Source organism: Ranitomeya variabilis, chromosome 5 (assembly GCF_051348905.1).
Source record: "Ranitomeya variabilis isolate aRanVar5 chromosome 5, aRanVar5.hap1, whole genome shotgun sequence".
Taxonomy (NCBI): Eukaryota; Metazoa; Chordata; class Amphibia; order Anura; family Dendrobatidae; genus Ranitomeya; species Ranitomeya variabilis.
In genome coordinates, this window is record NC_135236.1 from 76,342,042 (window position 1) to 76,486,220 (window position 144,179).

At 45.0% G+C, this 144,179-nt stretch overlaps 1 protein-coding gene across 1 annotated transcript; it reads right to left on the reverse strand.

Moving 5' to 3' along the window:
- Positions 1-18,183: 18,183 nt before the first annotated feature.
- On the reverse strand, positions 18,184-109,777 carry NOTCH3 (notch receptor 3). Its single transcript, XM_077262301.1, has 34 exons — positions 109,630-109,777; positions 66,149-66,230; positions 50,216-50,358; positions 49,797-50,132; positions 49,568-49,690; positions 46,903-47,136; positions 46,397-46,552; positions 46,110-46,295; positions 45,879-45,992; positions 44,567-44,680; positions 43,863-44,096; positions 43,488-43,598; positions 36,704-36,896; positions 36,124-36,275; positions 35,902-36,015; positions 34,579-34,698; positions 34,154-34,306; positions 33,836-34,064; positions 32,061-32,262; positions 29,291-29,444; positions 29,022-29,206; positions 28,600-28,732; positions 28,190-28,441; positions 27,882-27,994; positions 27,177-27,730; positions 25,140-25,469; positions 24,859-25,022; positions 24,562-24,775; positions 24,396-24,480; positions 24,143-24,305; positions 20,690-20,988; positions 20,354-20,501; positions 20,160-20,257; positions 18,184-19,912 (listed from the first exon to the last, which is right to left on the reverse strand). The coding sequence occupies exons 1-34, from the start codon at positions 109,706-109,708 to the stop codon at positions 18,641-18,643; spliced, it is 7,239 nt and encodes a 2,412-aa protein (XP_077118416.1). The 5' UTR covers positions 109,709-109,777; the 3' UTR covers positions 18,184-18,640.
- Between the last annotated feature and the right edge of the window lie 34,402 nt (positions 109,778-144,179).

Sequence of the window (144,179 nt, forward strand, 5' to 3'; positions counted from 1 at the left end):
ATATATATATATATATGAGATATATATATATATATATGAGATATATATATATATATATGAGATATATATATATATATATGAGATATATATATATATATATATGAGATATATATATATATATGAGATATATATATATATATATATATGAGATATATATATATATGAGATATATATATATATGAGATATATATATATATGAGATATATATATATATGAGATATATATATATATGAGATATATATATATATGAGATATATATATATATGAGATATATATATATATGAGATATATATATATATGAGATATATATATATATATGAGATATATATATATATGAGATATATATATATGAGATATATATATATGAGATATATATATATGATATATATATATATGAGATATATATATATGAGATATATATATATGATATATATATATAGGAGATATATATATAGGAGATATATATATAGGAGATATATATATAGGAGATATATATATATGAGATATATATATATGAGATATATATATATGAGATATATATATATGAGATATATATATATATGAGATATATATATGAGATATATATATGAGATATATATATATATATATATATATATATATATGAGATATATATATATATATATGAGATATATATATATATATATATATATATGAGATATATATATATATATGAGATATATATATATATGAGATATATATATATATATGAGATATATATATATGAGATATATATATATATATATATGAGATATATATATATATATATATATATATATATATATATATATATATATATATATATATATATATATATATATATATATATATACATGAGATATATATATATATATACTAGCTGTTTCCAGCCAGCTAACGCTCGGCACGCTCATTGCTATCTAATTAACGCTGCTGGTGATTAAACTAAAGTAAATAATGCCAACATTCAATAGTGCTTGGATTATGTGTGGTAATGTGGTGGGGGGCGGGATTATCTGTGGTAATGTGGTGGGGGGCAGGATTATCTGTGGTAATGTGGTGGGGGGCGGGATCAGGGGTGGATTAAGGGTAGCCAGGGCCCCGGGCTGTTCAGACACTGTGGGCCCCCCGGTCATGTGACGGGGGGGGGGTCATATTATACCCGAACCAGATTATTCCAGAAAAATGGCCGGGCCCTACTCTACTGTAACCTATTAAATGTTTGTTAAAATCTGCAATATAATTTAGGTATATTTTGACCAATAATATCACATACAAGGAACAAATACCACCGCGCCATGACCAGACCACAAATTGCAAACACAGTGATCGAATAATATCACATACAAGGAACAAATACCACCGCACCAGGTCAAGACCACATATTACCACCACTTGGTGACCAAATAGCACATTCAAGGGACAAATACCACAACACCATTTCCAGACCACATATTACCACCACATAGTGACTGAATACTACAATACTGATCAGTAATAATAAAAAAAAAAACACAATACTATCACAAGTGCCAGTATTCACAGGAGATCTATACTTAGTATGCAGTGTCTGTGTAGAGGTAATACAGAGATCACTGGTGACATTATACACAGGAGCTCTGTATATAGTGTATAGGTAATACAGTGATCACTGGTGACATTGTACACAGGACCTCTGTATATAGTATAGTGTATAGTGTCAATGTATAGGTAACACTGACTCACCAATGACGTCTCTAGGTGAAGTCCTTCATCTTTCATCCAGCACAGACCGCCATCATTTCTTCCAGCCAGGACTCGTTTCTGCAGGATATAACACAGTTATCTCGAGCGCTGTTTGCAGAATACATTACTTAATTTTTCACAACTTCTACATTACACATGGAGAAAAAAAGGCGATATAGAGTCACTCTGCACAGTAACAGGACCGCCCCCCCATTTAAAACAGTATACTCAAAAAAATAAATAAATACATCACTGCAGTAATAATATCCCTTAATTAGCCCCTATGGTAATAATATTCCCCACCCTGGCCCCGTGTGTCTCATTCCTGGCTCCAGCCATATGTTCTCCCATCCTGCACTCATGAGTATCCATTCTACCCCATGTGATCTCCCCATCCTGCCCCATCTGTCTCCATCGTATTCTCCTGCCCCATGATCCAATCCTGCCCCATGTCTTTCATTCTGCCCCGTGTCTACATTCTGCCCATGCCTCCAGTCCTGCGCCGTGTGTCCAGCAATCTGCCCCAGTGTGTCCAGCATATTACCCCCAGTGTGTCCAGCAATCTGCCCCAGTATGTCCAGCATATTGCCCCAGTAACCAGCAATCTGCCCCAGTGTGTCCAGCATTGCCCCCAGACAGTGTCTCCAGCAATCTGCCCCAGTGTCTGACTCCAGCATATTGCCCCCAGACAGTGTGTTCAACAATCTGCCCCAGTATGTCCAGCATATTGCCCCAGTGTGTCCAGCATATTACCACCAGTGTGTCCTGCAATCTGCCCCAGTATGTCCAATTGTCCAGCATTGCCCCGTGTGTCCAGCAATCTGCCCCATTGTCTCCAGCATATTACCCCCAGTGTGTCCAGCAATCTGCCTCAGTATGTCCAGCAATCTGCCCCAGTGTCTCTAGCATTGCCCCAGTGTCTCCAGCAATCTGCCCCAGTGTGTCCTCCAGCATTGCCCCAGTGTCTCCAGCAATCTGCCCCAGTGTGTCCTCCAGCATTGCCCCAGTGTGTCCAGCAATCTGCCCCAGTGTGTCCTCGAGCATTGCCCCAGTGTGTCCAGCAATCTGCCCCAGTGTCTCCAGCATTGCCCCAGGGTCTACAGCAATCTGCCCCAGGGTCTACAGCAATCTGCCCCAGGGTCTACAGCAATCTGCCCCAGTGTCTACAGCAATCTGCCCCAGTGTCTACAGCAATCTGCCCCAGTGTCTACAGCAATCTGCCCCAGTGTCTACAGCAATCTGCCCCAGTGTCTACAGCAATCTGCCCCAGTGTCTCCAGCAATCTGCCCCAGTGTCTCCAGCAATCTGCCCCAGTGTCTCCAGCAATCTGCCCCAGTGTCTCCAGCAATCTGCCCCAGTGTCTCCAGCAATCTGCCCCAGTGTCTCCAGCAATCTGCCCCAGTGTCTCCAGCAATCTGCCCCAGTGTCTCCAGCAATCTGCCCCAGTGTCTCCAGCAATCTGCCCCAGTGTCTCCAGCAATCTGCCCCAGTGTCTCCAGCAATCTGCCCCAGTGTCTCCAGCAATCTGCCCCAGTGTCTCCAGCAATCTGCCCCAGTGTCTCCTTAATTGCCCCAGTGTCTCCAGCAATCTGCCCCAGTGTCTCCAGCATTGCCCCAGTGTCTCCAGCATTGCCCCAGTGTGTCCACTGTCCACCGTTAGCTTATTAAAACACAAAACAAAAAAAACCAAACAGTCTCCTCACCTTACCAGCGCTCCACGCGGCGAGCTCCCTCCAGCAGCGCACACTCGCCGGCGACTGACAATGCCGTCAGACGCCGGCGACGTGTGAGCTGCAGCCAACTTCAGCTGCCAGCCTCCAATTGGCTGGCTGGCGGCTGTTGATAACTATTGAGGTGCGGGCGTGCGCACGCACGTCAATAGGAAAGCGCCGCAGCGCCGGAAGGGGCCCGGTGAGCAGATGACAAGGGGCCCGATGCGGACCCCCTCTCTCTGCCCACCGGGTCCGGGGGGCGGGGCACATAAATGCCGGCGGGCCGGGCATTCAGTTACACTCCGGCGGATTATCAGAGGGTCAATCTGCGGTGGCCCAGGGCCCCCCAAGCCACTGGGCCCTGGGCTACCGCCCATATTGACCCTCTGATAATCCGCCCCTGGGCGGGATTATCTGAGGTAATGTGGTGGGGGGCGGGATTATGTGTGGCTGTGGTAAGGGGCGGGATTATCTGTGGTAATGTGGTGGGGGGGCGGGATTATGTGTGGTAATGTGGTGGGGGGCAGGATTGTGTGTGGTAATGTGGTGGGGGGCGGGATTGTGTGTGGTGATGTGGTGGGGGTGGGATTATGTGGTGATGTGGTGGGGGGCGGGATTATCTGTGGTAATGTGGTGGGGGGCGGATTATGTGTGGTGATGTGGTGGGGCGGGATTGTGTGTGGTAATGTGGTGGGGGGCGGGATTGTGTGTGGTGATGTGGTGGGGGGCAGGATTATCTGTGGTAATAGGTGGGGGGCGGGATTATGTGTGGTGATGTGGTGCGGGCGGGATTATTTGTGGTAATGTGGTGGTGGGCGGGATTATTTGTGGTAATGTGGTGGGGGGTGGGATTATGTGTGGTAATGTGGTGGTGGGCGGGATTGTGTGTGGGAATGTGGTGGGGGGCGGGATTGTGTGTGGTAATGTGGTGGGGGGCGGGATTATGTGTGGTGATGTGGTGGGGCGGGATTGTGTGTGGTAATGTGGTGGGGGGCGGGATTGTGTGTGGTAATGTGGTGGGGGGCGGGATTGTGTGTGGGAATGTGGTGGGGACGGGATTATCTGTGGTAATGTGGTGGGGGCGGGATTATCTGTGGTAATGTGGTGGGGGGGCGGTATTATGTGTGGTAATGTGGTGGTGGGCGGGATTGTGTGTGGGAATGTGGTGGGGGGCGGGATTATCTGTGGTAATGTGGTGGGGGGCTGGATTGTGTGTGGTGATGTGGTGGGGGGGCAGGATTGTGTGTGGTAATGTGGTGGGGCAGAGCTACTGTGCAGGGGGCGGGATTGGCGAGTAATCACGATATATATATATCGATATATATATATCGCATCGGGCAAGAAGTCCTTCCTGACCATGACATGTATATATACTGCAAATATTAGAAGGAGTTGAAAGAAGCATTCTTCAAAAAAATTTTATTCTGTTAACCCCTTTACCCCCAAGGGTGGTTTGCACGTTAATGACCGGGCCAATTTTTACAATTCTGACCACTGTCCCTTTATGAGGTTATAACTCTGGAACGCTTCAACGGATCCTGATGATTCTGACATTGTTTTCTCGTGACATATTGTACTTCATGATAGTGGTAACATTTCTTTGATATTACCTGCGTTTATTTGTGAAAAAAAATGGAAATTTGGCGAAAATGTGGAAATTTTACAACACCATTTTTTTTAGGGACCACATCTCATTTGAAGTCATTTTGAGGGGTCTATATGATAGAAAATACCCAAGTGTGACACCATTCTAAAAACTGAACCCCTCAAGGTGCTCAAAACCACATTCAAGAAGTTTATTAACCCTTCAGGTGTTTCACAGGAATTTTTGGAATGTTTAAATAAAAATGAACATTTAACTTTTTTACACAAAAAATTTACTTCAGCTCCAATTTGTTTTATTTTACCAAGGGTAACAGGAGAAAATGGACCCCAAAAGTTGTTGTACAATTTGTACTGAGTACGCCGATACCCCATATGTGGGGGTAAACCACTGTTTGGGCGCATGGCAGAGCTTGGAAGGGAAGTAGTGCCATTTGACTTTTCAATGCAAAATTGACTGGAATTGATATGGGACGCCATGTTGCGTTTGGAGAGCCCCTGATGTGCCTAAACATTGAAACCCCCCCACAAGTGACACCATTTTGGAAAGTGGACCCCCTAAGGAACTTATCTAGATGTGTGGTGAGCACTTTGACCCATTAAGTGATTCACAGAAGTTTACAATGCAGAGCCATAAAAATAAAAAATAATATTTTTTCACAAAAATGATCTTTTCGCCCCCAAATTTTTATTTTCCCAAGGGTAAGAGAAGAAATTGGACTCCAAAAGTTGTTGTCCAAATTGTCCTGAGTACGCTGATATATCATATGTGGGGGTAAACCACTGTTTGGGCGAATGGCAGAGCTTGGAAGGGAAGGAGCACCATTTGACTTTTCAATGCAAAATTGACTGGAATGGAGATGGGACGCCATGTTGCGTTTGGAGAGCCACTGATGTGCCTAAACATTGAAACCCCCCACAAGTGACACCATTTTGGAAAGTAGACCCCCTAAGGAACTCATCTAGATGTGTTGTGAGAGCTTTGAACTCCCAAGTGTTTCACTACAGTTTATAACGCAGAGCCGTGAAAATAAAAAATATTTTTTTCCCCACAAAAAATTTTTTTTAGCCCCCAGTTTTGTATTTTCCCAAGGGTAACAGGAGACATTGGACCCCAAACGTTGTTGTCCAATTTGTCCTGAGTACGCTGATACCCCATATCCCCATATGTGGGGGGAACCACCGTTTGGGCGCATGGGAGAGCTCGGAAGGGAAGGAGCGCCATTTGGAATGCAGACTTAGATGGAATGAACTGCAGGCGTCACGTTGCATTTGCAGAGCCCCTAATGTACCTAAACCGTAGAAACCCCCCACAAGTGACCCCATATTGGAAACTAGACCCCCCAAGGAACTCATCTAGATGTGTTGTGAGAACTTTGAACCTCCAAGTATTTCACTACAGTTTATAACGCAGAGCCGTGAAAATAAAGAATCCTTTTTTTTCCACAAAAACTATTTTTAGCCCCCAGTTGTGTATTTTTCCACGGGAAAGTGTAAATTGAACCCCAAAAGTTGTTATCCAATTTGTCCTGAGTACGATGATACCCAATATGTGGGGGGAACCACCGTTTGGGCGCATGGCAGAGCTCGGAAGGGAAGGGGCGCCATTTGGAATGCAGACTTAGATGGATTGGTCTGCAGGCATCACGTTGCATTTGCAGAGCCCCTGATGTGCCTAAACAGTGGAAACCCCCAATTCTAACTGAAACCCTAATCCAAACACACCCTAACCCTAATCTCAACTGTAACCCTAACCACACCCCTAACCCTGACAAACCCCTAACCCTAATCCCAACCCTATTCCCAACCGTAAATGTAATCCAAACCCTAACTTTAGCCCCAACCCTAATTTTAGCCCCAACCCTAGCTGTAGCCCTAACCCTAGCCCAAACCCTAACCCTAGCTCTAACTTTAACCCTAACGGGAAAATGGAAATAAATACATTTTTTAAATTTTTCGTAACTAAGGAGGTGATGAAGGGGGGTTTGATTTACTATTTATAGCGCGTTTTCTAGCGGATTTTTGATTGGCAGCCGTCACACACTAAAAGACGCTTTTTATTGCAAAAAATGTTTTTTGCGTTACCACATTTTGAGAGCTATAATTTTTCCATATTTTGGTCCACAGAGTCATGTGAGGTCTTACTTTTTGCGGAACGAGTTGATGTTTTTATTGATAATATTTTGGGGCATGTGACATTTTTTGATCGCTTTTTATTCCGATTTTTGTGAAGCAGAATGACCAAAAACCAGCTATTCATGAATTTCTTTTGGGGGGCGTTTATACCGTTCCGCGTTTGGTTGGATAAAGCAATTTTATTCTTCGGGTCAGTACGATTACAGCGATACCTCATTTATATATTTTTTTATGTTTTGGCGCTTTGATACGATGGTGGAGGGGGCCAAAATTCCTGCTGCAATGTGTGCAAACTTGGTCAAGAACTACAGGAAACGTCTGACCTCTAATGGCAATCACAGGTCTCTGTAACAAATATTAAGTTCTGTTTTTCTATTGTATCAAATACTTATTTCATGCAATAAAATGGAAATTATGTAAAAATCATACAATATTTTTCTGAATTTTTTTTTGTAAGATTCTGTTTCGCACAGTTGAAGTGTACCTACGATAAAAAATTACAGACCTGTCCATTCTTTGTAGGTGGGAAAACTTGCAAAACCTGCAATGTATCAAGTACTTATTTTCCCCACTTTTTGTCTAGGTCAGGAAGGTCCTATCTCCATACTTTGAAGGAAAGGAAAGACAAGCATTATGTGCCATACATAAATCTTTTATGCTAACCCAAAACATTAATCCCATCCAATAAAGCCTTAGTGATTCTCACACAGTACGATATGTCTTTCATGGCCTCCATACTTCAAACACAGTAGGATGACCCTAGAGTGACCTTAACTACTTTACCCACACAAAGCATGATGCATCTAGTCTTCCCCTCCAACCTATCCTAGTAATAATCTGGCTAAATAAAAACCTAATCCCATCCCCATGATGAACTGTTGTGATGTCTTCACTCCTGCTGCACCCACACTAAGATGGCTCAGGCAAAGCAGAGGGATAGCTTCCCAAATCTAGGAATGCCCTGCTGGATGTGGGATGGTTGGGAGGTATGAGAAAGGTGAAAGATCTATATGACTCAGGTAATGTATGCGATTCTGCCCCCTGCTAGGCCGAACACTTTTGGAGGTGTACACAAGGTAATACTAAAGTTCTAATGGTTCAACACCAATATTCGGCAAAGTGTGCGCCATGGTATATCTACTTGCTCATGCTTGGATCCTAGGACAACATTGATAAGTCATCCTCAAGATATCAGTATTGTTGGGAGTTTTGTTAGCATAAAGGAACCCACTCATAGCGATGGTTCCCTGAAGATTGTCCTAGGAGGACAAAACAAGAAGCTGATCAAGGCTGGCTTGGCTTCTTTAGTTCCCAGCTGTTATTGTTGGGGTGTAAAAGGGTTTCCCCATTGTTCTAAAATATGTGAACAGTCAAATAATGAGAAATGGGATTTATCCCCTCATAGTGCCTGAAGATGGTCATCAATGAAGGACCAGCCTAGACACTTCGCAAAGAACTGTTAGATGCAGAGAATCCCTGGAATTCTGTAACTACCATTAAAACTAACAGTCACGATTACTGAGAGCCAAGTAATAGGAAGTGTGGGTTCAGGCTCAAATGTTTTAGAGGGACTAGAAAGAACATTATGAACTGGTGTAAAGAGGGAGAAGGATATGGGTTTCTCACCTAAAATGATACAGGAAGAGATCTCGCCTTGGTCCACTGTGCCGCCATCGCAATGAATTCAGGCACCTTTGAGGCAAAGGTTCACAGCTTACTGATGATGCCTATCCCTGAATCTAAGCAGGCTAGGGGCTTAGGGGATTGGTAGACCCATTTCCGCATGGGCTCATCTCCCATTTGAGCCATTTAGATTAGGAAAGGAAACGTGAATTTTCCCTGATCTTGAAGTAAGTCTTGACCTCACTTTTTCCAATCCTCCAATTTGCCTTTTAGGTAATTATCTAGGAATTAATCTTTAATAACACATTGGAAAAATGAAGCAAAATCACCCCTTTAAAAGGCAATCACACCGTAGATGTGAATGAAGATTATTTTCTAGAATTGAGAAACTACTCCCCATAATAACGGATGGTGCCATCTGGTAAATCAAGCCAGGCAAATGCTGGCTCACGTCCCCCTCCATCTGTATTCAGTGACACATCATCTGTGCATAGTAATGTAAATTTATGTGAACGGGCTAAATATATTTTTAATGAATATTGGAGAATTTTATCCTTTACATCGTCACATCCAGACCGGATTTCTTTGTAATTCATACACCTCGGAGATAGTTCTATAGATCTTTCAACCTTTCATATTGATATTTAATTTTGTGAGGGACAAGAGAAAAACAGAAGTAGGGCAGATGTTCAACCTTTCTTAAAAAAGGTTGTCCAAGACTTCAAAGGCCCTATTTTGCGGATAGGTCATCTACAACAAAATCAGTGATGGGCTAACACCCAGCAAGACTCATGGTGGCATCTGGAAGTAAACTACATGGACCACCACAGTGCCATACACTGTGCAGTGGCCGTTCTCTGGTTACCACAACCCAGGCCTAATTCACTTCAAGGAGAGCCTCTGTCAAGGATTATCTGTATGTGATGTGGTCGGAAGATTTGAGCAATGTGGAACTGAGCCCCAGCACGACTAGTTTTTCATTGCTCAGATCTTCTTACCACCCCACAAAGGCTTTATATGGCCGAAAGGCCCTGTTTATGCACAGATCAGATCAAAAGAACATTATACACCAAGACTCAATCTACTGTCTTGTGTGCCAAAGTATTTTTTTGTTTACTACGTTCTCTGAAACACCAGACCATATACTTTAATCATAATGCTGGGGACCATAGCTGGAGATTAGACTAGTCCGGTTCTTTCCCTGGCCGACTCTTCCCAGAGCTGCTGGCTTTGATTGTCAGGTCTCTCGCTAAGGGACAACTCTTCCAGGAGCCTTCCAGCCATTCAAGATGTGAAGGGACAAATTAAGATTCTCCATTTTGTGCTTTTCGACTCCATTTTGTTGTTTTGATACAAATTTTGTTAGTAGGCTAAAGTTTACAGCTGTGATGAGACCTTGATTGTTGCAACCTGGGCAGAACATGACGTCCAGACCGTTCCTGTATTCTTATAGGTTAAAAACTGTGAGCGTGTTCTTATGCTGATTGGTTGAAGTATAATTTCTATGACTATGAAAAGTCATACACAATAAACGGGGCCGAGAGATCAGCTTGATCCCCCCCAAACAGAGACACACGTCTCCGTCTGGTCATTTTCAGTTGCCGGCAACGCCCTGTAGATTAATTTGGAAATCACTGAGTTAACCGTGAAGGATCACTTTAGATCCTCCCTCAACAGTTGGTGCCCGAAACGTGGGGCCCCAAGCAGGAACGCCTCTGCCCCCCGGAGGACAACAAGACAAAGGACCCTCGGACCGGACACAGGCACTGGAAAATTGGGACTGATCATCCCCCACAACAACCACGGTAAGTTGGCAGTTATACTGTCCAGACTCACCGTTTGGTGTGGTTTTCCTGTGTTTGTTGCTGCAAAGAGGATCTGAGGTTTGTCACCGATGTTGGGGTGATTCTTGGGTGGAATCATATAGAGGTGTAGTTCTGTTGGGAGCCCAGTGCTCGAACCGTACCTCATAAGGGACGGACACCCTGGATTGACCAGTGATGTAATTCTCTTTATAGTCAAAATATCCTGAATTCCTGATCACTGTCAGAATCAGGCGCGGTGAGGTGATCGAAGATGGGTAGGATGCGTAACTCAGGAATATATAGATATATATGTATATTTCCAGAGGTGTCCGGAGGGAAAGTCTGAGACGCCCTCCTCCTTTCGCTGAGTACCGCGATTTTGGGTTGTCCCAGCGGGGGACAGGTAAACCTAGTGGAATAGACTATACGGCCGCTCTAGTACTATGCACGACTAAGTAAGGATATTTAGCTCTAAAGGAGAATCAGTTTCCGTGGAAGAAGACGACTTTGAATTTGTGTGATGAATCTGATATTGTTATCCCAAAGATGGGGAAAATATTCTCAATCATTGGTTTTTCTAAGGTGTTCTGGCATGTGAATTGTGTGATGAAGGTTTTGTAGAAATTAATTAAGTCTGAGAACTGCTGTATTCCGTTTGTGTGTGAAATTTCTAAGATACCAGATGGGAGGGGTCAAACAGCTGCGCTATTGCTTTCTTCTTTCTGTGCTGAGAAATGCTGCGATTTTCTTATCTCTGTGTCTCTGGTATGGAGGGGGCACGTAGCTGCGTTCTAAGTTTCTTGGTGTAGTATGTGCTGGAAGATCTGTGTTTTGTTTAAAGCACCTGCTTCAAGTTGAGTGGTTGATATATAGCAAATTGAGGATCAACAGAGGATGTGAATTCTGATTGTTTTTGCGACGTTGAAAAAGGAAAGTTGTCTATTACTCTGAAAAAAAAAACAAAAAAACAAAAACTGGATGTTTTGTGGTACTAGAAGGAACTGAGAAAGTGACTGAGATTAATGTGTCTGGAAAGCAAATAATTAAAAATTTGGGACAGGGGGTCTCCCTGAAAGTGAAATATGGTCCCTCCCCAGGAAATTAAGCCTCTACTCCCGACTGTAAGCCCTATGCCCCTTAACCCCAATATATCCTGGACTGTCGAGAAGTTCTATGGGCGTCTTATGGTAGTATTTAAAGATCTGGGATTCTCATTGTAACAAAAAGCCCATTCACACCTTTTTGTAGTAGCTTTAATGTCCGGCCTTAAATGTGAATTGAAAGAGGCAATAATGTCAGTCAGACCTGATATCGAGACTTCCACTCCGGATGATGCATTAAAAGTAGTAAAGAGTTTTCAAAAAAACTTCGCCCGTTCTGCATCAGCAGGAAAGGCAAAGGTTAAACCAATAGCCACAGCAATTCCCGCTCCAAATACAGCCCCCCCCTCACAGCTGCAAGGACGCAGCTCCGTTCCTTATCAGTGGCCCACGTAAGAGACTTCAACTCCAGCCCTCCCACCCTACACAAATTTAGTTCTCCAATATCCCTTTTAACCCTGTCTGGGAATCTCCCTCCCAAGCCCCCCAATGTCAATTCTCAGACCAAGAGCTTGTTTCAATTAGAGTAGATGGCAGACCGAATAAATATACTCTTACAAAACCCTGTGGGTCCTTTCCTTGAGGTTACTGTTCAGGTCCTAATCTCTCCCGTATGTCCGGTTAATTTACTGGGGGCAGATATATTATCACAGTTCCGCTTCAGAATACAATTCCAAGATGATGGTCAGATGGTTCTTACATTATATAACCCCTGTATCCTACATGCCCTTCCTATGGTTATAATGGCCCTGATAGGCCCAGATCCACCCCCAATAATGCCTGTAGAACCATACTCTTTTGTCCCAGATCTCAGGATGCTGCTTGGTTCACAGTCATCGACCTTGCCAATGCCTTCTTCAGCATTCCATTACACCCAGATTGCCAGTTTCTATTTGCATTCACTTATCAGGGACGACAATTGATGTGGACAGTTATGCCACAAAGGGCCCAACATAGTCCCAATGAGTTTGAAAAAAATACGGGCGAGTGTCTTTTACTCAGGCAGTTAAATCACCCCTATGTCACACCACTTCAGTATGTGGCTGATCTTTTGTTGTGTGCACGAACAGAGCAGGAAGCCAGTGCTGCCACTGTTAGCCTCCTCAAGTATCTGGCAGATCTGAACTGTTGGGTTTCAGCCTCGAGACTTCGGTTCTGTCTTGGTCATGTGATATTTTTGGGTCACTGTCTCCTTCAGGGTGTCAGACACCTCACAAAAGAAAGAAAAATAGCCGTCAGCTCCCTCCCTTTTCCGAAAGATGAGACTGAACTCCAGCGTTTTCTTGGACTATGTACTTATTTTCGTCAGTGGATACCGGACGCATCCCGCATAATGCACCCTCTCTACAATGCCCTGAAGGACGGTTCAAGATATGCTGATGATTTCGGCAGATTCCACACCGGGTACGCTGTTACTACGGAAGACACTGTAGTGCACGCAGCTGCACTCCCTCCCTCACTGTCAGCAAAAGAAGCAGAACTTCAGGCTCTGTCTACTGCATGTATTCTGGCCAAAGACAGGCGGGCTAATATATACACGGACTCACAGTATGCATTTGGTATTGCTCATGATTTCGGAGCCCTATGGGCCAATCGAGGGTTTATTACCACCGCCAGGACTCCAGTGAAGAATGCTGAAGCTGTCAAAACCCTCATGGACTCAATCAAATTACCTACCCAGGTGGCCATTATCAAAGATAAGGTGCACGGTTCTAGGAACAGTCCACAGACTGTTGGTAACGCCTTTGCGGATTTGGAAGCAAAAGCTGCTGCTCTCCTACCCGTTGACCTGACCATACCAGCTATGGTGACCACACGCTCTCAGCGTAAACAGTTACAAGAAACACAGACTCTACAGGAACCTGATGATCCACGACAGACTGAGGGTTTTCTGTCGGACCCTGCGAGACCGATTAATGGTGATGCAGAGAATGTCCCCAAAGGAAGAAGTGAAGCGGTGGAAGGCTGATGGAGCATGTATGGACAATTGTCTCTGGAAAAAGGACCAACTTGTGTGTCTCCCTAAACGGATGTACCCTGCTATTGCCATGTAGGCACATGGGCCCACACATCGAGGAAAAAAAAAAATAAAAAAAATCCAGGCCTAGTACAAAAATTCTACTGGGCTCCAGGTATTTCTACAGTCCCGACAGCACTCAACCGTGCATGTAATATGTGTCAGACCTGCAATCCCGGTCAACTTCAACGTGCACCCCCGAAGCACCTTGCTAAGCCCGACTCCAGGTGGACCACATCACGTTGCCTAAGTCTGGAAGGTATGAATATTGTCTGGTGGTTGTCGACATGTTCTCCAGTTGGCCAGAAGCATTCCCCGTTACCAACATGACTGCAAAGACTACAGCAAAGAAACTGGTGATGGAAGTCCTATGCAGATATGGTGTTCCAGAAGTCGTCGAAAGTGACCAAGGCCCGGCCTTTTCTTCTCATGTGTATCAGGAGGTTCTGATAATGCTTGGATCCACTGTAGCCCTCCATGCTCTGTACTATCCACAATCCAGTGGGAAAGTTGAGAGGCTGAACGGCACACTGAAGGGAGAATTGACCAAAATGATGCAGGAGACTACGGCTCCATGGCCAGAGCTCCTACCTATTGTACTGTACCACATTCGTACTACCCATAAGGCAAAACATGGCCTGTCCCCATATGAGATATTGTTTGGTGCTAGGCCCCCAGTTGCAAATTTCCAGTCTCAGTAGTTGTCAGAAGAAACTGACCGTGCTGTTCAATATGTTATTCAGCTTAGTAAAAATCATGCTAACACCCATGTTTTAGTTTCTTCTTCCCTTCCAGATTAAGCAGAAACCGACACTTGTCACAACTTGAAGTCTGGTGGTTTTGTAGTCGTTAAAAGCCATGTCAGAAAACACGGACTAGAACCCTTGTATGACGGTCCCTACCAAGTCCTCCTCATTACGTCAGTAAAGCTAGAAGGAAGGCTGACGTGGATCTACGCATCGCACTGCAAGCTGGTCAAACAGACTAGTAGCAAATAAGGGGACATAATGTTTTGGTTTTTCGTATTGCCATATAATAATATTGGTAACCGCATGGGACAGCCTAAATTCCCCAATATAATTGAATAATAAGTTTGTACAATATCATGAAAGATTAGTAGTACAGATGGGTATAGCCAATAAAATGGTCAGTTCTATTTTCATTTACCCTATGATTACACAAATGTGGGATAAATTGCTTAGGGCCACAGATTATTTAGATGATCAAATTTGGGATATATTGGATATACTTAATACTACTGTTGCTGTCCAAAACCAACTTATCATAGTTACTAATCAATATACTGTAGTACTAAATTATTTAACAGCAGCACAGGGTGGTATGTGTCAGGTTATTGGACCCGCTTGCTGTCATTATATAGATCCCAATAGCACTATGAAGTTAAAGTTAGAGGATATTCAAAGACTCAGAGATTAATATAATAAAGACAATGACGGTAATAAGTACAGTTGGTGGGCAGACACCTTCTCCTTTTTTTAATCTAGCCAATTGGTTTGAGGGACTTGGGGGCTGGATAGATGGAATCTTGCAAAGTTTGTTATATATTGTTGCCTTTATCCTTGTTATGTATGTAATACTAAAACTTGTTCTTTGGTGTATTTCTGTATGTATTAGGAAATTCTGCACTAAGACAACTAATGATGAAACCAAAAGTGTTGCCACCCCTACTCTTCTCTACACCGATTTCACAAAGTTATCTGAGGAAGATGTTGATGCCAAGCGCATGGCTATCTTCAAAAGATCCCCACCACTGTTATCAATAATTGTTATTCGTAAATTCTAGTATACAGGGGGGGACAGGTACGCCGCAACAGCCATGGCTGGTAACAAGGCACCAGCCATGTGAAGACCAGTACCCCTCAAGCTTATAGCTTGGGATAGTACCTCTGATGCTGGACATTAACAAAATTTATCTAGGGGGGAATGTGAAGGGACAAATTAAGAAAGATTCTCCATTTTGTGCTTTTCGACTCCATTTTGTTGTTTTGATATAAATTTTGTTAGTAGGCTAAAGTTTACAGCTGTTATGAGACCTTGATTGTTGCAACCTGGGCAGAACATGAGACTGAGGCTGCATTGTTCTACGAGACTGACGTCCAGACCGTTCCTGTATTCTTATAGGTTAAGAACTGTGAGCGTGTTCTTATGCTGATTGGTTGAACTATAATTTCTATGACTATGAAAAGTCATACACAATAAACGGAGGCCGAGAGATCAGCTTGATCCCCCCCAAACAGAGACACACGTCTCCGTCTGGTCATTTTCAGTTGCCGGCAACGCCCTGTAGATTAATTTGGAAATCACCGAGTTAACCGTGAAGGATCACTTTAGATCCTCCCTCAACAAAGAGAGTTGGCAAGGGTGTTTTATTATAGGCTGGTTTTACGTGTCTGATATTCATGGTCCAAGCACAGATCACAAAGTCTCTATTGGCAGAGGGTACCTATGATTTTGTGAAATTAAGGTCAGGAGACCCCGCAGCCATTTTATCCAAAGCAATCTGAATATTGGATATGAGAAATGGTCCTCACTGTGCTGGAACTACTATGTTGCCTACGAGTGGGTTTCTATGGATCTTGAATGGCACCTAGCTATTATGGTTCATATTAGGAAATATCTGCCCACCCAAGACTTTATTTCGTCCTTCCAGTACACAATCTCTATGGATTCTACATTACGGCTTCTTACAGCTCAGAGCTTCTACAGACAAAATGCCATAGCTGCAATGGAGGTGCGCAGACGTGGACCAATAAACTAAACCTAAGATTTACTAAAATATAAACTTACAGACTGAAGAATTCAGCAATTTGAATAGAAAAAAAAAGGATATTTCAATGACTACATTATTTTGTTTTTATTGAATTAGGCACTTTACATGAAGAATTCTGTACCATTATATTTACAAAGTATAGAGCTACACTTTTTTTTTTTTTTCCATGAATTTTTCATAATTTCTTTAAAAAAAGGACATTATGTCAAGAGTAATAAAATATACATATTGTTGATTAATAAAAAATAACTAGCAAGTTCTATAATTAAAAAGAGAAACTGGATCAGTGTAAAAAAAACAAAAAAAAAACAGACTTTCTCCATAAAAAAGGTGATTTTTTTTTTGGTCATGAAATAATTAAGACTGAGTGGCTTAAAAAAAAGTAACAGGTTTTACTGAGTACACAACCGAAAGTTGCTCTGTAGCCTATGGTTTATTGGCAGTGCCCAGGATAGCTAGCTGTCAAAATTATTTATACATTTTTTTTTATAAATAATTTTGGGATTGTGACCTTTTACTCACAATTAACACAGATTATGCCTCGGTATGGCGCCGTGACACCTTATATCTAAATTTTAGATGGTTTTTTTTACATTTATGGGTGCTAAAAAAAAAAAAAGTTATATACATATATGATAAAATTTTATGAAGAGGAACAATCCCCCCCAGCGTCTAATGGTGCAGGCAGTTATCAGACAATGCACGAAAAAAACAAAAAACAAAATCTAGCATATTTGTAAGGCAGTGTAAAAAAAAAAATACACAAATCATGATCTAGATATGTGCATTTATATATATGTATTTATACCACAGTATAAATAAAAAAGTACAACTTCTCGTATATTAATATTCCCCACGATTGGTTCAGCTGATTCCTTTACTGCGTCTCTCACATTTAAAAAAAAAAAAGAAAATAAAAAGAAAATTAAAAAAAAGGTTAATTTCTTCTATGTATACCCAGTACACAAAAAATATATATATATTTAAAAATATATATATAGACATATATATGTGGCTACAGCCTAGCATTATACAATTTAAGTATTACAATATTGGTGACACCAAAAAAGGTCTTTCCCCCATTAACCACAGGGCAATGTAAGCAGAAAAAAAAAAAAAGCGCTTAAGCGTGAAAATTAGAAGCAATTCTTAAAAATTTGATTGAACGATGGCCAAAATTTTTCTCCACCCTCTAACTTCCTTTTAATTTCATTCTTACAAAATCGACAAGAAACAAAATGAGAGCACTGTAAAACAGGTGGGAAGTAAAAAGAATTTGCTGCTTTTACCCCCTTAAAATTAGATGGAAATTGTAAAAGAAATAAAAAAAAATTTATAAAAAAATGTAAATGTCTAAAAATTAAAATTTAGAAATTAGAATTTTCTTCATTTTTTTTTTAAACAATAAAATAAAAAAAGTTTAATGGCAAAATGTGACAATTTCAATCAAATTTGAGGGGTAAAAGCCTCAAAATTGTGACTATACTACAGGAATTTATGCTAAATTTTGTACCGCTTCTTTGAGACACAGTCCAGGTGGAATTTCTTTTTCTTCCGAATAAGAAAAATTGAACAAGAGATAAAAATATTGTCTATTAAAAAGTCCATCTAAAGTCAGAATTAACCCCCAAAAGTGGAGCAGCATAGGGCAGTGACGATAGCTTTGTTTTCTTAAAAAAAAAAATTATAAAAGAAGCAAAAAAAAAAAAAAAAAGGCAGGGAAACACCTCCTTTAACAATTGTAACATTTTCTTATTTTTTTTTCTGTGCACATAATAGATTTTATATCTACGGATAAAAAATAATGAAGTCTTTTCTCCTTGCAATAAAAAAAACCAAAAATATTACTGTTATGAAAATGTTTTTACAAAAAATACAAGTATATATATATATATGGTCCCCTTGTAGAGAAGTTTTTTTCTTCATGGTCCCGTCATAAAACATTCTTACAGAATCACTTGAGACTTCATTTTTTTTGTTTGTTTTGTAGAGTAAGAAAGAGCAAATTAGCAGGAAAGCCACCAAAGGGTGGCACATCGAGTGTGGAGCACGGAGAGTTAAAAAAGAAAAAAAGTCAATGCAAGGGCAAGATGTGAAGGCAACTACAAAACAATTAGGAGGTCCTGTGCAGGTCAGGCAAACACCTGCATATTGGTAGCTTGCTCTGGTAGGTGAGACGCTGGGCCTTGTGTGCCACCCACTACCACGGGACTTGGGGTGGCGTCGGACCACTCAGATACCGAGTGAGGTGATGGGCTGGACCACTGCTCTGGTGACTCCGGAGAGGGTGTCAGGTAAGGGTGCTCACTCGGGATGTGTAGGTAGTGTTTCGGGGTTTCTTCTTGAGAAGGTGCGAAGGTCTGCTGAGACGAGGCTTGAACCGTCGGTGGCGTCTGTATGCTGCCTTCGTTAGGAACACTTTGCTGCTTAAAGAAGTTTCCTTCGCTGGGGGTAAGCGGCTGGGTTGACCTGTCGGCTACGTGTGGCATGCTCTGCTGCCTTAGGTGAGCTGTGTTAGGAGGCATCTGGCACTGCTCCATCTGGATCTTCACGGGGCTTTGCATTGCTATCTGGTTCTGTAACATCAAGACCTGCTGAGCATGAAGCTGATGCAAGTTTGGGACAGATCCTGCAGGAGCCCCTGCCATTACATTGCGTGCCTGATGTGAAGGATTCAAATGGCTTTGCCAAGCAAACGGCATGTTGCCTGGATTTAACATGCCAAGGTTTAAACCGTTGACAACACAGCTTGGAGCTCGCTGAAGCGGTATTCTTCCTTGCAGAGCCAGCATCGCATTCCCTTGAGCATCACTTATCTCATTTAATCGCGCCAGAGACACAGCGAAAGGCCCTTCCATAAGCCCGTTCACGAGAGGGGTGGAGGGCACAGACATGGAGCCAAGGTGAAATGTGCCAGGGATCTGCATTGCTGGGGATCCAGGATTGGCGCTGTAAGCACGGGGTGAATCGAGGGAATCTACCGGTGAAAGGGTGACTGAGCTCTCCAGTAATCCTCCACTCCCAGAAGGGCAGTCAAGAGACAGCTTTTTGTTTCTATTTTTTGCTTCCTTGGCTTCTGCTCGATTCAGGCTAGCTCCGCCAGATTTGGCGCCTGACCGGCGATTCTTTTTCCCTTGTGGGGTTTGCTTGATGTTGCCCATGAAGCCATTTGGAGGGCAAAGAAGTGGTGACATGGTGTGCCCTCCCATTGTTCCCTGTGACCCTCTGACTGTGTTGTGTTCCTCCAGGAGCTGAACGATATCATGGTGTAGTCTCTCCTGTGCAATGTCCCGCGGGAGTCTGTCCATGTGGTCGGTAATCTCACGGTTGGCGTAATGGTCAAGAAGAACTTTTGCGGCTTCGTAACTTCCCTCTCTGGCAGCCAGGAATAATGGGGTCTCCTCCTGCAGGGTAAAGCAATTATTTAGAAGGGATAATAACGATCTTAAAGGTCTATCAGATGCAGTAAAACTAAGGTACTCAGGATGAGCTCCAGCTCGGTGTGAACACCAGACACCCACATCTAAGGGATTTAACACTGTGTCTAGAAAACCAGAAAGCAACGGTGCTCCAGTAAGGTTTGATGCCCCTTCGTATTGCTGAACCTTTAAGACCACCAGATATCACATCTATGTACCCCTGTACACTCACCTTGCTGTCCTGCATATCTTTATTGGCGCCATTCTTTAGCAGAGCCATGGCAGCCTCAATATTGTTCACGGCTGCTGCCCAGTGCAAAGCGGACTTTCCTGTTGAAACATACAGGAATGATCAGATTGCTTTCAAGGGGAAAAAAACCCCAAAACCCTAAATTGACAACTAACAGATTAAAAGAACTAACTTACCAAGTTCATCAACAGCATTGACATCAGCATGGCAGGCTATCAGCTCCTCCACCATGCCCTCCACAGCCAGTCGAGCAGCCAAGATTAGCGCTGTGGACCCATCACCCATTCGTGCATCCAAATCAGTGGAACGGTTTCTGATCAGGATCTGCAATGGAAAAAAAACGAAAATACTCATAGGATTGATAACAGCAGATTCCCCCCCACCAGTGAAGAATGTAGAAAAGCCGAGTGCCAACCCTTGTGAGAACAGCAGAGGTGGTCATATGAGCGGTCATCGAAACGTTACATTTTCCCCCAGAAAAAAACAGATTGAGATTTGGCCATTGGACTTGCCTGGAAAACTCCTTGTGCATCAGCAGCCACGGCAGCATGCAGTGGGGTCCGGCCGGTATTATCTTGTGCGTTGGGATCTGCGCCAGCATCCAACAACCTCTTGGCAGCATCTGCTCGGGCATAACGAGCTGCAAGATGTAGCGCCGTCTCACCGGTCCGGTCTGTCTGAGCCCCCAATGATGCTCCTTGGCAAATAAGATCAGCAATAGCCGAAACCTCCCCTTCTTCCTCCTCTTCTTGTGATTCAGGTTCTAGGCCGCCTCCCAGGAAGGAAGCCAGCATAAGCGGAGTGAAACCATCTAGACAGAACCCAAGAAAAAAAAAAAAAAAATGAGCATCTACTCTGTAGTAAGTAAATAGGTACTAGTACTCGTCAATAACATGGGGTACTTTTAACACTTTTGATTTTAAAAAAATAAATAAATAAAAAACACATAAAAAAGCCATCCCACCATGACAAGGTGCACCTAGTCGGGATGGTCCTATCTCTAGCATAAAAAACCGCACCTTGTGTCAGCGGTCCTCAATGTAGATTGGGCAGAGTGGGACCGCGGTCTGACTGTGCATACACCTATCCATGGGAAGCTATATAGATGAAATACCTAGCTTAAAAAGGGGAAACCATGCCCCTGTTTGTACAGAGTACAAGAAACTGCAGCAAAACCAAAAAAATGAGCTGGAACATAAGTTGTTACACATCCAATTTTCAGGAGCAAGGCCACATTGTGGCCATGTCACAGGCAAAGCACAAGAAAAAGGGCATATTCCCTGTAGTAAGTAAATAGTATTAGTACATGTAAATAACATAGGCTACTTAGAGACAGGATCGGCCCGATTGGGGTACACTGTCGCGGTGAGATGGCTTTTACGCTTTGTTGATCAAAACCTTGTTAACCATGTGCACCATGTTATCTACATGCACTATTACCAGGTATTTACTACAGGATATATGCTCATTTTGTGTCTTTTTTCCCTGGGCTTTGTATTTTGCGTGGGATAAGAGTGTTAACAGCATGATTGGCCACCTGCTAACTTCCTGTGTGTTTGATTTCCTGGAAATGTGTGTACTGAACCGGTCAAGTGATGTTCCCTTTCCTATACAATGCACTGCTTCTCTTGGATGCACTGACGTGGGTTAGGATCTTTTTACTTAAGATGTTGTAGAATTAGTCATGCAAGACAGGGTCGGCGTTAGCAGCAGGCAGACTAGGCAACGGCCTAGCGCCCCCACTTCCCCAGGGGCCTCCAGCCAGCGGCACACCATACAGCTGCTATGGGGCCCATGAGTCGGGGGGGAGAGGGGCCCAGCGCCAACCCCAAAACCCCCGCCTGCCGCATTCCATTGTATAAGCATCATAGACGCCGATACAGTTGGAAGCAATGATGGAGTAGAGAGCGTCAGATGACTCTCCCCCTCCCATCTTTCCCCCTCTGACGCTGTGGATGCGCGATGACATCACTTCATCGCGCACCACCTGTGTGCCGGGCAGTGCAGCCGCTGAGACCGGAGCACAGAGCCTGGAGCAGAGCGGGGAACAAAGAGGTGAGGTGAGGCGAGTATTGTGGGTTTTTTTTAATCAGTGAGTGAGTACTGGACTGTGGGGCTGGATTATATTCTAAGGGGAGGAGGGGCGGGCTACATTACACCCTATGAGGGGCTACATTATATTCTATAGGGGGTGGCTGCATTATACCTTATGAGGGGGCTACATTATGCTATATTTGGGGGGTTGCATTATTATTCTATGAGGGGGCTACATTCTATTCTATGGGGGTCATTATACCCCCTGTGAGGGGGGCTGCATTATATTCTATGGGGGTCTTGCATTATCCTCTATGAGGGTGCTGCATTATATGCTATGAGTAGGGTTACATTATATTCTATGGGGGTCTGCATTATGCCCTATGAATGTGCTGCATTATTTTCTATGGGGGTCCTGCATTATACTCAATGAGGGGGCTACATTATATTCTATGGCGGGCTGCTTTATATTGTATGGTGGGGCTACATTATATTCCATGGGGGTGGCTGCATTATACTTTGTGAGGGGGCTACATTATATTCTATGGGGGTGGCTGCATTATACTTTGTGAGGGGGCTACATTATATTCTATGGGGGTTGGCTGCATTATGCTCTGTGAGAGGGCTACATTATATTCTATGGGGGGGTTCTGCATTATATTCTATGGGGGCCTGCATTATACCCTATGAGGGTCCTGCATTATACTATGAGGGGGCTACATTATATTCCATGGGGGTTGGCTGCATTATCCTCTGTGAGGGGGCTACATTATGCTATATTGGGTGACTGCATTATGCTTTATGAGGGGGATACATTATATTCTGTGGGGTAGGTGCATTATACTATATGGGGGCTGCATTATACTGTATTGAGGACTATGGGGAATACGTTATACTATATGAAGAACTATGGGGTGCATTATACTATGGGAAGTGAATTGTACTACATGGAGGACTATGGGGGTGTATTATACTATACAGTGGACTGAGGAGTGTATTTTAATATATGGAGGAGTGTATTATACTATATGGAGGACTGTGGTGCACATTATACTATATGGAGGACAGTAGGGTACATCATACTATGTGGAGGACTATGGTGTGTATTATACTTGACAAGCAAAATGCTGCCTATTCATCAAGTGATTGGTTTATGCCGGAACAAAAATCATTGTTCTCAGCAGCACATCGCCGATGTAACCCGCAGATATGCTGCTGATAACATGATACTGTATGGGGACAGATTGATCTAATAGTGATTGTTCTGTCCCTATCAATGTTCCTCAGCCGGTGTAAAGAGGCCAGGAAACAAGCGTCAAACGACTTCTATATTGTGAATCACACTCGTTTAGCGGGCTGAACTCAGCGCATGTAAATGCAACCGAAATGTTTCTGTGTGATGTGCAATATGTCAGCATTTGGGGCCCCATTTTAAACTTTTGCCAATGGCCCTACTTTGCCTAAAACCGGCCCTGCAAGCAGATTCAGCATGACAAAACCAAGGCCGATAGGCGATTTTCTGATGATGGGCTCTTTATGGCCTATTGTTTAAATAAGGATCTTATGTACTTTAGATTCTGCGACCAGCAGGAAAATAGCAAGTCCGTGAAAACCTTCGATATTAGCAGGGGTTTCTTAACTCTCACTTAAAGATTATATCAGGAGTGAGATGGATCCGGCCTGGTGGATTTCCAGGGGCCGATCCTTTTGTTCTCTGGGAGATAAGTGTCTGTAAGAGGAGACACTCACAGAACATAAGAATGCTCTGCCAAGCCGAATGTTTCTGTACATGGGAAATCCGAGAGAGATATCTGTCGGCCGAATGACTGTTTGTCTGGCAGCTAAGTAATGTGTATGAGGTTGCCTTAAAAGTTGATAGATGTGTGGCGTCACTAGACAAGAAGAGTAACAACTCTAGTCTTTGTCCTCACCTGGACCTCGTACATTGACATCCATGCCATCACTTTCATAGTCACCCTGAGGTGGTGTCAATGCTGTAGCTGGAGGAAGTCTAATATCTGCGGCTGCCAAGTGGTGCTGTGTCCAGGGACGGGGGTCAACAGGATCCTGCCGGCATGGTGATAGCTCCTCAGTCTTCAGAATTAAAAACAAAAGTAAGTTAATTCCTTTTCTTGTAAAGTTTGGTTCAGCCTGAAGTGTAACATCTAGAAAACTCTGCATTACCTTGAGTCTTTTCGTCTCAGGGCAGTCGGTCTCCGTCCAGTCTTCAGATGGATCTTCCATGAGACGTTCTGCTTTGGCAATGGTCCTGCAAAAACATCAACAAAATGATCATGGTATCAGCAGTGACCATGGACATGGTCTATGAGGGGTCTTGTTTCATCCTTACTTGAGCCCAAGAGCATCTTGACCAACAGGCTCCCGGCGGTCTCTCTCCTTCTTTAAGATGAATCCTTCAGGAAACCACAGTGTGCTATGTGCTCTTTTCCTGCGAGACACCAGGACACCCAATATGGCGACCACCAAAACCAGAAGTCCGGCCACTGCCACTAGTGGCAGCAGATGGAAAGCAGAGGTTTCTTCTTCTTCTTCCTTTTTATGACCTGAGTAGAGATCAGGACAGTCATATAATGGCCACTATTTTCCTATTATTTCTGCACCCCCTCATCCTTGGAACAGGACTTACTGGTCACAGATATCAGTGGGTAAGGAAAATGCAGCTTGTCAACCGCACTGAGTCCGGCCAAGTAGTCTGCCGCGCTCTCTGCATTGGGGAAACATTCAGACATCTCCTTGTCGTCCACTTGTTTCTTACATAAGCGATTATCAATTTCCAGTGACACCTCAGATCTGTATATGGGCGGTAACAAAACAAACCCTCAAAAATTGGGTTGACTCCTTCATTTCCACATGTGATGGCAAGAACATATGTACACACCAGCCTAATAAGGGCAACCTTGTACTCACCCTATAATATCATGATCCAGCTCTCTAACATGTCGCTGTGATGTCTGGCTTTTTCGGTAGGGTTTGATCATGTACTTCCCATTTTTGTCCAGACGAAATCGAAGACTGGTCCTCAGGATAGCACTGAGGCTCTGCAGGAAGGCCGTGCTCTGCTTCATCAGCTGCTCAGGAGGAAGCAGAACCACTACGACCAGCACTCCATCTGCTAGTTGTTCTCCATCCCGACCTCCAGCGCAGTCAAGGCCATCCCACCCGCATTCTTCAGAGTTGCATCCTTGATCACAGCGCCCGTCTCCATAATGGTCCATGCAGTATTTTGCATAGACTGGGCTTTAAGAAAAAAAAAAAAAAAAAAAAAGAAATTAGAAAAGTGCACTCATATGCATCATATTATCCATTGTCTGACAAAGGTCATAATGGGATTTTATAAAGCGAAACGAAAGTTGAAGAGTGTTCCCCATCATTCATTTCTCCGGTCACCAAACTTCCTACTCTATCAAATTCCTAATACCCAGCACTAGACACTGATGAGGGACAAGAAAGTCTACAGAAGGGCATCTATCTTTTGGAGGAAACTATTGCGGTGGTGCACTAGTGGGGTCCTATCTTTCATTGTGGATCTGAAGAACTAGGCGCTCTAAGAGTCATGGTGCAAAAAGTTGTTTAGTCGTTTGCGAACCCTGCCATGTACATGTTGTGGACGTAGGGTGCATGTGCATACAGCAGAACAGGAGCTGAGCCTGCTCCATGTGTGGCAGGTGCCGACTGTGTTATACAGCTGGCGCCTTCCTCTAACCACCACAATCTGAGGTAGCCCAGATTGCTGATGGCGACACTGGCATTTAATGGTTTAGATTCTGTGGTGCGAAGGGAAGGGGGAGGTTCTTAATTTCCTCTCTCAATAGCACATACAATTAAAGTAAAACGAAAAACAAAAAAAACAAAAACAAGCAAACAAAAAAAGTCAAAAAGTCAAAAATAATTATATTATAATATAATAGGTATGTATGTATGTATGTATGTATGTATGTATGTATGTATGTATGTATGTATGTATGTATGTATGTATGTATGTATGTATGTATATATATATATATATATATATATATATATATATATATATATATATATATATATATAGATATACATGTATAAAAAGTTTAATTCGTGTTCCCATTCGAAAAAATAAAACAAAATAAAAAAAGTATATTGCAAATTACTTCACCTGTTCAGTAAAGGTTGTAAAGGAAAAATTATATTAAAAAATAAATTAAAAAAGCTAGAAGTAGATTTTTTGATAATTTCATCTTTAAAAAAGAAGAAAAAGGAATTAAACAGACATGAAAAAGTCAAATGATAATAGAACCAATAAAAACGACAGCTCACCACACAAAAAAAACCCCAAGACCATCAACAGAAAATCTTCCAAAATGACAGCTAAACTTTAGAATTTGTTTTCTTTTCAAAGCAGTAAAATATAAAATTACATGCACGCAGATTGTCATCACCTTACTCATACAGACAGACTTGGAGAATTGTGTTACCAGATTACTTTTATTGCATAAAAAAGGTGTAAAAATGAAAAAAATAAAAAAATTAAACGGTTGCACATCTACGTTTCCTGTCTCACCAATTCACCGCATTTAGTCTCCCCACATTTTTCGGTTCATTATGTGGTATTGTGAATGGTGACAAAAAAAACAAACAAACCCACAAGCCCTCATTTGGCTGTCAATGAGGACGAAAAAGAATTAGAAAAAAAAAAAAAGTTACAGCTCTTGGAAAGTTGACCCAATACAAATGGGTTGAGCCAACTGACAGAGCCCAATAGGTCAATAGGTGGCACTAGAGAGACTGTTCTCTTGTGCCAAGAGGACAAATTTACATACTTTTTTCCCAGGGAGCATTGCCTGGCCTGTGAGTCTCCCTAAGTCAGCTTGGTGGTGAAACAGAACTACCCCCTCTCCCACCCAAACATACAACTCTCCGCCACCTGACTACTCCTCCAACAAGAGTGCAGTAATTTCCATGACTTACTTGCAGCTGCGTTCTCCTCCACCTCGACAGTCGAAGTTATCGTAGAGGCATTCTGCGGTCGCACACTGGGGGTCGCACTGCGAGTTGTTGAAGCGGGCCCGGCAGTCTTGTCGAGGGCAGTTCTTCCACGGGTCGTCTCTTTTAAAGATGCAGTCTCCGCCATCGTATTGGCATTCCTTGGAGCTGCACTCCTTATCACAATGGCCGTCACCTATTTTATTAAGGCACTGAGGGGGGCTACATTCCGGCTCCTGGGGTGGGAAACTCACTATAGGCGGTTTAATATCACACCTTGGTCCCAAAAACCCAGGTGGGCAAATGCAGTTGAAGAAAGGAAATTTGGAGGAATGGACGCACTGGGCATTGTTCTGACATGGAGAAGGGGAACAAGACGACAGACGAGGGGCATGCGTGGTATTGAGAAGCCGACAATCTATGCCAGGCGGGCAAACACAGCGAGGGCCCTGGGGTGAGGGGACACAGGTGTAGCCAGAAGGGCAGGTAAGTTCTCGGCAGGACTTTACTGTATGCTCACATGAGGGGCCAGAAAAGCCCTAAAAAAAAAATAAGAGGAAAAAAGAAAAAAAAGAGTGAATAATGAGTGGTAATTAAAGGAGTAGTCTAGATTGGACAACCACTGCCATAATGGTTCTCCCACTGACTTTTACTGGTTTAATAAGAAGGGTATAAAAGAAAAATGCTTACCGAGGGGCAGCGACAAGTGTATCCAAGAGGGGTATTTACAGTGACGCGACACACTCCGCCATTATGGCAAGGTCGGGACTCGCAAGTGTTCACTACGCTCTGGCATCGCCGACCTGAAAAGGCCACACATACGTGTTAGATAGAATATGGCTGAAACTAGCCCAAAAACAAAGTAGGGAGTCACTATACTAAAACTGCATGAAAACTGGCGCCAAAAATATGTCCGCCATAATTGCTCCCTGAAACTTTCTGAGGATCATGAATGGCGATTCTAACAAGGTGAGAAGACATTTTGTCGTCGTTCTTACCAGTGTAGCCGTTCTTGCATATGCAGTGATAGTCATTGGCCATCTGGACGCAGTCGCGGGTGTTGTGGGCGACACAGGGCCCAGACAAGCACTCATTGATGTCACCCTCGCACCTCTCGCCAGTGTAACCAGGAGGACAATTGCAGCGGTAGCCACCAACTTTGTCTATGCAGGTCCCGTTGTTCAGGCACTTGGGCAGTCCTGCATTAGTGAGCGAGGAACAGTCGTCCTCATTGATCTCACAGAGCACTCCTGTAAAATATGGGAAAAATGGGATGTTAGTGAATACAAAGCCAGGGAACAGACGCTGGTAATGAGATATTATAATATTAGATATAAGCCAACTTATCAATAGTCTAAACAAAAAAAGAAAAAAAAAATTAATAAAAACAAATAATTTGTGATCTCACCAAGGGTGCCAGGAGGGCAAGAGCAGATGTAGCGCCCAATCAAGTCAATACAGGAACCTCCATTTTGGCAGGGATGGGACTGGCACTCGTCTATGTCAATGTCACAGTTCTTTCCTTCAAATCCAGCAGGGCACTAAATGAGGGAAAATTAAAAAAAAGTACATATATTAAATAAAAATTTGAGTATGTACTCATACATTTAAAAATATTATAAACAATTAAAATAAGATTTAATAAAAAAATAAAATAAAGCTAAATAAAAACTATTAAGATAAAGTGTGATTATGAAAACAAAATAAGAAGCAATTAAAATATTTATTATAACAATAAACAGTAAAAAAACAACAATAAATAAAAAAATTTAAAAAATAATGAAAACCTATCATAATTATTATGCTAATTAATAAATCATCCTTACTCACCTCGCATACGTATCCACCCAGGTAACTATGACAGGAACCTCTATTCTGACATGGGTCCGGGTCACACTGATTAATGGGGGTTTCACAGTAGCTGCCAGTGTAGCCCCCTCGGCAATAACACTTGTGAGAGGTGCCGGTACTTATGCATGTTCCCCCGGCGTGACAAAGCTGATCTAGACGAACACCTATGACAAATACAGACCAAATTACATGGAGGTACTGCAGGTGTCCATGTTCTTCTGAACCTTCTGCTGAAATCTCCGTCCTACCTTTTTTACTGGCTGCCGCTTCGCAAGAGACGCGGGGCACATCACAGTAAATCCCTGCCCATCCTGGTGGGCAATCGCAGTGGATAGAGGGGCCCTTCTGTATACACCGGCCACCATTTTTACAGGGATAACTCTGGCACAAATCCACTAGATTCTGAAATAATGAATTGAACAAAGGGTTAAAAAAAGAGGACTTGATCCAAAAGAAAAAGTACTGCTGTTCAGTTCTAGGTTCTGATTATTAGGGGGCAGTATTAGGCTACGTTCACATTTGCGTTGTTGGGCACAGCGTCGTCGACGCATACCGACGCATGCGTCATGCGCCCCTATCTTTAAGATGGGGGGCGCATGGACATGCGCCGGTATGCGTTGTATGACGCATGCGTTTTTTTGGCGCACCAGACAGGGCGCGGACGACGCTATGGGTTGCAGTTTTGATGCGTCACATTTCCGAAGAAAAACGCATGCAACGCACCTGCGTCGTAAATGCCCCAAAAAAACACATTAGTGTCTATGAAAAACGCATAGAGCCGCGTTTTTTGACGCATGCGCCTTTTGACTAAATGTATTTTTTGGGGGGCGTTTTGGATCTTCAATTGTATAGGACAACGCATGCGTCAAAAAACGTGAAAATGTGAACGTACCCTTACAGCTCTTCATTTCAGTAGATTTTTTATGAAGAGTGCGCTCTAAACTAATGAAGAAATTAACCCCTTCATGACCTTGGGATTTTCCGTGTTCGTTTTTCACTCCCCTCCTTCCCAGAGCCATAACTTTTTTATTTTTCCGTCACTTTGGCCATGTGAGAGCTTATTTTTTGCGGGACGAGTTGTACTTTTGAACGACATCATTGGTTTTACCATGTCATTTACTAGAAAACGGGAAAAAAATTCCAAGTGCGGTGAAATTGTAAAAAAAAGTGCAGTCCCAAACTTGTTTTTTGTTTGGCTTTTTTGCTAGGTTCACTAAATGCTAAAACTGACCTGCCATTATGATTCTCCAGGTCACTATGAGTTCATAGACACCTAACATGTCTAGGTTCTTTTTTATCTAAGTGGTGAAAAAAAATTCCAAACTTTGCTAAGAAAAAAAAAAATTGCGCCATTTTCCGATACCCGTAGCGTCTCCATTTTTCATGATCTGGGGTCGGTTGAGGGCTTATTTTTTGCGTGCCGAGCTGGCGTTTTTAATGATACCGTTTTGGTGCAGATACGTTCTTTTGATCGCCCGTTATTCCATTTTAATGCAATGTCGCGGCTACCAAAAAAACGTAATTCTGGCGTTTCAAATTTATTTCTCGCTACGCCGTTTAGCGATCAGGTTAATGCTTTTTTTTATTGATAGATCGGGCGATTCAGAACGCGGGGTGATACCAAATATGTGTAGGTTTGATTATTTTTTTATTGATTTATTTTGATTGGGGCGAAAGGGGGGTGATTCAAACTTTTATATATATTTTTTTTTTCACATTTTTTTTTTTACTTTTTTTTTTTTTTTTTTTTTTTTTACTTTTGCCATGCTTCAATAGCCTCCATGGGAGGCTAGAAGCTGGCACAACGCGATTGGCTCTGCTACATAGCAGCGATCTGATGTTCGCTGCTATGTAGCAGAAAAGCAGGTGTGCTGTGAGCACCGACCACAGGGTGGCGCTCACAGCTACCGTGGGATCAGTAACCATAGAGATCTCAAGGACCTCTATGGTTACAATGTAGAAGCATCGCCGACCTCCGATCATGTGACGGGGGTCGGCGATGCGCTCATTTCCGGCCGCCCGACCGGAAGCGCCGGTTAAATGCCGCTGTCTGCGTTTGACAGCGGCATTTAACTAGTTAATAGGCGCGGGCAGATCGAGATTCTGCCCGCGCCTATTACGGGCACATGTCAGCTGTTCAAAACAGCTGACATGTCCCGGCTTTGATGCGGGCTCACCGCCGGAGCCCGCATCAAAGCGGGGCTTCTGACCTCGGACGTACTATCCCGTCCGAGGTCAGAAAGGGGTTAAAGAGTAAATAGTCGTTTTAATTTTTATTACATAAATCAATTGTACACGTAAAAATAAACAACTTTGTAATATATCTTATGAGAGAATTTTACTTCTTTCTAGGTCTTTCTTCTTTCTGTCTAACTGATTCACTGGGAAGCGGGCATGGTCCGCCAGAAGCTCTTCCTAGTCGAGGTTGTTATTTCTACAAGCCTGCTAGCTCATACAACACTTGTCACAACCCTCCTTCTCCCATTAGTACACTCCTACACACCGCTCATCTGAATGCAGAGGCTGCTGTAATCACAGGACTTTATTAGATAGTGAGTTAATACCCAAACAAAAAAAAGGATTTGATTTCTGTAGTATTATATCTAAATACTATCTATATCCTTAACTTGATCTTTCCCATTCTGTTTATCTCCTGCACCCGACATCGGCAGGGAGGAAGTAAAGGGCAGAAGTAACTTATGTCACGTGTTACACGGCCCTTTTGGATAGTCCAAAGTGAGTAATTCAGTAGGGTATGACCAGAGACATAAGAAAAAGCTCCTCTCAGCTTGAAATCAGTACGCCATATCCTGAGGCATGAAGGGAGTGACATTATGAAAGAAGAAAGGAGGAGGTTTCTCAAATTGAAAAAGGCGCCCTGGAGTACCACACTAAATAACTGATCATAACATGTCCACTTGGTAACGCTTCTGCAATGGTCTTTACATGGCAATTATCAGAAATTGGCTGGTCCTCATAGCCACATTTAGTGGCCTCATTTCTGGTTGTCTACCTTACCTGACATTGAGTTCCTGCGTATCCATTGGGACAGATACAGCGGTAGGATTCCACCTTGTCCACACACGTGGCTCCGTTCTGGCAGGGATGGGTGTCACACTCATTTACTTCGTGCTGGCAGTGAGACCCGGTGAAGCCGAGTCGGCAGATACAGCTGTACGTGTCGACGCCATCCACACACGTACCGCCATTGAAACATGAACTGTGGTCAGAAGATGGAAATGGAGAATCAACCAACAGAGAATGAATGAGATATTGCCAAATATACGTCTAAGCTTAGTCATCGTGAATGCAGATTGTTTTTTTTGTCCACGAATATGATCTTTTGTATTTAAATTATAAATGGAAATGAAAAAATAGATGTAGGTAAAAAAAATTGTTTTTATTTAAATTAAACTGAGTACCTCCTCCAATTGGCATTGCTCCACTGATTCTGAAACAGCTTTTCTTTTTCTTCTGTGCCCCTCTGTTCCAAAGTTATGCCCTCCTCTAATAATGGTGCAATTTTTCCCCTTGAACCTCCTGGGCGTAAACTACAGAACTGAGTGGGCGTTTTCTGCTCTGATGCTGGCCAATCAAAAACAGACACGCCCACAGAGAACTTCTGTGATATACACCCAGTAGGTTAAAAGGGAAAACCTGCACCTTTATTACCTGAGGGCATAACTCTGGAACAGAGGGGCACAGAATAAGAACAAAAAGTGTTCCAAAATCAATGGAGCAGCAGCAATTGGAGATACTCCGTTTAAAGAGGATATTTTTTTACGGGATTTTTATTTATTTAAAAAAAAAAAAAGTTATTCCCATCTTATAAAATGGTATATAGTCGGGATATGCCACCATTGTATGATAGCGCTTTGATCCTACCTACAAGAACCCTACCTATCTTTGGAATGAGAGGTGTGCAAAGTTGATGTGGTGATGTGTCACCTGGATAACGCTGGTCCTGAGTATGTGCTATGCACAGCGCGGTGGAGCTGTGCTGTAGGACCCCTGCATAGTGGCAGGCACTGCATATCGCCCAATATCAAATCAAAAGGCACTGCATATCACCCCAAAAACACCATACCAACCAACCATCTTCCAGGATGACGAAGATGAAATGAGGGAAGACATTTCAGCAAGACAAGGATTCCAAACACACAGCCAAGGAAACTCAGTTGGTTTCAGACAGAGAAAACAACTGCTAGAATGGTCGAGCCAATCACCGGACCTGAATCCAATAGAAAATGTATGGAAAGAACTAAAGCTCAGAGGTCATAGAAGGAGCCCACGGGACCTTCAGGATGTGAAGAGTGTTTGTGTGGCAGAATGGGCCAAAATCACACCTGAGCAATGCCTGCGACTAGTTTCTCCATACAGGAAGAGTCTTGAAGTGGTCATCACCAACACAGGTTTTTGTACGAAGTATTAAATACATTTGAGTAAGCATGTTCAATACTTTTTCCCTGTGTCATTTCTCATTATTACACACAATTTATGGACAGGTCTGGTTTGATTACGTCCGGCCTATGTGGATTGGGAGAGTTGTTATTATTTGGGTGGGTTGTTATTTACTTAGAAAATTGGTGATGTACTCAAAACTTATTTAATCCACTGTATGTGCCATAAAAAGGATGGGACATTTTGAAATCCCTGCCATTGTCCCGACTCTCGCGCAAAAGACTACCATGCATATAATACAAGTCTAGTACTACCGAAGTGGGGGAGGGGGGGGGGAAATGTAAGAGTGAGAAAGTAACTTCAGATAAGAAAACGGTCAGTGAAGCAATTACCTTTCGGTGCAGTCCTGTATGTTGGCCTCACAAAACGGTCCTGAGTATCCGGGGGCACAGATACACACGTAGCTGTTCACGTAGTCCAAGCAGGTTGCTCCATTGCGGCAGGGGTTACTGAGACATTCATTAATTTCATTCATGCATCTTGAGCCTGTGAATCCAGGCAGACAGGTGCAGGCGAAGGAGTTGACCCCATCTCTGCAGGTGCCGCCATTAAGGCATGGATCTAGGAAAAAGACAGACGAGAGAGTTTTACGACCGCTGGGGACTGACGGCATCTGTCTAGTTTATCTGTGGGATGCACAAGTGACTCACTAGGTGCGCAGTCATTAATGTCAGTCTCGCAGTCTGATCCTGTGTAGCCAGGTCTGCAGGCACAGTTGTAGGATCCGGGGAGGTTGGTGCACTGGCCGCCATTTTTGCAAGGGCTGCGGCTGCATTCATTCACATCAATGTCACATGAATCACCTGTAACAGGAAAGATGTGAGCGTCCGTGATACTGTTAAGGAGCTATACTTTGCCTCAAACCATTACATTTTCTTCCAATTGAAACCATATACCGAATACATATATTTTTTAGAATTTAATAAATGCAAAATCTCACGTTTATGTTTTTTTTTTTTTTTCCGTTTAATATAAAAAATAAAATTAGTTTCCTAATGACCTATTCCCAATAAAGGAGCGCGGCTATTTTTGAGGTTATGCAATGTATATTTTTTCAAATTTATTTTCCACTTACCACTCCAGCCAAGGGGACATTTGCAGGTGTAACTTTCATAGTCTGAGGTGGGCGTGCAGACCCCGCCGTTATGACAGGGCTCATGGCTGCAGGGAGCGAGCACGGTTTCACAGGTCTGACCTTTTAAGAAAATAAATGTTAAAAAAAAAAAAAAAAAAAAGGTATTTAAAACCGAAAACACACAAACCTTTTGCAACACTAATAGCAAACAAATAATTCCCCATCATGTTATGTTTGAATTAAAAAAAAAAAAAAAAAAAAAAAAAAGGTAAATCAAGGAAGGCCCTTATCCTATTCTGGACCATTATTAGAAGCATGTTTTTTTCTTAGGGCGCCATACACATTAGATAAATGTCAACCATCTTATCAGTAGGGAGCAGTCCCAACTCTCCCCTGACAGATTAGGTCGGGGAAGGGAAGAGCCGGACTGTTGAAGTTTCTTGGTTTCATGGGAGATATGCCGGTAACAGGAGTCTGGCTACAACTTTCTTCCCTCTGCCCACTGAAAACACAAGAACGCTCGGCCGAGCATTTATAATATATGAAGGGGGGTGGAGTTGAGAGAGAAACCTGTTGGCAGAACGACAGTTAGGCTGACAGCTATCTAAAGAGGATGGCCGGCTTTACACTCAAGGCCCACTGATGTCACTCAGACACCACTTCAAATCGGACTACTTCATTAACAAGAGAATTGGTCAGACCTACGAACAAAAAAAAAACCCTCCATCTGCTTTACATGGCTGACCATTTAGGCATAATAACACGTTAGACTAAAGTCAGCCAAACCCAATGATATCAGTAGGATCAGTTGACCCTCTAAAGCGTACAATGGGGGTAAGCAAGATTCAAGGGAGGGAGAGGGGGAGAGAGAGAGAGAGGGGGAGAGAGAGAGAGAGAGAGAGAGAGAGAGAGAGAGAGAGAGAGAGAGAGAGAGGGAGAGGGAGAGGGAGAGGGAGAGGGAGAGGGAGAGGGAGAGGGAGAGGGAGAGGGAGAGGGAGAGGGAGAGGGAGAGGGAGAGGGAGACCCAGAGGTGGGCAGAGAGAGAGTGGCCCAGAGGTGGGCAGGGGCGGAGGAGAGAGAGTGGCCCACAGGCAGGCAGGGGCAGAGGTGAGCAGGGGCAGAGAGAAAGTGTCCCAGAGGCGGGCAGGGGCGGAGGAGAGAGTGGGCCAGAGGCGGGCAGGGGTGGAGAGTTCCAGAGGTGGCAAGGGCCTGGCAGAGGATCTCATTGATAACACTGGAGTGCTCACTTGAGCTGAGCTCTCCTGAGAGTAGGGAGAACTAGCAATCTGATGAGTGATCCTTTGGTGGACAGCCCTCACATACCTGTATATGGCAGTGTGCACAGACAGCTGTATCCTGCAATGCCGTTCACACACGTCCCTCCATTCAGGCATGGAGCCGGGGCACACTCATTAATATTGGTCTCACACAAGTTACCTAGAAAGTAAAAACCGCAAATTATACAAGAAAGCCAATCAAATTCTAGAAAGCTAATCACCTGTATACTGGATTAAGCGTTCTTAACAGTAGTTGCAGCAAAAGTACCTATAAACCCATCTCTGCAGCGGCAAACTGGTACTCCCGTGTGGTCCACCATGCAGGTTCCACCGTTTTGGCAAAAAGTGCTGGAACAGCTGTCGGTGCTCCGTCTGTCACATGACCTGCCATGCCAGCCAGGGTGGCATTCACAAGCATACCTTGGATCAAACAGGGCAAATCAGTGTATTAATGACCAGCTCATTGAATAGACTTAGAAAGGGTTAAATGTAACATTGAACGGGTTCTATAGAAGAGACTTCATGAAGCGGACATGGTAAAGAAATGCAGCAATGGAATACTTTCCCAATGTAAAGGGGGAAAATTTCTAATATTTACTTAGCATTTCAAAAGTACTGTTTGCAGTCATTGAATTGAAGTAAAATAAAAGAATGTTCCCATTAATTGAAAGCAACCACAAATCTTGAAAATGGCAAAAAAAAAATAAAAAGCATACTGTACTGGAGAGCTGCAGACCTTTGTCACTGTATTATAAATCAACTTTCAAGCATAAGAAAATTTAACCACAGCTTAGTCATATTAATGGAAGAACTGGCATAAACCTATGCTTGACCTCCCCAAAACTTACCCATCAGTGGATTTGCGACATGTCCCGTGAATGCACCCGGGTATACAAGGCTGAATGGGGTTGCACACAGAGTCACGAGGGCCACCGTCCTCTGGGCACACACAGCGGAAGCCAGTTTCAACAACCTGGCATGTACCCCCGGCTTGGCAAGGGTTAGATGCACAGGGGGACACCTTTATATTACATAGAGGACCTGGGAGACAAAATTTAAATAATTAGGTATACGAAAAAAAAGGGATATTTTTATTAGCCAATTTATAAATATATTATAATATATATATTTAAAATTTTCTTTTCTTTTTAGTCTGACAGTAAAAAAAAAAAAAAAAAAAAAAAGAAAATTGTCAAAAAAAATTTGTGTACATTCTGTGTAGGCACCAAAGTTATGACACTGATGATATATCTGTGTCGGGGTTAAGAAAAGGGGAGACCATTATAACAATTTCCAAGAACCTGTAAGGCAAATCTTTCTATTTTTCTTCCTTTACAAGCAAATTTGAAGATCGGGGCTATGGAATAGCTGGTACGGACGACCATAACTGAGGTCATCCAAGAACATGATTGAGTCAGTCAGTGACTTCGCCGATCCAACCTCTCCCACTACTATTTCCCTTTATTATCTCAGCTTCCTAAAATGTTCACTCTCTCCCAAATACCATTGCCATCTGCTCTTCATTAGGACGGGCCACTACGCTCGCTGACCATTTATGGTCCCAAATGAAGGCTACGGTCATGGGAGAAAATAGAAAAAAAAAAATCCTCCTTCCAAAAATAGCCAAAAAAAAACAACAAAACCCACAAATTAATTTAGTAAAACCCAGAAAACAAACAAACAAGGAACTATATAGGGAAAGAGCCAACATGGGTCAGCAGTGCCAGCTGTCTGTGTGTGAACCATCCAAGTTACCAGCCACCTGGTCGCTATATAAAGAAAACTCCCCCCACCATAAAACTACAGGGGGTCGTCAGACTTTACAGTACAGATAATGACTGTAATTAGTCAGAAGGGGCATTCTGCATGTAAACAGCCTCAGAACTGTGGGATCTTATTAACATACAGCTTTTATCCTGACCCAACCACAAAAATGGCATTTTGGGAACAGCTCGGGACTGTAGATTTAGTAGAGTAGATATTTCAGGCACCCTGCTATTTGGTGTAAAACCACAGAGATCATGGATACGGCCATGAGGACAGGACAGAAAAATTTCATTTAGTCACCAGGAGCTAAAATCTTCTCACTTATCTTATTAACATATTATTATTAGCCTTCAGCTCGATCTCGAGTCATGGCGACTTGATGTATGACTGCTCTGTAGGTCCACCAGGGTCTCCTCCGCTATTATCTTGATAGTATCAAGCCATCAAGTTGCTGGTCCTCATCTTGTTCCTTCAATTCTTCCCACCATGATGTCCTTCTCCAGTGATTGTCCTCTTTGTATGATGTGTCCTAAGTAGGCAAGTTGTAGCTTGGTGATCCTTGCTTCGACTGACATGTCTGGCTTGATTTGTTTGTTCTTCTGGCCATCCATGGTATTGATAACGTCCTTCTCCAGAACCACATTTCAAAGGCATCAATTATTCTTCTGTTATTCTTCTGTCTTGTTTCTTTAGTATATACTCGACAGGGGTAGATTCTTCTATTAGTATATGATTTTATTAATATAAACTTAGTAGTAGATTTTTTTATTAGTAGATTATATTTACTAGTTGCATATTTTTGGATTCTTATTATATATTTATTTTATTATTTTTCGTTTATTAATAGTATATTGTCTCCTTACTATATAATTACTACATTTTTCTATTTGTATACGGCTGTAGTAGACTCTTGGCGTTGTAATTAGTATTTATACACTAATATATTGCTATCGGTCACAGACACAAACGTTTTTTGTGTGTTTGATAGCCAAACTGAGATTGAGCCAATGCCAAAGAAAGCAAAAAACAAAAAAAAAAAACTGATAGTAGAGTCAAGCTGCCCAAACCACAGGCAGCATGAATCAGACACAGATTGCATTGAAGTTGTGCGCTTGCTGCTAGGATGACTAGCCCAAGGTAGGTCCCGGTGGCTTCTCTCCACCCTTCTCCATGAATGTATATTGATGAGGGGGGTAACACTCCACTGTCTGCAAACTGAGATTCTGGTCCAAGTCATATTGCAAGGCTCGTTAAAAAGAGATATTTACTTTTAGGATCGTTGTTTCCAACAGATGGCGCTAGAGTTCTAGTCTTCCTCTCTGAAGAGACAATTAGCATATTTAAAGGGAACCTACCACCCCGTTTTTTAAAGATTAGATAAAAATAGTGTGAAATAGGGGCAGAGCTGGGCTTTACATTACTGCTTTTTTGGAGACTTTATTTCCCCGTTAGGCCGCCGAAATACCTTTGTGAAGTGGCCGTTTTGTCCTGTCACTCAAGTTGGTCAGGTCGGATGGGCGTGGTTAAATAGCGGTTCCTCCCCCCTGCTTCTCGGCGTGTCTTTCGTAAACGCGATCTGTGAATGGCACAGATCGCGCTTTTTCTTAACAGTTGCGCATTGAATTTGCCTCCGGCGCCTGCGCATTATGTTTTGCCCAACTGTGGGCATAGCATATTTTACATCACTGCGCATGCGTGGGTCGTAACTTTAGCCTTGGTGCCCCTGAAGTGATCATATGGGCATAGTGTTTATCTGGATGCCGGTAAAGTTTTCTCAGCCCGAACTGCGATTTTGGCACCAAACTTACGCTCGCAGCGTAAAAAAGTCAAAATATTCGTGACTATTGGCGATTTTTAAGTCAGTCTGGGCCAACTCCGCCAACTTTTCGAAAAGTAAATGGAGCTAGGGCAGGACTAAGTTCACCTTAAGAATTAATCATCAGCTACACCAGTTCCCGGATGGAGGAACATTTCAGGTGGAGGGACACACGGCAGTCGAGTAATTTAAGTGTGTTAATCCAACCGAAGGAGGGCAATAAGTGGCTGCAAGAGACGTCTGGTCTTTTGGGAAAGAGTAGGATTGAGCATACCTCCCAACTTTTGAAGATGGGAAAGAGGGACAAAGTTTGTGGCGCGCTTTGCGCGCCGCGGCAAATTTTAGGCCACGCCTCTGACCACACCCATTCATAATTAGTCACACCCATATCCACATCCCAACCACACCCATTTAGCACTGCCGATCACACTGTTTCATATACAATAATTATAAACAAAAAAATATGGCCACACAGTGCCCCATACTGTATAATGGCCACACATGATGCTCCATACTGTACGATGACCACACATGACGCTCCATAATATATAATGACCACATGACGCTCCATACTGTATAATGAACACACATGATGCTCCATACTGTATGACCGCACATGATGCTCCATAGTGTATAATGACCGCACATGATGCTCCAGACTGTATAATGACCGCACATGATGCTCCATACTGTATAATGACCGCACATGATGCCCCATACTGTATAATGAACACACATGATGCTCCATACTGTATGACCGCACATGATGCTCCATACTGTATAATGACCGCACATGATGCTCCATACTGTATAATGACCGCACATGATGCTCCATACTGTATGACCGCAAATGATGCTCCATACTGTATAATGACCGCACATGATGCTCCAGACTGTATAATGACCGCACATGATGCTCCAGACTGTATAATGACCGCACATGATGCTCCATATTGTATAATGACCACACATGATGCTCCATACTGTATAATGACATACAGGCACACAGCTCACACACAGGCACGCAGCTCACACGCACGCAGCTCACACACGCACGCAGCTCACACACGCACGCAGCTCACACACGCACGCAGCTCACACACGCAGCTCACACACGCACGCAGCTCACAAACACATGCAGCTTTGACACAAATGCATCACACACGCAGCCATCACACACACGCAGCCATCACACATACACACGCAGCCATCACTCACACACACACACACACGCAGCCATCACACACACACACACACACGCAGCCATCACACACACACGCAGCCATCACACACACACGCAGCCATCACACACACACGCGCGCAGCCATCACACACGCAGCCATCACACACGCAGCCATCACACACGCAGCCATCACACACACGCAGCCATCACACACACGCAGCCATCACACACACGCAGCCATCACACACACGCAGCCATCACACACACGCAGCCATCACACACACGCAGCCATCACACACACAGCCATCACACACACAGCCATCACACACACACAGCCATCACACACACACAGCCATCACACACACACAGCCATCACACACACACAGCCATCACACACACACACAGCCATCACACACACACAGCCATCACACACACACACACAGCCATCACACACACACACGCAGCCATCACACACACACACACACGCAGCCATCACACACACACACGCAGCCATCACACACACACACAATCTCCTCTGTGATGCAGGGGCGGCTGATGTCCATGTGCAGCTCTCTGCTGAAGTCTTCAGTCTCCTGCTCACAGCTCTGCACTATCCCGGCACCTCCCCCGTCTCTCCTTCTCTGCCGGGATAGCAGCTAAGAGCAGAAGCCGGAGCTCCGTGCACACAGTACACACAGCCAGAGGTAGTGAATCGCTGACCTTTCTTCTTGATTGCTGCAGGCTCTCTCCTTCAGCGTGGCAGCGCCGCACAGGGGGCGGGAGGGGGGGGGGTGTGTGTTGCGCGGGCGGTCAGGAGGCAGCTTTTATAAAAAAAAAAAAAAAAAAAAACAGGCTGGCTCTCTCTACGTCCCGGAAGTGGGCGGGGCTTCACCGGCGGCCGCAAATTCGGGATTTTAAATGCCCGAAGCGGGACAGCGGGACCCCGGTGCCAAAGCGGGACTGTCCCGCTGAAATCGGGACGGTTGGGAGGTATGGGATTGAGCAGTCTGATCCCACCAAGAAGGCGCAGGGGTTACTCTTCTAGTTTGTTGGTACATCTGTGGGATCTTCCGAAGTCACCCATCTGTGGCAAGCTGCACCCACCGGTATCACCCTCAGCCCCATTACATGCATGTACCGCCCGGCCGCCTGCAATAAGAAGAAATCCTTGCTGCACGAGAGCGGCTGTACACGTCTTTGTTGCCATCTGTTTCCAGCTGGACAGAGATGTCCGGACTCCACCTCTACAAAGGTCTTATTGTATTCCAGAGGCCGTAAAATCACATTAGACTACCACCAACATTCCTGACGTGTTTCTGCCAGATCCAAAGCCTGTTCCTAGGCGTCTGCAGCACTGACCCACCGTATACCGCCAACCACAAAACAAACATATAACCGACTTGTAAGCAAAAAAAAAGACTTGAGACTGAGCGTAACTCATCCTCCCCAGGTCTAAGGCAAAGCCTCTGTGGCCAGAGAGCTTAGCACAATTGCTTTTTTTTTTTTCCAGTTTATTTTGTAAACTGTGTTGTCTGCATACAATAGTTTTTTTGTTACCCTGCAGCTATTAATCTTAAACAGGACTATTTATTGCTTCCTATGCTACAGAATAGTAAAGTATCTTTAAAAAATTGTATGATGATGGTCGGTATGGCATGCGATTTTTTTCTCACACCCATTAGATTTCAGAGTAAATTTGCAGCATGCCGTATACAGCTGAAAAATATGTACAGAGGTGTGTGCCTGATAACATTGCAGAAAAACACAAATTATATCCATTATTTTCCAATTCTACCCATATGTATTAAAATTAGTGATTAGGACCCCAACACGTTACACCACCATGGAAGTTTTAAGTAGTAGGAAAAAAGTTTTTCCTTTTTTCTGCTATCCAAATCTGGGGTGCATCTTATAGTATGCGATTTTTGCAACACATCGGGGAAAAAAAAAGCATGTTCAATTTTTGTTTAGTTTAATTTTATAAAAGACACACTCACTTTTTAGCAAGATTTATATTCTTGCTAAAAAGCATGTCTTATGGTATGAAAAATATGGTATATAAATTACTTAGTAATTCACTAATATATACATTTATATATTTTTTAAATTCTCTATCGGAAGGAAAAATAGTTTAACTGCTGAAAAGCAGAGGTGGAGAAGTGGAAAAATTTGGTTGCTCGGCAAGAAGATAAAAACAAAGGCGGTAAAACAAGCAAATCTGCAGTAAATATGTTCAGAAAAAAAAAACACTACCTGTGAAGGAGCATCATGGCAGCTTTACCAGAAACTGATTTAATTAGGGTATGTTTATCTATTTCGATTTTAATTCTAGGAGAAAAAAAAAATCTCTCCTTCAAAAAAGAAAAAACACTTGAGCTACCCTATAAAGTTATTACTCCACAGCAAGTGACCAATGGATGCTCATTAGCTTTATGACACATTAGCATTAACGATACATAAGGCGAGGTAATACAAATAACTCAGAAATGTCCAAATTTGGGTCAAGGAGCTGCTGCAGTTCTCGTGTAGCTATAGACAGCAGTATGTGTTATAGACTCCATTGAGTCATTTAAGAGAGTTTTCTTTAGACAAAAACAAAACACCCTATTAAAAATTATTTAGTTAACAGAGGGGAGTCCCGATAGGATCCTCATCTCAAAGAGTTGTTGTAAAGAGTGTCTCTGGAGGACCTGTCAAATAGGCACTGTGTAATGCTTCACTTAACCTGCGTTGGTGCTGCAGGGAAACTTAACACTTCCACCAGGTTTCTTCACAGAGAAATCAGCTGATCGCCGGGGGTCGCAGAAGAAAGAGACTTTGCCATCGGCCTATTCTCAGGAGACTAACAAGTAAACAGTGTTTTTACCTGTAAAACCAGATTTGCACACACAGTCGTATCTGTTGATCCCATCCCTGCATTCACCATATTCACATGGGTTGCTGGCACAGTCATCGTAATTGTATTCGCAGTTAACACCTACAATACATGACAAAAGATCATTTACAAGATGAACCGGTCATAGCAGACTCCTTGTTATGAGCTGGATATGGTCTCGCCTCATAATTCCTCCAGGTCATATGATAAGACATAACATTATTCTTCCCGAATAAGGTGACAGTGACTCAGTGTCTGGAAGATGTTAGGAAGTCAGACATGGAGAGGCTGAACATAGATAGTAGGTGGCCACAAGATGTTCGTGACCAGACCATATCGGCTGAGCCACGCTCCACAAACTCTAACCTGAGGTTCCTGGCTGACAATAACAGAGGTACTTGTTGACCAGATCAATGCATTTTCCTCCATGTAGACAAGGGTTGCTCTGGCATTCGTTAATCTGGTTCTCGCAGCGATAACCGGTGTATCCAGGTTCACAAGTGCAGGTGAAGCTGGCAATGCCATCACGGCACTTTCCATGGTGACATGGGTCAGGAGAGCACTCGTTAATGTTGCGTTCACAGAGAGGACCTTCAAAGCCTAAAACAAAAAAGGGTCAAATGAAAAGGGGTCACTGAGGAATGGTGGGAAGCAGCCAGGGGTGGGAGAGAGGAGAGTCAAGCAGCACATGCCAATATGGTGGAGCCAAAAAGCATAGGATGGCTTTCGTGGGCCAACAACAAAAGAGGACTCTGTGAAAGAGTCAAAAACGAGCAAGGCCATGGGTAAAGTCAAGGGTCAAGCACGGCCACTGGAGAAACACAAGATGAAGAAGCATGAAGCACAGCAAGTTGGGTCCAGCTAGACCCCACGGATTAGAGAGGAAGCGAGAAGAGCAGGCAGATGGGAAAAAAAAAAAGATGGAAATCTAGAGACAGTTCGAGACTTACCTCCCTGAATATATAAAGAGACATCCAGAGAGCGTGAGAGAGAACAGGATACTGCATCAGAGACAGACCCCAGGAGTAAGGAGTTACCCTCAGTCAGCTAAGCCGGAGCGCAGAACTCACCCTCTGCACAGCGACATTCGTAACCGTTGGGTCTATCCACACATTTAGCTCCATTCTTGCAGGGCGTACTGGCGCACTCGTCAATGTCAATCTGACACATGGAGCCCGTGAAGCCTGTTAGGACAATACCGCCATTACTCCAACAGATAAAATTCAGATTTTCTAATAAGTATCCCCCTCTCTCCTGTCCAGGTCATTATCTGGCCAGTGTCTAGGATTCACTGCAGGGCTCATGCTTTTGGTCAGGGACCATCTGGGACATCTGCTTGTGTTGCAGATAAAACCTTTTGGAATGTGGCGAGCGTCTCACGTGGTCATAAATGGACTAAAAGTATACAAAAATAAAAGTGATCTTTGGAAGCACCACCATAGCAAGAAAAAAAAACAAAAAACATTGCAATGGTATGACTAGTGATCCTCAAACCTAGCCTTCAAGAGATTGCAGGTTGCGACAATCTTGTAGGTATCACCCAGACTTCTAGACTGTCAGCACAGAATGAGTGTTCAAGCCAAGTGCAAGCGCTCGGTGCTCCATGGCGGAGCCAAACATTTAAGTCATCTTCCCTCCTACTTGTTTTCCATCTAGCTCTTTCCCCTCTATGGCTTTACAAAGCCAGAGCTGTCAATCAAAGAAGAGAAGGGGTGGAGAGAGGGAAGAAACAAGTAGATGGGAAGGTGCACTTAAAATGTTTGGTCAAGTCAAGGGTGCCTGTGCTTGGTTTGAACAGTCATTCTATGCCAATAGAGTCTATTTAAAAGGTATTCTACCAGTGATGTGTGAACGTGCTGGGATAAGGTGTTATGCAAGCATGCTCATGTTCGCTCATCAATAGATGCTTCCACAATAGGTAATACCTTGTCCCACCACTGGGGGGGTCCCACAATAATGAAATTTGCAATGAATTGGGGTCCCACAAAAATAAAATTCACAATGAATGATGGTAACACATGTGCACCACCCTCATATTCATTATGTATTGACCTGCAAGGTAAAAACAGGCACTTTTGCAGTTTCCAGCTGTTCCTGAGATCTTAACACTTTTGTTTTGTTTACACCTCATTGCCTAGGACACCGACTGCCGCTGCGGTCTAGAATGTAATTATCGTGCTGACGCTGGCCGGCATTAGGAGGCAATAGCACGCGCTCCAGAGATCCTGGTCAACTTCAAAAGGTGCGTTAAAGATAATGAGAAATGAGCTTGTAAGCACAGCACATGTTCTGTTTAGCAGCGGTGGTCGGTCTCCAAGGCAACGAGCTGTAAAAAGTAAATATGGATATGATGTATTCGGTCTCCTCATTAGAACTACTTACCAGCCGGACAACTACACGTAAATCCATTCACCACATCTTTGCAGAGGCCGCCGTTCACACACGGGCTGCTGTCGCACTCGTTGATATTGAGCTCACAGAATGTGCCTGTAAACCCTGACCGGACACAAGATAATGGGAGAATTACACACCCAATAAAACCACGTACGACGTGGATAATAAGCGCGATGTCCTGGACGGAAACGCGGTTAGTAACGCTGCAGATCATCTCACCGGCCATGCAGATACACGTGAACTCCCCAATACGGTCCAAGCAGGTGGCGTCGTTCTGGCACGGGGTGGACAAACACTCATTGATGTCTGTCTCACAGCGAGGTCCAGTGTAACCCCGACCGCACTGACACTGGAAGGAACCCTGCGTATTCACGCAGCGTCCAAAGTGTTCACAAGGGTTGGCACCTTAAAAAGAGACACAGTTTAGTAACAGATCTTCTCAATCCATCTGCCACATCTAAGGACAACCCACCTCAAATCAAACAAAATGAACGGTGATTCATTACCTATTGAACATTCGTCCACATCTTGGTCACAAGCTCCCCCGGTATAACCAGGAGGACATGTACAGATGGCGCGTCCGTTCACTGGGTTAGTGTCACACATGGCGTCCTTATGGCACGGGTTACTGACACACGCATCCTCCAAGTGGCAAAGGAGACCTGTAAAGTCGGGAGTGATAAGTCCATCACCAGTGATAGCTTTCTGCACCAAAGGACAGGAGTGATCGTTACCAAACTAGACTTGACGTATTAGTTGCCCGAAGAAGGGGCATCATCATGACATGAATCTATGACTATAGGGGGCTAAGTTGGCATGGATGTCCAAAACCAAGTAAAAACGACCAGGCTGATCCTGGTACATATTGCCTTTAGGCACTACAATTCCTCCATACCAGTCACAATGTGCCCTTCCAAAATCCATTGCCCCCCAGTCACCCCGCGAAGGAGCACCATCAGTATTGCAGTACAGTCCCCTTACATGGACAAGATCTGCCGTACTCCACGCTTACCAGTCTTGCCCATGGGACATTCACAGTAGAAGGAAGCCACCCGATCATGGCAGGTGGCTCCATTGAAGCAGACGGCGGTGGCACAGTCATCAATGTTCTCGCTGCAGCTTTCTCCTGTCCAGCCGTTGACACAGACGCACGTGTGCCCACCCTGGGTGTTGAAGCAGGTGCCTCCGTTGTGGCAGGCATTGGGCTGGAGCTGACACTCGTCCACATCTTCTGTACAGAACTGACCTGAGGTGAGGAAAGATATTCAGAATGAATATCTAGGAAATTTGGGCTCTAACTTCTCGATATCCATAAATGGGTTTTCCAGTAGTGTTGCTTTGGACCATCTAAGATGTATGAGGGGCCTCCTGACTATTCTCTTATATATGATTTTGGCGGAGAGAAGGATCAGGTACCGGGAACTTCCATTTTGTTTTTCAGGTAGGACAAAGTAAACGTTTGGCAGTGGATTTCTCATCTGTTCGCGTTGTAAATACATGAATGCTCGGCCTAACACTCGTATGTATGGGGAAGTTGGGAGAGATACCAGTCCACTGAATGAATGTACGGATGACAATTATCTCATGGCAAGCTTGTGGTTTTTTTGCTGTACCGGTGGAACTTCTTTTAGCGGGAGGTGGAGACTGATAATCCAATAATAGGTTTTAATTCTAAAATGAATGGATGCCTTTTCATAACACAATATATCTAGTTAAATTAGAAAGTGGACATTGTTAGGGGCCACTGAGCCTAATCTATTTGCTCCAAAGGAATTTTACCCTTAGGCAGAACTAGCAATTCCTCTGCACGGCTGTCATTTACCGTTTACAGCGGTTGATGAATATTCTGCACGCAGTTAATACAATCAATCAGGTTATCGGCAGCACATCACTCTTTTACCTGGGATGATGTGCTGCCGATAGGGGTAATCCCAGCTTAAAGGGAATCGGTCATCACGATTTAGAATGTTAAAATAAAGGTATGACCATAAAGGCGATTTTACAGTGATTTAATAGATCTCTGTAGGGAAGAAATCTCCTCCTGGTTCTTGTTTAATTCACGTTCGAAGTTTTGGTACAATGACCTTTTTATGCATCGGGGTGGGACAAAGGATAGGGTTTTCAGCTCTGCCGTGACCCCTTTGCGTTTGTCCAAGCCTAGCTTCACGCTTGCAGTTGGCGGCACTTCAGCACATTCATCTACCAGTGGTATTCAGCAAAATGGGGCCGGTGGCAGTGTATGCGCAGATTGAGATCTGAATGTAGTCAGTAAAATGGGTCCGGTGGCAGTATATGCGCAGATTGAGATCTGAATGTAGTCAGTAAAATGGGGCCGGTGGCAGTGTATGCGCAGATTGAGATCGGAATGTAGTCAGTAAAATGGGGCCGGTGGCAGTGTATGCGCAGATTGAGATCTGAATGTAGTCAGTAAAATGGGGCCGGTGGCAGTGTATGCGCAGATTGAGATCTGAATGTAGTCAGTAAAATGGGGCCGGTGGCAGTGTATGCGCAGATTGAGATCTGAATGTAGTCAGTAAAATGGGTCCGGTGGCAGTGTATGCGCAGATTGAGATCGGAATGTAGTCAGTAAAATGGGGCCGGTGGCAGTGTATGCGCAGATTGAGATCGGAATGTAGTCAGTAAAATGGGGCCGGTGGCAGTGTATGCGCAGATTGAGATCTGAATGTAGTCAGTAAAATGGGTCCGGTGGCAGTATATGCGCAGATTGAGATCTGAATGTAGTCAGTAAAATGGGTCCGGTGGCAGTGTATGCGCAGATTGAGATCGGAATGTAGTCAGTAAAATGGGGCCGGTGGCAGTGTATGCGCAGATTGAGATCTGAATGTAGTCAGTAAAATAACGCTGGGGGCGGCGCATGCGCTGATTCTGACCTTGGTGAAATACTAACTCAAATCTCAATCTGTGCCTGCGCCGCCACTGCCGCCATTTTACTGAAAACCAACACCATATCCCCACTGCTGTCTAACGGCCCGATTGCTGGAGCCCCACCGAAAACTAAAATGGGGTTGCCAATCCCCTGATTACTCCTCACTGCATGACCAGGGATTTAACAGAGGGGCGGTCGAGCATGCACAGTGCCACTCCATTCATTGTCTATGGGACTGAACTCTGCCGTATCTGTCAGCCCCATGGACATAGAATGAAGCAGCATCCAGCATGAACAGCTACGCCCATTGACTAGCACATTACATAATGGGAGGATCTGGGGGGCTTGGGCTTCCTGTACCCCCAGAAATCAGAAAGGCATTCACCACCAATCATCTTAATAGAAGTCATTTGTTGGAAAGCCCATTTAGGAGTGTTCAGCAAAAGTTCTTCCTCCCACTATGTCGTACTGGGAACCCGTCTTTAAACTGGTTTGTCCATCCAGTTACTCCTGGTTCATGAAAACACTACTAAAAATGTAGCATAGCTGAAAGCATGAGGGAGTGTTTGCCATTTATATAATCTGTACATGTGGCTACATGATTATTTTGTTTCCCTTTAATTTTGCTATATTTAGTATTTTATTATTATTAATAATATGTATTACTATTGTTTTTTTATTATTAATTAGTATTCTTTATAGGTTATTTTTATTAGTAAAAAAAAATTTGGGTTAAAAGTTCTGATGTTTGACCAAGGATGGTGTGGAGAAGACACACATGGATTCTCACCTGTCCATTCTGGAGGGCACTGGCAGTTATAGGTGTTCACGCCATCCACACACGTGCCGCCATTCATACATCTGTGATCGGGGCAGTCATCAACATTTACCTCGCAGTTTGCTCCTTCGAAACCTGCAGGCCAGGGAGAACGACAATAATTAAACCCAACATTGGGCAAAACGTCAATGACTGCCTGGCCCCAGGACATGAGGTTTCTCCAACATCCTTCCTACCCTACCTGGCAGGCAGACGCACTGGTACGCGAGATCCCCGGTTGGTCGGCAGGTGCCACCGTTTTGGCATTGTGATGGTGAACATGGAACGTAGGGCACGTCACATAACTGGCCGGTGAAGCTGTTGGGGCAGCGGCAGCGGAAGGAACCAGGGGTGTTAATACATTGGCCTCCATTCTGGCAGAGACCAAGAGTTCGACATTCATCAATATCCACTCGGCAGCTTCGGCCTTGGTACCCTGGGGGGCATGTACAGTTATAACGCCCGTTCCAGTTGGTACAACGAGCCCCGTTATCACATGGGTTGGAAGCACAGGCGTCGATAAGAGAGCAATCTTGCCCTGTGAGATACAAAAAATATCAACGATGGATGAAGGAACAGATTAATTCCCAACGAGAACACCCTAAGGGATAAAACATTCACCTCTGAAACCCTTGGGACAGCTACATTCATACTGTACAGTGCCACCTTTGATAGAACTCTGGCAGGCGCCACCATTAACGCAAGGAGTTGGCAAACATGGGTCTTTAAATTGGCATTGTTGTCCAATCCAACCAGTTAGACATCTAGAAAAAAAAAATAAAAAGAATGAACTCTTTTAGCTTAGACTTCAACCAAATCGATGAGCTACATCTGGTTCTAAGTTTCCCAAAACTTCCACGATTAGAGAAAATCATTACGTTTCCCCGAATTGCCCGCGGTTGGATGACTCTTTACGACAGTTTACTTTACCGCAGGGCATAGTTGGGTTTTCGAGATTCCCTTTTCTCACACAAATATTAACTCTACGTCTGTATTGAAAAAAAAAAAATCCAGCAAGATCAATGACCAAAAGAGCAAAGATTTCTGGAGGATTTTCTATTCTTGAAAAAGCAAACAAAGAGAGCAAACAGGGAAATACATGGGAAAAAGATAACGATAAAAAAAAAGCTGAAAAGAAAAAAAAAAAAAAAAAAAACGGGGGAAAAAAATTCATAAAATGCACAAATGACGAAAGTGTGAAAAAAGACAGATTTAAGTAAACAGGAAAAAAGGAGACAGAGGAGGGGGTGGATTGAGGAACCAGACACCAAACAGCTGGGATCCTTTGCAGCTCATACTGTAACCCTTTCCAGGTTAGGAGGAGGCTTCACAGGGAATTTGAATATAGGGGTGAAAAGTGTTTTTTTAGCGATAATAAAACTAAAATTTGATTACTACAAAGTCGCAACTTGCTGAGGTTACACAAAAAAAAAGATAATTTTCCGGCTGGAACGAAAACGTTGCAGTAATCTCTAAGGTTTCTTAAAGGAATTGTCCACCAATTACATGCGAATAAAATAAGACATTTTTACACTCCTCCTCCCGGACTAGTGCCGCTCCAGTGATGTTGGCACCGGATCTCCCAAGGTTCGAATGACATTCTTTCAGGATGTGAGTGCTGCAGTCAATCAGTGATCGCTGACTGACTGCAGTGGTCATGTGACTGCACCGGGAGAGCCGACCTAGACATGGCTGGGAGTTTGCCTGTGTGGGAGGGCAGGATATAGAGTAGTATTTATTTTCTATGAGACAAGAAGTTGATTAAAAGGGGATGTCCACTGCTTAAACAGTAACCTGATCATAAAGAATAAGGTAAGGTAACCTGGCAGGAAGTGTTCATTTTCCCTGCAGTGCCGCCACAGGTGAAGCTGAAAATTACACAATTAAGACACCTGCCATTCTGAAGTCTAAAGTACACACCTTGACGCACGGAGCGGCCGACAGTCTCCTATCCCGAACTTACCAGCCCCATAGGACATACAGTCATGGCCAAAAGTATTGCCACCCCTGCAATTCTGTCAGATAATACTCAGTTTCTTCCTGAAAATGATTGCAAACACAAATGAAGGTAATAATACCAAAGAATTTAATTTGTCTTAAATGAAAAAACACAAAAAGAATTGTCCTAAAGCCAAATTGGATATAATTCCACACCAAACATAAAAAAGGGGGTGGACAAAAGTATTGGCACTGTTCGAAAAATCATGTAATGCTTCTCTAATTTGTGTAATTAACAGCACCTGTAACTGACCTGTGGCACCTAACCGGTGTTGGCAATAACTAAATCACACTTGCAGCCAGTTAACATGGATTAAACTTGACTCAACCTCTGTCCTGTGTCCTTGTACCACATTGAGCATGGAGAAAAGAAAGAAGACCAAAGAACTGTCTGAGGACTTGAGAAACCAAATTGTGAGGAAGCATGAGCAATCTCAAGGCTACAAGTCCATCTCCAAAGACCTGAATGTTCCTGTGTCTACCGTGCGCAGTGTCATCAAGAAGTTTAAAGCCCATGGCACTGTGGCTAACCTCCCTAGATGTGGACGGAAAAGAAAAATTGACAAGAGATTTCAACGCAAGATTGTGCGGATGTTGGATAAAGAACCTCAACTAACATCCAAACAAGTTCAAGCTGCCCTGCAGTCCGAGGGTACAACACTGCCAACCCATACTATCCGTCGGCGTCTGAATGAAAAGGGACTGTATGGTAGGAGACCCAGGAAGACCCCACTTCTTACCCTGAGACATAAAAAAGCCAGGCTGGAGTTTGCCAAAACTTACCTGAAAAAGCCTAAAACGTTTTGGAAGAATGTTTTCTGTCAGATGAGACAAAAGTAGAGCTTTTTGGGCAAAGGCATCAACATAGAGTTTACAGGAGAAAAAAAAAGAGGCATTCAAAGAAAAGAACACGGTCCCTACAGTCAAACATGGCGGAGGTTCCCTGATGTTTTGGGGTTGCTTTGCTGCCTCTGGCACTGGACTGCTTGACTGTGTGCATGGCATTATGAAGTCTGAAGACTACCAACAAATTTTGCAGCATAATGTAGGGCCCAGTGTGAGAAAGCTGGGTCTCCCTCAGAGGTCATGGGTCTTCCAGCAGGACAATGACCCAAAACACACTTCAAAAAGCACTAGAAAATGGTTTGAGAGAAAGCACTGGAGACTTCTAAGGTGGCCAGCAAGGAGTCCAGACATGAATCTCATAGAACACCTGTGGAGAGATCTAAAAATGGCAGTTTGAAGAAGGCGCCCTTCAAATATCAGGGACCTGGAGCCGTTTGCCAAAGAAGAATGGTCTAAAATTCCAGCAGAGCATTGTAAGAAACTCATTGATGGTTACCGGAAGCGGTTGGTCGCAGTTATTTTGGCTAAAGGTTGTGCAACCAAGTATTAGGCTGAGGGTGCCAATACTTTTGTCCGGCCCATTTTTGGAGTTTTGTGTGAAATGATCAATGTTTTGCTTTTTGCTTCATTCTCTTTTGTGTTTTTTCATTTAAGACAAATTAAATAAAGATAATAATACCAAAGAATTTGTGATTGCAATCATTTTCAGGAAGAAACTGAGTATTATCTGACAGAACTGCAGGGGTGTCAATACTTTTGGCCATGACTGTATATAGGAGGTGGCCATGTTTGTGCACTGGCGGCCGGTCCACCCATCGAGGTCTGTACTCTGATTGCAAAATACCGATGGGTTAAATCGGCCTCAGCGATATAAATATCATCACCAATTCTTGTGTTTTGCGGGGTATCGGCAGCCGGACACCAACCAAACACTTTAGTGCCTCCCATTTCCTCCATAGTATTTTAAAAGCACCAATACCAAATCTCCTCTCTCAGTAATGGGAAAATCTGTCTTCACTGAAGACAGATTTTAGCCATGAATTAGAAGGCGTCTGTCAGGCCTTGGAGTATAAGACTGCAGTCTTGTGAATGCGCACAACCTGGGCACGGGGCGCTGTGAGGATGCTGCGGTACCGGGAGCTGGCACAGTCAAGAGATAAGATTTTAATACTTCCGGCCACATTCTGACTAGACATGTCCGGCCTTGCTCCATTCACTTGCATTTAGTGTAACCGAGCATGTCTAGTCTGCATGTGACTGCATGTATGCCCATTGCATACTTGTGGTCATAAGCCCGCCACCAGCATCGGAGAGTCCTGACAGAGCACACTGAGGGTTCATAAATCTGCAGTCACAAAGTGACTATATACTTGTACCCCAAGGCCGGATAACCCCTTTAAGAGTGAAAGCTCAATACAGGAGGATTAAGAAGCAGATTTCTCTGCCAAGATACAGTGGGTGAAATAAGCATTGAACATGTCACCAAGTTTCTAAGTAAATATATTTCTAAAGGTGCTATTGAAATGAAATTCTCACCAGATGTCGTTAACAACCCATCCAATCCACAGAGGAAATAAAATCAAAACGAGGTGTCCATAAATTAAGTAAAGTTATGTGTAATAATGAGAAACGACAAAAAAGTGTTGAACATGCTTACTGATATTTAATATTACATACAAAAGCCTTTGGTGGTGATGACAGCTTCAAGACTCATCCTGTATGGAGAAACTAGTCACAGGCATTGCTCAAGTGTGATTTTGGCCCATTCTTTTACACAAATACTCTTCACATTCTGAAGGTCCCATGGGCTCCTATGAATGCTGACCATTAGGGCCTTCCAAAAATGTTCTATTGGATTCAGGTCGGTGATTGGCTGGGCCATTCTAGCAGCTTTATTTCTTTGAAACCAATTGATAGTTTCCTTGGCTGTTGTGATTGGGATCAATGTCTTGCTGAAATGTTCTCCATTTCATCTTCATCATCCTGGTAGATGGCAGCAGATTTTTTATCAAGAATGTCCCGGTACATTCATCCTTCCTTCAATGGTCTGAAGCTTGGAGGTGCCGTATGCTGAAAAATAGCCCAATACCATAATGTTCTACCTCCAAACTTCACTGTTGGTATGTTGTTTTTGGAGTGATATTCAGTGCCTTTTGGACTCCAAATATGGTGTGTGTATTATGACATCCAAAGAGTTCAGATTTGGTCTCATCTGACCAGACTATATTCTCCCAGTATTTCACAGGCTTGTCTAAATGTTGTTGAGCATACTTTAAATGCGCTGGAACATTCTTTTTGTTCAACAATGGAGACTTGTGCAGTGAGCGTGCATACGGCCATGGACGTTGAGTGCATTACTTTTTGGACCCCGTTGAAGCATCCGACCGATACAAAATGGCTGTTTTCCACCACTACCTGCTTCCCTGCATCCATATGCTAATTTTCCCTATTAATGGAGAATTTTTTACCTGATCACCGAGGTTCTTTCCACTTCCGGATTATGGTCTAAATATTGCTCACTGGAACCTTCAGTAGTTTAGAAATTCTTCTGTAAGCAATGTCATCAGTATGCTTTGGAACAATAAGGTTGTGAAGGTCTTGAGACAGCTCACTGGTTTTACCCATCATGAGATGTTTGTGGTGTGGCACCTTATAGGCCATCAGTTAAACCAGCTGATATTTTTCACTTCGTGTCAAGATTGCTTTCTAATTACTGATAGATTTCAGCTGATGTCATGACTTTCCAAGGCTTTTTGCACCTCTGTCTTCATGTTTTCATTACTTTTTCCCTGTGTCATTTCTTATTATTAGATATAATTTATGGACATCTATGGTTTCATTACTTTGCCTGTGTGGATTGGATGGGTTGTTAGTGACATCTGGAGATAATTTCATACCAATAGCACCTTTACAAATATATTTAATTCGAAAATTGGTGATGTGTTCAATACTTACTTCACCCGCTGTATATAACCAGTACAAAGTGGCTCAGTTTCCCATGTACTATTGATTTTAATTTTTAGTCCATAGATGACTTTTACACTTTAAGTACCAAAAAAAAGCAACAACGAGTTAATGGGTGAAAGCGACATAATACTGAAAGAATGTGCTGCAGACTTCTAATTTAAAACTAGAGAAACTTGGTAGAAGAACAGCCAAAAAAAAAACAAAAAAAAAAAAACACAACTTCTGCCAAAACCTCAAAAAAAGACAAAGAACTCCCAGAATCCACTGCAACCTTGGAAGGACAGAGATTGGGTTTCTACGCTGCAGTACCGGGGTGGCAATGAGTTTAATGGGAGAAAACAAAATCGAAAATACACAGCCACAAAAAAATGGCAAGGACAGGTGGATATATTAATCCAGAGGAAAACCAGATGTTCTAGCTCTGTTCCGATTTCCCACGATCCCCCTGCATGCCCCCCTTCGTGAGACAGCTGGACTTGAACATAATTCTACACGAGGGGGATAAATATTTTAGTTTTATCCCGTTCCCTGTTCTTCCTTTTTTTTTTTTTCTTTCTTTTTTCCTCTGGGGTCTATACACATCCGGAAAGGGAGGAAGGAAAAAAAAAAAAAAAAAAAAAAGGGGAAAAAAAAATCTATAAGTCATGTCATCATCTGCCTGGAGATGCTTATGTCAGTGCCTAGGGCCAAGCATGGCATCATTACGGTTTGGCGTGGGTGGTTGAAACATGACCCGACTAGGTTACACCTGTGAAAAAAAAATCTAAGAATAAAATCCTAAAAAGGCTAAAAAACAAAACAAAACAAAAACGAGACTATTAATAAAAGGTGCACTGGGTGCGTCATTGTATAGGAAGAGGCCCGGGTGGCATTATAGGGCCTAGGAGTCCTAATTAGTCAGGCATATATGATGGGTTTATCTGCGCTGGCATGCGTACTGCACTCCACCCCACGCTCTCCCGCACCCCTGAGCTACTAACCAGACCCGTTTAGCAAGTTCTGTTTGACGCTCGTTTCCCACGATGTTTTTTTTTTTTCCTCAGCCGTCTCATACAGGTCTTTAAATTGTGAGATTTGTATGTGTGTGAGCATTTGCAAACATTGACACAGTTTTTAAGATCACAGGGTCCTTGACGAACAGTGGTACAGACAAAAGGAACCTAACTCCTTAACATATAGATCGACATGAATGGGGCGCGCTCTCACGCTCTTTTCCATCTACTGTGTGGAAAAAACAACAACGGCTCAGAGGCAAAGATTAAAGAAAAATTGCTAAAACTTAAAAAAAAAAAAAAATGTAATAGTATAAAAAAAAGCCCAGTTGTTAACACACAAAAAAATGTACCTCTTATTTGTTGCTTCAGAGGGGTCATCGGTGTTTGTGTCCTTTAGCTAGGAAATTTCCAAACTAAAAGGGCTTCAGAAAAAAAAAAAAAAGACTTTTTGAAGCAGCACCCCTCCAGTCCATGGAATTTGTGAGGTATTAAAGCAGAACACCTTTACCAGAAGTGGTGCCTAGCGCCCCGTTTGCCGCCTGCCGCCCCGTTAACACCCTGCTGCCCTCAGTTTGCCTCTTGCTGCCCTCGGTTTGGCCCCTGGTGCCCTCGGTTTATCTACTGAAGCATCCACCTCCAAGAACGAAGGTTCTGGCCCTCCTGCATCCAAGATGGAAATTAATGCACAGGAAAGACAGGGGAGTCATGGTTTAGACTTTCCAGTACACTACTCTGTAGGCCATCTTGGAAGCAGGAAGCCCTAAATGTCAGTCTCAGAGGAGAAAGCAAACAGAAGGACTTTACATGAGAAATGTCTACTCGCTTTTTTAGTGGCAGGAAAGAGGGTTGCTTTACATTGACGTTTAAATTGGATAGAACAAATTTTGCTTGTTATGGTAGGCAGCCGTCTAAAATTACTCACAATGAATTCTCCAGAAGCATAAACATGGCCGATAGTCAAGCTCTTGACTCAAGGCCGGCCCCCATAAGGGGTGGGGAGGGAGAGCCAAGGCCGGCCCCCATAAGGGGTGGGGAGGGAGAGCCAAGGCCGGCCCCCATAAGGGGTGGGGAGGGAGAGCCAAGGCCGGCCCCCATAAGGGGTGGGGAGGGAGAGCCAAGGCCGGCCCCCATAAGGGGTGGGGAGGGAGAGCCAAGGCCGGCCCCCATAAGGGGTGGGGAGGGAGAGCCAAGGCCGGCCCCCATAAGGGGTGGGGAGGGAGAGCCAAGGCCGGCCCCCATAAGGGGTGGGGAGGGAGAGCCAAGGCCGGCCCCTTTGAGGAGGAGGGAGAGCCAAGGCCGGCCCCTTTGAGGAGGAGGGGGAGCCAAGGCCGGCCCCTTTGAGGAGGAGGGGGAGCCAAGGCCGGCCCCTTTGAGGAGGAGGGGGAGCCAAGGCCGGCCCCTTTGAGGAGGAGGGGGAGCCAAGGCCGGCCCCTTTGAGGAGGAGGGGGAGCCAAGGCCGGCCCCTTTGAGGAGGAGGGGGAGCCAAGGCCGGCCCCTTTGAGGAGGAGGGGGAGCCAAGGCCGGCCCCTTTGAGGAGGAGGGGGAGCCAAGGCCGGCCCCTTTGAGGAGGAGGGGGAGCCAAGGCCGGCCCCTTTGAGGAGGAGGGGGAGCCAAGGACTGCCCCTTTGAGGAGGAGGGGGAGCCAAGGACGGCCCCTTTGAGGAGGGGGGAGCCAAGGCTGGCCCCGTAAGGAGGGGAGGAGGGAGAGCCAAGGCCGGCCACCATGGTGGGGGGGTGAGCAAACATGTTACAGTTGACTTTGCTGTAACATTGCAGTGCTGAATTAAGGAAGCTAGACATTGCATGTCAAATCGCTTAATTCCTTTAATCTGGAAATTCTAATAGTTTTGCAATTCTATACTATCAAATGCCTAAGGCAGTATCACCGCACGTTTTAGAAAAGGGTAATCTGGAGGCAAAAAGGTGATTAATAGTGAAAAAAAAAAAATTACAAAACAAAACATGGTGAAGAGCACATGCCAGACATTGCTTAATGCAGCTTGTATTACATGGGTGGAGCCCTATGGTCGGGTCATGGATGAATACAGGGTAAGTTGAGCTAGTTCTCACAAACACGCGACACTGGCTGCTCTGTGGAAGGCTGCGGGGGCCCCGGGGGCCCGGAGACCGCCAATCTTAGTTTGGGTTTGCAGACATGGTCATTTTACTTTACGTAGATTGTGTAACTGCGATACACAGGGACATAGAAGTGCAAGTCCTAGAGGAACACAGAGCTGGGCGCCAGGACTACTGCACGCGGCAGCGGTTAGACTGTCAGCTCCTATGGGTCCCACATCTGTACACTGTGTAGACTGCTCCGCGCACCTTCACAGGATCTTCAGCCTTTGTTCGGTGCACCTGTCAGGCACTCCCTGGTACTCAGCTTTCCTCCCCTCGTGCACACGCCCTGAGAATACAACCTGTTCTTCTCCTTCTCGGAGGTTTGCCCTGCGGTGTGCGAGTGAAACCCATCACTGCTCTACAGGAATACAGAGAACAATCGGCAACTGTGCCAGCGACAGGGCCAACCGTCCCCCTGCCCACTACACCATCGCACACACTGTCTGCCACACACAACATCCACCGTACAGACATTCCCCTGTACTGTTGCACAGTATATACATACAGCGTACACACAGCATCCAGAGCACACCGCCAGCAACCTCCTCACATACCGCTATATAACGTGTATACAGAGCGCACTGCCAGCATCCTCCTCTTATACCAACATATAACGTGTATAAAGAGCACACCGCCAGCATCTTCCTCTTATACCACTATATAACGTGTATACAGAGCACACCCCCAGTATCCTCCTCTTATACCGCTATATAACGTGTATACAGAGCACACCGCCAGCAACCTCCTTATACCGCTATATAACGTGTATAAAGAGCACACCGCCAGCATCTTCCTCTTATACCACTATATAACGTGTATACAGAGCACACCGCCAGCATCCTCCTCTTATACCGCTATATAACGTGTATACAGAGCACACCGCCAGTATCCTCCTCTTATACCGCTATATAACGTGTATACAGAGCACACCGCCAGCATACTCCTCTTATTCTGCTATATAACGTGTATACAGAACACACCGCCAGTATCCTCCTCTTATACTGCTATATAACGTGTATACAGAACACACCGCCAGTATCCTCCTCTTATACCGCTATATAACGTGTATACAGAGCACACCGCCAGCATCCTCCTCTTATACTACTATATTCAATATAGTCTATACAGTATACCACCAGCACGTTCACCAAATACAATTATAATATATATAGAAAATAAAATGTCAGCATCCTCCTCACATACTACTATATAACATTCATACACTCAGCATATACTACTATATTCATATATACACAGTATACCGCCAGTATCCTCCTCTTATACTACTATATAACATATGTACACACAGTATACCGCCAGTATCCTCCTCATATACTACTATATTCATATATACACAGTATACCGTCAGTATCCTCCTCATATACTACTATATTCATATATACACAGTATACCGCCAGTATCCTCCTCTTATACTACTATATAACATATGTACACACAGTATACCGCCAGTATCCTCCTCATATACTACTATATTCATATATACACAGTATACCGCCAGTATCCTCCTCATATACTACTATATTCATATATACACAGTATACCGCCAGTATCCTCCTCATATACTACTATATTCATATATACACAGTATACCGCCAGTATCCTCCTCTTATACTACTATATAACATATGTACACACAGTATACCGCCAGTATCCTCCTCATATACTACTATATTCATATATACACAGTATACCGTCAGTATCCTCCTCATATACCACTATACAACATATATACACACACAGTATACCGCCAGTATCCTCCTCATATACTACTATATTCATATATACTTTTATATAAAAGGAGAAACAAGAGCCTAGAGTACAAATGTACAAAATACTTTATTAAAGGATGCAAATATAAAACATGAGACTGAGCAAAAGAATGAGGTTATCACGACAAAAAATGGAGGGGAACAACAAGGATGGACAACTCTGCCCGTCCACCCCCCAGCCCTAGATATAACCAATGTGGAAAGGTATAGATAAAAGATGACAAATAATAGGTGCCAATATAGCACGTGGTGCTAGGGAGATGGAGAGCACAAGGTACATATTGTAAGAGGCTGCTGGATGGTCATACATAGCAAACAATCTCAGGGCCAATGCCCAATATATTTATATATAGACCGGCCACAGCAATAATAGAGAGGGGTACCATGCTTACCGCAATAAAGGGAGATTTTTCTCCTGGTCTGCGCATCTGGCTTGACGCCAGGTCCTTGTGCGGCGCCGCTCCGCCGCAGTGCGCATGCGCCGACAGCGCCAACATGATTGGAGGCCGCCGGCCATGTGATCAGGGTCAGGGAGGGTAAAAGCAGGTCCTGCATCCTGTACACACTACATCCCCTTGAAAAAGCAGCGTTTGAGCGCTGCGAAACGTGCGTTGGGGCTTCTCCACCGGTGGGACCCTCTCCTGTCCTCCTCCCTTTATTGCGGTAAGCATGGTACCCCTCTCTATTATTGCTGTGTGGCCGGTCTATATATAAATATATTGGGCATTGGCCCTGAGATTGTTTGCTATGTATGACCATCCAGCAGCCTCTTACAATATGTACCTTGTGCTTTCCATCTCCCTAGCACCACGTGCTATATTGGCACCTATTATTTGTCATCTTTTATCTATACCCTTCCATATTGGCGATATCTAGGGCTGGGGGGTGGACGGGCAGAGTTGTCCATCCTTGTTGTTCCCCTCCATTTTTTGTCGTGATATCCTCATTCTTTTGCTCAGTCTCATGTTTTATATTTGCATCCTTTAATAAAGTATTTTGTACATTTGTACTCTAGGCTCTTGTTTCTCCTTTTATATAATGTTATTGGAGCAATGAATTAAGTCCCCGGGTTATTATTATTTATCACACTTGTGTTTCTTTTCCCCGGGTTTGACCTATTATGCTTTCGGTTTCTTTGATATTATATTCATATATACACAGTATACCGCCAGTATCCTCCTCATATACCGCTATATAAAATGCATATACAGTATATCACCAGGCATGCTCATTTTATGCCATGTGTACACAGTCTTCTCATTCTTATATCGTATATCACCAGCATCCTCATACTACATAACATTTATATACGGTACTTCTTTAAACCATATATACAGAGTATGCTGCCAGGGTATTGTTCAAATATACTACTATATACAGTACTACCAGCATCCTCCTCATGTACAGGTTATATACACTGCACAAAAAAAACAAAAAACAGGGAACACAAATACCACATCCTAGATGTCACTGAATGAAATATTCCAGTTGCAAATCTTTATTCACTACATAGAGGAATGCGTTGAGAACAATAAAACATAAAAATGATCAATGTAAACAAAATTAGTATGCAATGGAGGTCTGGATTTGGAATGATACTCAAAGTGGAAAATCAAATTCCAGGCTGGTCCAACTTCAGTGGAAATTCCTCAAGACAAGGAAATGATGCTCATTAGTGTGTGTGGCCTCCACGTGCCTGTATGACCTCCCTACAATGCCTGGGCATGCTCTTGATGAGGCAGCGGCTGTTCTCCTGAGGGATCTCCTCCCAGACCTGGATTAAAGCATCAGTCAACTCCTAGACAGTCTGTGATGCAATGTGGTGTTGGTGGATGGAACGAGACATGATGTCCCAGATGTGCTCGACTGGATTCAGGTCTGTAGAAGTTCAGGCCAGTCCATAGCTTCAATGCCTTCATCATACAGGAACTGCTGACACACTCCAGCCACATGAGGTCTAACATTGTCATGCATCAAAAGGAACCCAGGGCCAACGGCACCAGCATATTGTCTCACAAGGGGTCTGAGGACCTCATCTCAGTACCTAATGGCAGTCAGGCTACCTCTGGCGAGCACATGGAGGGCTGTGCAGTCCTCCAAAGAAATGCCACCCCACACCATTACTGACCCACTGCCAAACCGGTCATGCTGGAGGACGTTAAAGGCAGCAAAACGTTCTCCACGGCGTCTCCAGACTCTGTCACGTCTGTCACATGTGATCAGTGTGAACCTGCTTTCATCGGTGAAGAACACAGGGCGCGAGTGTTGAATTTGCCAATCCTGGTGCTCTGTGGCAAATGCCAAGGGTCCTGCACGTTGTTGGGCTGTGAGCACAACCCCCATCTGTGGACATCGGGCACTCAGACCATCCTCATGGAGTCTGTTTCTGACAGTTTGAGCAGACACATGGCTGTTAGTGGCCTGCTGGAGGTCATTTTGCAGGGCTCTGGCAGTGCTCCTCTTTTTTTTGAGCAGTGTACATCATGTTACATGTCACTGCCAGGCATACACCTCATATACATTCAATATATATACACAGCATACCACCAGGTATCCGCCTCGAATACATGATATATATACAGCATACTGCCAGGTATCCTCCCCATATACATGTTATACACACACACACACACACACACAGAGTATACTGGCAGATATCTTCCCCATATACATGTTATATACACAGCATACTTCTAGGTATCCTCCCCATATACATGTTATATATACACAGCATACTGCCAATTATCCTCCCCATATACGGTACATGTTATATATACAGCATAGTGCCATGTATCCTCACCATATACAGGTTATATATACAGCACAGTGCCAGGTATCTCCTCAAATACAGGTTATATACAGCATACAGCCATGTATCCTCACCATATACAGGTTATATATACAGCACAGTGCCAGGTATCCTTCTCATATACAGGTTATATACAGCATACAGCCATGTATCCTCCCCATATAGATGTTATATATACAGCACAGTGCCAGGTAAGCTCCTCATATACATATTATATATACAGCATACCGCCAGGCATCCTCCTCATATACATATTATATATACAGCATACCGCCAGGCATCCTCCTTATATACAAGTTCTATATACAGCATACCGCCAGGTATCCTCCTCATATTACCAAATACGAAGGTCACACAGTACACTGCCAGCATCCTCCATTTATGCTCCTATATATCGTATACATAGTATACTGACAGACATCCCCCTCATATACTACTATAGCATGTATACACCGTGTACTGCTAGGATCATACATCGCTATACACCATGTACTCACGACATCACCGTCCTCTTCGCACACAACTAAATCATATATACAGTTAACACCCAACATACTCCGCATTGACTACTACACCCAGCGTCCTCCTCAGACACGGCTATGCGGTATACTGCCACCTCCCTCCGTGCATACATCATGTGCACACAGTTTACCGCCATCCTCTTCACATACCTCGGTTATATGTCGCACACATCAAGACAATTCTGGGGACTTTTTATCAAAGCTAAATGGACAGTTGCTCATAGGAACAACAGACTGGTTGCTATGGGCTAGTAGGCCATACTGACTGACTGACGAATGAAGCCCATGGTATACACACCATACTGAATTATATAACGTTCACAGACGTCAACCTGGGAGAAGCCTGAACAGTATGAACCATGAGCAGCAGGCTACAGCAAAAATAACAGAATTTTTTTTTTCTTTTAGGAGTGCAGATTAGATAAGAGAGCTCTAAATTCATTTACCACCCCAGACCTGACGATATACTTACCCTCCCCCATTACCGGGTGCAATGCTGAAGCCCTTACCCTGAACAAATCCTATTTCCTGGTTTAGTGGCCAAACCACATCTGCCCCATGTCATGGTCCCCCAATTAAGAGCATTTTTTGCTGAGGGCGAAAAAAAATTGTGAAAAAAAAAAAAAGGAGAACAAAAAAAACTGAGCCCCATAGTTGCCCTCCACCTGCAGTGCAGGGTCTGTCACCCTCTACCTGCAGTGCTGGGTCTGTCATCATCCACACGCAGTGCAGGGTCTGTCACCCTCTACCTGCAGTGCAGGGCCTGTCATCATCCACACGCAGTGCAGGGTCTGTCACCCTCTACCTGCCCTCCACACGCAGTGCAGGGTCTGTCACCCTCTACCTGCCCTCCACACGCAGTGCAGGGTCTGTCACCCTCTACCTGCCCTCCACACGCAGTGCAGGGTCTGTCACCCTCTACCTGCCCTCCACACGCAGTGCAGGGTCTGTCACCCTCTACCTGCCCTCCACACGCAGTGCAGGGTCTGTCACCCTCTACCTGCCCTCCACACGCAGTGCTGGGTCTGTCACCCTCTACCTGCAGTGCAGCGTCTGTCACCCTCTACCTGCAGTGCAGCGTCTGTCACCCTCTACACGCAGTGCAGCGTCTGTCACCATCTACACGCAGTGCAGCGTCTGTCATCATCTACACGCAGTGCAGCGTCTGTCATCATCTACACGCAGTGCAGCGTCTGTCATCATCTACACGCAGTGCAGCGTCTGTCATCATCTACACGCAGTGCAGCGTCTGTCATCATCTACACGCAGTGCAGCGTCTGTCATCATCTACACGCAGTGCAGCGTCTGTCATCATCTACACGCAGTGCAGCGTCTGTCATCATCTACACGCAGTGCAGCGTCTGTCATCATCTACACGCAGTGCAGCGTCTCATCATCTACACGCAGTGCAGCGTCTGTCATCATCTACACGCAGTGCAGCGTCTGTCATCATCTACACGCAGTGCAGCGTCTGTCATCATCTACACGCAGTGCAGCGTCTGTCATCATCTACACGCAGTGCAGCGTCTGTCATCATCTACACGCAGTGCAGCGTCTGTCATCATCTACACGCAGTGCAGCGTCTGTCATCATCTACACGCAGTGCAGCGTCTGTCATCATCTACACGCAGTGCAGCGTCTGTCATCATCTACACGCAGTGCAGCGTCTGTCATCATCTACACGCAGTGCAGCGTCTGTCATCATCTACACGCAGTGCAGCGTCTGTCATCATCTACACGCAGTGCAGCGTCTGTCATCATCTACACGCAGTGCAGCGTCTGTCATCATCTACACGCAGTGCAGCGTCTGTCACCCTCTACCTGCAGTGCAGCGTCTGTCATCATCTACACGCAGTGCGGGGTCTGTCACCCTCTACCTGCAGTGCGGAGTCTGTCACCCTCTACCTGCAGTGCGGAGTCTGTCATCATCTACCTGCCCTCCACACGCAGTGCGGGGTCTGTCACCCTCTACCTGCAGTGCGGAGTCTGTCATCATCTACCTGCCCTCCACACGCAGTGCGGGGTCTGTCACCCTCTACCTGCAGTGCGGAGTCTGTCATCATCTACCTGCCCTCCACACGCAGTGCAGCGTCTGTCACCCTCTACCTGCCATTATACCACAAATATCCTCATGTACTAATGAAACCAACAGTGAGACTAACTGGTAAAAGGAAAATAATAATAATAATAATAATAATAATGAAGCTAATATTTTTTGCCTTCACTGTAATGGGAATTATAAAGGATTAGAACATCTGGCGATTTATCATTTGGAAACACCAGACGTTTACTGATATACCCCCAAGAATTTTACACAAGGGCTTCATGGTTTCAAAAAACATGTCCGCTTTCTCAAGTACCACACCTGTCCACGGCTTGTGTCCAGTATTGCAGCTCATCAGCGCCGCCATGTTGGGCCACAGAAGCAGGGCCTCATTCGCTTTATAGGGGACGTGACGTCCGACTACTCAGATTTGGATTTTTCATGTCTAAACCAGTCTACTTACATGCAGGAGGCCTCTCCATTAGAATAAATCGTACATTTAGCTCCATTCTGACACGGTCTGTAGATATCAAGACACTGGAAACCTGTGGAAAACATAACATATTACTTTAGAGAAAAAAAACAAAACAAACTCTAGGTATCCAACACGAGACAGAAAATATATACCAAATGTCCTGCACACACAAAAAGCTAATTTTGCAGGGGGGGGGGGGGGGGGGGGGACAGAAATGTGGATTTTACACACATTTCAATGATCAAATGTGAATATTCTCAATGTACAACAGCTCCTATCGTTGTGACTGAAACCAATCAGGCATGCTAAAAATTGGCTGTTAGACTGGCCCTAATGTGGTGATGACCGTGTCTAAACTGGAGGCATCCAGCTGCCAAAATACTTCTCATTCCACCCCCCACCCCCCCCCCCAGGAAATTAAAAAAAAAAAAAAAAAAAGGATCATGCACTTAAACAATATTTCATCATTATCCAGATACTCAAACTGTGCACAGAACTGTAGTGTACACCCGGCTGAATAATACTTTTTTAAAGTAAACAGATTAAAAAAATCTGCATTAAACATAGCCAGTGGCAGTGGTCACGGTCATCATTAAAATACAAAACTTCCAGCAGGCACCACTAGGGGGAGCTCACTGCACTCTGTTTTGCCCAGGAATTCAATAAAACTACCCAAAAAGCTCCCTCTAGTGGTGACTGGAGGCAGACAGAATTTTAGAATTTAAAAAGGAGTTCTCCACTATTGGACAACCCCTCGCTAAGTCATTTCAGCACCCCATATAAAATTAAAGCTATTCGATAATTACCTCCCACAGTCATGCAGTTCTTGCTGCTTTTCTCAGCAACAACAAAGTGACCGCTGCAGCTAATCAGCAACCGCTGATCGGCTGCAGCATTTACCATCTTCTTTATTTTTCACAAATCACAGTAATATATTTTCTATCTATCCCCTTTTAGTTTCCAAAATATTGGTTTAGGGTATTGTGCATGCGGTGTCTTTTTGGAAGTGAAACTCCAGGTTGAAGTGGAAGAGTGTGGAGATTTGGAGTAGGCTCTAAAGCTCAGTTTCTTCTCCAAAAAAAAAAAAACACAAAAAAACCTGAACCCTCTGTGTGAACATAGCCGTACTAATGGCTCTTCAAAAGACTAATTTGTCCACATTTCCGTCATTATGAAACGGTCTGCCCAAGCACCAGTAGACCGTGTTCAGACATCGCGACTGGGCAACTTATCCAGAGAATATCCAAAAATGTATGTATAATGATAGTGGATGGAAAGCGGCAATAATCCTAAAAGGACAAAAGGTATTTCCCCAAAATGGACCTTTTTAACCCACAGAAGAAGTGATCAATATCTGATCGCTTGGGGTCCTACTGGTGAAGCCTCCACTGATCACAAGTTTGAGGTTCCCGAGTTCCCCATTGAGGGGAGCAGTGGTGACATGTGCGCTATCAGTCTACCCTGATGTGTAAGGGCCCTTTACATATTAAACCTGGCAGGATCGGTCAATAGTAATATATTTGCATCTCCCAACTCTTCTGACAGATGACGTTAGGGAAGAGAAGGATCCGGAAAACATCATGACCGATCCTTTTGTTCTCCAGGAGATAAACCAAGTCCAGAGGAGTCTGGTAAAGGCTCTTTAATAGAGAACTCCGAAGCACTTGGCTGAGCGTTACTGAGTATGGGGGAGTTGAGAAAGATCCGCGAAGCGCTCGGACGATCATTATCAAGCATGGGGGAGTCAGGAGAGATCCGCGAAGGGCTCGGTTGAGCATTACTGAGTATGGGGAGACGGGAGAGATCAGAGGAGCACTGGGCTGAGCATTACCGAGTATGGGGGAGTTTGGAGAGATCTGCAGAGTGCTCCGGCCGAGCAGTACGGAATATGGGGGAGTTGGGAGAGATCTGCATTGTTTGTCTGAACAATATCAATCATCTAACGCAGACCTGGGCAAATTGCGGCCTGCGGGCCACATCCCATGGACCGAGACAGCCAAGGTGCTGGAAAACTGAGGTCCACGAGCTGCACCGCGCCCGTCCACTCGCTGTCCCCATCTTCATTGACTTCATTGGTGGAGGAGGGGCCTCCGTCCACTTCCTCCACCAATCAGCGTGTGAAACCGCTGACGTGATGATGTAATTTCATCACGTCAGCTGTGTGCTGCGAAGAGTCAGCGCACTGGAGGCAGGCAGACAAGCAGAGCGCCAGGGGACGGGACCGAGGCGAGTATGTGGTGTTCATTTTTCTTCATGTGTATGGGATGTTGGATGGGCATGGGGAGGCTGTGGGGGCGTCGTACTGCACAAGGGGAGGCTATGGGGGCATCGTACTGCACATGGGGAGACTATGGGGGCGTCGTACTGCACATGAGGAGGCTATGGGGGCGTCGTACTGCACATGGGGAGGCTATGGGGGCGTCGTGCTGCACATGGGGAGGCTATGGGGGCGTCGTGCTGCACATGGGGAGGCTATGGGGGCGTCGTGCTGCACATGGGGAGGCTATGGGGGCGTCGTGCTGCACATGGGGAGACTATGGGGGCGTCGTACTGCACATGAGGAGGCTATGGGGGCATTGTGCCGGACATGGGGAGGCTATGGGGGCGTTGTGCCGGACATGGGGAGGCTATGGGGGCGTTGTGCCGGACATGGGGAGGCTGCGTGGGGCTCACGGCGGCTGCGCGGGGCTCATGCAGTATATAAAGGGAGGCTGTGTGGGGGCTTTTACAGTATATAAAGGGGGCTCATATGATATACAGAAGGGGCTGTACTTGGGTTCAAATGATATTTAGGAGGATGTCCGCTTACTTAATTCTACTCGATATTAAGTGATATAATTAATATATCGATATTAATATTGAGTAGAATTAATTTTTGCCTATTGTTCGGCCCTTGAGAACAGTCACGGTCTCATGTGGCCCCTGTGGAAAATTAATGGCCCACTCCTCATCTAACGCGATTGGTGGCTGTAAAGGACTGATGGCGCTAGCTGAACATTGGGACCCCACGATTGCTAGAAAGGGTGGTGGTGGATGACGACAGTATATAAAAAAGAAAAACACAACAAGTTTCATCAAGATCTTAAGTTGTGACCTACAAATTGGCAGCCAGTAAAATAAAAAATTACTATAAAAGCCACTTCACACCCAAAATAATGACAAGCAATATATTTTAAAGCAGTTGTCAGCACTAATAAAACGGCAGCGAGTCGTGCTGGGACAGGGTTAATGGGACCGTTCAGTAATAATTTCTCTGTTTTGTTTTCGGGTGGGGAACCGTGGGAATGTTACACCTCCTCAGATTATTTACGGGGATACAAAAATTACGGGTGGGGTTTCGTTTTGTGGTTTATGTTAACCTGAAACCTTAGACACATACCTAGTATTGAGACGGGACAAAGGCTGCGTCAAGCCTATTGTGATCCTATAAGGCAGGGGTGGCGGTTACTCTATCTATAGGGGTTTCGGACACGGGGTTGTGCTTTTAGGACTGGCCTCTAGCACAAGCAAAACAAAAATCCTACTACACGAGACATCCAACACCGCGGCCTGCTCCGTGGCAGAACAAGCCGCCAGTAACACAAACTGTCAATACAATAAAAGTTTACGCCACACGACACGAAGGCAGAAAGTAAATAACTTTCCCACAAAATTTGGTAACATTAGGTGTCCATTCTTTATTGCTTTACATTTTCATTTTGCTTAATGTTCTTTATATAAAAAAAAAAAAAAATGAAATAAAAAAAATCCCCAAATTTACAAAAGATATTTGCATTTTAATCACGTAAAACACACAAAAGTAAAAAAAAAAAAAAAAGAAAGGTGGCGAGTAGTGAAGTTGTAAAAGGATCCAAGATGAAAGCTAGAAGCAAGGTGTGAACATGTTTAGGCGCGCTCCTGTCTGACATGAAGTTGACGAGATAAATATAAGGCAGAACAGCATTTAACGAGTTTTTCATCATCCAAAAACGTACACAGAAAAATATTTAACAGGGATTATCAGCTTTGAACAACCATGTGCGTTTTACGAGGGTCCCTCGGCCATGACTAGATTACATACAGGGTATCACACTCTTTGGATCTTCATCAGTAACCAGGTAAAGAGTCCAAGATCAAGTGTTCAGTATCAACACAGCGCTCCCCAGAGGGCAAATAAAGCATTACCCAGCTTTAATTAAAATCATGGTCATCCTGAGCAAGACACTATCCAAACAGTGTCTTTAATTAATCTGTTAGTAAGATCAACCCTCCCAGCCTTCAACTGCATGCAAGTATTTGAAATGCAAACCCATCTACCCCTTTATATCTTCCATCTGTCGCTGCATTCCTGACTAATTTGCATTTTCTTTCAGATGTAAACAAAATGTTAAAGGGAACCTGTCACCCCCAAAATCAAAGGTGAGCTAAGCCCACCAGCATCAGGGGCTTATCTACAGCATTCTGTAATGCTGTAGATAAGCCCCCAATGTATCCTGAAAGATGAGAAAAAGAGGTTAGATTATACTCACCTAGGGGCAGTCCCGGTCAGGTTCTGGTCCGATGGGCGTCGCGGTCCGGGGCCTCCCATCTTCTTACGATGACATCCTCTTCTTGTATTCACGCTGCGGCTCCGGCGTGCTTTGTCTGCCCTGTTGAGGGCAGAGCAAAGTACTGCAGTGCGCAGGTGCCCGGAAAGGTCAGAGAGGCCCGGCGCCTGCGCACTGCAGTACTTTGCGGACCGGACCGCGACGCCCATCGTACCGGGACCGCCCCTGGGCGAGTATAATCTAACTAACCTCTTTTTCTCATCTTTCAGGATACATCGGGGTCTTATCTACAGCATTACAGAATGCTGTAGATAAGCCCCTGATGCCGGTGGGCTTAGCTCACCTTTGATTTTGGGGGTGACAGGTTCCCTTTAAGGCTACTTCCACATTTCCGATGGGCCGACGGACGTTGTGAAATAACTGCAAGACGTGGGCAGCGGATGCAGTATTTCAACGCATCCGCTGCCCATTCTGCAGTCCGGGGAGGAGGGGGCGGAGTTACATTGAATTTTTTATGTGAGTCGCGTCCGCCAAAACACGACTGATCCGTTGCACGACAGATGCGACGTGTGCCCATCCGTCGCGATCCGTTGCTAATACAAGTCTATGGGCAAAAACGTATCCTGCAAGCACATTTGCAGGATTTGTTTTTTGCCCATAACGACGGATTGCGACAGAGGACAAAAGACAGAAGTGTGAAAGTAGCTTTAGTGTGCTAGGAGTGACGGAACCACCTAAGAAACAAAGTTTTTTCTTCACCCAGAACCAGGCTCTTTAGCTTCGATGATCGCTCGCTACCTGTCAGGCACCAGGTAAGAAAATCAGTAAACTATCAGGCAGGCCACAGAGCACGGTGCTAGGCGGGAGAAACAACCTCAGGAGGCAGAGACTTGAGAAATGCTTAGAACACTTAACATATAGTTTGCCAGAGTATGAAAATAATTACTCGGTAATGCAGCAACAGATAGAAGATATAAAAGGTGTCAACGGATTTACATTTCAAAGACCTATATGACATATGTGGTTTTAGAAGTGGGGTTGATCTTACTAACAGATTCCCCTTAAAAATCACATCAAACTCCAGTACAAGGATCTAAAAGGGAAAGAATAAAAAGGTTTCTTGAGAGAAAAAAAAAGGTACAAAATACAAATTTAAAAGTTGATTATTTGTATTCTCCCCTATCAGTGCCGAACACCTTAGATGGCCATCGAGAGTACCGTACATTGGACCCAGTAAAGGGTTGATGTGTTCTCTATGGGAAAGTATGGAATAAAGGTACACAGACTAACGTTTGCCAACCGAAAGCCGATATCTACAGATTCGGCAGAAAATCTAATGTGTCTAGGGGTGTCCCTTACTCACCCGACAAATGATGTCAGGGAGGTAAGGATCCAAAAAGCCCAGATTCAGACTGACAATCCTTTTGTTTGTTGAGAAATAAGCCACTGGCAGAGATGTCTGGCAGCGGCTCGCTCATAGAGAACACGAGCGTTCGGCAAAGTGAGTGGCTCGTCGGGCGAGATAGCTGCAGGAAGAATGATCAATCTTAAATCCCATGTGTAACATTTGGAAAGTCTGCGGTTCTACAGATTATAGGGTTCCGTGGACAATTTAGTAAGGGCACCGAGTCCTTTGTAAACCGCTTCAGTCATTCCAGTCTAAAAAAGGTAGGAAATTAGAAGTTGTGTCTTTTAGAAACATAAAAGGGGCCAATTGATGAAGTCTGGAGATTTGAGCTAGGCAAACAACGCTGGGGTAAAAGGAGTCAAATTCAGTAAGAGCCATGACCCTTTTAATTAATTTGGTGCATCTTTCAGCTGCCGAGTGCCAGAGATACTGTATATGTATTCCGGTCAGCAGACTGGAGAACATTTCTGCCACTTTGTGGTGTGAATGATAATTTATCATGTCAGGCAGTGCTTTGCCCGGCCTTACCATTAAACCTCACCCTGTCATCAAAAAAGTAAAAATAACACCAAAATTACGTAGCACAAAAATTTTGCAATTCTTTCATCTATGTTTTCTGGCGAAAACTGTTTGAGGACTTGGGGCCTAAAAGGGTGTAAGAAAAAAAGAAATGAAAGGAAAAAAGTTCAAAAGAATCAAGGCTGAATCAAAAAAGAGTGCAAATGTTAGAAGTCAAACAGAAGGGAAAAAAAAATATATATATAAAAGCCAGACCTGTGACTGAATACAAAGACGTAAGTGATCATAGGGGCCAAAAGGACGTAGGCGGAGGATGGAGGGAAACGGTGCAAAACTGCAGGTGGAGGAAACTGGGAAAATCTGAGCAATGAAGTGAAAAATCTCAACTTTTCAAGAGGAAAAGAAAAAAAAAAAAAGACTGAATCTGGAGAAGAAACAAATAAAGGGATATTTCACAAAATTAAGAGACAGCAGTAAAGAGAAAACTGGGGGGAAAAAAAAAAACTAAGTTGTGATCTATCTATACATTTTATTTTCGTCTTTGTACCACAGACATGAGCAGGAAACAATATGTCTATGCCTCTATTTGCCCTTGGTTAGTCAAATTTCCTGAGGGACGAGACAATCGCATTCATTGTCTTTTTCTCAAAATTTCAAGAACAATGAAGCGCTTTACATTTTACCTAATTTGGACAATTTCAAAATTCTAAAAATTACAAACATATGTGACCAAATATACACCACAAATGTGGGTTATTGTATACAAAAATTAATTGAAATCTTGAATTTTTTTTTTTTACAAACTGTATGAGGCAAAGATTCTGGCATCTGGCATTTCAGAATCGGTTACGATACTTCATGACGTGTCTCTCGCACAGAAATAGAAGGTATCTGATGCTCTCTGCACCCTGGAGAATGGTGAACTTGATCATCAAAGTTGCCTCATTTTCTCTAAGTTCTTGATTAACTTTTACAGGTAAAATTTGAAAAATGATTCACACAAGTACCACTAGGACCAGAAATGAAAGCGTTCTAGAAGACTCTATAAAGCCAAGTACAGCAGTGCCTTTAAAATGAAGGACTTTTTTGGGCTACTTGGACCTTGCAGATTGAGAAGACTTTGCGATGCGATAGAAGCCCCTATTCTCCAGGAAGACATAAGTAGGAGTGCATTAATTCTCGCACTTAAAGGGAATCTGTCAGTAGGGTCAACCCTCCTAAGCTGTCTATATGGGCCTGTAGCTCATCGGAAGCTGAATAAAATGACACCTTGATATCTGCAATCCGATGTCTTATTCCAGAGAAATCCACGTTTTTCTTAATATGTAAATGAACTGTTAAGATCTATGGGCCGGACATAGATCTCTCAGAGAATGTCATTATACATTATTATAAATGAATGGTGGCATTATCAGTGTGAGAGCTGTAGATCACGGGAACAGACTGTCAATCATTACAAGTCTCACACTGGTAATGCCCCTTTCATTAACAAGAAGCCTTGGAGGCAGATTCTCAGGGAGATCTATGTCCTCCTCGCAGATCTTAACGGCTCATTTACATATTAAGAAAAATGTGGATTTCTCTGGAATAAGACATCGGGTCGCAGATATTAAGGTATCATTTTATTCAGCTTCCCATGACCTACAGGCCCGTATAGACGGCTTCCAAGTGTTGATCCTACTGACAGATTCCCTTTAAGTCCACTGTGTTGATATGGCACTTTTCCACCAAGAATGGAATCAACTTATATTTATGAACTGGTTGATGTCCTAGTATAAAAGACACCCATACACGTTAGGACCTACTGATCATCTAGTGTGTATGTTGTCTGACAGACACCCCCCCCCCCCCCCCCCCCAAAAAAAATAAAAAAATAAAATAAAATTATTGGGGATTAGGGGTGTTGGGTTTTGGAGGGGTTTGATATTTGCTTCTTTCTTTCACCATTAAAAAAAAATAAATAATAATCTCAAAACACTTGACACTCCATCAATGGGTCTACGAGACAGTTGGTAGGAAAGATGGTCAGCCAAGTAAATATTTTAAAGGTAATTTTCCGGGAATATCTTGTCCCTTCCCATCTGCTTACACTAGGTTAAAAGTATAATCTCGGCCATTGGCTGAACGTTCATCCAGCAGATAGCCCTCTCTCCCCTACCACCCCATATACAGGGAGAGGGGATTGGGTCTGATCCTTCTCTCCCCGATATCTGTCGAAGTGCAAACATATCGAAAATTGGATCTGAAGTGCAAGTAGGATACTATAGAGTAGAAGATGCTGATCAGATTAATACACATTTTAATGGGAAAAGTTTTGATTAAACTTTTCTCATGAAAAATTCCGGTGTTTTATTCATAGAAATCTACGGTGCTTGTATGCACATGAGTCAGGTGGGCGGTCCTATTCAGTGACCTTGCATACATTGATATCAATCACTGAATAGGACCGCCCACTGGACTCTTCATTACTAACACCAGGGATTTCAATGAGTAAAACGCAAGTTATAAATATTTTTTTTACAACAATCCTATATATCATCCTGCTCAGCTTCTTCCCTATATATTATGGGACTGTACGTATAACGTGACAGGTTCCCTTTAAAGTGAATTTTGTGATTTTTTTTTATTTTTCAACTTATTTGCATCTGATCTATAGTTCCCACTCATCAACTTTTTAAGGTAAAGAGGACACTTGAATTAAACTCTCGAAATATAATATATATTCACCACACACACTCTCGAAATATAATAAAAATAATAAAAAATATTTTTATTATTTTATAACATCATCTTCATCTATCTAAAACACACACACAATATATAAAAGGAAACAAATGTGATTGATTTTTGATTTTCTATAGTTTTACAAGCCAACTATTGTGGGATTTCCACCCTCAAGATTCACAGAGTAACCTTCACCACTTGAACTTTTCTTTCTCTGAAGTTTTTTTTTTTTTTCCCCTCCTGGATCGCGTTACACACCCCCATGAAATGTACCCTTAGCGCTACGGAATAATTGTTTTTTAAACTGTGAAAGTTATATAGATTAATGCGCACAACATTGAGAGGAACAGCGCAGAGAGAAGGGTGGTGTCTGCAAAGAAAGGGAAGTAAAGCTTGTGTAAGTGGAGGAGGGTGAATAAGGTACAAAGACATTTAAAAAAAAAATCTGTAAAAAAAGAAAGCTCATTTAAAGTGCAAAAAAAAAAAAAATGGAAAAATAAATGTAATTTTTGTAAAAAAAAAATCTGAAAGTCTAAAAAAAAAAAAAAAAAAGCCGTTTTCTTTGTCTTTTGTTGTAATGATGCAGGGGGGGAAAAAAAAAAAAAAAAAGTCCTTTTTGCAGTTTTCTTCCCCTCTGTACAACGAGAAGCGCTGTGGTTTCCAGCATCTCTGGTTCTGCCTTTTTAATATGAGTTTGTGGGTTTCAGGCCGACCATTAAAGCCATACAAAAGGTTTCTCTTTTACAGAATTTAACCATGTAAAAACGTTTTCGATCTTCTCGGCTTTTAGTTTCCATGAAGAATTTCCAAATTCAACTACGTAGTCCAAGGACAGAGAGGAAAAAAAAAAAGTCACGTCCTATTCCCGCCGCCTAAGATTCATTACCTCAGAAGATTATACTAGTCTCCGCCATAGGATTTAGCTTTTACAGGGTTATTTTTCGCCCCCCTTCTCGACCTTTGCCGCCCCATCTTGTAGATGCAGCTTGCTGCAAAGCTCCTATTCCATCTTGGAGATTTTTTTTTTCCCCTCCTCTCGCCCACATCTCTTTCAATAGGGTCTTTTCTTTCCCCCCAAACCCAAGGTCCTCATTAAAATGCCAGAAGGGGAGAAAAGGGAAAAAAAAAGCCATATATAAAAACCATCCCCTACTCCATGAGAAATTTGAGTCCCGCTCTCCCCTCCTCCTGCTTTCCCAGACAGGCTTTTATAGGGGAGGGAAACATTCCCATAGAAGAAGGACGTGTGTATTGTTCCCCATCAGACTATAGAGGGGGGTTGGAATTAATAAGGGAATACAGCTCGGAATTATTTAACTCCATGTCTGCCAGACATATCCCCATCAGGAATTTGAAGGAATGTTTTACTGCGGTGAGGTCAAGAGAAACCTACATTCATGAAGCGGTTTTGGGTTTTGTTTCATTTTAATTTTTAGGTTTTTTTGCAGTTCCATAGATGAAAAAAAAAAGTTAATTGTTTGGGGGGGGGGGGGGAGGGTGTGTTTCTATCAGAATAACGTACTTTCTAATAAATTTTATGTTATTAGATCAGCGAGAAATTAGGATTTGCTTGGAAAACATGGCCCTGGTTGTAGCCGGTTGATGTTGACCAAATATCTCCTGTAGTGTGAAAATCTGCTAAGCAGTTCTAGCCCCCCCAAATTGTCACAAAACCTAACAAGGGTATGTGCACATAATGCCCCCCTCAGTGTATCCACTCTAAAACCTGCCTAAAAAAAAAGCCCCCCAAATTTGCAGTATTTTCCATCCAAAAAAGTCTTAGCTTCAGGATTCCGAAGAAGCCAAGCTGTTAAAAGAAGTGACCCGAGTATTCTTCAAGGGGCATCCAATCTTTAGATGCTCTATACTTTACAATATTAGCCTCCAAAAAGATGCCAGGGCGTTTTTGGGGCATCTTTTAGCTTTAAAAGACTAGTGATTTCTTCATTCTTGAATGGACTAAAACAAAAAAAACTCAGGAAATCACCATAAGGCCGCGGTCACACTTGCAAGTGCAATGCAAGAACCTCGCACGAGGCTCTCGCATCAATACCCGGCACTGCCGCCGGCTATGCAGCCGCACGCTCCATTCCCGAGTGCCGGCGACAGTGCCTGGTATTGAGGTGAGAGACTCGTGCGAGTTTCTCGCAATGCAATCGCAAGTGTGACCCCGGCCTAAAACAAAATTTTTAAAAAACACATCAGCACTCCTGGACGAATCTTACTCTTGAAAAGCATGCTGGTTTACCCAGCTTGAAACATCTAGTGAACACATCTTTAAGGCCCCATATACTTTAGACTAAACTGCCGCACGCGCCAATACTGACAGGTTCAACTGACGATCTAATGTGTATAGGGGCTCCGGTTGACTCATGGTCAGAAGAGACGTCGAACAGACGTGTCCGATTTTGGACTGCCGATCACATTGTTCTCCCTGAGATAAGCCGCCGGCCAATGTGCCAGTCGGTGGCTTTCTCACAGAGAACTCAGGAGCGCTGGGCCAAATGAGTGCTGGGATAACAGTCGAATAAACAATCCGCCAAAGAATCAATCTACAAACAGCCATCTCATGTGTATGGCCGGCTGTAGAATAGCCATCACAGCGAGGAACTCAATATATTTTTGCTTAAGATCCAGTGGATGATATAAATCTGTGACTGATAAGGACACCATTTTGGGTGTGATGAAAGATGAATCGGGTAATGAAGGAATACGAGGTCACAAGGGTGCAAAGGTAAATGTTAGGAGTAAGGTTAGGCGTGGCTCCAGAAGAAAGGTCTGAGGTGCAGGAAAGGTCAGAGGCTGGACGGAATTTTATTGTTCATTAGCACAATAGTCAAGGAGTGTCCAAAGGGTAATGGCAAACAAACTCCATAGTCAAGTCTCATAAGGCACAAAGGTAGACAGACAAGCCATCTCAGGCACTACTCCCTGTGTTGGATTTTTTTTTTTTTTTTCAGCCTACGATGCCCAAACCAGGGCATATCATTGGCCAAAAATAATCCAAGATGGCCAATCTGTGTTTGGCACGACGACCATGCCCCCCATGCACATTAGCTAAAAGTCATCCAAACCTACTTATTTCGACTGACCACCTAATATGTATGGGGGCTCTCGACGACTCTTCCCTGACAGATAATGTCGTAAGAGAAAAATGATCCAGCCTGCTGATATTCGAAGGCAGATTAAACACAACAGGATTTTTTGGCTGACAGACTATTATATTTATTATTATAGCGCCATTTATTCCATGTGAGGAGGGGTAAACATAATGAAAACAAGTACAGTAATCTTAGACAACACGAGCCACGACTGGTACATGAGGAGAGAGGATCCTGCCCATGAGGGCTCACAATCTACAAGGGATGGGTGAGGATACAGTAGGTGAGGATAGAGCTGGTCGTGCAGTGGTTTGGTCGGTCGGTGGTTACTGCAGGTTGTAGGCTTGTCGGAAGAGCTGGGTCTTCAGGTTCTTTTTGAAGGTTTCCATGGTAGGAGAGAGTCTGATATGTTGTGGTAGAGAGTTCCAAAGTAGGGGTGATGTGCGGGAGAGATAATTGAATATGTATGGGGGCCGGTTCTTTTCCCGATTTTTTTTTCTCTGAACCTTGGCATAAATAGAAGCCTTCTGTCACAGGTATAGGTCATTAGAGGAAGAATTCCTAATCCCCATTAAAAAGGTTCTTTACTCAATCCTTAAAAGGATTGAATGGACCAACAAAAAAAAAATAAGTCCAATAATTTGCATGGCTCTTAAAATTTTAACAGAACTATTTATAAGCTTCCCAGACCCTAAATTCAGCGTGATGGTGTAAACTGTATACATAGTACAAGTCATCCATTAAGGTGAGGTATGGCAGGAAGTAGCAATCAAAGTACGGTAACCAACTTTTAGCATTTTGTCTTCTCGGAGAAGCAGTTCTGGAACTTGTACCTACATTTGTCTTTAATAGAGGAGGTTATTTTTTACCATCCAATTGCTTGGTAAAATTAAGCAGTAAAGAAGAAATAATGGCACATAAAAACATGCCGATAAAAGAACGATTTTTGCAATCAGCATTGGACTTTGCTCAAATCTCATTTTTGTCTACATCAAAAGGACCTCCAATGTTTGAGGGTTTTTTTTTTTTTAAACTATGGGATAATCATGTACTCTACTGTACACCTATACAGTGACTAATTAAAATAGAAGCTTCCATCAGAGGTATACATCAGAGAAAACTCCGACTACCTACATAACTCGGACATTCCCAAAATCAAGATGTGAACACTAAAGTCAAATTCTGACGTCCCCCCCATGGTTCAAGTACAGTGATGTCCAAACCGGTCTGAGTTTAACACCCTCATACATGCCTACGAGTCTGTGGAGTTCGGGTGAGAAGACCAGAGGCTAGTCTGGACATCTCAGCCCATACCTTATACCAGTTTTCCGCGTTTGGAACATGAACTCTGAAATAAATTCCAGCAAAGTAGAAAAACAAACAAACATTGGATTGGACCAGAAAATTGTCAACCCCAACGCCCACGTCACTGCCTTTTAGGCCCTGTGTACAAACAGCTCCATGCACTGCTATACAAGGTCCATCATGTGCCATATGTCAGAAATATTCTTCCATAGAAGCAAAAAATGAATCCGTCCCACCGCTGTGTGCATGAGACCTCCTTAGACTGAAATCTCAACAGGGCAGAATTACGATGGAAAAAAAAAAATACAGGGCGGTGACCACTCTAATGAGCTTCTACCAGCGACGAGTCAACAGCTGACTCATGGCTGGATCAATGTAAAAGCTCAGACTAAACGACGCTATAAAAAAAAAAAAAAAGTCACCATATACATTAGATTGCTGTTAGCCGTACGATCAGCCAGCCGGCAGCCATATTGGCCAGCGCTCCTGTGTTCTTTATGAGAGAGCCGTCGTCAGGCATGTATGGTGACTGCTTATTTCTGTGAGGAAATACGATCAACAGTTAAAAAAAAGCCACTGACATGCTGGATCAGTATTTTCCCCGACAATCAATTCGATCCCATCAATATAGTCTAAAGGACTTGGGTATTCTGGTTACATGAAAGCTGAGCAGCAGTACTCAATGTCAAGCAGCAGCCGCAAAAGCAACCATGAATCTTGGATGCATAAAAAGAGATAAAATCCCGCAATCCCAAAGTATTATTACCCCTTTATAAATCACTGTTGAGGCCACAGCTAGAATATGGGATCCAGTTTTGGGCTCCACGTTTTACAAAGGATATTCAGAAGCTAGTGTCAGTTTAAAGGTGGGCAACTAGATTATTACAAGGGATGGAAGGCCTCTCATACGAGGAGATGTTGGAAAAGTTGGGCTTATTTAGCTTAGAGAAAAAAAAGTCTCAGAGGAGATCTCATTTATATGTATACATATATGTGTGATCAGCACAAAGGACAAGGGGGCACTCATTACGGGTGGAAGAAAGGCGATTCCGGCAGCTAAATAGGAAAGGGTTCTTTACAGTTAGAGCAGTCAGACTGTGGAATGCCGACCACAAGAGCTAGTAATGGCCGACACTAAGGGTACCTTTACACAGTGCAATTTTGATCGCTACGACGGCACGATTCGTGACGTTGCAGCGTCGTATGATTATCGCTCCAGCGTCGTAGACTGCGGTCACACGTTGCAATACACAGCGCTGGAGCGATAATTTCATGACGTATTTGCGATGTAGAAGCCGTTGGTTACTGTGCGCACATCGTATACAACCTGTGTCACACGATGCAATCATGCCGCCACAGCGGGACACTAGACGACGAAAGAAAGTTTCAAACGATCTGCTACGACGTACGATTCTCAGCGGGGATCCGGATCGCAGTAGCGTGTCAGACACTACGATATCGTAAATGCATCGCTGGAACGTCACAAATCGTGCCGTCGTAGCGATCAAAATTGCACTGTGTAAAGGTACCCTAACAGCTGGATGATTTCCTCAGTACACAACATTGTGGGTTATAGTTAATTTAGTGACAAAATATATAATTGGTGGAGAAAGGTTGAACTTGATGGACCGAGGTCTTTTTTCAACCAGTAACTATGTATGTGTGTGGAAGGGGCCTATATCTGAGCAGCCTTATTGCCTGCTCAAGATGGCATCATTCTCATCATGTGGGATAAACTATTTTAAGGTTTCAAAAATCTGATTAATATAGCACAATGGAGTCAAGAAAAGTGATGTGTGCAGGAAGATCAGTCACTTTGCGCCTTCTCCCCAGACCGTTAACCCGAGACAGGCTGGTTGCATGGGATGTGCCGGCTAACAAAGACTACAGTTGTTAGACAATGTCTCCATGGCAACCAGTTTAAACTGATCTGCAATTCAAATCAGGGCTGGCGCTATGAGAACAGCTGCCGTATTAATCAGATTTTTCGGAAGACAAAGAACTAGAAATCAGAACTACTAGGCCTTATATACCTCAGCGATTTATGCTCACTACGATTCATTTTTTTTAGCTCACATTCCTTTACATAAGGGTAGGCCTGCCTTTAGGTGACGAATGTTCTCTAAAAAAAAGAAAAATGAACCACCCAGATTAATTACATGAGGTGAGTCATCATCCAAAATGATCACCTTCACATGCCAATAATATTCTTTTAACACGGCATCAACGAGACTGGATAAATCTAATATGCTCTATTCTGGGAATGTCATAAAAACCCATATAAAATTGTGTGTATTTTTTTTTTTTTTTTTTTTTTTTATAATCTAAAGGGTTTATCCAGGTAACAATCTTTTAATTGGTGCAGGCCTGACTGTTGGGAAACGCACTGATCAGCAGAGCAAGACAATTTCATCCCCGGTTGAATATCGCTCGACCGCTGCTCCATTTTCTATGGGGTCTCCTAACGCTGCACTCATTTTTTTTATTTTTTTCACAGAAAACCCGTAGAGAATGAATGTAGCCGTTGTCTATCATCTGACCTCAAACGTCGTTTTGTAACGGGGAAAAAAAAAAAATTCCCTGTTGTGGAGAAAAATCCCCCAATCTGCAGATCGGTGCAGGTCCCAGTGGTCGGACCGCCACCGGTCATCACCTATCCTGATTGATAGGTGACAACTTGTTTGCATGGAGAACCCCTTTAACTCAAAATCTCTAGCCGTTTTCGCAAAGAAATATCCAGAAGATAAGGCCATGTGCACATGAAGTTTTTACAAGGCCGAGCTTTCTGGCAGAAACATGAAACACTGCTAAGTTAGGGAGATTTGAGGAGTTTTTCATTTCCTGAAGCAGTTTTTAGGAGTTTTTGAGGCATTTTTTGCATCCCTTTGATTGGAAATTGGAGAGCTGGCAACAGATTCCATCAAGAGACCGTTCAAGACGCGACAAGGACTTTTTCCACCTAATGTCCGCTCTACCGCGACATCTTGTAGAGGGGAAAAAAAATGGTTTCAGTCACAGAAAAAAGTGACGATCGGTGCGGGTCAAGTGATCGGACACCCACCAATCAATAAGTTTACACATTTCCTATAGATAGAAAAAGGAATCTGAACTCCCAGGTCCTCTGAAAAAAAATTATTTGCAAGTAGTTCGGTAGATCATGGTCCCAAATATCCACCGTACATCAACACAGAAGAAAACAAAAAAACTAATTGATCTGTAGCTTTAATTGTATTCTCATCCACGTGAAAGGTGCACATTCCGCATTCTTCTAGAGTGCATAGCTTTACGCACAAAAAAAAAAAAAAAAATAGTCCTGTGCTTTTGGATCAATGTGAATTGTTCTTTTCTGCTCAGCTGTAAAACACCAGTCTGGCATCACCCTCGTCCTAGATCTGCCCTCCATCTCCAAGCCGCTTTACAAAAATCCTTGACTGCTAAAGGAGTACTGTAATTGTACTGAGCCCAGAGACTGGCATCTTACACAACAGTAATATAGTAAATAAGTGCATATTAAATGCGATTTTGCGTCATAAATCGCTGGCAGGGCTATTACACAATGAGGACTGACTGTAACAGGAAGGCCGCTGTTACTCAATTTTCAGCAAGCCCTTCCCCGCACGGTGACAGTCGCTGTCATGTACTGATCTGGAGTGATTAAAAAATTAAAATATGATGACTGGATTTCCTGACACGCTGGCTCAGAGCAATTCGTCCCCGCCGACGGCCTATTTCCTCTGCAGGCAGCAGGAGGGTGCTAGGTATATAGGAAGTGGTGATAAGCAGCGCTGAGGCCCCAGGCAGCGCACACACCTCAGCTACAAGACTTTTACCCAAGGACACAAGTAACGCGATCTGCTGAGAAACAACCAAGAGGACCATCCAAAAATTGTAAGCGAAAACGGGCAACTACAATCCTCAAGTTACCCCAAAAGGTCAGGATTTGGGGATATTCCATAGAAAGACCACCCCATAACCACGACCAAAAAAACTTATTAATGTATCACCTCAGTATAACAAGAAAATCTTGAAAACATGACCTGTCGGGTGTAACTAAGGACTGAACTTCAGAAAAACTTATGTAGTTAGATGTAGAAAAAGAAAATATCATAGGAAAATACAGGTCCTTCTCAAAAAATTAGCATATAGTGTTAAATTTCATTATTTACCATAATGTAATGATTACAATTAAACTTTCATATATTATAGATTCATTATCCACCAACTGAAATTTGTCAGGTCTTTTATTGTTTTAATACTGATGATTTTGGCATACAACTCCTGATAACCCAAAAAACCTGTCTCAATAAATTAGCATATTTCAACCGTCCAATCAAATAAAAGTGTTTTTTAATAACAAACAAAAAAACCATCAAATAATAATGTTCAGTTATGCACTCAATACTTGGTCGGGAATCCTTTGGCAGAAATGACTGCTTCAATGCGGCGTGGCATGGAGGCAATCAGCCTGTGACACTGCTGAGATGTTATGGAGGCCCAGGATGCTTCAATAGCGGCCTTAAGCTCATCCAGAGTGTTGGGTCTTGCGTCTCTCAACTTTCTCTTCACAATATCCCACAGATTCTCTATGGGGTTCAGGTCAGAAGAGTTGGCAGGCCAATTGAGCACAGTAATACCATGGTCAGTAAACCATTTACCAGTGGTTTTGGCACTGTGAGCAGGTGCCAGGAAGCATGAAGTGCTCCAAAATCTCCTGATAGCTAGCTGCATTGACCCTGCCCTTGATGAAACACAGTGGACCAACACCAGCAGCTGACATGGCACCCCACACCATCACTGACTGTGGGTACTTGACACTGGACTTCAGGCATTTTGGCATTTCCTTCTCCCCAGTCTTCCTCCAGACTCTGGCACCTTGATTTCCGAATGACATGCAAAATTTGCTTTCATCAGAAAAAAGTACTTGGGACCACTTAGCAACAGTCCAGTGCTGCTTCTCTGTAGCCCAGGTCAGGCGCTTCTGCCGCTGTTTATGGTTCAAAAGTGGCTTTACCTGGGGAATGCGGCACCTGTAGCCCATTTCCTGCACACGCCTGTGCACGGTGGCTCTGGATGTTTCCACACCAGACTCAGTCCACTGCTTCCTCAGGTTCCCCAAGGTCTGGAATCGGTCCTTCTCCACAATCTTCCTCAGGGTCCGGTCACCTCTTCTCGTTGTACAGCGTTTTCTGCCACATTTTTTCCTTCCAACAGACTTACCATTGAGGTGCCTTGATACAGCACTCTGGGAACAGCCTATTTGTTGAGAAATTTCTTTCTGGGTCTTACCCTCTTGCTTGAGGGTGTCAATGATGGCCTTCTTGACATCTGTCAGGTCGCTAGTCTTACCCATGATGGGGGTTTTGAGTAATGAACCAGGCAGGGAGTTTTTAAAAGCCTCAGGTATCTTTTGCATGTGTTTAAAGTTAATTAGTTGATTCAGAAGATTAGGGTAATAGGTCGTTTAGAGAACCTTTTCTTGATATGCTAATTTATTGAGACAGGTTTTTTGGGTTATCAGGAGTTGTAGGCCAAAATCATCAGTATTAAAACAATAAAAGACCTGACAAATTTCAGTTGGTGGATAATGAATCTATAATATATGAAAGTTTAATTGTAATCAATACATTATGGTAAATAATGAAATTTAACACTATATGCTAATTTTTTGAGAAGGACCTGTAGGTAAGCCTGGTGTTTGGGGTGGACATCCCTTACCGTATCAAAGGGGTGTCCCATGCACTCATAACACTATGAAGCACACAAAAACTGTTTTCAGTGTATGTTCCCTGATCAAACTTAAAGATTATCTGGTGAAAAGTTTGCAGCAAAATGCAGTACAGAATTAAAGGGAACCTGTCACCTGAATTTGGCGGCACCAGTTTTGGGTCATATGGGCGGGGTTTTCAGGTGTTTGATTCACCCTTTCCTTACTCGCTGGCTGCATGCTGGCTGCAAAATTGGATTGAAGTTTATTCTCTGTCCTCCGGAGTACACGCCTGCGCAAAGCAATATTGCCTTGCGCAGGCGTGTACTCCGGAGGACAGAGAATGAACTTCAATCCAATACTGCGGCCAGCATGCAGCCAGCGAGTAAGGAAAGGGTGAATCAAACACCCGAAAACCCCGCCCATATGACCCAAAACTGGTCCTGCCAAATTCAGGTAACAGGTTCCCTTTAAGGGGTCTTCACACCCCCCCCACAAAAAAAGAAAATCCTGCAAACCACACTACTTTGCTGAAGACCATAAAAATGTTGTATTAATTAGTTTTCGTAGTTTAGTCTCTCCGGGTCAGGAACTTGGCTTAATTATGCAAAGAGCACACTGCGTCTTTCCACAGTCCACATTATTTGGTGAGAGCATTTCCCATAGGCCTCCTGTTTCACTGTATGGGAAAACGCAAATTTCACTTTTCTTTATAGAGAGCCACTGCAAAGAAACGTATACAACGCAGGACCCTATGGCGCTCGGATGTATAGGTGTCCATCCAGTCTGTGGCCACTCTCAGGAGCTTAACTCCTAAGCATACAAGCCTAAGGGCCCCTTCACACTGGTCGATTCTGCTACGATTACGACGCATTTGCGTCATATTCGACATCGCAGTACGAGCTCGTAGCCAGCGGTCACACTCTACGATGTTAACGCTTTTTCTGACGTAGTTGCGATGTGAACGTCACGCGTCGCAATCGTACGCTACCCTTCACACCGCCATAGTCCTACGACTCCGAGCGTGACGTATTACCAGCATGGGCGTGCTAAAACGTCACGCCCAATCAGGAGACAGGTATGCGGAAGCCCAACCCACGTAGTCGCATTACGAGCTCGTATGACCGCCGTCACATACTACGATTTCGACCGCCACAGCGAGACATTTACGACGAAAGAAAGTTCTGCTCTTTCTTTCACATCGTACGATGCTGGGCTGCGTCGCAAATCGTAACGCCATGTCACACTTTGCAACCTCGGAACGAGGACGGATAAACGTCACAAATCGAACGCTCGTTCAGACTTTGATTGCACAGTGTGAAGGGGCCCTAACAGTGGGCGCAAACGCAGTATGTACTAGCCTAATTCCTATCTCCGCCAAGAAAGACTGCAATAACGCTTTATTAAAGTCTCCAAAAGATCACTATCTTAACTAGATTCTTTCCTAAAAGATCTTCTTTGAGCAGATCACCCTAGAAGAACAGGGCTAGGGTCAGGGGATCTGTACATTCCGACACACTGATTTTTACTATGTAGGGCATGGACTGCGTAGTCAGTACTTTACAAATGTCCTTAGCCCATCCAAACTTAGTTGACTTGCTCTCAACCCTATCGGGTATCTTAACTTGTTATTGGTAGGCATAAACATTAGACTAACGTTGACTGAATGGCGGAACTTGCCCGACCATCCATTGCGTGTTAGGTTATTGGCCAATGCTTGTTGGGAAATTCGGGGGTTGAGAATGGATTGGACATGTTGACTTTCAACTTTCTCAAGGCGTGTCTACATTGAGGATACATGCCCGCTTAACCAAATTGTATTAAAATTTTACGACGTTAACTCAGCAATCAAGATCTAGAAAAGCTAGGCGACAACCAAAACACCAGTCGTTCCAACTTCAAATGTGGTGGTCATAAAGATTTTCAAGACCTCTGCCAACCGGTTAATTCATAAGAATTTACAGACCAAGTATATAAAGACATCAGTTAACAAAATTAAGCTAATTTGAAAATCCGAAGATTTAGAAGCTGGAATAGTGTAATTGTCTTGGACCAAAGGCAATTTGTTCCACTAGTCTTGAAAAAAATAAATAAATAAATAAATGATCACATCTGAGAGAGCCACTGTTTTGTTAGGAGAAAGAAACCTACTGGTGACCACCTGGTGGGCTAAATATATCTGGCAGGTGCACCTAGAGAAGCTTTATAGCATGAGGAGCCCAAAGAGCATAGTGACTGTCATGGACAAGAGGGATATTGGGGTTAACTGTGGACAAACCTAAATTTTTAGATTTTAAAGTCAAGTTAGCCTTTTTAAACTTAAGAGATATAGGTCCAAGAAGGAGTCAGTCAACTAATAGGTTTATTCATGCATGTTATTGGTGTTTTCAAAAGGGCTAGCGGGAAGTAAGATTGAGTTGCCCTAGCTGAGACCGAGAAGCGCAGCCATGGAAACTAATGTTTAACGGAGCGCTCACTGAACAAAATGAAAACGTGGGGCGCCCATGCTCATCAGATGAGCTGGCACCGGGCAACAGTATGGATCCCAGCCAAGATGGTCGAATACATTACTTTTTATTCTTGCAAAAGAAAGGTTGAGGGAAAGTAGGGGAGATGTTACACAAAGCAACCTATCCTCTGGCACATTCTGATCAATGACCGAGACAACAGCCCATAGGGCGCTTTTCTGGGGGCCCCACCATACGCCTACAGAAATTAGTAGCAGGAACCTCGCAACCGATCCTCTCAGGAAATAAGCCAGCTGCTTCTTGGCATAAAAGATCTGCTTTAAGGAACATGTGCTCATAAAAAGGCGGCATATTTTACCCAGATAGGGAAGACACTCGCCATCGCCAGAAAATGTGACTTTAAAAAAAAAAAGGAGTTGTCTCAGTATAGGTGGCATAGCGCTATGATGTGCTACCAATGTCTCATCAGCAAAGGTCCAACTTCTAACATCCCCAACTGTGTTACTTTGTCTTTCATCGGTTTTGTTTAGCCTTCTGTGGTCGACCACATGGTCAACCGTGCACAGTAATGGGCAAGCCTTAAAAAAAAAAAAAGGTTCAAGCAGAGTCAATATGGCACAGAGGTTCTAAGCGTGGCTGCTAACCGTATTTCCAAGCAATATGCCACCAATGACTATCCCCTCTAAGTTTACTCTTCAAGTTATAGCTCTGTTTGGGAAGGTTGAATTACACCAAAAAGGTGTGGAAACCCAGTTTTCCTACGGCTGACAAATCCAAGTCTGACCATTTATAAAAGAAACAAAAATCGGGTCTTTAATTTGCTACTCAGGAATACCAAAAATATTGGTGACAGATTCTGCTAAATAAAGTCAGTTGCAGTGATATACTTAGGTCACCCAACTTTAATAGAAATTTAAACTACTTAAAAGAGAATTCAGAACAAGACTTTTACGTCAGGTAGAAGAAAAATTAGCAAGTGAAAGGTCTTCTATTTTATCTACGTGACGTAAAAGTCACTGTTCTCCTGAATCTGGCGCTGTTTTTACTGTGTTCCTGCTCCTTCCTGTTCCTAAGATATGGCCCTCTCTTGCTTGTATATAAATCTAGTCTTTTTAGCCATTTGGGCGTGATCCTCAAGAAGACTGCCTCAGAGAAGAGTTGAGAACCACGCCCACATGGAAAAGCTAGTCTATTTATGTACAAAGAGAGGGCCGTATCTCAGGAATGTCAAGGAGCAGGAACAAAAGATAAACAGCGCCAGAATCAGGAGAACAGCAATTTTTACGTCAAGTAGAAAAAAAAATAGCAAGTCACAGGTCTTCTATTTTTTCTACCGGACGTAAAAGTCACTGTTCTCCTGAATCCGGCGCGGTTTTTACTTTGTACCTGCTCCTTTCCATTCCTGAGATATGGCCCTTTCTTCCCTGTACATAAAGCTAGTCTGTTTATCCATGTGGGAGTGGTACTCTACTCTCCTCGGAGGCAGTCTTTTTGAGGAACATTGTTATGATCCGGTGACCTTGGAGCCGCATAAAACTTTCTCTGGAGTAGGTGGAAACTGTACTGACCGCAAATCCTGAACTAACACCGCAACTAGAAGTAGCCGTGGGGTGGGCCTAACAGACCCTAGACACCTCGACACAGCCGGAGGACTAAATACCCCTATAGATGGAAATGGGAAAACTACCTTGCCTCAGAGCAGAACCCCAAAGGATAGGCAGCCCCCCACGAATAATGACTGAGTAGGAGAAGAAAATACACACGCAGGTAGAAAACAGGATTTAGCAAAAGAGGCCACTCTAGCTAAATAGGAAAGGATAGTACAGAATACTAGGCGGTCAGTAATAAAACCCTTCCAAAAATATCCACCGCAGATAATACAAAAAATTCCACAATCTAACTAAAGACGTGGAATGAATATCTGCAACCCCAGAGAATCCAACAAGACTGAGAAAATACTGACACAATCTAAGCTGGACAAGAAAACACAAAAGAATAGCACTGAATCATGAAGCAAACAGCATGTGTGCCACAGAAACAAAACCAGACACTTATCTTTGCTGATTTGGCAGAAAGGCAGGAGGAACAAGGCAGAGGTCCCAACACCAATTGACAACTGGCAAGGACTAATGAATCCTGCACACCTAAATACCCCAGTCAGAACTGCAATCAGCAGACACACCTGACCAGGACTGCAACCCAGGGACAACTGCATTACCACCTACTACCACCGGAGGGAGCCCAAAAGCAGAATTCACAACAGAACATGCCCAAATGGCTAGAAATACTAGATTTATATACAAAGAAGAGAGGGCCATATCTTGGGAACAGAGAGGCTCAGGAACATAAGAAAAACAATGCTGGAAACAGGAGAACGGCGGCATTTACACCAGGTAAAAAAAATTACACATTTGTATTAAGTGACAGGTCCTCTAAGGAATTTCGATTTCTACAAAAGTTGGTTGACTACTAATATATATATCATTCCTATTGTCACTCAACTTTGATATGTTCTATTTAAAAAGTAGATTAGATTTTAGTCACATTATTATTTTTTTACCTGGTGTAACTGCTGCTGTCTTCCGGTATCTGGTGCGGTTTATCTTTTGTTCCTTCACCACTCCATTCCTGAGCTATGGCCCCCTCTTCCCTGTAAATGAAGCCACTTTTAGCCATCTGGGTGTAGTCCTCATTAAAACTGACCCTATGAATACCACGCCCAATTGGCTATAAAAAAAAAATTGGACTTACACACTGGGTAGAGGAGGCCATATTTTAGGAATGGAAAGGAGCAGGAACAAAAGAAAAACAGCACCCGATTCAGGAGAACAGCGGCATTTCCACCAGTTAAAATGTTTAATTGTGAGGTTAAATGAGTTTAAAAAAAATAATAATTACAAGGTTCGTTAGGCGGCAACTTGCCAATGGCCAAGCATCTATTAGATATTAAACCTCAGTAGTAACAGCTTTATTAGCAGAGGTAGTTCTGCTTTTTTTAATATACCTGCTATATACCCGTCACTCAGAACCTGGCAAAACAAATGCATATAAAGCCAAAATAAAATATTATTACCCCTTTATTATATTTACCAACCAAAAGGGGAAGTACCATTGCCCAACTGTTTTTTTTTTTCCCCTCCGACACAAAGCGGCTTTTTTTTTTTTTTTTTTTTAATGAAACTCGGCTAAAAATCTCAATATTCTGGACTATGAAATGTTCTAGAACATAAAAAGAAAAGATAAATCCAGGAAGATCATAAAGATTTAACTTATAATTAGTCATGAGCGAGGGTGCTCAGATAAGGTGCTATCCAAGTATCTTCGGCGTGCTCGAATACTATGTTCGAGTCCCTGCAGTTGCCTGACTCATGGCTGTTAGGCAATCCCTGCATGTGTTGTGGCTGTTGAACAGCCGGGAGATATGCAACTGCCGGGACTGGAACATAGTATTCGAGCACGCTAGCTCATCACGACTCAATGTCCAGTCTGTTTTCGGTCCTGTTGGACTTTCCAACTTCTGGACTAAGATTGCATGCATTATAAGTCTTAAGTTGGTCATTAGCCTTGGCAGGGGCACAGGCTACAGGATGGCACCCATGTGGCCAGCGAAAAGAACTTCAGTAGAAAAACCCAACAATGAACTTCAATAGTGAGGCACAACAACAAACTCCGAGAAGAATGCCAGGGTCCTAGCAGCCCATTAGTATTCTGTGCCAGTCAACAAGAAAGTAGGGCAGCATCTGGCAGCTGTCTTTGTCTCTCCACCAGGCAGAAAATGATGTGTAAATCGGCTATTGATGAAACCGTTTAGCTTCGATCGGACAAAAGTGTCAATATTTTTCACAATTAGAATACCTAAGGAAACGGTTGCGAATACAGACCCAGACTCGTCTTCCACCAAAGACTGATCAATCATGGCTAAAAGGGTTCTCAACTCAGGGCAACCCCCTTGTCCATGGGCTTCAAGACATCGTAGATAAAAATAATCGGCATTACTGAAAAAAAGGTGTCTCCATCCAAGAGGACCTGACATCACCACGTAATAAGCTGCAATACCACATACAACCTGTGGCCTGCGGTGGCACAGTCAGCAAGAAGATATTGTTTTTCGAATAGTGAGACTCATAATAGACAACATTTTTCATGTACAAACAATAAACACAATATAATTTAACACATTTCAACAGTTACAGGAGGAGTGAAGGCCCTGTTCCAAAGCTTACAATCTATAAATGCTAAATATTTTCTAGAGACCCGCCACCTCTAAATTCACCACACCCCATTACCAGTACTGTTGAAGGACTTAAAGGGTTATTCCCAAAATCACAGGTTACCCCGCATTTGTAATTTGATAGGAGATAACTTGCTGATCGCAGGGGGTCAGGCCACTTGGACACCCAGTGATCACGATATTGGGGCCCTGGAACCTCAAAAACCTGGTTCGGCAGCACTAGAATGGAGGGAAGGTGCGCATGCGCGACCTCTATTCATTGCACACCCTGCGATCGTGAGATCGGGGCTCTGGCACCTCGAGACTGTGGCTCAGCTGTCCTTGAACGAAGCGAAGGTGCGCATGCGTGATATCTATTCATTGGCACCCTGCGATCACAAGATAAGAGCTCTGGAACCTCAAGACTGTGGGTCAGCTGTTCTTGAATGAAGCGAAGGTGCGCATGCGTGACCTCTATTCATGGGAAACCCAGCGATCGCAAGATCGGGAATCTGGAACCTCGAGACTGTGGCTCAGCTGTCCTTGAATGAAGGGAAGGTGCGCATGCGCAACCTCTACTCATTGGACACCCAGCGATCACGAGATAAGAGCTTTGACACCTCGAGAATATGGCTTGGATGGCCTTGAACGAAGCGAACGTGCGCATGCGCGACCTCTATTCATTGTGTAAGGGACCGCCGGAGAAAGCATAATGCTGTACACAGCCGTATGGTAGTGCCAATGAATGGAGGACTGAGCATGCACCCCTTCGCTCCAGTTAAGAGTGGGTAAGGCTACTTTCACACTAGCGTCGTTTAGGAGAAAAAAAAACGCATCCTGCAAAGTTGCCCGCAGGATGCGTTTTTTCTCCATAGGCTTGCATTAGCGACGTATGGCCACACGTTGCATCCGTTGTGCGACGGATGCGACGTGTTTTGGCGGACCGTCGGCACAAAAAAAGTTACATGTAACTTTTTTTGTGCGTCGTGTCCGCCATTTCCGACCGCGCATGTGCAGCCGGAACTCCGCCCCCTCCACCCCGGACATTCCAATGGGGCAGCGGAAGGGTTGAAAAACTGCATCCGCTGCCCCTCTTGTGCTACTTAACACACTGTCCGTCGGGCCGACGGTTTGCGACGTCCCGTACAGACGGACTAGTGTGAAAGTAGCCTTAGAGTAGTGATGAGCGAACTTGCCTGAATAAGGTGTTATCTGAGCATGCTCGGGTGCTAACCGAGTGTCTTCGGCGTGCTTGAAAAATATGTTCGAGTCCCCGCAGCTGCATGTATCGCGGCTTTTTGACAAGGTGAAACACATGCAGGGATTGTCTGTTTGTTAGGCAATCGCTGCATGTGTTGTGTCTGTCGAACAGCCGCGAGACATGCAGCCACAGGGACTTGAACATATTATTCGGGCACGCCGAAGACACTCGGTTAGCACCAGAGCATGCTCAGATAACACTTTATTCGGGCAAGTTCGCTCATCACTATTAGGGAGTACTGTTCTTGGGATCTCTGGAGATCTCATTGGTCAGCAAGTCATCCGTCCATCCTGTGGATAACTTGTGATTTTGGGAACAGCTGTATAATGGGATTTCTGCATCTTCTATCTGTACAGCCCTATGGAGTATGTGAGCACTTCTCTCAATCACTTTCATAATATAACAATATATCCCGTAAAGAAACACGGCAGGTTGGACAGGTGGAGATTTAACAAGCTAGATTACTAGTTTATGAGAATTGCAAAATATCTCTCGTTACTCTTTGACGAGATAAAAAAAAATTACAAGTTGAAAAACAAAAAAAGAAGAACATTTTACAACATACATAAATTCCCCCACTGCTGAACGAAAAAAATAGCTTTTTATAACTTTGTTTCAAAACTTCTCCTATTTTTTTTTTCTTTTACAAGCCTGCCCATAAAGATGGAGTAACGTGAGAGCGTCTTCAGTTTAGTTCTCCTCTAGAAAACATAAGTAAATGTTACGTTTTGTCACATTCCAAAGTAAAAGTCACATAAAATACATTAAAAAAAACGCTTTTTCTTTAGGTCTCCTGTATATTGTTTCCGACTTACAGGAACTTATACAGTACAGACATAAATTAACCGGTTATGTCAGACGACCGACAGCGGATTTCAGCTACACTGATGTCTGTTTCCAAGGGCAACCGGCAACATTCTAAATCTGCTAAGAAAGAATGTAAGACACAAACTTAAATAGGTTGTCCTCTACTCAAGTCCTCAATATCAGGGTCCGACACCCCAAAGCTCCGGACTGACGTAAGAAGCCAGAACAGGGGGAGCTCTGTTCATGGTGTAGTAGATATGGATGTGAGCTCAATACCAGCACATAAGCAGATTGCAAAAGATTATTCTACCCACACAAAGAGCCAACACACTGTGCACGCACCGGTCTTCAGAACGTCGTCAATCAATCGACCACACCACCTAAGACAGCCCAGAAATGCCAAGGATTGACCAGAACACTTAAGACCATCTGGAAACGCCAAGAGGACAACTCAGGTCTTCATCAATCTACTTTTAAAAAGTTACGAGGCACTACAATTGGGGAACGGATAAAACGGTCAAAAGACCTCACTGGTGACAAATAGTGGTCAGAATGGGATGGAGGGGTAAAATTTTGCCAATAGACCCCCTTTACATGTTAGTCCATGAGCCGGGCCAGATATCGGTACCACCCGGAGTGACTAATTTTCTTTGGTATTTTTAGGTAGATGCATGTCTGTAGTTTATTTTTTGATATGATAGCCCTTACATATACGTAGCTTATTAACCCCTTCAGCCCTAGGCCTATTTGTACCCAAGTGCCTAAGCCAATCTGACCTGTGCCACTTCATGGGCTAATAACTTTGGAACGCTTTCACCTATCCAAGCCATTCTGAGATTGTTTTCTCGTGACATATTGTACTTCACGTCAGTGCTAAATGGGAGTCAATATATTTTACCTTTCTATATAAAAAAATGCTAAATATTCGGAAATTTTGGAAAAATCGGCAATTTTTTAACTTTGAAATTCTCTGCTTTTTACAAAAATACTGATACCCCCCATAATAGTTATTAATTTACACTCCCCACATGTTTACTTCATATTGGCATCATTTTGAAAATGAAACCTTATTGTTTTACGACGTAATAGGGCTTATAGTTTTATGCGCAATTTTTCACATTTACAGCAAAACCCACTTTTCAAAGGACCAAGTCACTTCTGAAGTCACTTTAAGGGGCTTACATAACAGAAACCACCCATAAATTACCCCATTTTGCAAACTACACCCCTCAAGCTGTTCAAAACTCATTTTTAAAAACTGTTAACCCTTTAGGTGTTCCACAGGAATTTTAGCAGAATGAAGGCGAAATTTCAAAATTTCATTTTTTTTCCAGATATTACATTGTAATCCAATTTTACCTGCAACCTAGCAAGGGTTAACGGCAAACCCAAACTTGGTTACCCTAATTCTGCAGTTTATAGAAACACCCCACATGTACTCGTAAACTAAAGTATGGGCACACAGCACAGCTCAACACGGAAGGAGCGCTATGTGGTTTTTGGGTGGCGGATTCACTGGAAGAAATCTAGGGGGCCATGTCACATTTGAAGGCTGCCTGAGGTACACCCACAGTGGAAACCCCAAAAAGTGACCCTATTTTGGAAACTACACCCCCAAGGAATCTTTTAGGGGGTATAGTGACCACTTTGACCCAACCAGTGTTTCACAGTAGTTGGAAACACTTGGTTGAGAAAATGGAAAAAGTGCATTTTTTACATGAAGGTGTCATTTTAGGCTCATTTTTTTATTTTTAAGAGGTGTACCAGCAAAAAATGCACCCCACTATTTGTTCACCAATCTCTCCCGAACACAACAACACCCGATATGTTGTCGTACACTGCAGTATTGGGGAACGGCAGGCCTCGGAAGGGAAGGAGCGCCAAATGACTTTTGGAGTGCAAATTTTACTGGAAGAAATCTAGGGGGCTATGTCACATTTGAAGACACCCTGAGGTGCCCCAACACACGCACACACACTGACACATACACGTTCTGTGCTGAACAGGACTCTCCGGTCTTCTCTGCAGAGCTCCTATCTCCCTCTGCTTGCATGGAAAAACTTCCTTCCATGGCTAGAAGAAAACCATGCAAGGGACCTTCACCATCTGGATGAAACACTGAAGAACATCACAAACTTTCGCATCAGTGTGTCGCAGGGATCCTTCGAAAAGCTCTTGGATAATGAATCTTGCACACTTACCCTGAAGCTCTTTCAAGTTTATCTTGAGACCCTCAGAAATGAACAACTCTCAGCATTCTGGATGTCATACTTGGACATGGTCGAGACCATGCTGGCCCTGGTTCGAGCTTCAAGAGAAGGCAACTGGATGCTTCACCTAGGAGCAATCCGACAGATGATACCATGGTGTTTTGCCTATGACAAGGTCAACTATGCCCGATACCTAACCTATTACTATGCCACAATGTCTCGGCTGCCCATAGAACACCCAGAGGTCCATGAATACTTCATGCAAGGTGGCTTTTCGGTCCAGATCGGTAGCAAGAATCCTTTTGGACGAATTCCTGTGGACCAGACCATTGAAGAGACAATCAACAAAGACACCCAGACACCAGGGGGCACAAAAGGCTTCAGCCTCAAAGTTGGAGCTGTTTCCAGGTTCTACCTGACATCAGAGTACCGCAGTATGTACTTGAGGCAGCTGAGGGCCCTGGTAGGCCAACAATATACTGACTTCAGCCATTCAGACCTACAGGTGTCTAGGATTAGAAGAGATGAAGCCGATGTCCAATCTTTCGTTCAACTGCTGGAGACAGGTTGGGTGAACCCCTTCAACAAAGAGCATAATGGTGAACTTATCAGTTTGTCAACAGCGACTGTAGCACCACCAGATGTAGCCAAAGACCTTCAAGGGGCATACAGTATAGGAGAGGATGCATATCAAACATTCAAGGATGAGCGTTTGGGTACCGATAAGCCAACTACATTGTTTCATGACAAGATGACGAAGAACAAACTTAAAACGTTCTCTAACATCCAAATGAAGACACGCAGACAAGGTCTTGGCAAGGAGGTAATTTTGAAGGCTGACAGAAACCTATTTGGCCAGATGATACTTGTAGCTGAGAACAGAAAGCTACAAATGAGTGATGTCTTGACTCATCCCCTGGGTCCATTGCCATGGGCACTTGCCAATGGTGATGGGTCTATCCGCAAGACCAACAAGGCTGCCCTCGCAAGGGAGTTGGAGAGGAATGCTCGTCCTGCAGAAGTGATCCCCGAGCCCTCTGCAACCATCATTGATGGGATGAGCCTGGTTCAGAAACTGAAGGGAAACAATGCAACATTTGGCCAGCTAGCAGGCACAGCAATGAGTCGCGCTATCCATGAGGGTGCTAAGAGCAAGCGCATTGATATTGTCTTTGACGTCTACAAGGAGACATCCATCAAAGATACAGAAAGAGTCAACAGATATGAAGGCACAGGGATCCATTTCAAGAACATTCAACATGGGCACAACATCCAGCAGTGGAAAAAGCTTCTAAGTAGTTCCTCCAACAAGGCAAGTCTCATAAAGTTTCTGGTAGAAGAATGGAAGGCGAAACACCACAGGGAGAAGCTTGAGGAGAAGGAGCTGTATGTCACATGTGAGCAGCTCTGCTTTAAGATCACCAAAGAACAGTGGGAAGAGGCTGCTGACCTTAAGTCAAATCAAGAAGAAGCAGACACACGCCTCCTTCTCCATGCTCTTCATGCAGCAGAATCTGGTTACAAGTCGGTCATCATCACTTCGGAGGATACTGATGTCATGGTCCTGTGTCTGGGCATGTGCCACAAAATCCCATCCCACCTGTTCCAGAAATGCGGTACACAGAACCGGACAAGATTCCTGGATATCACCACTCTGAGCCGAACATTGGGAGGCAGCGTATGTGATTCATTGATTGGTATGCATGCATTTACAGGCTGTGACACCGTCAGTGCATTCGCTGGCCGTGGGAAGATGACGACACTCAAGCAGTTGAAGATGAACAAGACATACCAGGATGCCTTTCAGGAAGTTGGTCGTTCATGGGAAGTGTCTACCGAACTTTTTGAGAAGTTACAGGAAATCACCTGCCACATGTACCTGCCAACTACCCAAACAACTGAGGTAAACAGGCTCCGTTATCAGCTGTTCTGTGCCAGACGTGGAGTGGTAGAGTCAAGTCAACTCCCTCCTTGCCAGGACTGCCTTTTCATGCATGCACTGCGTGCAAACTACCAGGCTGCGATCTGGAGGAGAAGTCTGCAGAGCCAGCCATGGGTTGCAAACCCAACAGACTGCGGTTGGATGATAGATAACGACGGAAAGCTTGTTGTCAAGTGGATGCAAGGGGCACCAGCACCAGAAGCTATTATACAGCTACTGTCCTGCAAGTGTGTGCGGTCATGTGAACTTCCTCAGTGTACTTGCCTCAGCAATGGCCTGAAGTGCACAGACATGTGCAGATTACAGACATGCCAGAACAAGGGTACTGAAGACGAGCCAGTAGAACAACAGTCAGATTCAGAGTCCGATGTTGAAGATATTATGGAGTAACATATATATATATATATATATATATATATATATATATATATATATATATATATATATATATATATATATATATGCACATGACATGTTCAGTGTGTATTTACATAACTTGGATTAAATTTTGTTACAAATACTACATCTAGTCACTCCGGGTGGTACCGATATCGTCATATTTGGTTCTTGGCTCATGCTAAAATTCCTGTGGAACACCTAAAGGGTTAACAGTTTTTAAAAATGAGTTTTGAACAGCTTGAGGGGTGTAGTTTGCAAAATGGGGTAATTTATGGGTGGTTTCTGTTATGTAAGCCCCTTAAAGTGACTTCAGAAGTGACTTGGTCCTTTGAAAAGTGGGTTTTGCTGTAAATGTGAAAAATTGCGCATAAAACTATAAGCCCTATTACGTCGTAAAACAATAAGGTTTCATTTTCAAAATGATGCCAATATGAAGTAAACATGTGGGGAGTGTAAATTAATAACTATTATGGGGGGTATCAGTATTTTTGTAAAAAGCAGAGAATTTCAAAGTTAAAAAATTGCCGATTTTTCCAAAATTTCCGAATATTTAGCATTTTTTTATATAGAAAGGTAAAATATATTGACTCCCATTTAGCACTGACGTGAAGTACAATATGTCACGAGAAAACAATCTCAGAATGGCTTGGATAGGTGAAAGCGTTCCAAAGTTATTAGCCCATGAAGTGGCACAGGTCAGATTGGCTTAGGCACTTGGGTACAAATAGGCCTAGGGCTGAAGGGGTTAATAAGCTACGTATATGTAAGGGCTATCATATCAAAAAATAAACTACAGACATGCATCTACCTAAAAATACCAAAGAGAATTAGTCACTCCGCTTGGTACCGATATCGTCAAATTTGGTTCTTGGCTCATGGACTATGTATGTAAAAAGGTAAAACAGGTTTGGTTTGACCACAGGGACCCCCTAATGTTATCGAGGAGCAGGGCATTGTGAGACGGAGTTGACCAGCCACGTAACTCTCCATAGCCCACACTCCTGGAGCGTAAAGGCCCCGTCTCACATAGCGAGATCGCTAGCGAGATCGCTGCTGAGTCACTAGTTTTGTGACGCAACAGCGACCTCAGTAGCGATCTCGCTATGTGTGACACGTACCAGCGATCAGGCCCGTGCTGTGAGATCGCTGGTCGTGTCGGAATGGCCTGGACCTTTTTTTGGTCGTTGAGGCCCCGCTGACATCGCTGAATCGGTGTGTGTGACACTGATCCAGCGATGTCTTCACTGGTAACCAGGGTAAACATCGGGTTACTAAGCGCAGGGCCGCGCTTAGTAACCCGATGTTTACCCTGGTTACCAAAAAAAACAAACACTACATACTCGCCTTTCGGTGTCCGTCAGGTCCCTGGCCGTCCGCTTCCTGCTCTGACTGAGATCCAGCCGTACAGTGAGAGCGCAGCACAGCAGTGACGTCACCGCTGCGCTCTGCTCTCACTGTACGGCGGCTCAGTCAGAGCAGGAAGCAGACGGCAAGGGACCTGACGGACATCAGATGGTGAGTATGTACTGTTTGTTTTTTTTGGTAACCAGGGTAAATATCGGGTTACTAAGCGCGGCCCTGCGCTTAGTAACCCGATGTTTACCCTGGTTACCCGGGTGCTGCAGGGGGGACTTCGGCATCGTTGAAGACAGTTTCAACGATGCCGAAGTCGTTCCCCTGATCGTTGGTCGCTGGAGAGAGCTGTCTGTGTGACAGCTCCCCAGCGACCACACAGCGACTTACCAACGATCACGGCCAGGTCGTATCGCTGGTCGTGATCGTTGGTAAATCGCTATGTGAGACGGGGCCTTAAGAGCACGCTCTATATGGCTGGGTACACAAAAGCGTAATACAGTGTAATTAATTAACACGTGTGTGTGTGTGTGTGTGTGTGTGTGTGTGTGTGTGTGTGTGTGTGTGTGTGTGTGTGTGTGTGTATATGAAAAAGTGTGTGTAAAACAGCATGCATAATATAACACAAACGCATATACACAACGCACGCGCAATGTCCTACTGAATAAAATTGGTTTGAGCACTGACCACTTTTTTTTTTTCATATTCATCCCTCGGAACGAAAATATGCTTGTGTGAATCTACCCTGTTTAGAAATTATTTTGAGGGAGCCGTACACCTTATCGTGAGGGCATTGTACGCTCGGACAGTGGGCAGTGTACTAGTAAGATTAGACATTCCATAAACAAGGTGCAGCTCTGGAGAAGTTTTTGAAGCTATATTAAGATAAGGTCACGTTCGGAATGTAGAACAGATATAGAAGCCCATCTGGACTTGAGGTCAGATGTAAGGGAAAGAATAACTAAAGTGAACTTAAAGGGGTTGTCCAGCCCTAAGGTAGAAGTCTGCAGTCACTCTAGACTTGCAAATCTTCAAAGCGCACGCACTACGAGGAATCTCCAGGGTCGAGAGCTTAAGTATGGTGTTTTGCATACATGCAGTCACATGTCGGCTAGAAGTGTGCAGCTTCACTCAATGCAAGTGTATTGTGCAAGTCTAGTCTGAATGTGGCCGGAAGTATGGAAATCACATACTTGTGGACATATGACCGTCCGCTCCCAGGCAGTGAGGATTCACAGAGGACTTGTACAATAAGGCCAGACAACCCATATTGGGCATTGCCCCATACAAAATAAAAACAACACATACCTCCTGGACCAGTGCCGTTCCAGCGATGTCATTGCCGTCCGTCACAGCTAAACAACAGAACTAGCCCAAGAGGCGAGTATGCGGTGATTATAATTTATATGAGGCACAGGCCAACCCCTTTTAATGTTCACAAATTGAAAAAGATCAAATCTAGAGGAAAAAAATGGGCCAATTACGTGATTAATTTACCAACTGAGAAGATAGTAAAGCTATTGTAAACTTGTGAGATGGAAGCCAAACCAATAACTTCCTATCCAGGCAGCGTCATTATATAATGGAACAAAGTTTTGTGGCGGAGATATGAAAAAAAAAAAAAAAAGGTCTAATCTAAAAAGAAAAATTTTCATCTGGAAATGACTCGTGGTTGTGATTGATGTCTCTGATATCGCTACGCTGAGCGCTGGAGCAGTCTAGTTTTCTTGGTTATCTACGCGTGGTATATGCATGCTCGAGATCTTTAGACGGACCTGACACCATCCAACTGCTGCCCAGTTTAATGGGCAGCAGCCTAGGATCATAGCCTTGGGGTGCGGTATTTCGCATGAAGTCCTCCTACACCTAAATTGGACGTTGGACGAAAACTCTCCTACCAACTCTCCATAAACATGTACATGCTCAGAGAGTGACGTGTGTTTTCGGGGCAAAAGCTGGTGATTTCCCATACAAACTAGATGGCTAGCTGGGCCACCCAAAGTCAAGGTTTTTCCAACATTTACACACATTTCTAGTCTACGATCAGTTTGTTTGCACTAAAATAAGGCTAAGGCCAACATGGGTCATGAGATACTTAAGCCTTAAAGCAATTGTCCCATGAACAAAGTACAATTTAATCAATAGATCTTTAAATAAAAATAATTTTTACACCTGGATGTGTTAAAAAAAAAAAAAAAAAAAAAAGACAAAAAACAAACATACATGTTACTGTGGTGAGATAACCTTATAAATGTGTACTGTGTAATGGCTGTGTCCACCCATGCATAGCTGCTCCAGTTCATGGGCTGCACATACCACAGCTCCTACCCAGTGGAGGACGCTAAGGCTATGTGCCCACATTGCGGATTCGTGTGCGGATTTTTCCGCACCGTTTTTGAAAAATCCGCAGGTAGAACGCACTGCGTTTTACAGCGGAATTCCTGCATTTTTTGGGAGGATTTAACTTGCGGTTTTACACCTGCAGATTCCTATTGAGGAGCAGGTGTAAAACGCTGCGGAATCCACACAAAGAATTGACATTCTGCGAAAACTACAACGCAGCGTCTCCGCGCGGTATTTTCCGCACCATGGACACAGTGGATTTGGTTTTCCATAGGTTTACATGATGCTGTAAACCGAATGGAAAACAGCTGTGAATCCGCAGGCAAATCCACAATGTGTGCACATAGCCAAAGAGTATACAGACAGTACAGCATGGGATCACAAAAGATTTTTTCTGAGGTAATACATTTCCCTGTTTAAAAACGCGTTTTACCTCACAGAAACAAAATCAGCTACGATTCCATGCCATCCGGTCTGTAAACTCTTGTGTCCTCAACCTGGAGCATCTCTGCGTGGCTGGACACAGTCATCACAGTTTTTTTTGTTTGTTTTTTTTCAAACATCCAATTGTAGAACTTATTTATTTGCATTCCAACATCTATTAAAATGTACTTTGTTCTTGGGACAACCCTTCTAAAGTTCTCCTTACGTTAGTCGAACCAGTCAATATCAACGGGTTTGGCAAACAGTCTAATGGGGCTCCTGACTCTCCGCTGACAGTTGACAAATCGAGCAAGATAAGAATCCAGGACGATGGATCCTTTTGTTCTCCTAAGGGTACTGTCACACAGTGGCACTTTGGTCGCTACAACGGCACGATCCGTGACGTTCCAGCGATATAGTTACGATATCGCTGTGTCTGACACGCTACTGCGATCAGGGACCCCGCTGAGAATCGTACGTCGTAGCAGATCGTTTGAAACTTTATTTCGTCGTCAAGTGTCCCGCTGTGGCGGCATGATCACAGCGTGTAACAAAGGTGTGCACGATATTCCCAATGTCCCGTATGACTTCTACATCGCAACTACGTCATGAAATTATCGCTCCAGCGCCGTGATTGCAAAGTGTGACCGCAGTCTACGACGCTGGAGCGATAATCAAGCGACGCTGCAACGTCACGGATCGTGCCGTCGGAGCGATCAAAGTGCCACTGTGTGACAGTACCCTAAGAAATAAGCCGCCACCAGAGTGATGTCTGACAGTGGTTCCCATACAGAACCCAGAAGCACTTGGCAGAGCAAGCGAGCCCTCATTTATATGGGAGAGTTGGGCAAGACAGCTGCTGGTCAAACAGCCATAGCTATCAGCTGAACAATTGGCCACTCCAAGTGTACGGGGGCCTTTACACACATGACAATGCTCTACATGGTGGTGGGGGGGACCTATGGGTCCATATTGTGTGTCCACACCACCAAATACAGGACAACTATCTTATCTTCACAAATATAAATGTTGGGTATCCACTGTTGGGGTACTGTCACACTCTGCAACTTTCCAACGATCACCCCCAGCGATACGACCTGGCCGTGATCATTGGAAAGTCGTTGTGTGGTCGCTGGGGAGCTGTCACACAGACCGCTCTCCAGCGACCAACGATGCCGAGGGCCCCGGGTAACCAGGGTAAACATCGGGTTACTAAGCGCAGGGCCGCACTTAGTAACCCGATGTTTACCCTGGTTACCAGCGTAAAAGTAAAAAAAAAAAACAAAAACAAAAAACAAAAAAAAACAGTACATACTCACATTCCGGTGTCCTTCAGGTCCCTTGCCGTCTGCTTCCCGCACTGACTGAGTGCCGCCGTAAAGTGAAAGCAGATCACAGCGGTGACGTCACCGCTGTGCTCTGTACTGCCTTACGGCCGTCAGTCAGTCAGTCAGTCAGTGCGGGAAGCAGACGGCAAGGGACCTGAAGGACACCGGAATGTGAGTATGTACGTTTTTTTTTTACTTTTACGCTGGTAACCAGGGTAAACATCGGGTTACTAAGCGCGGCCCTGCGCTTAGTAACCCGATGTTTACCCTGGTTACCAGCGAACGCATCGCTGGATCGCTGTCACACACAACGATCCAGCGATGACAGCGGGAGATCCAGCGACGAAAGAAAGTTCCAAACGATCTGCTACGACGTACGATTCTCAGCAGGGTCCCTGATCGCTGCTGCGTGTCAGACACAGCGATATCGTATGGATATCGCTGGAACGTCACGGATCGTACCGTTGTAGCGATCAAAGTGCCACTGTGTGACAGTACCCTTAGACAAGACCCAACATTTCTCACCCAAAATTTTTTAGTAGATAAGCTTTCATAGTAGAAAAGCAAATATTGCCACAATTTTTGGACTTGGGAGGACTAGTTTGGCGTTAACTAACAGGATCTCCAGCAAACTTCTACGAAAACTAAGAACATAAGAACAAATCTCGGTACAAGTCAAAGGGACAAAAAAGACTTTCCTTGCCGATTGGAGTTTTCTGCTGTGGGTCGAGATTGGCTTTCTCCATACAAAGACCAGAAAATGGACAATTGCAACCATAATATACTTATCAGGTGAAAAACTGACAATGAACTATTGTTTTAGCCAAGATCATGGTCTGGAAGAAGCTAGCCAGGAGCAATTCATCATAATGAGATTCACTTCTTGCCACGTATTGGCAGTTATTCGCCCGATGCAATGGAACACGTACGGTCAGATTGTACAACGGTGATGGCCAATATCAACTAAAACATGTGTGGCTTCTTCAGTATGATGATCATTCACCAAAGGTTCAACTTCTATCCAATCCATATGGCCACCTTAAAAGGGCTTGTAATTAGGGCTAAAAATCAGTTTTGTAAAAGGGTTTCATTAAAATTTTTGCCCAATTTGCCCTGAATATTAGTGGCTGCAGAATGAGTTAACGGAGATTCCATTAGTGAGCTCACTCTGACAGGAGAGTAACTTGTATGTGCACGTTTGGTTTTTGCAGCAGAAAAATCTGCTGAAAATGCTAGCGTGTTGGCAAGCAAACTGCTGCGTAAAATACAGGTGTTTTTTGGGTGCATTTTTTTCACCCCATTCATTTACATGGGAGAAAAATCATTAAAATAATTGATGTGCTGCAAATTTCTAAAAAAGAAAAATCTCATTTACTTTGCTGGCAGTGTAAAATGCTTTTTTTTTCAGGCATAGCAAAACACACAATGTGTAAACAAGTCATTATCTGGGTTTTTCGGAGCAGATTTAGGAGATGCGGTAACAAGCCAAATAGGGCAAAGTTTTGAATGAAACCCAATAAGAAAAAAAATGTTTTTAGCGCCACATACATGAGTTAAAAAAAAAAAAATAATAAAAATCAGATGTGCAGAACTTTTTGCCAATTTCATACAATTCAAAATCAGTGTAGTCAAGTATGGCACCGGACCTGGGGCGCACCGGAACCCGCAGAGCATCGGGGCGCACCGGAACCCGGGAAGAACTTCCTACAGAGCAGAGGACCAGGGACTGAGTTCTAACCTGCTTTTATTTCCAGGATTACAAATGACCATTTCAGCCTTGTCTGCCTATGCAAACCATGAGTGATAAGGTTAATGTATGCGGTCATTTAAGTAAACAGACAAATACCAGATAAGAAACTCTGGGAAAAGAAAAGCAGCAGCCAGAGGCACAAGAAGTATCTGCTCCGTGATTTATCAGCGCCCTAATAAGCTTATTATGAAACTCACTAATGGCTGCACAAACAGCGGCAGGAAATGCCACGGAGCAATAGGACCAGACCAAAGCCAAAAATCATCATCCGAATCAATGCTCTAATTGTTCCATCTCCCTCACTTTAGACGTAAAAATAAATGAATGGTTAGAGTTAAGTCAGAAAGGAAATGAGCAAAAAGTATCATTTTTGGATAACACATGTGCAGAATCCAGCCCAATGGAAAGACAAGGGCATGACTAACAAAACCAAGGGCCACCGGAGACATGGTGGTACCCATCAAGCCGAGAGCACAAAAAGGATGGAATTAATGATGGAGGCCAAAAAAGATAAGAAAAATACTTGATTTTAAAAAGGAGAAAAAAATAAATATATTTTACTATTGATTACCAGGCCCTAACCTATGATCAAAGAGAAGGAATCAGGTCGATATGAGGGAGACGTAAACACCGGCCAGTCTTACTCATGTCTCTAGACTGGGTCTTGACGAGTGATCATAATAGATAGCCAACAATTTCTAAAATGCTAATATAACTTGGATGGATATAGAAATATCACACAATGGGTCCATAAAACAAAGTTGGCCAAAAAAATGACACTAAGACAGATGAAGCAGAGTTGGTGGGTTCCACAAAATAGGCATACACGTGAGAAAAGGGGCAGAGATGGAGGAGAAGAAGAAGAAGGGGGAAGGCAGAGATGGAGAACAAGAAGAAGAAGAAGAAGAAAAGGGGGGAGGCAGAGATGGAGAACAAGAAGAAGACGAAAAGGGGGGAGGCAGAGATGGAGAACAAGAAGAAGAAAAGGGGGGAGGCAGAGATGGAGAACGAGAAGAAAAAAAGGGGGGCAGAGATGGAGAACGAGAAGAAAAGGGGGGAGGCAGAGATGGAGAACGAGAAGAAAAAAAGGGGGGCAGAGATGGAGAAAAAAAAGAAGAAAAGGGGGAGGCAGAGATGGAGAAGAAGAAGAAAAAGGGGGAGGCAGAGATGGAGAATGAGAAGAAAAAGGGGAGCAGAGATGGAGAACAAGAAGAAAAGGGGGAGGCAGAGATGGAGAACGAGAAGAAAAGGAGGGAGGCAGAGATGGAGAACAAGAAGAATAAGAATAAAGCCAAGTGGGCACGACAAGATTAGAATGATGGAGGGCAGGCTAAGGGGGTCATAGAAAGTGAGAAGAGACCAGGGTACAGAATAATGAGGAGCTCCGAAGAGGAGACAGTCAGAGGAGGAGGAGAAATGGAAAGTGTGAGAGGAGACGAGACAAGAGGAGGCAAGCAAGGGCGAGACAAGAGGGGGAGCCATGGGGGGCGCATACTGATAGATGCAGACAGGGCTGGTAGAAGGGGGGTAGTGAAGATAAGAGGGTACCAGGGGGAGCGGGCAACTTTAGGTGGTCATGGGGCACAAAGGCAGTGGAGGCAGCCACAGGCAAAATAGCTAAGGTTAGCAGCAGAGAGCAACCTGGTGGAAGGGGGGGGGGAGAGATGACACCTTCAGGGTCCGGTAACAATAAAAAGTAGACGTAGATGAAGGAGGGGTGATCCGATCAGGTTGACAAAGGGGTCTCATAGCCACCAACCGAAACCAAATGATCATTGTCACACAATGGTGGAAACTTCTTCGAATATTTAGCTAAAAACATCAGGAACCTGGAGTTTTGTTACTATACAAAATCTATGAGGGTCGCAGTCTAGAGAGGGAAAACTGTGACAAAGTTGGCACAAGACACAAGAACGGCAGAGGATGGCAGCTGGGTAGCGGAGAAAGTGGGGGTACGGTGACAAAAATGCCAACGGAGGGGGGAACCTGAGAGCAGAAATTCTGCAAAGAAAAATGGGGTCAGAGAGGAGGCAGAGACTCAGGAGAGAGACAGGGGGGCAGACAAGTATGGAGCAGCTGAGAGAGAACAAATAGGTGAGAGATGGGGGAGCAGAGAGCGGCAGGGGGCAGCAGACAGATCTGTGGGGGCAGTTTGGGAAGCGTCTGCCCCCTCCCCCTTCTCCCAATTGTTATCACACAAGAAAAGTCCCTTCTCTCCCTGACTGGCTCTGCCCTCCTCCCCCTCGCCTTCCCTCTGCCCTGAGGGAGAAAGAGAGGAGGGAGAGAGGACTAGAAGGGGGGATGGGTGGGAAAATTCGGAAAATGGGATTGAAGAGGGAAAAAAAAAAAAGTTACTACCAAGTGAGGAGCTGCCTCATGTACCGAGCACAAAGGATCACACACATCCAGCTGCACCGGAGCCCAGACTAAAGGCCAAAATATAAAAAAAATATGGAATTATTACCCGCCGTCCCACTCCTCACCCAGATGTATCAGCACTTATTAGCGGATTATCCTAAAAACTGTCCCACCAGGGATTCACAACAAGTCTTAGAGAAGGAGCTGAGACATAGCAGAGCCGAGTAGGCGGTTTTCTGAAGAAGTAAACTCAATACAAAATCTCAACCGGCTGCAAACAACGGAGTTTGGGCTCAAATTTGCCCAGAATTCCTCTACACTAGTCCAGAAGGGTCAGACGCGGCCACGGATACATAAACCTAAGGCCACGGGGTCATTCCCCCACCTCGGAATCCATCATTATGACCACAGACGCATCGACGACGACAGTTGCCTCCGGTAACCGCTTTGTCTATGGGCACCACTACTTCTCTTAGGTACCAAATTCCAAAATCTGCTCCGGAACCACATTATACAAGTCCAAAAGTAACGACATAAACGCAGAATAAATAAAAGTATATAAAATACAGCGCTGATCCGCAAGATAGGGAGCGAGCGGCCTCCGAACTGATCCAGAGTAATCACCTCCAGCACCAAAGGGTTAAAATAGAATATATGGAAATTAAACAATAATTATATATATATATATATATATATATATATATATATATATATATATATATATATATATATATATATATATATATATCAGGAAAGGCCACAATGATCCAACCTGCTGTTGCAGAACTATAACTCCTAGCATGTCCTCATGTCCTGACAGTTAAATGCTGGGAGTTGTAGTACCATGGGTCCCTTCCGAGCCACAGAATGACTATTCGGCACCTGCTAGCGGGGTAATCGCAGGATGGTAATGGGGGCAGTGACGGGACGCAGGCATCGCCCCCTGACACTTGGGATATACAGCCCGCTCCGTACATACAGCCCTTAATGACTTCCTGCGGGGGTCCTGCGGAGCCTCTGCGCCCTGTCATCTGTGGGGGGACCCTCAATGACGCATCCGCAGAGCAATGATGTGCGCCCATTGTGCAGAGCCGGCACAGACAGGGCAACTTCTCAGTGCAATTTAATAATAATTACTATTATTTTATGTTGCCTAAAATTTTAAAGAGATACAAACACAATAAAGTAGCAGAGCGGCGCAGCAGAGACGTACTAGCAATGTGATCACATGTGACAACAACATGGGGAGCAGCCGGACATACCGACACATGATGCTGCCGACTACGTGGCCCCTCCACACACCCCCAGCACACAACAGGTTAATACACACCTCCGCCACTGACACCTCCGCCTCGGCTCAGCAGCACCGCAGAGAGCCACAAGAATCCGTACATCCCCGGGCGCCCCATACTGCAATCCTCCCCCGGGGAGCCCTCCTAATCCGGAGCTCTCCTCTCGTCCGGTGACTGAGCCACACTAAAGTGTGGGAGTGCTAGAATCAGCCGAGCGGAGACAGAACCACGCCCTCAACCAATCAGAGAGCGCCGAGGGAAGACCTTTACCCAATCGCCTGGTAAAGGGCACCGTTCAGGCCACGCCTCTTTCTCAGTAACTTGCACTTAGAGGGGCGGAGCTTTCAAATCACTGCCAGATTCGATTGTCCAATGAAAGCGTTGATGCTTCTTCGGAATGCGGTCGAGAACGGGGAGGGGATAGCGTCTCTTAGCAACGTGGGAGGAGGGAGCTGAGATTCCAGCACAGCACCACGTGGGGTGGCCGGTCTGTCTGCGCTGTGGTGGAGCAGTCTGGACGCTGTTGTCCGCAGTTATCAGCTGTGTGCAGTCCTGTGCTCCGGCATCAGCCTCTCCCGCCATGGCTAATGCCGGCAGAGGCGTTATTACCGCCAATTCAGGAGTGTAGTCTCTGCAAATCTGCCCAGTGAGGTGTCAGTGAGGGTTAAATATTAATCTCCACCAGATTCCAGTGTAATATTGACCTGACCAGTTATGTCATCACTCCCTGGGCCGGATTTACCATTATTACTAAAGTCCAAGCTGCAGGGCTGTTTAGTCTGCAGCACAGAGGGTTTAAGCTTTTTCTATAAGGATCGGTCGCAGGCGCTCCAGTTCTGGGTACTTATCACTTAGTGATCAACTTACATTTCTGGGGGGAAGGGGGGGGGGGATTGGAAAAAGCAGCAGAATTCTGCAATTGTTCTTAATTATGGCACCGCTCGCTGCGATATATAGAAGGGACCCCCAAAGTACAGAGAGGATCTATACAGGTATAACTACATTAGACCCTAAAACACCACACAAAGAGCAATATCACCAAACGTACTGCCATAAAAGACCAAAATAATACCGCAACACAGTGTCCACCAGACAGCGAGTGCATAATATTACACTATGGCCGTTACCTCTGCATAACAACACATAATATACAAAGACCAATAATACCGCCATACACCTGCCACTACATCATGACTGAGAGGCATTAAGCTGTTACTAAATAGAAAAAGACCGATATTACCGCCATATAGTAATAAGTACCAATCCTGCCGACCATATTACAGGTATATACAGTATAGTGACTTACAGCTGATGGGAGTCGTTCACTTTTCACGTCTTTCTCATCAGGCCCAGACCGTCACCACAACTTCTCCAGCCCAGGACTCATCTGCAGACAGGGTCAGACTGGGCCTACAGAGGATTCTGCATGATGCCCTTTGAGGGGAGCTGCATGATACCCTATGGGGGGCTGCATGATACCCTATGGGGTGGCTGCATGATACCCTATGGGGGGAAGCTGCATGATACCCTATGGGGGGAGCTGCATGATACCCTATGGGGGGGCTGCATGATACCCTATGGGGGGAAGCTGCATGATACCCTATGGGGGGCTGCATGATACCCTATGGGGTGGCTGCATGATACCCTATGGGGGGAAGCTGCATGATACCCTATGGGGGGAGCTGCATGATACCCTATGGGGGGGCTGCATGATACCCTATGGGGGGAAGCTGCATGATACCCTATGGGGGGAGCTGCATGATACCCTATGGGGGGCTGCATGATACCCTATGGGGGGAGCTGTATGATACCCTATGGGGGCTGCATGATACCCTATGAGGGAGCTGCATGATACCCTATGGGGGGAGCTGCATGATACCCTATGGTGGGGAGCTGCATGATACCCTATGGGGGGGGTGCGCTGCATGATACCCTATGGGGGAGCTGCATGATACCTTATGGGGGGAGCTGCATGATACCCTATGAGGGAGCTGCATGATACCCTATGGGGGGAGCTGCATGATACCCTATGGTGGGGAGCTGCATGATACCCTATGGGGGGGGTGAGCTGCATGATACCCTATGGGGGGTGAGCTGCATGATACCCTATGGGGGGTGAGCTGCATGATACCCTATGGGGGAGCTGCATGATACCCTATGGGGGGATCTGCATGATACCCTATGTGGGGGCTGCATGATACCCTATGGGGGGAGCTGCATGATACCCTATGGTGGGGAGCTGCATGATACCCTAAGGGGGGTGAGCTGCATGATATCCTATGGGGGGGTGAGCTGCATGATACCCTATGGGGGAGCTGCTGATACCCTATGGGGGGGAGCTGCATGATACCCTATGGGGGGTGAGCTGCATTATACCCTATGAGGGGGTGAGCTGCATGTGCAGCGCCCCAGGGTCCTGGTCGTTGCAGTAATGTCATTCTTCCACCAGGGGGAGTGATATTACGTCTGAAGGCAATAAAGGAGATCTTTTGTCCAAGTATCACAAACCACACACAACACACTTCACATTCCAGGCTGCCAGGGGGAGCTAAGCTTCTATTAGGGCACTCCTCACAGTTAGGTAAAACAGGTCTTTTGGTTAGGAAGTGAGTCAGAACCCGACGGAGTTTGGCAGAAGCTGGCTGGAGTGGGTTCCAGTCAGCTCCAGACTGCGGTATGCGGAGGACAAGGGTCCACGGAGCTGCGCCTGCCCCACGTGGGGCAGCATCCTAAGAAATTGACATTGAAGAGAAGTGTTTTGCAGTGAGTGAGAAACAAAGTCATAGCAACAGGAGAGGAAAACCAGAAGGAGTTCTGCCCTGTAAAAGGCTGCCTCCTTCTGAGGCGCACAAGAATCCCGGTAGCCAGAATTCCGAGGGAGTAAGGATCTCTACGCTTTACTTCAGAGACTGGCAGGACAGTTAATTCTACGTTGGCTGCCCGACCTTTATACACAGGAGGCAAGGTGGCAACCTTAAAGAGGCCGGGGCGTGCTAGAGTCCCTAACCAAAGTCTCAAGTCACCGGTCATACGTGTTTTGTCCTATCCTATACATCAGGGGGACAGAGAGAAGGAGACTTAACATCTCCAATAGTTGTGAGGACCTCACCAAGTTGCTCAGCAGGGAGGAACTACAACACACAGGCACTGTAGGAAGGCTACTGATTTCCACCTGGATAAGGGGACTCTGGATTTGCCTTCAGACCGGCCGGACTCTGCCTACCCTGTGGTCTGTACCCTGGACTGTGGACACTGAAGCCTCCAGTAAAAGGTAAAGAGACTGCAACCTTGTGTCCTCGTTGTTCACTGCGCCTTACATCATCCACCATCACCATCTACACCTCTGGGAAGCCCTGGGGATACACTTCACCTGTGGAAAGGTATACCATCTAGCTGCCATAACATCACCCCAGCGGACCCCTAAGCAGCGTCGGTCACCCTGACCGAATACCACAGGTGGCGTCACGAACATTATCCCTTTAAATACCTTTCCTTATTTTATTAACGGACCTCCCGAGGGCCACGGACCGGGTCAGCCACCGTGACATCCCCACTGAGGACCGAGGGACCCGACACCGAGTAACCCCTAGCCCTTGGGGGCGATCCATCTGCTACCCTATGGGGGGTGAGCGGCATGATACCCTATGGGGGAGCTGCATGATACCCTATGGGGGGCAGCATGATACCCTATGGGGGGGCAGCATGATACCTTATGAGGGGGCTACATTACGTTCTGTGGGGGGCTGCATTATATTCCATGAAGGGACTAGATTATACCTTATGAGGGGCTGCATCATACTCTGAGGGGGCTACATTATATTCTGTGAGAGGGCTGTATTATACTATTTGAGGGGGGCTGCATTATACCCTATGAGGGGGCTACATTATATTCTATGGGGGGCTGCATTATACTCTAAGGCTGGTTGCATTATATTCTATGGGGGACTGCATTATTTGCTATGAGGGGGCTACATTATATTCTATATGAGGGCTACTTTACATTCTATGAGGGGGGCTACCCCAACCCCTGCTACATAATTAAGACATGTACTACTTTATATTAAACCCTGATATAGCGCGTTTTACCACACAATTGGTGGTATTGTATTTATTTCTATGTAGCTACATAGTGGGCCCCAAGAATGATTTTCTCTGGTGGGCCCATGGTGCTCAAGTCCGACGCTGTCTGCAGAGAATACAACAAAGACACATCTGACTTCTCACGTTTCCAGCCCCGTCCCCATCTATTCCCAACCTGCACAACCTCCCCATCTTACCTGCTCTTCCACCATGGAACAGTGACCCCAATACTTCATCAATTAAGTCATTACTATGACTCCCCCTCCACCAATTAATGCTACAAAGACAATGTGCCAGATAGTGGGGGCCTATAAAAATAAGTGTCCCATAGAAAGTGGTAAAGCCCCCATTGTTCTGCCTAGAAAGTAATAATGCTAGATATGCGCCTTTGAAGGTTACAATATCCCAAGTGCCCCCTTCAAGCAACAGTGTCTCCTTTAAGTAACAATGCCACCCCACAAAAAAGTAATAATGCCCCTGAAAGCCCCAATCAAAGCTAGTAATGCACCCATTTAAAACAAATAATGTCCAGAGTGACCCCACCAGCCACCTATATATAGTTACATAATTACATTGGTTGAAAAAAGACCAAGGTCAATCAAGTTCAGCTTTCTTCCGCTTTCCACCACACACTGTATGATGGCCCCCACAGCTCCCTATGCACTGTATGATGGCCCCACAGCTCCCTATACACTGTATGATGGCCCCACAGCTCCCTATACACTGTATGATGGCCCCACAGCTCCCTATACACTGTATGATGGCCCCACAGCTCCCTATACACTGTAAGATGGCCTCACAGCTCTCTATACACTGTATAATGGCCCCCACAGGACCCTATACACTGTGTGATGGTCCCCACAGCTCTCTATACACTGTATGATGGCCCCACAGCTCCCTATACGCTGTATGATGTCCCCCACAGCTCCCTATACACTGTATGATGGCCCCACAGCTCCCTATACACTGTATGATGGCCCCACAGCTCCCTATACACTGTATGATGGCCTCACAGCTCCTTATACACTGTATGATGGCCCCACAGCTCCCTATACACTGTATGATGGCCCCCACAGTTCCCTATACACTATATGATGGCCTCACAGCTCCCTATACACTGTATGGTGTCCCACAGGTCCCTATACACTATATGATGGCCTCACAGCTCCCTATACACTGTATGGTGTCCCACAGCTCCCTATACACTGTATGATGGCCCTCACAGTTCCCTATACATTGTATGATGGCCCCACAGCTCCCTATACCCCATATACACTGTATGATGGCCCCACAGGTCCCTATACACTATATGATGGCCTCACAGCTCCCTATACACTGTATGATGGCCCCCACAGCTCCCTATACATTGTATGATGGCCCCCAAAGCTCCCTATACACTGTATGATGACCCCCCACAGCTCCCTATACACTATATGATGGCCTCACAGCTCCCTATACACTGTATGATGGCCTCACAGCTCCCTATAAACTGTATGATGGCCCCACAGCTCTCTATACACTGTAGGATGGCCTCACGGCTCCCTATACACTGTATGATGGCCCCCACAGCTCCCTATACACTATATGATGGCCTCACAGCTCCCTTTACACTGTATGATGGCCCCACAGCTCCCTATACACTGTATGATGGCCCCCACAGCTCCCTATACACTGTATGATGGCCTAACAGCTCCCTATACACTGTATGATGGCCTCACAGCTCCCTATACACTCTATGATGGCCTCACAGCTCCCTATAAAGTGTATGATGGCCCCACAGCTCCCTATACATTGTATGATGGCCCCCAAAGCTCCCTATGCACTGTATGATGACCCCCCACAGCTCCCTATACACTATATGATGGCCTCACAGCTCCCTATACACTGTATGATGGCCTCACAGCTCCCTATAAAGTGTATGATGGCCCCACAGCTCCCTATACACTGTAGGATGGCCTCACGGCTCCCTATACATTGTATGATGGCCCCCACAGCTCCCTATACACTATATGATGGCCTCACAGCTCCCTTTACACTGTATGATGGCCCCACAGCTCCCTATACACTGTATGATGGCCCCCACAGCTCCCTATACACTGTATGATGGCCTAACAGCTCCTTATACACTGTATGATGGCCCCACAGCTCCCTATACACTGTATGATGGCCTTACAGCTCCCTGTACACTGTATGATGGCCCTCACAGCTCCTTATACACTATATGATGGCCTCACAGCTCCCTATACACTGTATGATGGCCTCACAGCTCCCTATACACTGTATGATGGCCCCACAGCTCCTTATACACTGTATGATGGCCCCACAGCTCCCTATACACTGTATGATGGCTTAACAGCTCCCTATACACTGTATGATGTCCCACAGCTCCCTATACACTGTATGATGGCCCCCACAGTTCCCTATACATTGTATGATGGCCCCACAGCTCCCTATACCCCATATACACTGTATGATGGCCCCACAGGTCCCTATACACTATATGATGGCCTCACAGCTCCCTATACACTCTATGATGGCCTCACAGCTCCCTATAAAGTGTATGATGGCCCCACAGCTCCCTATACATTGTATGATGGCCCCCAAAGCTCCCTATACACTGTATGATGACCCCCCACAGCTCCCTATACACTATATGATGGCCTCACAGCTCCCTATACACTGTATGATGGCCTCACAGCTCCCTATAAAGTGTATGATGGCCCCACAGCTCCCTATACACTGTAGGATGGCCTCACGGCTCCCTATACACTGTATGATGGCCCCCACAGCTCCCTATACACTATATGATGGCCTCACAGCTCCCTTTACACTGTATGATGGCCCCACAGCTCCCTATACACTGTATGATGGCCCCCACAGCTCCCTATACACTGTATGATGGCCTAACAGCTCCCTATACACTGTATGATGGCCTCACAGCTCCCTATACACTCTATGATGTCCCTCACAGCTCCTTATACACTGTATGATGGCCCCACAGCTCCCTATACACTGTATGATGGCCTTACAGCTCCCTGTACACTGTATGATGGCCCTCACAGCTCCTTATACACTATATGATGGCCTCACAGCTCCCTATACACTGTATGATGGCCTCACAGCTCCCTATACACTGTATGATGGCCCCACAGCTCCTTATACACTGTATGATGGCCCCACAGCTCCCTATACACTGTATGATGGCCTAACAGCTCCCTATACACTGTATGATGGCCTCACAGCTCCCTATACACTCTATGATGTCCCTCACAGCTTCCTATACACTGTATGATGGCCCCACAGCTCCCTATACACTGTATGATGGCCTCACAGCTCCCTATACACTCTATGATGTCCCTCACAGCTTCCTATACACTGTATGATGGCCCCCACAGCTCCCTATACACTGTATGATGGCCTAACAGCTCCCTATACACTGTATGATGGCCTCACAGCTCCCTATACACTCTATGATGTCCCTCACAGCTCCTTATACACTGTATGATGGCCCCCACAGCTCCTTATACACTGTATGATGGCCCCACAGCTCCCTATACACTGTATGATGGCCTTACAGCTCCCTATACACTGTATGATGGCCCCCACAGCTCCCTATACACTGTATGATGGCCTAACAGCTCCCTATACACTGTATGATGGCCTCACAGCTCCCTATACACTCTATGATGGCCCCCACAGCTCCCTATACACTGTATGATGGCCTAACAGCTCCCTATACACTGTATGATGTCCCTCACAGCTCCTTATACTCTGTATGATGGCCCCCACAGCTCTCTATATATACTGTATGATGGCCCCACATATACAGTATACTTTATAATGGCCCCCACAGACTCTTATGTACTGTATTATGGCCCTTACAGCCCCTTATATACTGCATTATGGTCCCCACAACCCCATTCCTACTCTATTATGGCCCTACAGCTCCATATATACTGTGCTATGGCCCCCACAAACCCTTATATACTGTATCATGTCCCACAACCCCATATATACTGTGCTATGGCCCCCACAGACCCTTATATACTGTATAATGTCCCCACAACCCCATATATACTGTGTTATAGCCCCCACTGCCCCTTATATACTGTGCTATGGCCCCACGACCACATTTATAATGTGCTATTGCCCCACAGCTCAATATATACTGTTATAGCCCCCACAGACCCTTATATACTGTATTATGACCCTCATAGTCCCATCAATACTATATTATGGCCCCCAGAGCCCATTATATACTGTATTATGGTCCCCACAACCCCATTTATAGTGTATCATGACCCGACAGCCCCATATATACTGTGTTATGGCCCACACAGCGCCATATCTACTGTGTTATGTCTCAAACAGCCACTTATATACCATATTATGACCCCCAACAGCCCCAATTATACTGTATTATGGCTCCAACAGCCTCTTATATACTGTATTATGGCCCTTATCCCCTTATACACTGAATTATGCCTCCCACAGCTCTTTATATATAGCATGATGGCCTCCACATCTCCTTATATACTGTATAATGGCCTCCACAACCCCTTATATACTTTATGATGGCCTGCACAACCCCTTATATACTGTACAATGTCCCTCACAGCTCCCTATATACTGTATGATGGCCTCCACAGCCCCTATATACTGTATGATGGCCCCCACAGCTCTCTACAGCCTGTATTATGGCCCCCACAGCACCATATAGCCTGTATTATGCCCCCACAGATTACTATTTACTTTATTGCCTCACAGCCCTTTATTCACAGTATTATGGCTCATACAGCTCCTACATATAGCATGATGGCCCCCACAACCTCTTATATACTTTATTATGGGCCTCACAGCTCCTTATACTCGTATATAGTATGGTGGCCCCGGTGTTTCCCAATACTGCAGCCTTCGTCTCATCTTTTGACTTCTATGGAGGGCATGCAGAGGTGGCGTGATACAATTATGTCATCGCGCCACCTGCATGGGTACGCTGAAGCCTCGTAACCTGCAGGTCTACAGCGGTCTGCAGTTTAGGAGACAGACAGTACAAGAGCAGAGAGCTTGTGTCTTACTGCTCTATCACGGGATTGAGCTGTGTTGGTGCCAGGGGCTGGCTGACAAATTTAAGCCTAGGGGGCAATTAGAAAGCACCGGTCCCCAACTTGTGGAGGCCTATCTTTAGCCTGCTTATCTCTGGCTGCTGCAATAAAGCAGCAGAGATAGCAGACTTTAAAAATAGGGGTCACTGGTACATAGATATCGGAACAGAACAGAGCATATTACATAAATACGGGAGCAGAACCGAGCTTGCTACATAGATACGGGAGCAGAACCAAGCTAACTACATAGATACTGAAACAGAACAGTGCTTAGTACATAGATTCGGGAAACAGCCCTAGGGAATTTAATTCTTTTATTAAAAAAAACCTGTGATCGTATTACCGATTTTAGAATATACTGCAATACCAAAGTATTACAGTACATAGTGAAATAGACGTGTTTCTAGGAGCCTGAACCTCAGTCAAGGCTTCATGGAAGGACCAACATGGCAGAAATGGAGCAACACTTCACAAACCTGGGAGCCTATCATGGGTGTTGGTGATTGACAGTGGCAGTTAAATAGTTAGGTAAGCTCTGATCGCTGCTGATCGCAGCCAGCAGCTGCAGGGCATCGCTGGGTTCAGCTCCTGAACCCGCTCCGTACCTTCTCTGACTGTGATGTACAGTTACCCCATTGTGCACTAATGAGTTCTTATCACTTGTCTGTTCCTAAAACCGGAAAGTCAAATAGAATTCCCTAACAAAGATGGGAAAGACCCTTTACAGATTTATTAACCCCTTAAGGATCGGGCAATTTTTAATTTTTGAACTTTTTTTATTTCAGCGCCTTATTTCAAGATTCATAACATTTTTTTTCCAATTTTTCCATCCACGTAGCTGTGTGAGAGCTTGTTTTTTGCGGGATAAGTTGTACTTTTGAATAACATCATCCATTTTATAATGTAATGTACTAGAAAGCAGGGAAAAAACTTCCAAGTGTAAGAAATAGCAAAAAAACTCAATTACGCAATTGTTTTTTTTTTTTTATTTACAGCGCTCATTTACTGGTAAAAATGACCTGGCAATATGATTATGCAGGTCAGTACGATTACTGAGATACCAAACATGTATAGTGTTGAAAAAATTCCCTTGTGACACCATTTTCCGATAGCAATATATTTTGATAACTTGGAATTTTATAAATGCAGCGATACCAAATAGGTGTTTTTTTATTTCTAATTTTTAATCGGGCAAAAGAGGATTATTTGAAATTTTATATTTTATGTTTTTTTATATTTAAAAATATATATATATTTTAGTTTTAACTGTATTTGTTAGTCCCTTTAATCTGTGATCAGCCGATCGTTTGTGCTATATACAGTAATGCTACAGTTTTGATGAATATAACAAAAATCACGGTCACCTATGAACGCCAGCAACGGACTGGTTTTCACAGGAGTACCATCATGACAGGCATGGGGGTCTTCAGCAAACCCCTGGCTGTCATGGCAATCAGGGCCAACGTCAAAACCTGGCACATCTAGGCAAGTGCTGGGGCCCTGAGCAAGCGGGGGGCACACTTTCCATCGGAGACACTGGCATGCTGAGGGGCCCGTGAGTCGGGGGAACCTGTGCCAGAGCCTGCGCGTGGGCCCTCTGCTTGCTTAGGGCCCCGGCACTTGTAATGCTTACCACTCCCTGTTCCTGTGCAGCTTCGGTGTCTTTTGCGTTTCCTGACTCGGTGACGTCTCAGGGCAAAGGGCGCAATGACGTCACTAGTGTGCACCCTCTGCTCTGAGCAGTCACAGTGCAGAGGGCCGGAAGACAGCGACGCTGAGGAGTCCGGACATGTGGCCAGCGCGGAGAGGTGAGTATTTGATTTTTTTTTGTGTATGGAGCAATATATGGGGCCCATTCTGTATGGAGCAATACATGGGGCCCAATCTGTATGGAGTATTATATGGGGCCCATTCTGTATCGGGCAATAAGGTGCCCATTATGTCTAGAGTATTATATTAGGCATTTGGGCCCATTATACTGTATGGACCATTAAATGGGACTCATTATTCTGTTCGAAGCATTATATGGGGACCATTCTGTATGGAGCAATATATTGGCCCATTCTGTATGAAGCATTATATGGGGCCCATTCTGTATGGAGCATTATATGGGGCCCATTCTGTATGGAGCAATATATGGGGCCAACTCTGTATGGAGCATTATATGGGGCCCATTCTGTATAGAGTATTATATGCGGCATTGGGGCCCATTATACTGCATGGACCATTAAATGGGCCCATTATTCTGTTTGGAGCATTATATTGGGCCCATTCTGTGTGGAGCATTGTATGAGGACCATTCTGTATGGAGCAATATATGGGGCTCATTCTGTATGAAGCATTATATGGGGCCCATACTGTATAGAGTATTATATGCGGCATTGGGGCCCATTATACTGTATTGACCATTATAGGGGGCTCATTATTCTTTATGGAGCATTACATGGGGCTCATTCTGTAAGGTGCATTATTTGGGGCCCATTATGTATGGAGGATTATATGGGGATTATTCTGTATGAAGCATTATATGGAGTCCATTCTGTATATCGGTAGATTATTATATGAGGCATTGTGGCCCATTATACTGTATGTACCATTATATGGGGACCATTATTCTGTTTGGAGCATTATATGGGGCTCATTATTCTTTTTGAAGCATTATATGGGACACATTCTCTATGGAGTAATATATGGGGCTCATTCTGTATAAAGCATTATATGGGCCCATTCTGTATGAAGCATTATATGGGGCCCATTCTGTAAAGAGTATTATATGAGGCATTAGGGCCCATTGTTCTATTTGGAGGATTATATGAGGCCCATTATTCTGTATGGAGCATTATATGTGACTCATTATACTGTATGGAGCAATAAATGGGGCCTATTATACTGTATGGAGGACTATATAGAAGGAAATTTACTTTTGTAAAGGGTACACTGCTGATGACAGTTTCTACTGGTAGGGTACATTTATCTATCCCCTTTGCTGTATGGCATTGTAGAATTTACAATAAGTATCACTCATGTAATGTAAGAAGTAAGTGAACACTTTGGCATTGTACTATACCTATATTTCTCTGCCGTATCTGTGCATCATGTGTTAGAGGGGCCCACTGAGACTCTTTCGCCCAGGGTCCATGAAAACCTGGAGCCGATCCTGATGGCAACCCACTGACATCCCATGATCATGTCATGGGTATGGTGATGGGCACAAAGAATAGTGCGTATGTAAATGTCGCTGTCATAGTTTGACAACGGCATTTGACAGGTCAAAAACCGAGGGCGAACCTCTGCTCCACACACTCCTGTTAGAGCCAGATGATGGCTGATTATTACAGCCGGCAAAGAGGCGGGCTCAGCTTGCGAGTCTCCATCAAAGGCAGGGACCTGCATATGATGTATCCTGAATGTCATATGTCGGCAGGGCCGGACTGGCCATCTGGCAATTCTGGCAAATGCCAGAATGGTCTGCCTGGTCATGGGCTGCCTTGTCTGCTACGTTGTTAACAGAATCGGTGTTCTCAAGACACCCATACTGTTAAGAGTTGTGATAGAGCACAAAGTCGCTGACTCAATCACTTACCCCCGTAGCCCACAGGTATCATTAGAAATATTGGTCTTGTAGAAAATCTTCCTTTCCTCCATCCAGGGTAATATCAGTAATATATCCCATCTGGCTCATGGGAACAGGGACAATATGGGCCTGTGTGATTTGAAATGCCAGGGCTGAATTTCAGCCCCAGTCCGTACCTATCTGTCGATAAGGGGTTAAATGTGCCCAGTGGCGTATCTAGAGTCCGATGAGCCATGGTGCAAGATTTGGACAAAGGTCCCCCCCATTCTGGCATATGCAGTGGGTACGGAAAGTATTCAGACCCCTGTACATTTTTCACTCTTTGTTTCAATGCAGCCATTTGATAAATTCAAAAAACTTCATTTTTTTTCTCATTAATGTACACTCTGCACCCCATCTTGACTAATAAAAAAAAATAGAAATCTAGAAATTTTTGCAAACTTAATAAAAAAGATGCATATAAACACATTGCGGGTGCTTTTACATGCTTTGATCACATGCTTTGATTGGAGCAGCCAGGCACATAGCGCTCACCTTCTGTGCGACTTGTCTCCGGTCCAACCCACATCCCTGGTCAGGATCCTCTTCTCTAAATCTCCCGCCCGTGACACCAGATTTCCAGACATAGCCAAGCACAGCGTGGCGGCTGGTGGAACGGGGGCCCTAGACAGCTGCCTGGTCTGCCTGCCGCTAACACCAGCCCTGGTGGTGGGTGCCTCTGCTATACATTGATGCCGCCAACTCAGCACAGCCACACATTTAACAGTTCCATGGTGGTCGCCGACTGCTAAAACAGCGAGCCATTACAGCTGATTGGAGACAGGTCCTCTTCTGGTCGGCATTATGTTGACGCTGACACAGTTAAGTGCGGTGGTCGCAGGAGATCCGGGGCTCCGGCCAAGAAGTTTGGGGACGAGCCCCGAATCTTTGATGCTAGCTATGCTCTTGGAAGAGATCAAGCCATACACAGTGGGTATGTGCCCCTTCGGTCTCACTGAAAAGTACTTATGCCCCGACCACTAGTGATCTGATTGGCTGCAGGGTCAGGTGACCGGGACTCCGTAATGGACAAATTAGGATAACGATAGCCTTTTACTTTTTAGGAATCCCTATCATCTGTAAACTTAAAAAAAAAATTACAGAACCACTATGCTTAAAACAATTTTTTTTTCATTATTATTTTAATTTATATCTATCTATATATATATATATATATATATATATATACTGCTCAAAAAAATAAAGGGAACACTAAAATACCACATCCTAGATATCTCTCAGTGAAATATTCCAGTTGCAAATTTTTATTCATTGCATAGTGGAATGTGTTCAGAACAATAAAACATAACAATTATTAATGTAAATCAAAATGAATATCCCATGGAGGTCTGGATTTGGAATGATACTCAAAATCAAAGTGAAAAATCAAATTAAAGGCTGATCCAACTTCAGTGGAAATGCCTCAAGACAAGGAAATGATGCTCAGTAGTGTGTGTGGCCTCCACGTGCCTGTATGACCTCCCTGCAATGCCTGGGCATGCTCCTGATGTGGCGGCGGATGGTCTCCTGAGGGATCTACTCCCAGACCTGGACTAAAGCACCCGCCAACTCCTGGACAGTCTGTGGTGCATCATGACGTTGGTGGATGGAGCAAGACATGATGTCCCATATGTGCTCAATCGGATTCAGGTCTAGGGAATGGGCGGGCCAGTCCATAGCTTCAATGCCTTCATCTTACAGGAACTGCAGACACACTCCAGCCACATGAGGTCTGGCATTGTCCTGCATTAGGAGGAACCCTAGCCAACCACACCAGCATATGGTCTCACAAGGGGGTCTGAGGATCTCATCTCGGTACCTAATGGCAGTCAGGCTACCTCTGGAGAGCACATGTGGGGCTGTGCGGCCCTCCAAAGAAATGCCACCGCACACCATTACTGACCCACTGCCAAACCAGTCATGCTGAAGGATGTTGCAGGCGGCAGATCGCTCTCCACGGCGTCTCCAGACTTTGTCACGTCTGTCACATGGGCTCAGTGTGAACCTGCTTTCATCTGTGAAGAGCACAGGGCACCAGTGGCGAATTTGCCAATCCTGGTGTTCTGTGGCAAATGCCAAGCGTCCTGCAGGGTGTTGGGTTGTGAGCACAACCCCCATCTGTGGACGTTGGGCACTCAGACCATCCTCAAGGAGCCGGTTTCTAACCGTTTGTGCAGACACAATGGAGGTCATTTTGCAGGGCTCTGGCAGTGCTCCTACTGTTCCTCCTTGCACATAGGCGGAGGTAGCAATCCTGCTGCTGGGTTGTTGCACTCCTACTGCCCCCTCCACATCTCCTGGTGTACTGGCCTGTCTCCTGGTAGCGCCTCCAGCCTCTGGACACTACGCTGACAGACACAGCAAACCTTCTTGCCACAGCTCGCATTGATGTGCCATCCTGGATGAGCTGCACTACCTGAGCCACTTGTGCGGGTTGTAGAGTCCGTATCATGCTACCACGTGTGTGAAAGCACAACCAACATTCAAAAGTGACCAAAACATCAGCCAGAAAGCATTGGTACTGAGATGTGGTCTGTGGCCCCCACCTGCAGAACCACTCCTTTATTGAGTGTGTCTTGATAATTGCCAATAATTTCCATCTGTTGTCTATTCCATTTGCACAACAGCATGTGAAATTGTCAGCGTTTCTTCCTAAGTGAGCAGTTTGATTTCACAGAAGTTTGACTTACTTGGAGTTATATTCTGTTGTTTTAGTGTTCCCTTTATTTTTTGAGCAGTGTATATATATATATATATATATATATATATATATATATATATATATATATATATATATATATATATATATATATATATATATACACTCACTGGCCACTTTATTAGGTACACCTGTCCAGCTTCTTGTTAACACTTAATTTCTAATCAGCCAATCACATGGCGGCAACTCAGTGCATTTAGGCATGTAGACATGGTCAAGACAATCTCCTGCAGTTCAAACCGAGCATCAGTATGGGGAAGAAAGGTGATTTGAGTGCCTTTGAACGTGGCATGGTTGTTGGTGCCAGAAGGGCTGGTCTGAGTATTTCAGAAACTGCTGATCTACTGGGATTTTCACGCACAACCATCTCTAGGGTTTACTGAGAATGGTCCGAAAAAGAAAAAAAATCCAGTGAGCGGCAGTTCTGTGGGCGGAAATGCCTTGTTGATGCCAGAGGTCAGAGGAGAATGGGCAGACTGGTTCGAGCTGATAGAAAGGCAACAGTGACTCAAATCGCCACCCGTTACAACCAAGGTAGGCCTAAGAGCATCTCTGAACGCACAATGCGTCGAACTTTGAGGCAGATGGGCTACAGCAGCAGAAGACCACACCGGGTACCACTCCTTTCAGCTAAGAACAGGAAACTGAGGCTACAATTTGCACAAGCTCATCGAAATTGGACAGTAGAAGATTGGAAAAACGTTGCTTGGTCTGATGAGTCTCGATTTCTGCTGCGACATTCGGATGGTAGGGTCAGAATTTGGCGTAAACAACATGAAAGCATGGATCCATCCTGCCTTGTATGGAGCATCTTTGGGATGTGCAGCCGACAAATCTGCGGCAACTGTGTGATGCCATCATGTCAATATGGACCAAAATCTCTGAGGAATGCTTCCAGCACCTTGTTGAATCTATGCCACGAAGAATTGAGGCAGTTCTGAAGGCAAAAGGGGTCCAACCCGTTACTAGCATGGTGTACCTAATAAAGTGGCCGGTGAGTGTATATATATATATATATATATATATATATATATATATATACACCATATATATATATCTATAATATAACGCTGGGAGCGTCACTCTGTCCGAAGCCTTTATAGACTGCGCAAGCGCAAGCGCCGGCGCAGTCTGGACCCCACAGAGCGACGCTCCCAGGAGATCGCGGTATGCGTAAGCGCTGAACGCACACCGCGATCTCCAACAGAGAAACAGGGACGAGCCAGGAGGCGGAGGGTGAGTATACTTACCTGTCCCGTTCCACCGACGCCATTCCGGGCCATGAATATCCCCCTGCTCCCGGAATCGGCGCCTGCGCAGTCCGCGCTTTCCGGCGCCATTTTCTTGAAGACACACAGCAATGTGTCTTCAAGAAAATGGCGCCGGAAAGCGCGGACTGCGCAGGCGCCGATTCCGGGAGCAGGGGGATATTCATGGCCCGGAATGGCGTCGGTGGAACGGGACAGGTAAGTATACTCACCCTCCGCAAGTAACAAATTGCTGTGCCATGAGGCTATGGCACTTCATGCCACAGCTATTTATTACTTACGCCACTTACGTCCACAGCCACCGCACCCACCACAGCCACCGCACCCAGCACAGCCATGCACAGCCGCCGCACCGAGCACAGCCGCCGCACCGAGCACAGCCGCCGCACCCAGCACAGCCACGCACAGCCGCCCACAGCCACACACAGCCGCCCGCAGCCGCCGCACCCAGTACAGCCGCCGCACCCAGCACAGCCACACACAGCCGCCCACAGCCGCCGCACCCAGTACAGCCGCCGCACCCAGCACAGCCACCCACAGCCACCGCACCCAGCACAGCCACGCACAGCCGCCGCACCCAGCACAGCCGCCTACAGCCACGCACAGCCGCTGCACCCAGCACAGCCACGCACAGCTGCCCACAGCCACGCACAGGCGCCTACAGCCACGCACAGCCACCGCACCCAGCACAGCCGCCGCACCCAGCACAGCCGTCCACAGCCGCCGCACCCAGCACAGCCGCTGCACTCAGCACAGCTGTCCACAGCCGCCGCACCCAGCACAGCCACGCACAGCCGCCCACAGCCACGCACAGCCACCGCACCCAGCACAGCCGCCGCACCCAGCACAGCCATACACAGCCGCCACACCCAGCACAGCCGCCGCACTCAGCACAGCCGTCCACAGCCGCCGCACCCAGCACAGCCACGCACAGCCGCCCACAGCCACACACAGCCGCCGCACCCAGTACAGCCGCCGCACCCAGCACAGCCACGCACAGCCACCCACAGCCGCCGCACCCACCACAGCCACCGTACCCAGCACAGCCTTGCACAGCCGCCGCACCCAGCACAGCCGCCTACAGCCACGCACAGCCGCTGCACCCAGCACAGCCACGCACAGCCGCCCACAGCCATGCACAGGCGCCTACAGCCACGCACAGCCACCGCACCCAGCACAGCCGCCGCACCCAGCACAGCCGCCGCACCCAGCACAGCCACGCACAGCCGCCCACAGCCACGCACAGCCGCCCACAGCCACACACAGCCGCCGCACCCAGCACAGCCACCGCACCCAGCACAGCCACCGCACCCAGCACAGCCACGCACAGCCGCCCACAGCTGCCGCACCCAGCACAGCCGTCCACAGCCGCCGCACCCAGCACAGCCACGCACAACCGCCCACAGCCGCCGCACCCAGCACAGCCGCCGCACCCAGCACAGCCACGCACAGCCGCCCACAGCCACGCACAGCCGCCCACAGCCACGCACAGCCGCCGCACCCAGCACAGCCACCGCACCCAGCACAGCCGTCCATAGCCGCCGCACCCAGCACAGCCGCCTACAGCCATACACAGCCGCCTACAGCCACGCACAGCCGCCGCACCCAGCACAGCCGCCGCACCCAGCACAGCCGCCGCACCCAGCACAGCCGCCGCACCCAGCACAGCCGCCCACAGCCACGCACAGCCGCCTACAGCCACGCACAGCTGCTGCACCCAGCACAGCCACCGCACCCAGCACAGCCGTCCACAGCGCCGCACCCAGCACAGCCACGCACAGCCGCCGCACCCACCACAGCGACGCACAGCCGCCGCACCCAGCACAGCCGCCACCCACAGCCACGCACAGCCGCTGCACCTAGCACAGCCGCCGCACCCAGCACAGCCGTCCACAGCCGCCGCACCCAGCACAGCCACCCACAGCCGCCCGCACCCAGCACAGCCACGCACAGCCGCGCCACATACAGCCGCCCGCACTCAGCACAGCCGCCGCACTCAGCACAGCCACCGCACCCTGCACAGCCGCCCACAGCCACGCACAGCCACCTACAGCCACGCACAGCGGCCGCACCCAGCACAGCCGCCGCACCCAGCACAGCCGCTGCACCCAGCACAGCCACGCACAGCCGCCGCACCCAGCACAGCCACCGCACCCAGCACAGCCGTCCACAGCCGCCGCACCCAGCACAGCCACGCACAGCCGCCCACAGCCACGCACAGCCGCCTAGAGCCACACACAGCCGCTGCACCCAGCACAGCCACCCACAGCCGCCGCACCCAGCACAGCCGCCGCACCCAGCACAGCCACGCACAGCCGCCGCACCCAGCACAGCCGCCCACAGCCGCCGCCCACAGCCACACACAGCCGCTGCACCCAGCACAGCCACCGCACCCAGCACAGCCGCCCGCACCCAGCACAGCCGCCCGCACCCAGCAGCGCCACGCACAGCCGCCCGCACTCAGCACAGCCGCCCGCACTCAGCACAGCCGCCCGCACTCAGCACAGCCGCCCGCACTCAGCACAGCCGCCCGCACTCAGCACAGCCGCCCGCACTCAGCACAGCCGCCCGCACTCAGCACAGCCGCCCGCACTCAGCACAGCCGCCTGCACTCAGCACAGCCGCCCGCACTCAGCACAGCCGCCCGCACTCAGCACAGCCGCCCGCACTCAGCACAGCCGCCCGCACTCAGCACAGCCGCCTGCACTCAGCACAGCCGCCCGCAATGATGGGGCCCAGGATGGAGCAGCCCGTGATAGGATGGGGGCGCAGGATGGGAGCACATGAGAGGATGGGGATGCAGGATGGAGCAGCACATGACACGGTGGAGCAGCACATGACAGGATGGGGCGCAGGATGGAGCAGCACATGATACGGTGGAGCAGCACATGACAGGATGGGGATGCAGGATGGAGCAGCACATTACACTGTGGAGCAGCACATGACAGGATGGGGGCGCATGATGGAGCAGCACATGACACGGTGGAGCAGCACATGACAGGATGGGGATGCAGGATGGAGCAGCACATGACACGGTGGAGCAGCACATGACAGGATGGGGGCGCAGGATGGAGCAGCACATGACAGGATGGGAGAGCAAGATGGGAGAAGCACATACCAGGATGGAGACCATATACCAATATAAATGCTCGCCACCCGGGCGTAGAACGGGTTCAATAGCTAGTATATATATATATATATATATATATATATATACAGTATATATACAGCATATATATATATATATATATATATATATATATATATATATATAGCCACATTCTGAGAGCTATACATTTATTTAGTTTCAGTTCAAAAATTGTTAAAATTTGTCACTAGGGTGGGGCAAAGAGGTAACAATGGGAGCCCACCCTCCATCTGGTTAACCGCTTGGATGCTGCAGTCAGCGTTGGTCGTGGTATCTCAACGCTTGTGACGTAGTATTATGGCACATCATAATAGTAGGTTAGTGGGAAGGAAAGGGTTAAATACTGTGTAACCGAAGTTCTGCAATTTTCATATCAATATTCATAAAAGCGATAATTTTTCTAGTAGAAACTACTTCAGGAAATTCTCCTTCTATGGGGAAATATTGGAGGAGTTTCTCATTTTCTGAAGAAATTTCAGAAGTTTTTTTTTTCCTGAAGCCTTCTTTTTTGCAGCCTCTTGATTGGACAGTGTCTACTTTGGAGCGGATTCCATCAGGAGATAATTCAAAGTAACACCCCATTTATACTTTACTTTTTTCCCACTGGACATTTTTCAAAACCTGCAGAGGAAAAAAAAAATTTCAAAAGACTGAACCTGTGATCAGCAAAGTGGTTTTACAATGGAAATCAATAGAAGACATTTTAAAGGGGTTTTCCGGACTTTACCAATGATGGCCTATCCCTAGGATAGGTCATCACTACCTGATCGGCGGTGGTGTGACACTAGGCACTAGGCCACTGATCAGCTGTTACCGGTGTCGGCGGCGGCCAGGACTGTTCACTCATGAAGCTGCTCCATCGACTGTATAGTGGCCGCGGCAGGGTACTGCACATCCGTCACCTGTTCAAATCAATAAGAGATGGATGTGCAGTGCCCCAGCCATGGCCACTGTTCCTATCAATAGGCCATCAATGTTAAGATCCCGGACAACCCGTTTAAGTGTTTTTTGAGTGATTTTTCAGTGTTTTTTCTAGCAGACCCACCCAAACATTTCTGTGTGCCCACAGCCTACAAACCCTTCTGACCTCACCCATCACTTCACTTCCATCATTTGTGAGGGCAGAAAATCTGGACTTCTGAAGAGGCATATTCTAAACTCTGAAAAGTGGAGATAAGTAAAATGGCTCACAGAACCCTGGTCCATTCACGGACAGCAAGCAATGGTTTTGAAATAAATCCAGTATCCATTTTTTTCATAGCAGCACCACTCCCAATTCAAGCTCCCCCTTTGATGGGACTCCCAGCATGCGGACCTCCCCAATCTCCCATTACTCACGTAGGGACTAGTTATATGATTCTAAGGCCACATTCACACATTCAGTATTTGAAATCAGTATTTGTAAGCCAAAACCAGGACTGGGTGATAAATACAGAAGTGGTGACGTGTTTCTATTATACAGGTGCTTCTCACTAAATTAGAATATCATCAAAATGTTAATTTATTTCAGTTCTTCAAGGCAAAAAGGAAATCTCATATATTATATAGTGTCATTACAAACACAGTGATCTATTTCAAGTGTTTATTTCTGTTAATGTTGATGATTATGGCTTCCAGCTAATGAAAACCCAAAAGTCGTTATCTAAGTAAATTAGAATAATTAATAAACACCTTCAAAGGCTTCCTAAGTGTTTACAAAGGTCCCTTGGTCTGTTTCAGGAGCTCCACAATCATGGGGAAGACTGCTGACTTGACAGATGTCCAGAAGGCAGTCATTGACACACTCCACAAGGAGGGTAGGCCACAAAAGGTCATTGCTAAAGAAGCCGGCTGTTCACAGAGTGCTGTATCCAAGCATATTAATGGAAAGTTGAGTGGAAGGAAAAAGTGTGGTAGGAAAAGGTGCACAAGCAACCGGGATAACTGCAGCCTTGAAAGGATTGTTAAGAAAAGGTAATTCAAAAATTTGGGGGAGATTCACAAGGAGTGGACTGCTGCTGAAGTCATTGCTTCAAGAGCCAACACACAGAGCAAATTTGCCTGACCTTAACCGGTATTGTCAAGAGGAAGATGAGACACCAGACCCAACAATGCAGATGAGCTGAAGGCTGCTATCGAAGCAACCTAGGCTTCCATAACCCCTCAGCAGTGCCACAGGCTGATCACCTCCATGCCACACCGCATTGATGCGGTAATTGATGCAAAAGGAGCCCCGACCAAGTATTGAGTGCATTTACTGAATATACATTTCAATAGGCCAACATTACGGATTTTAAATTTATTTTTCAAGCTGGTGTTATAAAGTATTCTAATTTATTGAGATAATGACTTTTGGGTTTTCATTGGCTGTAAGCCATAATCATCAACATTAACAGAAATAAACACTTGAAATAGATCACTCTGTTTGTAATGACTCTATATAATGAGTTTCACTTTCTGTATTGAAGAACTGAAATAAATTAACTTTTTATGATATTTTAATTGAGTAAGAAGCACTTGTACTTTGCCTCTGATTGTTTCACTCCTGATTTTGTCTTACAAATACTGATGTAAAATACTGACCAAATACTGACCGTGTGCTCATGCCCTGGTGCTGTGCCCGCTGGTATAGGACATTTTCTGTTAATAGTTGATGTTGTACATTTATTTGTGACCCTTTGGTACTTTCCCCCATTAACACTACTCTACCCATCCTCCTCCAGTCTATCCTCTGTCTCGTAGACATGCTGCAAAGTTTTCTTCCCCTCTGAAAAAAAACAATAATGGCGTCATTATTCTCCAGCGAGACCTTGACCTATTCTCCGTTCATTAGTTTATGGCCTTTCCTCCCTCCTGCAACATCCTGGATTATTCTACCTGCTTTGTGCAGCATTTTCTACCCGTCCATGAGCCTCTGCTTCTCCTTACCCTCTGCCCCTCTGTCCTTTCCATTCTTCATAGAAACTATACACTTTACTGTTGTCAGTTCTCCAGTGCACCTGCATTCCTGCCCTTCATATTCATTCTCCTGCTCCACTGCACCTTGCTATCTTCCTACACTGCAGGCACTGCATGTGTGCCCTTCCTGCCCCTTCATAGTACATTGATATCCACTTCCAGGATCACTGCACACCTGTCCTCTCCTCCGTGCAAACTGCCCAGATCCCGTTCTTCTGGGTCATTGTGCATTCATTTCTTCTAAAACTGCAATTGTACAAATGTGTTAGTGCCTCACTGCACTGCATCATTCTTCCAAAGTCATAGCACTCCTTGTCTTCTTTCCTTCTCCAATGATATCCATTAGCCGGTGTCACTGCATTCCCACTCCTCTTCTCCCTTCTACATTATTATCCATTACCAGTGTCACTGCACTCCTAGATTACTCCCTTCTACATTCCTATCCATTATTCAGCGTCTCTGCACTCCTAGTTTTATCCCTTCTACATTGCCATCCATTATCCAGTGTCACTGCACTCCTAGATTACTCCCTTCTACATTCCTATCCATTATTCAGCGTATCTACTCTCCTAGTTTTATCCCTTCTACATTACCATTCATTATCCAGTGCCAATGCACTCCTAGTTTTCTCCCTTTTACATTGTCGTCCATTATCCAGTATCTCTGCACTCCTAGTTTTCTCTCTTCTACACTGCTGTACTTTATCCAGTGTCACTGCACTCCTAGTTTTCTCCCTTCTACACTGCTATCCATTATCCAGTGTCACTGCACTCCTAGTTTTCTCCCTTCTACACTGCTGCTATCCATTATCCAGTGTCACTGCACTCCTAGTTTTCTCCCTTCTACACTGCTATCCATTATCCAGTATCTCTGCACTCCTAGATTTCTCCCTTCTACACTGCTATCCATTATCCAGTGTCACTGCACTCCTAGTTTTCTCCCTTCTACATTGCTGTACTTTATCCAGTGTCACTGCACTCCTAGTTTTCTCCCTTCTACACTGCTGCTATCCATTATCCAGTGTCACTGCACTCCTAGTTTTCTCCCTTCTACACTGCTATCCATTATCCAGTATCTCTGCACTCCTAGTTTTCTCCCTTCTACATTGCTGTACTTTATCCAGTGTCACTGCACTCCTAGTTTTCTCCCTTCTACATTGCTGTACTTTATCCAGTGTCACTGCACTCATAGTTTTCTCCCTTCTACACTGCTATCCATTATCCAGTATCTCTGCACTCCTAGTTTTCTCCCTTCTACATTGCTGTACTTTATCCAGTGTCACTGCACTCCTAGTTTTCTCCCTTCTACACTGCTATCCATTATCCAGTATCTCTGCACACCTAGTTTTCTCCCTTCTACACTGCTATCCATTATCTCTGCACTCCTAGTGTTCTCCCCTCTACATTGCTATCCATTATCCAGTGTCACTGCACTCCTAGTTTTCTCCCTTCTACATTGCTATCCATTATCCAGTGTCACTGCACTCCTAGTTTTCTCCCTTCTACATTGCTATCCATTATCCAGTGTCACTGCACTCCTAGTTTTCTCCCTTCTACATTGCTATCCATTATCCAGTGTCACTGCACTCCTAGTTTTCTCCCTTCTACACTGCTATCCATTATCCAGTGTCACTGCACTCCTAGATTTCTCCCCTCTACATTGCTATCCATTATTCAGTGTCACTGCACTCCTAGTTTTCTCCCTTCTACATTGCTATCCATTATCCAGTGTCACTGCACACCTAGTTTTCTCCCTTCTACACTGCTATCCATTATCTCTGCACTCCTAGTGTTCTCCCCTCTACATTGCTATCCATTATCCAGTGTCACTGCACTCCTAGTTTTCTCCCTTCTACATTGCTATCCATTATCCAGTGTCACTGCACTCCTAGTTTTCTCCCTTCTACATTGCTATCCATTATCCAGTGTCACTGCACTCCTAGTTTTCTCCCTTCTACATTGCTATCCATTATCCAGTGTCACTGCACTCCTAGTTTTCTCCCTTCTACACTGCTATCCATTATCCAGTGTCACTGCACTCCTAGATTTCTCCCCTCTACATTGCTATCCATTATTCAGTGTCACTGCACTCCTAGTTTTCTCCCTTCTACATTGCTATCCATTATCCAGTGTCACTGCACTCCTAGTTTTCTCCCTTCTACACTGCTATCCATTATCCAGTGTCACTGCACTCTTAGTTTTCACCCTTCTACATTGCTGTACCTTATCCAGTATCTCTGCACTCCTAGTTTTCTCCCTTCTACACTGCTATCCATTATCCAGTGTCACTGCACTCCTAGTTTTCTCCCTTCTACACTGCTATCCAGTATCCAGTATCTCTGCACTCCTAGTTTTCTCCCTTCTACACTGCTATCCATTATCCAGTGTCACTGCACTCCTAGTTTTCTCCCTTCTACATTGCTGTACTTTATCCAGTATCTCTGCACTCCTAGTTTTCTCCCTTCTACACTGCTATCCATTATCCAGTATCTCTGCACTCCTAGTTTTCTCCCTTCTACATTGTTGTACTTTATCCAGTGTCACTGCACTCCTAGTTTTCTCCCTTCTACATTGCTGTACTTTATCCAGTGTCACTGCACTCATAGTTTTCTCCCTTCTACACTGCTATCCATTATCCAGTATCTCTGCACTCCTAGTTTTCTCCCTTCTACATTGCTGTACTTTATCCAGTGTCACTGCACTCCTAGTTTTCTCCCTTCTACACTGCTATCCATTATCCAGTATCTCTGCACACCTAGTTATCTCCCTTCTACACTGCTATCCATTATCCAGTGTCACTGCACCCCTAGTTTTCTCCCTTCTACATTGCTATTGCAGCGCCCCCACTGCCGCAGGGCCGAGGGGTACCCGGTACCGGGCCTCTGAGTCTCTGCTCTGGGGTTGTCACGGTGGCTAGGCCCTGTCCGTGACCCTGCTGAGGGGCGCCCCAAATAATAGGTGTGGATGGTGGTAGTGGTGGTAGTGGTGCGGTGCAGTAAATAACGAGGACACCAGGTTGCAGTCTCTTTACCTCTTTACTGAAGGCTTCTGGGTCCTCAGTCCGGAATACGGTTAACTGGGCTGCGCAAGTCCGGCCGGTCCGATGGCACCTTCAGAGTCCCCTTTGCAGGTGGAAATCTGTGCCTTCCTTCTAGCGCTTGTGTGTTGTGGTCCTCCCTTCTGTGCTTACGGGATAGTCCCCACAACTGTTGTGTCTGTTCCTCGTGTTCCCTCACAACAACTCGATTCTGATGTTCTTCTTATTCTCGTCCCCCAGATCTTATGGAAGGACGCACCCGTATGACGGGAAGGCTCGGAGCTCTTCCGGGACCCTATAGTCGCCCCTCTCCAAAGGTTGCCCCCTATGTCTGCGTAGGTGATGTAGGTGAGGCAGCCAGCCTATAGCTCTCTGCCCTGCCGTTGGTTTGAAGTAATGCTTAGAGCTCTGTACTTCCTCGGTGTTCCGGCCACCGGTTATTTACGCCTCAGTAGGATGTTGCCTCGGTCTAACAGCACGACTCCTACTGGTATTTCTCCAGGTTGCGTTGATCTCGTTTCTCACTCAGCACAATAAATCTCGCTTCTTGTCCTTTCTTAGGGCACCGCCGCTATGAAGTGCAGGCGCGGTCACGTAGCTTTCTCTCTGATTGCCAGGCCTCTGTCAGGATCCCACCCCTGACAGGGACCCTACCGAATCTTCCCCTACAACACCCTCTGCCACAAGGTGTTGCCTGGTTCCAACCCAGTCAGCTTTCTCTCTAACATCCTGCCTAACCCCCAGTTTTACCAGACTGTGAGGAGTGGCCTAATGAATAGTACCCTTAGCTCCCCCTTAGCGGCGGAGCCACAGTACTGCAACAACCAGGACTCTGGGGCGCTGCACTCCCCCCCGGTTAAATCCAGTACTCCTGGACTGGGAAGAAAACAACAATACATGTCAGCAAAAAGACATACAATTTTGAAAATGCAAGTACAAGTCAACTTTTTAACAGAGCTTCCCTTTTTGGGAGGTGAGGACACTTGAACGTTACAAACATGGTTGAATACTGTTAAATAACTTTACTATAAATAACTTTTCTTACCCAACCGGGTATTCTACTAAGTGCAAAATCTTTGAACAATAATTTAACATTGCCTTTAAGGACGTACTCGCTAAATCCACTAAAGACCTTCTTATAATCACATTATAAGGTTACTGAACATTTTTACATTCTCCTACTTTAAGTCTGCAGGACCGCCTGTCCTAACTGCTCCAGACCTACTGCCTCTCCTTTCTGTTACAGGACCGCCCCTTTCCGCACGGGCCTACTGTCCTTCCACTACTATACACAGTATAGAACATATCATTTCTCTTTCAGTTCAAGATCACCGAGCCATCTCTGTATGGCTCCTAGGAGGACTCACCAACTAACCCCGTACGGGTTCACTTTCTGTCCTCATTCTCTAACACATTATCAAACATTTCTTACAATCAACTAGTTGGCTACGTATAACTTCTTCATATTAGCATCATTACTTTTTCTTTCAAGACATTATTGCTATCTAACCATCTTAAGGCAACACTGTACATAAGTGCAAGATGTGAATATCCCCTTTAAGAGGGCACCAAGTCTCTACGAGGTAGTGCAACTTCTCAAGCCGCAAGTCCGTATGCAGCAAGGACTCCAGTGCAAGTTCCAAGAACCGTATCTTCGCAAAGAGTCCGTCTTTTATATAAAACCAGTAGAGAGCACCTTTAAGAAGGTGCAAACTATATACAAGGAGTTTGTATCATGCATTGTTCATGATTCAGCAGTTCTTGATAACTGGTGCAAAACGTAGAAAACAGACAAAAACAATAGGGATCCCGGGTCAACAAAGGGATCCCTTTAAGAGTTAACCCTGGACGGGTTTTAGCAGCAACATAGCAGAGGAAAACAACGAACTATTTACAATCATTAAAGCATTTTTGCTTACTCTGATGGTGGCTGTGCAGGGGGTGGTCTTCTTCCAGGCCTCACCCGGCTAACGGGTCGCCTTGGTGTAGCAAGGGCCGGTCCTGGTTCCAGCAGCGACAGGACCCCTCTACGGGATGCCCTCCTTGCTTGTGGGCGAGCGCGACCCAGAGGCACGCGGTGGACCCGGACCTCCTGAGGTTCCGCGGGGACGGGCTCCGGCACCTTCCCTGCAGAAGGTTCGTCCTCCGGCATTCCGGCAGCAGCCTGGAGGGCGACGCGCCGCTGGACGCCTCGAGCTATCCAGCCAGCTTCGCCAGCTTCCCTCCTCCACCGGGTGTAGGTCACTGCATCGCCAGGCTCCAGATCGGAATCGTACCTTCCCCCGCAGGGCTCCACTTCTTCCCGATCCACACGGACCTGCAGTGGCTCCCCGATCTCTTGGATAACTCCCCTTCCTTTCCGGGAGTTAAAGGATATTACTACACCCCAGTGTGACGGTGGAACCTCCTCAACGCTCCTCAGATCAATCTGGGCTGCCGGTTGGGGCCTGTTCCGCCACGCTGTCATCAGGCGCTGCAGGTGCTCCGCCTCCGGCAGAATCCTCAGGCCCTGTGCCTGCAGCTCACACTCCGCCGCGGCCGGGATAAAAGAAGCGGGGGACACCGGAGACAGGCGGACCTCCGTAGGTTGGCCCAGCCGAGCGATCACACGGGCATCGGCTTCCAGGCGGTAGGCTACCTGCAGGGCCTAGGCTGCAGCCACACACTCCTCGGACATCGGCCATGGGGGTCGGCCTATCGGTAGCTCTGCAAGGGTCAGTTCCCGCAATGATGGCGTGTCCGGGGCTGTGTCGGGTTGTGCAGCCTCTTGCTGAGTCGGGTCATTCCCACGCGATGCTTCCGGCGTCGCCATCTTTGCTTCCTCTCTGGTGTCCTCTTCCCGCGGTCTCTTTCGTGGGTGGCCCCGTCTCCATGGTCTCCATCCTCCAAAGAGAATGAGGAGGCGGACCTCGGCTGCTGACGGACACGTCCTCAGGACACAGAAATATTTAGACTGGGCGGCCATTGTCGTTCGCGCTCTCCAGCTCGTCTACGCCCACTTCACGCCCCTCTTCTTCTCCTGCGCTCTCCTCAGCGCCGTAATGGCGGCGGATTTTGGCGGCAAATGGCACAGCACAGTCTTTGCAATAAATCACAGTCCAAGCACAGTAAATCACAGTTCCAAGGCACACATGACCTGATTCTTCAGGCTTAAGTAGATCATGTTCGTGACGCCAAGTTTGCAGCGCCCCCACTGCCGCAGGGCCGAGGGGTACCCGATACCGGGCCTCTGAGTCTCTGCTCTGGGGTTGTCACGGTGGCTAGGCCCGGTCCGTGACCCTGCTGAGGGGTGCCCCAAATAATAGGTGTGGATGGTGGTAGTGGTGGTAGTGGTGCGGTGCAGTAAATAACGAGGACACCAGGTTGCAGTCTCTTTACCTCTTTACTGAAGGCTTCTGGGTCCTCAGTCCGGAATACGGTTAACCGGGCTGCGCAAGTCCGGCCGGTCCGATGGCACCTTCAGAGTTCCCGTTGCAGGTGGAAATCTGTGCCTACCTTCTAGCGCTTGTGTGTTGTGGTCCTCCCCTGCTGTGCTTACGGGATAGTCCCCACAACTGTTGTGTCTGTTCCTCGTGTTCCCTCACAACAACTCGATTCTGATGTTCTTCTTATTCTCGTCCCCCAGATCTTATGGTAGGACGCACCCGTATGACGGGAAGGCTCGGAGCTCTTCCGGGACCCTATAGTCGCCCCTCTCCAAAGGTTGCCCCCTATGTCTGCGTAGGTGATGTAGGTGAGGCAGCCAGCCTATAGCTCTCTGCCCTGCCGTTGGTTTGAAGTAATGCTTAGAGCTCTGTACTTCCTCGGCGTTCCGGCCACCGGTTATTTACGCCTCAGTAGGATGTTGCCTCGGTCTAACAGCATGACTCCTACTGGTATTTCTCCCTGTTGCGTTGATCTCGTTTCTCACTCAGCACAATAAATCTCGCTTCTTGTCCTTTCTTAGGGCACCGCCGCTATGAAGTGCAGGCGCGGTCCCGTAGCTTTCTCTCTGATTGCCAGGCCTCTGTCAGGATCCCACCCCTGACAGGGACCCTACCGAATCTTCCCCTACAACACCCTCTGCCACAAGGTGTTGCCTGGTTCCAACCAAGTCAGCTTTCTCTCTAACTTCCTGCCTAACCCCCAGTTTTACCAGACTGTGAGGAGTGGCCTAATGAATAGTACCCTTAGCTCCCCCTTAGCGGCGGAGCCACAGTACTGCAACGACCAGGACTCTGGGGCGCTGCACTATCCATTATCCAGTGTCACTGCACTCCTAGTTTTCTCCCTTCTACACTGCTATCCAGTATCCAGTATCTCTGCACTCCTAGTTTTCTCCCTTCTACACTGCTATCCATTATCCAGTGTCACTGCACTCCTAGTTTTCTCCCTTCTACATTGCTATCCATTATCCGGTGTCACTGCACTCCTAGTTTTCTCCCTTCTACACTGCTATCCAGTATCCAGTATCCCTGCACTCCTAATTTTCTCCCTTCTACACTGCTATCCATTATCCAGTGTCACTGCACTCCTAGTTTTCTCCCTTCTACACTGCTATCCAGTATCCAGTATCTCTGCACTCCTAGTTTTCTCCCTTCTACACTGCTATCCATTATCCAGTGTCACTGCACTCCTAGTTTTCTCCCTTCTACATTGCTGTACTTTATCCAGTATCTCTGCACTCCTAGTTTTCTCCCTTCTACACTGCTATCCATTATCCAGTATCTCTGCACTCCTAGTTTTCTCCCTTCTACCTGCTATCCATTATCCAGTGTCACTGCACCCCTAGTTTTCTCCCTTCTACATTCCTATCCATTCTCCTTACTGCTTTTTAATGGAACCTGTCAGTTGGTTCATGCTGCCCAAACCATGGGCAGCATGAACCAGAGCCTGTTTGAGAGCGTCCTACGGGAAGACGTTTGCCACGAGTGACGCTGGACTAGTATCCTTTATTATTAAACCAAAAAGAGGGGTGTAAATATAAGCTCCGCCATAAGGAGTACAAGAAAACCAAAAGAAAATGGACGACACACAAGTGCCATGTACATGCCTGAGAAGGACTAAATGAAACTAATGAGCACAGCAGCCAGTCTAAGAAGAAATAGTATAGTCATATATATCGGGAATAACGTCCTAATAATTTCGGTTATATGCAATATGAACACTTAGATACCCATTGGTAATCCAGAAAAATGATTACATGCACATAACCCCCTCTATAATATATGAGACATATGTATGTGAATAAATATGGCTGAAACTCCACAAGGTAATCAGATCACATCAAGATAAGTAGGCAGAATAGATATAATAAAGTGCATAGTGCATCGTGCAGTTTATAACATGATATAACCAGAGTTGGCAAGTGCCATATGGTACCCCATTAGTGGGAAGACATATAATGAGCACTTAAAGGATAAAAAAGCCTATACTTCCAAGATTAACATATTACCCTATGGTTCCATAAAAAATCCCATATTGGGTGATGTGGAATGGATACCCCTAATGGGAGCAAGAAAGTGAACCAAACATGTAGACCAACCTGCAGCAGACGTGGAAGAGGAAGACCCCAATGTGCGTTTTGCTCAATGCTTCTTCAGGGGGGGGCGTGTTAAACTTGCTTCTTGTTAGACTGGCTGCTCTGCTCATTATTTTCATTTAGTCCTTCTCAGGCATGTACGTGGCACTTGTGTGTCGTCCTCCATTTTAATTTTTGTGTTTTGTGTTAATATTTACTTATTCTCATGTTTTTTAAACTAAAAATCACTTTTTTCTTAATAAAGATTGTATATTTTTATTCAGCTCTAGCGTCCATTTTCTTTTGGTTTTCTAGTACCCCTTATTATCTTTAAACTACATTTGATGGATAACTAGACCTGGCTTCAAGCTCGCAGCTAGGCTCTGATTCACGCTGCATTTGGGCAGTATGAAGGGACTGGCAGGTTCCCTTTAGCAAAGGTGGCGTAAACTACATTGTCAGGGGGACCTTGTCCCTTTTCTTGTCATTTATGCAGGTTCTGATACCACTTTTGCATTGTACACATGTACTTTCACGAATGTGGGTGAGTGTGGTGGTAGAAGCAGGTACAGGCTCACCTTAGCCATGCTGTTGAAAGGGGTTGTCCACAATTAGGGTTCAAGACTGCAGTGACTTTAGGTTACTGCAAGTTTTTGAATCTTCACAGAGCGCACAGTACGTGCTGTCAGAATTCTTCGCTGTCAGAGCTGGGAGTGGGCAGGCGTGTGACCGCAAGTAAGTGGTTTACATACATGTAGGTCACATACCGACTAGTCGTGCCTGGCCTCACTCAATACAACTGAATTGAGCGAAGCCAGACATGTCTAGTCGGAATGTGACCAGAAGTATGCAAATCACATACTTGTGGTCATATAACTGCCTGCTCCTGGTGCCGACGCCAGAGAATGCTGACAATGCGTACTGTGCACACTGTCAAGATTCACAAGCCTGCAGTTACATAGAATGACTGACGACTTGAGCCCCAAACCTGGACAACCCTTTTAGTGGTGCATTCAAACTTTACCTGGACCCGTAGAAACATTGGTGCAATGCCAAACAACCGTCACCCTCCACGCTCTCTGCTTCCCCCTGCTTACCATTTTATGCCTTGTGATATGAAATAAAGAACTATTTTAGGGAACGTTACATTCCGCTTTTTCTTTGCGTTTTCTGGCACTTTACCTGTAAAAACTGCCTGGCCAAATGTTTTGGCTTTTTTTAATCCTCAAATTTTGTGACATTTTTCACGGAATGTGTGACTTTTACGCTTAAAAGTCGCAGACTGGTTCAAGAGAGAAATACAGAATGTTTTATGAACCACATACGCCATTTTAAAGTGTTTTGATAAAAAAGAAAAAAACAATGAATCCCACAATACAAAAAAATAATAGTTACTTAAAAAAAAACACAAATAATGAATTGTGCCCAGATCTCTTCAAAAGTATTTTTGACCTTAATTTCCAAATAACTCACTAAGGGACAGAGTCCTTATTGCATTTCTGCCTTTTCTGTCTTGTTTTTTTGTTGTTTTTCATTTATGCCCTCTTCTTTAAATTTCTGCCTTTTTTAACCCACCAGAGGGTGGTTTGCGCGTTAATGACCGGGCCAATTTTTACAATTCTGACCACTGTCCCTTTATGAGGTTATAACTCTGGAACGCTTCAACGGATCTTGGCGATTCTGACATTGTTTTCTCGTGACATATTGTACTTCATGATAGTGGTAAAATTTATTTGATATAACTTGCGTTTATTTGTGAAAAAAATGGAAATTTGGCGAAAATTTTGAAAGTTTTGCAATTTTCCAACTTTGAATTTTTATGCCCTTAAGTCACAGAGATATGTCACGCAAAATACTTAATAAGTAACATTTCCAACATGTCTACTTTACATCAGCACAATTTTGGAACCAAAATTTTTTTTGGTTAGGGAGTTATAAGGGTTAAAAGTTGACCAGCAATTTCTCATTTTTACAACACCATTTTTTTTAGGGACCACATCTCATTTGAAGTCATTTTGAGGGGTCTGTATGATAGAAAATACCCAAGTGTGACACCATTCTAAAAACTGCACCCCTCAAGGTGCTCAAAACCACATTCAAGAAGTTTATTAATCCTTCAGGTGTTTCACATGAATTTTTGGAATGTTTAAATAAAAATGAACATTTAACTTTTTTTCACACAAAATTTATTTCAGCTCCAATTTGTCTTATTTTACCAAGGGTAACAGGAGAAAATGGACCCCAAAAGTTGTTGTACAATTTGTCCTGAGTACGCTGATACCCCATATGTGGGGGTAAACCACTGTTTGGGCGCATGGCAGAGCTCGGAAGGAAAGGAGCGCCATTTTACTTTTCAATGCAAAATTGACTGGAATTGAGATGGGACGCCATGTTGCGTTTGGAGAGCCCCTGATGTGCGTAAATATTGAAACCCCCCACAAGTGACACCATTTTGGAAAGTAGACCCCTAAGGAACTTATCTAGATGTGTGGTGAGCACTTTGACCCACCAAGTGCTTCACAGAAGTTTATAATGCAGAGCCTTAAAAATAAAAAATCATATTTTTTCACAAAAATGATCTTTTCGCCCCCAATTTGTTATTTTCCCAAGGGTAAGAGAAGAAATTGGACCCCAAAAATTGTTGTGCAATTTGTCCTGAGTACGCTGATACCCCATATGTGGGTGTAAACCTTTCTTTGGGCGCATGGCAGAGCTCGGAAGGGAAGGAGCGCCATTTGACTTTTCAATGCAAACTTGACTGGAATTAAGATGGGACGCCATGTTGCGTTTGGAGAGCCCCTGATGTGCCTAAACATTGAAACCCCCCACAAGTGACACCATTTTGCAAAGTAGACCCCTTAAGGAACTTATCTAGATGTGTGGTGAGCACTTTGACCCAACAAGTGCTTCACAGAAGTTTATAATGCAGAGACGTAAAAATAAAAAATCATATTTTTTCACAAAAATGATCTTTTCGCCCCCAATTTGTTATTTTCCCAAGGGTAAGAGAAGAAATTGGACCCCAAAAGTTGTTGTGCAATTTGTCCTGAGTATGCTGATACCCCATATGTGGGGGTAAACGACTGTTTGGGCGCATGGCAGAGCTCGGAAGGGAAGGAGCGCCGTTTGACTTTTCAATGCAAAATTGACTGGAATTGAGATGGGACACCATGTCGCGTTTG

Bases quoted from the DNA above. Each gene is read 5' to 3' on its own strand.
- NOTCH3 (XM_077262301.1), bottom strand. From the start codon at position 109,708: ATGGGGCGCCCGGGGATGTACGGATTCTTGTGGCTCTCTGCGGTGCTG. The intron at 44,681-45,878 runs GTAAGTAGTTCT...TTGTCCTAACAG, and splicing joins TACGTGTAGTTGTCCGGCTG to GCTTCACGGGCTCCATGTGT. The intron at 20,989-24,142 runs GTGAGGACAAAG...GGTTCTGTCTAG, and splicing joins TGTCAATGTACGAGGTCCAG to ATGGTTTCACTCCGCTTATG.